The 144,179-nt window shown below is 42.1% G+C and overlaps 1 long non-coding RNA gene across 1 annotated transcript; it reads left to right on the forward strand.

The window, feature by feature from the left end:
• The first annotated feature begins 9,707 nt into the window (after nucleotides 1-9,707).
• LOC141419205 (uncharacterized) lies at nucleotides 9,708-98,910 on the forward strand. The gene is made up of 3 exons (XR_012443868.1): nucleotides 9,708-10,053; nucleotides 93,436-93,659; nucleotides 98,629-98,910. It is a non-coding gene; the product is annotated as an uncharacterized lncRNA (long non-coding RNA).
• Nucleotides 98,911-144,179: the final 45,269 nt, after the last annotated feature.

Below are 144,179 nucleotides of genomic sequence, written 5' to 3' on the forward strand. Positions count from 1 at the left end.
TCATTTCTTTAAATTGAAACATGATATTCTGAAGCCTGTGATTGTGAGTAAAATTAAGGTCTAATGGATGGCTTACTGCACCATGCTGCATTTCCAAAGACATCATTACAGTCGTATCGAATGCACCGAGATGAATGAGTTTCACCCTTCCCTGGAAACTGGGCAACCCAGAGCTGGGGTGACTTTTAGATAAATTTTAACTATAACTGCTCAGAAGCAAAGGTCAAGAAATAATACTCAAATGCTTGTCTTTCTTAACACACTTAAATTACGTCCAACTTGAAAATCCATTCTCATTTTTAAGTGAACTCATTAATCTCCCAAAGAATGAAAGGAGAAGTTGTCATGACTTTAGGTAGAGAGAATAATTTGCTCCTGACTTTCTTTAGCTCTCCAGAGCTAGATGAAGAACAGTCAATTATTCTGCTTTACAAAGCACAGGAACACCACCATCATGTAGACAGACAGTTACTTCCTCTTAAGTATGGATGGGACCTGTGACTTCTGCCATTCCTGTCATTACGCTGTGTGTGCATACACATCTACAGTCAGTGCTCATTATCCATGGGTTCCATGTCTGTGAGGATTGAAAATATACGGAAACCAAGCATGGTGGCTCATATGTGCAATTCCAGCTAACTTGGAGGCAAAGATAGGAGGTTCACAGCTTGAGGCCAAGCCAGACCAGAAAAAATATTAGTAAGACTTCATTAATCCCTATCAATGAACAAAGTGGGAGTGACACAGCATGTCTGCAATCCCAGCTATGCAGGAGGTAGAGGTGAAGGATAGCAGCCTGAGGCCTGCTCTGAGACCTTATCTGAAAAATAAACTAAAGCCAAAAGGGCCAGAGGCAGAGCACCTGCCTAGCAAGTGCAGGGCCCTAAATTCAATCCTCAATGCTGCAAAAAACAGACAAAAAATACCAAGAAGACTATAGCCCAGTACGCTTGATAGACATATATGCAAAAATCCTCAATAAAATAGTCACAAATCAAATTTGACAGCACTTCCAAAAGAGCACACGCTACAAATCACGTTTGGTTTCAGTCCTGGGATGCAAGGATGACCCAAAATATGCAGACGTGTAAGTGAAAAACAGCCCATAAATCAAGGATAAAAATCACACGATCATCGTGACAGATGCAGGAAAAGCCTTTGATAAAATTCAACATCCTTTCGTGCTAAAAACCCTCAATAAACGAAGTATAGAAGGATCTACCTCGACGTAACAAAGCTGCAGCTCTCAAATTCAGAACATGACATGGGTGTCCACTGCCATCACTCTCATTAAACACAGCACCTGAAACTCTCACCAGGGCAGTCAGGCAAGAGGAAAAAGGAGGGGTGTATGTAGGAAAGGAGGAAGGTGAGTTATTGTCATCTGTAATGATATCCTACATTAGAAAACCATAAGGACGCCCCCAAAGAGTCTCAGATCTGAAAAGCACTTGCATCGAAGTATCAAGATATAAAATTCACATAAGAAAACCCAGTAGTTTTCCTATACACCAACAATGAACTTGCAGAGAGAGAAGTCAGGCAAATAATCCCATTCACAACAGCCTAAAAAATACCTCGGAATAAATCTAACCAAGAAGATAGAAGACTTCTACAGTGAAAATTATGAAGCCCTAAAGAAATTAAAGAAGATGCTACAATATGGAAATATCTCCCATATTCTTGGATCGGCAGAAGCAATGCTGTGAGAATGACTCTACTACTAAAAGCCTTGCACAGCTTCAGTGCAATCCCCATCACAATCCCTATGTCATTTCTCCCAGAAATAGAAGACAGTCCTAAAGTTTATATAGAAACACAAAAGACCCTGAATAGCAAAAGGAGCAATGCTGAAGGTATCAATCAATACCAGACTTCAAATTATCCAACAGAGCCATAGTAACAAAAACAGCGTGGTACTGGCCCCAAAACGGACACGAAGACCAAAGGAACAGAACACCCAGAAATCAATCCACACAGCCACAGTCACCTGATTCTTGACAACGGGGCCAAAAGCAGATGCCGAAGACCAGAGGAGAAGGCCTCTTAGCCAAACTGCACAGGGAAAACCGACGTCCATACGCAGATGACTGAAACGAGGACCCTGTCTCTCACCCTGCAAAAAAAAAAAAAAATCAGTCCAAAATGGATGAAAGATACGAAAATTTGAAATTACTGGAGGAAAACCTAAGGGCACAAGCAATGATTTCCTGACCAGGAAACAAGCGCAGAATAGACCGCTGGGATTACATGATTTTAAACCTCCTTCACAGCAAAGGAAACAATGAGCCGTGAGAAGGGACAGCCTAGAGAACGGGGGAGTCCCTACCCCTGAATCAGCTGACGGAGGATTAAGGTCCGGAACATATGAAGGGCCCAGAGAAGTTACCGACAAGAGAACAAGGATTGCCATCGAATACACACTTCTCAAAAGGAGTACAAATGGCCGAACGAGATCTGGAAAACGTGCAACCTCTCTAACCACCAGGAAAATCAAACTTCCATCAAGTTCTACCTCACCATGATAGCAGACTGGCTAATCTGTAAGGAAAATCAGTACAAGAAGTGCGGGTGACAAAGTGGAGAAAAGGGACCCTCCACATTGTTGGGTGCAAGGTGCAGTGGAGCTCATCATCCAGGACGGAAAAGAGCATGGAGGGTCCTCAGGAAAACAAAAGTCGAATTACCCTGCCAGGACCTGTACCTCGGGTGTATCCCCAAAGGAATAAAGTCAGCACGCTGAGGGGACACCTGCAACCCACACGTGCCACCATGTGGCATCAGCCACGGGTGAGTAAAAAGTATGGGAGATCTACACCACGGAGTTGTACTCTGCCATAAAGAAGAACGAAATCAGAACGACCGATGGAACTGGAGGTTACCATGCCAAGCACGGAGAGAAAAGGAGTCTCTCTGCAACTCTTAGCCACTGATCAAGCCATGTGGAGCCACCCGCTCCACTTCAGAGCTGTAGAGTATTCCACTCCAAGAGTGCGTCAGTGTTCCTTTCATGACTTTGTCACTGGAAATGTACGGCCGTTTCCAGTTTCTTCTTAATAGGGTATACGCATTCGATTCTTTGTTTACTTTTTTGTGGTACTGGGGATTGGACTCAGGGCCTTGTGCTTGTTAGACCAGTGTCTACCCCCGAGCTATGGCCCTGGTCCTTTGCTTTTTTTGTTTGTTTGTGTATTTTTTGATAGGGTCTTGTGATTTTGCCGGGGCTGGCCTCAGACCACAATCCTCTTATGTCCACCTCCTGAGTAGCTGGGATTACAGGTGTGACCCACCACACCTGGATTGTTTTTGAGATAAGGTCTTGCTAACTTTTGCCCAGGCTGGCCTTGGACTGTGGTCCTCCTATCAGCTCTTCCTGAGTAGCTCAGATTAAAGCCATGCACCTCCACGCCTGGCCCTGTAACACATTTTAAACGTTGATAGAGAACTGCAAGCTTTCCCTATGCAAAGACCTAAATACCCACCCCTACTTTAACACACAAGGGTCCCCCTTTCATGGGGGGTGTTACCAATCTTTTTAAATTTTGCCAATGTGAGTGAAACTATGAAGTCAGCAAGCTGGCTCGTTCACCTTTGTCCTCCCCTCGTCACATTTTTCATCTGGGTGATGAACTTTCTGTTCCTCCTCTGTCCTGTCCCGAATAGAACAGGTCTTACATCATTCTCGTGTGTAAATTACATTACTAGATTTTTTTATAATTCTGAATCTTTCCAGAGGATAAAACTTGTTTGTCATACTCTTTCTATTTCATGACCTCATTTTATTGGATAACATTTTATTTGGAATATATATTATAAACGTATGTATTATCTTTCTCTCTCAGAAGCGATTTATAATCTTCCTTTTCTGTTCTTGTCTGTTTTTGTTACAGTTTTGCGAGGTCTCTAAATTAAAGTGGAGACTTTTGTTCTCTCTGAAACATTTTATATCACAGGAATTTTCCACTCCTAGAAAAAATTTTAGAACTTTCTGGCTAAACTTTCTGACCAATATACTTTTCGGGGTGAGAATGTAAAATAAGGACAGAGGATTTATCTTCCAGTTTGGATAAAGGCAGTCAAAATATGTAATTAAATCGCTACTTTGACATCCTCCAGAAGCATCCCAACACCTACCCCATATAGGGGACGGTCTATAACCCATCAACAAACAATGGTTTAGCTCAGTAGAAGGAACTAGAGAAGAAACGTCCTAAAATCTCACCATGGGGTGAGAACAGAAATGTCCAGACAGAGGCTGACCTCAAAGCTTTTGGGGTGACGTAACCCTCCATCACAGAGATGGCCAGTAGTCCTGTTGAGCCGGGTTGCACACCTGAGCCCATCAGGTTTGATGTAGGGTTTCACGGCACGGCTATCCTTGTCATGAAAACGTTCTCTTCCTAGAGCCCTAGCAAACTAAGGTATTATTTTACTTTGCAAATATGCAACGAGTTTAGCTCAGGGTCTGGTTCAATAAAAGCTGATTTCCTCCTCGCAGATCCTAAAGCATTTCGTGTCATTTAATACGTTTGCTTCTTCCTCGGAGGGGGCAGCAGGGAGCATCGCTGTTTGCCTTCGCAGTTGGAAATGAGTGCCGGCTGTGTGAACTCCGCTTGCAATCGGGATTCCATGGTCCCAACTAAATCTGGACGCAGGAACTAAAATAAAGTCACTTTGTAAGGGCACAGCAAACCCGTTTTGCCAGACCTCATGCTTTGGGAAGGCTGGGTTTTCAGTCAGCTTCCTTATGGCCCTGAAACTCTGCAAGACCTGGAGAGGTGGACAGGGCCACCCAGCCCAGGAGCTCTGAAGGCGGTGTCCGTCCCATGCTAGGACAGCCCTGTCGTGTGCCCCAGAGCCAGGAGTCGCCTGTCCCTTCCTTCCACTCGTTCTTTCCGTGCTCTGACGCCGTCCACCGGCTCTCACACACGCTCCATTTTAACCCAACAAAGCAGAGAACCACTGTGGCGAGGACACCTGGAATAAAACCACACTCACAGACGGTTCCGAGATGCTAACATCTGTGAAAGCCAGCGTGTTTCGGGTGGGTGTGATTCAGCCAAGAGGGTCTGTGATCAGAAGTCCTGCACCACAGCTGTAGGTAAGCATGCTGTCTAAAGTTTTATATATAATATCATATACACAATATCATATCTCCTACACACACACATTCGTGTACAGATGCGTACACGCACACACATAAGCGCATACTTACGCATATTCACACACGTGTGTGCATTAGTGGGTCGCACGCTTGTAGGCATCCACCCAATTTCCACTCCTCCCTCACAAAGCTCATGTGTTTTCAGAGTGGCAATTCTGCCTATTTTTGAGATACAATGTAATAATTTGATGCTTTTCTACAATGTGGTATGACAATGTCAGCATAATTAGCATAAAAATCAATCAATTTTAATTCCAGGAGGAATCCATGCCTCTGTAATTCGCCACACTTCCCTGAGGCTGCAGCCCACCTCCTCCTCAAACACCAGAGCCTCAGTTTCTCTCCTGAAGGTCATCTGGTGTCTCACTACTATCCTTTCAACTGTGGTCAGGTCCTCCTGGTCTGTGTTGTCTGTTTCTTCATGGGGACAAGGAGAAAGCAAGGTAACCCCAAAGTCCAGTTCCCTGCCAGGTCCAGGAGTTGGGCAAGGCATTGCAAGAAGCACCGTCAGTAATAGCTGTGATTCCTCATCTTCTGCGTCCTCCCATCTCATCCATCTCCATGGAGAATTAAAACTTGTTTACAAAAACAAATTTGAGGGGCAGAAGGAATGTTGACAACATTAGTCATAGTTGTGTCTGAGCCATGTGGCTTTAATTGAACTATTGTGACAAAAGTCTCCAAATACTTTATCATAGGAAAAAAAACCCTGCACCAACAAAAAACAGTTTTGTTTTGATTAGTTGTGTTAAAATATTTAGAGAGAGGAAAAAATGTTGGAGTCTGCTCTGGTTTGAATGTCCTCAACAAAACTCGTGTTGAAATTCAATCTACATTGAGAAGCATGGGTTCTTCAGCCCATTATGGAGTTGGAGTGGGGTTTCGGGAGGTGGATGAGGTTAAATGAGGCCATGATAGTGGAGCCCCAATTCCATGGGAGAGGAATGGAGGCCGAGGGGGACACCCTGTGTCCCCATGTGACATCCGAGCCACTCTCTGCAGAAGGACCTCCCCAGATGTGGCTGCTGTGGGCGAAAGGAGCTTCACTATACATTGCCAGCCTGTGATGTCAGTTAAACCGCAGAAAACAGACTAAGACAGAAACCAGGGCATTTCTGGCTGAAACCCAGAGCTTCTGGTGGAAGATCACCGGGAAAATGAGTGAAGGTCACATTGTTCCAGGAAGTAGCAAATGTCACCTTTCTCCAGGGAGAGCCCCCTGGAAGGGGTGAGGTGAGGCCATGGGAGTCAAGGGTCCTTGAAATCAGCCTCCTAAGCCTTTTGCAGGGAGGGCTCAAAAACCAATTCTAGAGAGAAGAAAGATTGTGCCAGAGATAAAATGATGGACACTGCCTCAGCCGGAGTCACAAGGCGGGAAAACAGGCTGGGACAGGTGGGCAGGGGCAGGGTCAGAGATGGCATGGTTCTGTTCACTGGACCCTCAGTCTTCCAGAAGAACACAGCTGCACTGCAAGTTCACTGCTCAGGGGGGCAGAAAAAGAAGTGTGAACGAATGCATTTTGTGGTGAAATGACCTGGTTGTAGATGCAAAAAGAGGCCAAGTGTGAGACTGATGCGAGAAAAAGAACATAGGTTGCACTTTTCCTGTGAGGAGCCAGGCTTCATGCTAATGCCTGAGGGCCATAAAGGCCCCGTCCAGTTCCTGAGCTCAGCCCCACTGGCCCTGAAGCAGCCATAGACTATGGGCTGGGCTGTGTTGTGATAAAATTTTATTTATGGACTGAGATTTAAATGTCACGTAATCTTCATATATTGCAAAATTGTCTTTTTTCTTCTCAACTATTTTAAAATGTAAAAACTATTCTTAGCTCCTAGGCTGTACAAAACCAGGCAGTGGGCCAGGACCATATTTTGCCAATTCCTGTGTTAAACAAATAACTTCGGGGATGGGATGGAAGAGTGAGGAGGAAATGGGGAAGTGTGAAGGGCCAGTCTTAAGGGTTCTGGGAAGATTGTAGGGTCATCCTCCGTCCACACCTCCCAAGCCCAGATGGAAGTAAGCATGTTAAGTGTGTCATATTTAAGTAGCAATGGATCTCTTGTGCAGAATATTCAGTGTCTGTGTCCTTGGAGCTCTTTCTCAATGTCATAAGTACACAATAGAACTCCCGTGCTTTTATTTTTGTTTTAAACTTTTTTCTTGTTCCTTACTCTCTTAGGGTTTTTGTTTTTTTTTTTAAATGATATTAGGGTTTGAACTCAGGGCTTCTTGCCTCCTGCTTGCTAGGCAGGAGCTCTACCACTTGGCTTTTTAAGTTTTTGTTTGCTTTACTTATTTTTTTGGTAGAGTCTTGTGTTTTTGCTCGGGGCCATCCAAAGACTGAGATCCTCCTACCTATGCCTCCTGCGTAGCTGGAATTTATAGACATACACCACCATTCTGGGCTTATTTGTTGAGATGGGGTTTTACTATTTGCCTGGGCAGACTTTGAACCGTGATTCTCCCAACATCTGCCTCCTATCTTAGTTTTTTGGTTCCTGGAATAAGATTCAGATCTTGGGTTACACCATCTTCAGAGGCCCCGCCACTCACTGAGGCTATGCTGTGGTTTGAATGTGTTTCCCTAAAACCCAGATATAGGAAACTTGACCCTGACATTCGTATTTGACTGTGGGAGGCAGTGAGTCTCAGGCGAGGTTGGGAGGGTGGGGCCCGTAAGCTGGCATCGGTGGCTTTCTGGGAAGAGTCCTGTGTTGCCCTGTAATGCCCTGGGTCAGCTGTGAGATGCAGCTAAGGTCCTCACCATGTGCCAGGCAGATATCCCAGCGTCTGGGACTGTGAGCTAAATGAATTCGGTCCACTATAAATTATTCAGTCTGTAGTGTTCGGTTGTAGCAACAGAAATCAGACAAAGACTGCTGCCAGCTGGTAGCACGGGTCCTTAGAAGAGTTTTTACAAGTCTGAAATTCACTCCTTCATGGAGTGACAGCAGAGCTATAAGGAGCGCGGCTCCGTTTGGGATCTCTGATGCTTTCTTCAAGGCTGGCGGTTATGGTGAGGGCTGCCCTGTAATCTGCCACAGTCGCCTTCAGGACCGTCCTGTGCAAGTGTCCTCTGTGGGAACTTATGCTTTGTACTCAGAGGAGGCCTGGAGATGACTGACCTTCATTAAAAATAGTTGCTATTATTGATTAGGCAATTTGGGAGTTTAGCTGAAGCCAGACGTGGGGCATCCAAGAGGCCTCCACCATCTTCCCCATGGTACAGGCTCAGTAAATGTTTGCTGATTGAGTGAATGATTGACTGAATGAAAGGCGAAGTCATGGGAAATAAATAGATGCAATAAGTAGAAAATATTTCTGGTAGATGAGCTGCAGGTACCCATGCTGTACAGTGATAAGCAGTTACTGTGTAGTGGAAGTTGATGGGGTGAATTTTGTGGTTAGCATGTCTTGATTTTTCCCTTCAGGTCAGGGAGTCTGAGCTGTCTTTGAATAATGTGCCTTTGTCTGTGAGTGTGCCATGGTGGTTATGACTGAGGGCAGTTCTGCTCATGGCTGGCTTTGTTGAGTGTCCACTTTGAAATATGATGGACGGGACCAGAACCAGAGGCATTCTGTGGACTGACTGGCAGGCTTGAGGATGTGTGTAGAGGTTGGGGACACAGTGGGGGAGTGATAAGGTGTTTGGAGGAAAGAGCTATGATAATTGTCACTACTGTGCTTTATTCTGTTTTGTTTTTTTTACCTGAGATGGAGGTGGGGAGACCTGATGTCCAGCCAGATTTGGGGAGCAGCAGTAGCCACTGCTCTGAATGTGGTTCATTGATGAGTGTTGACCTGGTATGAAACCAGTGAGACGTTCCCATCTGGCTCCTCCCTAACAGAAAAGCCAGAGGACAGATGACAGCAATATGTCACCCTGACATTGAGGAGCTTCAGATGGAAGCCAAGAGCTCCAGGTGGGAGAACCTACAAGGAAGTGAGTTCAGGTCACATGTCAGAGCAAATACATGTGTCCCCACTTGAGCTACACATGTTTGCATGACACGTGTACCTTGTGGTTCTGGCCTAGGGCTCCCTAACACTGCCCTGTTCTCGGGGTGCTATTGCATCTGAATTCTGGGGCAGGTGGGATGGGCATCTGTGTGGGGGTTAAGAGCAATCAGTCCATCGGGGTCCAGACAGGCCAGCACAGGGATGAATAACAATTGCACAGATGGCCACTGAAATCTGTTTTCTCTTCAAAGCGCTCGCTGTCTGGCTTGAGCCGGGCTGGAATTTTGCAAATTGGCATTTGGGTGACTGAAGTGTGGGAGTGTTGGAGATCCACCCCTAATCCTCTCTTGGTCCACAGCTCCCTGAGTTACTGCAAATGGTGATCACAGGCTGGAGTCGCAGGCTGTTCATGTGGCCGTAGCATTTCTTTTACAAGCTTGTGTAGAATGTCAGGAAATTTTTATTTTGCATTTTTATGGGCAGCGTAAAGAATGCTTTGCACATAGCTTGAAACTGAAAACAAACTCCCAATTGAAAATATGCACACACACGCGCACACACACGTACACACCCAGCTCAAACAAGGTTATTCTTCCTAATCACAAACATATTCAGCCATCAAGCAATTTCCTGGCGAAAATACCACAAGACAAGTCTGGAAGGGTTTGACAAATGCTGACGAGCTTGTGAACCTCAGCCCATAGCAAACCTCAGCAGAAGGCTCGGTGTAGAACCATTTCCCATGCTCTCTGGGGCTGCTTTGTCCTGCAATGAAACCTGGGAACAAAACAGCCATAGAGAAACTCGAGTCTAAGCAGAAAATGGAAGCATATGTGGGTAACGTAGCTGGAAGGAAACCCAACAGTTGATCAACGTTCCTGGTGAGTCCAAGGCCGCTCAGCTTCTCCACTGGTTGACCTAGAAGAAGGTGAGTTGAATCACATGCTTGGCTCACAGTCCAGTGTGAGGGAATGACCCCGCTAGAAAATGCGTGTGCAGGTTTCGTAATGAGGGAGTCATAATTACAGGCTGCTTACTGAGGGCGAGCAGAGAGCCGGGCCCAGGACACGGTTTTCTGTGTCAGCACTTAAAACACACACTCCACAAAAAAAGCATTGCACAAGCCACCAAGTTACAACAAGAAGTCGGAGCATTTCCTGGAGTCATCAGAGCTGGAAGGGACCTGAGGTGTTCTGTGTCTCAATTTCCTTCCAGGGAAGAACCCCTCTTCTTCACATAGCAGCATCTGAACAAGTTCTTTGCAGGGCACGAGGCTCAGTACCAAAGAAACCCTGTGTTGGTTAATTCTGTTAGTCACTTTTTTTTTTGGAAACTCCTTATTATTTCCATTCCCCTGGAAATTCCTAATGCAAATTCCTAATGCACATGACAGCTCCTTAGATCTTTAAGGCGACTCTTCGGCTGCCCCTGGTCCTCTCACTGATGAGCAGAAAGCATCAGGTGATGTCAGTGTCACAGTGATGGTAGGTAGGTGGGCCACCTTACCGTTCTTGAGTAGCATCTAGTGCTTGCAGTATTTCCTGTATCTAATACAGTACCAAGTATACAGTAGGCACTCAATCGATGTGGAATGAATAGCAAACTGACCTTTTTAAGATATTGGCAATCTTATATCTTTTTCTGGCAGTACTGGGGTTTGAACTCAGGGCCTCACCCTTGCTAGCAGGTGTTCTAGACATGAGCCATACCCCCCCCCAACCCTTTTTCACTTTATTTTTTAGACAGGCTCTCAAGCTTTTTGCCAAGGCAGTCTTTGGGCCACAGTCCTCCTACCTGTACCTCTTGCATGGCTGGGATGACACGCCTGGCTTGTTTGTTGAGATGGGAGCTCACTACCTTTTTGCTTTGAACCGTGATCCTCCCGATCTCCGCCTCCCTGGCTGCTGGGGTCACAGGTGTGGCCACTGTGCTTGGTGAAAATCTCTTCTTGTTTCTAACCTCCCACCAGTTAAATACACTGCTCATTTCACATTTCTGGTAAGGTCTTCAGCAGACACTGTGTGACCACTGATGTCACTGTGGTTCGTTAGGAAGACCCTTTAGTCTCTATCGAAGCTGTGTCACGTCCCTTCCCTGTGGCTGCGTTTCCTCTCCTCAAAGCATTACCTGTGACTGGTCTGAGAAGGAGCTGGTGACAAGATTCTGGCTAATAGACTTTGTCTCTAGGAAAACTTTCTTATTTTCCAAGGGGACAAGAGGAGGGAACAAGGCTGTCACTAATCCTGCAGAGCAGTTTTGACTGAGGTCAGCCAGCAAGTGTGATGCCCTCAGCCTGAGGTGGTCAGGGTGGACACGGGTCGGGGGATCTGCACCCTTGATGGCTCTGAACTCTGTGAATAGCCCATGGAAGCATTGACTTCTTCCTCCTTGCTGCTCAAGACCATGAGTTGGGCATTTCTTTCTTTTTTTGGTGGTACTGGGATTTGAACTCAGGGCCTCATGCTTGCTAGGCAGGTGCTCTACCACTTGAGCCACTTTGCCACCTGAGCTGGGCATTTCCAGTCTTGAGAGGCCAAATATCTTCTGTGCAACTTGGCCTGCAGGGATGCTGACTTTTCTTCCACGTCTAGCTTCCTAGTTAATTCTTTGCTAATGTGAACAAGTTTGAGTGTTTTCCTTCATCGTCTTCTAAGACAGAAGGATGAACTCTGCTTCAACCTGCTAATTTATTTCATAGTGTTTTTCTGCCAATTTGTTGTTTTGAAGCTTGCTGGCAAAGTAGTGCTCATTTTACTACCTGACTGAACTAAAAAGACTAATTAATATTGTAGTTATGATGTTTTTAATTCATTTTTCTAAAGTAAGACATACCTAGTTTTATTATTTCGTGTTTTGATTCTATCCTTCTGTTTTTCCATACCTGGTTTGCTGCTTTCTTATAATGAATTGAGAGGTTCTTCATATTTCTCTAGATTCTGAGCTAGTTTTTATACAAAATGGCATTTCCTCTTCCCTGAAGATCTGGTATGTTCTGTGAGACACCCGAGCGGACTTTTCATCAACTTCTTGGAAGCAGATGTTTTTGCAGCTTTTCAACTTTTTTGCATGGTTTTGGATCTAAGTTTTACAGTTTCCTGAGTTGACTTTGGTGATTAATCAATTCCTGGGAGTTAATTACATTTATTTATACTTTAAAATGTATTTCATGCATTTGACAGCAATCCTCTTGCAATATTTAAATAGCCTTTGTACCTGTAGATACACAGTTGTCTTTATTATTATTATTATTATTGCAGTACTGGGGTTTGAACTCAGGGCCTTCACCTTGAGTCACTCCACCAGCCCTTTTTTGTGATGGGTTTTTTCGAGATAGGATCTCATGAACTATTTGCCTGGACTGGCTTTAAACCATGATCTCTGCCTGCTGAGTAGGTGGGATTACAGGCGTGTGTCACGGCACCTGGTGGTTGTCTTCATTCTTAATGTTGCAGGTTTATGCTTTCCACAGCTCTGAAACATCTTGGAATTTGCATGTTTTGTCTCCTGTTAAACATCTTGGACTTTATTAATCAGGCCTACTGGGATTTTTGTTTGTTTTTACTGTATTAATGTCTGCCTTTATTTCAATTTCCTTAAAACACTACTTTCTACTACATTCACAGATGCTGGTCTTAGGCCACTCGTCTACTTACTGGACATTCCTTCAGCCTCCATGGCCTCCTCCTCCATCTCCCCGCTCTGTCACTGTGTCCCAGGGCTCCTCTGGTGTCCTTTTTCCTTTGGGCTCATGAACTTGCCAGGCAATTTCACTGGAGATTCTGCATAAATAATCGTTCTGGGTGTTGGATCTGGACCTCGTATGTGTACCCCCAATCCCAGTCTGCCAACTGACAGTGGTGTGACCGTGGGAAAGTATTTGTCTGTTCCTTGATGTTCTGAAGAAACAGAACCAGTCCTACTTTCAAGAAGGCACTGTTGAAAGGATAGGGGTGTTGAGGATGGCCGGTTTTATGCAGACAAACTCAAGTGAAGCCAGGTGCCATCGGCTCACACCCGTAACCCTAGCTCCTTGGGAGGCTGAGATGGGGAGGATTGCAGTTCTAGGTCAGCCTGGGCAAAAAAACTTTGCAAGAGTCCATCTCAATAGAAACAAGCTGAGCATGGTTGTGCGTGCCTGTCATCTCAGCTATGGCAGAAATCCTAATCTAAGAGGACCATTCCTGCCTGGACAAAAGCAAGCTCCTATCTAAAAAATAAACACAGGAAAAAAGGCAGGAAGAGTGGCTCGAGCAGTTAGCTCTCCTGTCTACCAAGAGCGAAGCCCTGAGTTCAAACCCTGGCACAGCCAAAATAAGAACCCCAAAATGGAAGAGCACTAGGTGCAACTCAGTAACAAGTTTAAAATTTAGAGGAAAGCGATTAATACCCAGAAAAATAAAGTCACCCACACGAAGAGAAGTATGCAGTACTGAATATCATATGAGGGACCAGGAAGTAATTAAATACCCGCCATTGTGAAAGACCTCACCGCTGGGTAGGAGGTCAATTGGCCTCGTGATCCCCTCACTGGACAAGTTATTCTTTGTTAGTTATGATGTCCTAGACCCCAGAAAGGCCTGGATGCAGATGGGAACAGCCTGAGCTCTGGATGCAGGATGAGCAGTGAGGTCTGAGGGTTTTTAATTTTCTTGTGTGCTGGTGCCATGAGCTCCACAGAAAACCTCCTAAGTCATTCCACTCTTTGACATAAAACCTGACTTTTTAAAAATAAATTATCACATTTTTAAAAGTTTCATCAAGGATTTACTTTAGTATAATAAGGTAAACTAAGGAGAAATGGGAGGAAAAAAAGGAGAAACATTTCCTGCTCCCCACTCAGGAATCAGGAGCAAAGACTTCCAACCCCAAACTTCAGGACAAAAAAAGAAAACTTTATGTCATTCTTTCTTATGGCTAGCTACGGTTGCATAAATTCAAATGAAAGATATGCAAATAGAATTTTGCAATTTGTGGAAAGAATAATGCAATACAACAATGCAGGAGTGATCCAATATAAGGAAATATCATTCTTTAATCAGTAGCTTAACACAGAATATCAGACACTGGAGAGATAAGACATTTGACAAACCCATTAGACTTTGCCATTCTCCTCAATCAAATTCTAAGCTAAATAGTTTTGCTAGGAACTCCTCAAAAATAGTAGAGTCAAACCAACATCAAATGTGTGCTAAATGATAAGAATATTAAGATACCTTTAGTTATAACCAAAGATTAAGATGGGCGTGGTTATACACACATGTAATCCTAACTACTCGGGAGGCTGACACCAGGCAGGTCACAAGTTCAAGACCAGCCTGGGAAACTTAGACCTCATCGTGAAATAAAAAGTGAAAAGGGATGGGGAAGTAGCTCAGTGGTCGAGTGCTTGTCCACTATGCATGAGCTCCTGGTTCCATTCCCCATGCAGCAGTTAAAAAATAAAAAGAATTAGACAGGAATATCCATCGTCACTGTCAATCCTAACCTTGTTGTGAGAGGTTTTAGTCGATGAAATCATAACAGAAAATGAAATACCTGTCATAAATATTGGAAAAGAAGAAGTAAGGTTCTCTCTGATGGCTGATATTTTTAAATTAGAAAATCGAGACGTATAAAAAAGTGAGATGAGATGTATACTGATGGTTCACATGCAGCTACTCCAAAACACAAGAACTGCTGTCTGAATTCACTAGAGTCAGAGAAATAAAAACGGAGTTATTAATTCTAAAATAGGGCTTGTGACATGTCGCTCAGTGGCAGAACACAGGCTGGGTTCAATTCCCCCTACCAAGAAGAACAAAATGACAATACTGAGTGGAACTTTATGGTCACCATTGAGCAAAAACGAAGGCAAAGATATAGATCTTTTTACAGAGCTGTTGATGGGAAAAGCACTCTTGTCCATTGCTGGAGGCAAGGTAAACGGTGCATCTTTTTTGGAGAGCAATCTGCCAACATCTTTTGAAATAAAGTATGACTTTTGACCCAGAAATTCACTCTGAGAAAATTTTCTGTAGAAACAGAAGTCACGGGGCATAAGGCCCGACACAGGCGAGTTTTGGCGTGGTGTGGTGTTGTTAGAAGTAGCACAGAAGACAAAGCAATGTAACGCCCGAGCAGAGTGAGTTAGGTGCACACCAGCTGACTGGGAAGACCGGGCACAGGTGTTTGTGGGGTTATATATGATATATTCAATTATTGTTAAAGAAAACCCTAACCCCAACTCTTCCAGATGAGAAACAGGGTGTGTTTGTGTGAACAGAATTCTATGGACGTACAGACCATATTAGACAAACGTAAAAGTGCTAGCAAGTTACAGTAAATTAAGTGCATCTAGGACCAAATGTATGCATTTGTGGCGCAATTAGGACAGGTCTAAGCTTGCGTATGACTAAATAGTAAATGCCCGTAGAGGACCAGGTACATGCACATCTGTTGATAGTGGTTTATACGGGAGGAGAACACACGAGTAGATGGAGGGTGTGAGTGGTGCAAATGCACTCGTTGGATGGAGCTGAGATTGGGGTGCAGAGTGGGAAGGGCTGAAATTGGGGTTGTGGCTGTGGCTGTAAATAGCAGTGCAGTTAGGGACTGACGTCTACAGGAGGTTGGGGCTTGGATTTGGATAGGTTTAAGAATACAAATCTAAGGGCTGACGGAGTGGCTCAAGAACACCCGCCTAGCAAGCATGAGGCTCTGAGTTCAAGACCCAGTAAAAAGAAAAAGAAAGAAAAGAAATGAGATTAATCCAGGCACCAGTGGCTCACACCTGTAATCCCAGCTACTCAGGTGGCAGAGATCAGAACGATCGTGGTTCATTGCCAGCCCAGGCAAAATAGTTCAGGAGACCCTATCTCAAAAAAAGTCATCATAAAAAAGGGCTGGTGGAGTTCAAACCCCAGTACTGCAAAAAAAAAAGGAACATAAATCTAGATCCCAACCTGGATCTGGGCAAGATGTTGATCTATTTTTCTGCACAATTATATTCAGGAATTTTAGCCAAGGCACAGATTTTGTGACTCTATAGGATTATAGGTTGGATTTTAAAAATCTTTATCTGATTAGGATTTTGATTCTGCATCTAAGATTATGCATGAGTACACTTAAGTATGCAAATTAGTGTGCAAGAGTAAATAAATGTATCTGTCTTTGCATCATAAAATTATGCAAGAGTTAGCTCTATTTTTAAATAACTAGTAGTTTATAAATATATATGTAAAATATCCTGTATGTGATTGAATAAATATAAATGTATTTATACAGAAATATATAGACATATCTATATCTGTTTGTCTTTCTAGTTAATAACCTTGTAGCAAATTGTCCACAAATACCTGCAAGGGGTTAGTTTGAAAAATGGGTTATGCAGATGGTATTGATTTTACACTGACCCCATGGGAATAGTCCCTTCTTGTCAGTTTTCTAGAAAAATTGTAGAAGTTTGGGACAATGTTTCATTAAAATGTGGGGACTTGCTTGGAAAATGTCTGGCTTAGCTACCAAACCCATTTCTGTGGTGCAAGTTGAGCAGTCAGTCTTAATTTCTTGGCTTTGGTTTTTGCAAGTTAATTTTTTTGAACTCTGCACATATTACCTAAGTTTCAAATTTATTGGCATGAATTCCATCCTTATCTTCTGATGGAATCTTTTTTGTTTATTTGGGCTCTGTGTTTTCTTACTCATCATCAGAGTTACATCAAATTTATTTCTCAAGAACCAACTTTTGGCTATGGTGTTCCTTTTAGTTTTATTTAATTTACTTTCTTCCATTTATTTGGCTCTTTTTTTGCCTAATTTCATAAATTTGTGGTTCACCAATTTTCATCCTTTCTTCTTTTCAAAAAGTAACATTTTAGGGGGTAATTTTGCCTCAAAGCAGAGGTGTTCCTGTTTTTTGCATGCTTGCATATAGTTTTAAAATTGTCAGTTCTAGGATTTTTCAAGTTTCCATTATTCATCTCTCTTTGACCCAAATACTTAGCAAGTAAATGAGAATTTTTGTGTTTTTTGGCAGTAACTTCCGAAGCTCATTGTGTCAGAGGGAATGGTCTACCTGACGTCACTGGTTTGCATTTTGTCAAAACACATTTCACAGATCAACATGTGATCAGCTTTTGGACATGTCCTCATGGCTTGACAAAAATATATTTTTATTTCTTTTGCATCTTCAATAAGTTTGTTTTTCTGCTGAATCTATGATTAATCAAGGAAAGTGTGTTTAAATATCTCACTATGATGCAGTGTCTGTCAAGTTCTCCCTGTGCCTTTATCCATCTTGGTTTCTTTCTTTTTTTTTTTTTTACCTATTTTTGAGATTATGCTATGAGGTACACACGTGTTAAGAACTGCTGGGTCTTCCTGTGAACTGAAATTCAGCACCATGTAGGAAGTCACTCAATGCTCAGTAATGCTTTTTGTCTTAAAGATTAATTTTGGCAGTTACCTGCAACTATCACAGCTTTCTTTGGGTTGTTTTGGTTGGGTATACCATTTTTTTTGCCCTTTTACTTTCAAATTTTCTGTGTCTTTCTCTTTTGAGTGTGCTGTTTATAAAGTACTTATGGCTATTTTATTTCATCAAATCTAGCAGTCTTTGCCTTTTAAATGGTGGGATTAGTCCATTACATTTACCATGAATATTTCCTATTTATGTATTTATACTTCTTCCATGTATGTTTCATATGATAGTTCCTGATTTTCCCCTTTTGCCTTTATTTTAAAATTTGAATTTAATATTTAATATTTATCTTACTTCTTACTCCATTTTTCCAACTTAACTGAGCTGGGTGTTATATATTTTACTTCTATTTTTAGAAGTTATTCTTAAGAGTATACTATGAATAATTAATACACTCTAAAATTAATTTCTACACAAAAATACCTAATTTGAGAATAACATTTTATCATTCTTGAATCAATGAACCTGGTCTTGACTTATTCTGTGATACCAAATTACCTCAAAATTTTCTGTTTGAAGATCATCAAAGTATATTTCTTTCATATTACATCTCTGTCATGGCTGGGCAGGGGACTACCCCAGGTCTCCTCCAGTCACTGTCATGGAGCCTATTGGAGCAGCTTTTGCCTGATACTGGGGGACTTTGTGGTCTTACAGAAGAGGAAAGGAGGCCTTGGCACACGTAAACGATGGCAGTAAGCTTTCTCTTAGAAAGAGCATCCATCACTTACTTTACGTTTCATTTGCCAAGCAAGGTCAAATGGCCAAGCCAGACATCAGCAGGGCTGGCTGCGTACTGTGCTAACAGGAGGCATCGCCTCGAGATAACAAGACTCCTCTCCTCCTCCCACAGGACCCACTCTTCACCCTTGTCCCAGAAGAAGCAACTCCAGAACCCCAAAAGACACTATGTGAGGCTCAGCGCTCAGGATGTCCTGGTGTGTTTTCTCTCTCTCCTGCTTTCTCTGGATCGATAGTTCTGTGAAATAAAAGGACACATTGTTCAGCAAAATCTCAGCAAATAACAGTGGGATAAAGGACTGAAAAGTCACCGTAACAGTGGGATAAGCTTGAAAAATCACCGTACACCCACACTCAGAAAGAATGAGGTGCACAGTAGTGAGTTCCCCATGGGAATTCTGACATCGTTTAGCCAGGTGTTCGAAGGGCCCCTTCTCTGGGGTGAAGAACATTCCTTCTTAGGGTCCAAGCTTTGTTCCAGATCCACTATCATTTAAGCCTTTTCTCCGTCCTCTGGGAGGTCCTTGGTTTCCCATGACTCTTCCTGACCTCCTCCCAAGGTCACTCTGAAGAACGTGTCTTCCTGGGAAGCTGAGCATCGCTCCCTGCTGTCTTCCTGCATGGAGGTTGGGGACCAGGTTGCTCTAAGTTTTGATGAGTCAGAATCTCTTAGTCCAGGTTGGTGGTTTCATAAACATAATAGTCACGAATATCTGACCTTCATGTAAGCGTTTACATTTTTGATTTTTGCGGGTTCTATCTGTCAAGAGCTGCACCCCGTTTTTGAGACATGAGTATCTTAAGTCCGTCAGCCTTTTATGGAAGAACTGCACCCTTCTCATCTCATAAAGTTATCTTGCCCAAGTTCACTGATTGATCTGTCCCCGTATGCAGAGGTTCTAACATCAAAGATATCATCCGGTGTAAACTATTGTGACCTCATTCCAAAGCTTTATTTTTTTAAGCCTTTCCTTTGAAAAATTCAAATATGTACACAATAAAAATAGTGTTGGCTCCCTATCTTTTTCCTTTTCACCATTTATGGGCATCTGCCACATTAGTGTTCTCTTTCTCTTTCTAGATTTTGGTTTTTCTTTCAGGCTTACTGAAAGAAACACTCACACCAACACACATACCCACCACTGAACTGTTCAAGAGTAAGTTAGAGTGATGACTTAAATCTTAACTATTTCAGCATGTATTGAAGGCATGCTTTTATATAACCACATTATAATAATTAAAATCAAAATTTAGCACAATTACAACATTCTTATCTACTATTAGTTCACGTTCAAATTTGTCCGTTTGCTAAAATAATGCTGTTTATTATCCTTAGCCAGGAACACCAGTTACATTTAGTTGTCATGCATCTTCAGGGCTCTTCTGCATCTTTCACATCACTGATATTCAGTTGTTTTGTTGAATATTGATCAATCAGGATTAGTCACATTGTGCTCATTTCTAGATTTTTATAGAAAAGTTAGTTGTGTAACTGATGTTGCGTTGTTGTAGCTCACCCCAGGTGCTAAGTATGTTTGTTGCTACTGGAAAGGGTTAAATATTAATTAGCCTTTGTTATTCAAAGGATTGGCAACAAGTAACAGTTACATTTCTCCATTTGCAGCATCAGAATTTCTAGACAATAATTGATAAGAACTGCCCCTTGCCACCATTCTGCAGCCTGAGCTGCAGCTGGTTTCATCCCTTGCAGAACAAAGCCCCACTGTCCCTTATCTCCTGCCACCTCTCTTTGCTGGTCCCTAGCCCTTGCTTTCTCCCAAATGCTACTTAAGGCCAGACCCGCCAAGAGAAGCTGATGAACCATTTTTCTCTGCCAGCCAGCCTGCTTATTAAACTTTTCAACATGAGATACCTCTCGTGAGCCTCCTTTGTGTGTGGTGTGCGGCGTTTTCCTAACAGTAATTCCTTTAATCTCTGCAAACCCATCCTTCATTTATGAGTCGGTTTCTTTGTTCTAATGCCTGGTCAGCTGCATCCAGTAACAACCAGGACCTGCTGCTAGTCTTCTGCTTCCCAGCCTCTTTGCCTGGAGCCATCCATTCATTTGGTGAATTGTCTGCTTTCCCAGTTACCAGGGCAACCAGATATTTCACCACCGCAGACTATGGCCTTCCATCTTTGCAACTTCAGTGAATCACCCCATGCAGACTGGCCAGGAAGCCATTGCCATAGATCCTAGGCTCTGCTGTGAGGGTAGCACTCTGCTCTGACATCACTGTATGCATCTTTCATCTTAGGCTAAGGGATGCTATGGTGTGAAAAAGGACTTTCTGGATTTCCAAAGTAGCACAACCTAAACACTGTAGAAATATCAGGAAGATACTATGCTAGACTCCGAAAAAGGTTGGTGTGGATGTTATTCTATTAAACAATGCTGCCAGTGGGAGTCATCCTATAGAAACTTTTGGCTGAGCTCCAGTGGCTCACACCTATAATCCCAGCTACTTGGGAGGCTGAGTTTAGAAAGATAGCAGTTCAAGGCCAACCTGAACAGTTTGTGAGACTCCCATCTCCAAAATAACCAGAGCAAAATGGGCTGGAGGTGTGGCACAAGAGGTAGGGCACCTGCTTTGCAAGTGCAATGCCCTGAGTTCAAACCCCAGTCCCACCCACCCCTCCTAAAAAGAAAAGAAATGTTTGAACATATGCACAGAGTTGTGTGTATGCAAAGATGTTTACTTTAGCACTGTTCACAATGGTGGCAACTGGAAGCCTCTTAAGTGGCTGTGCATAGGGAATATTAATTTGTGATGGAAATACTGTGGAATGCTTTCACAGCATGAACAAAACAAGGGGTCATCTGCAGCAACACCTCAAAAACTATGTTCAATTGAGGCATATACATGAATGGAAATGAACCCTGTAATGCGATTCCATGGGTATCAAAACAAGCGCAAATCACAACACTCTGATGAATACACATATGTAAAATATAAATGGGTCTAAGAGAATTTACACCAAGCTGAAGAGACACAAGGGACATGGGGGTGATGGGTGCTGAAAGGGGGTGTGAGCATTTTATTCTAGATGTGGCTCTCTTGTTTCAACTTTAATAAAAATATATTGCTTTATTACTTACATAATAAATTAATACATTGAATCAATAACATACTTTGTAACATGAAAAAACATGTCACCCAAGGTGACAGAGAAAGAACGGGAGATGAGCAGAGTTTGTGACCATTAAATATTGAGGTGTCTCCCAAGGGCAAAAAGTGTCACGTTTATTCTGTGCATGCCCAGGGAGCATAAGAATGGCAAAAAAAAAAAAAAAAAAAAAAAAAGACCTCTTACTGCTACTACAGATGAAATTACCTGTTGTGGGCTAGAATTAATTTTCTGGTATAGGGACTTTGAAGAGTAATCCAAAATATGTTTGGATTAAAAGATATTTAATCTAGGTGGGTTTTCACCTAAAACTTTCTTGGGTATCCCTAGCTTCTTATGCAAGTTGGCTAACCCTAGAAAGCACCACATATATTTTGAACTGTTTAGTTCTTGCTGTGGAGCTTTGGCTCTCAGACAGGCTCATGGGAACACCGGGATCACTCTTCTTTTGATTCACTCTTCTTTTAAGTATACCAGTGTCACCAAATCCCCTAAGAGCTCAGTTCAGAAGGAAATAGCTGATGCACTCTAACGCCTTCTGCCAGAGCAGTGTCATTTCAGTCCTTCCCACTGAACTTCTTCCTAAGAGAAATTACATAATCTTAATACCATTCTCAACCAGCAACAAACAAATGTAACACTGAGATTAAGACAATTTTAGGACAGATTTGTTTTAGTTTGGATTCACTTGGACTCTGAGACAGGAATTTTACTAGGAGACAAGGAGGCCACTAGTAGGGAATGGGGAGGTGACAGAGAGAAGGGTATAGTAGATTGAAATTGACCACAAATTCTTAGGAGCAAGTCTATTTCCACTCCCTGAATCTGGTGACGTTTTTTGATCAATAGAACAAAGTGATGGTGACATTGGAACTAGGTCTCAGGGGATCTTGCTTTTTATTTTCCTACCCCGTTGGAAATGCCCTGAGAACAGCTCTTGAAGAATCCCACACCAGTCCCAGCCTCTCTGAAGATGAGACCAGGGTCAACAGAAATGAGTCCTTCTAGTTCAAGGTGCCCCAGTAAACCTGCCATTCCATAATCCTCCAAGTAACTGCAGTCAAATGTGATAGAAAACTAAGGCTGCCATTTTATAAATTAGCGGCCATTTTATCCTCAGGTCTCACCTCTTGGAAAATGGAGCCATTCCCAATAAACAGCCCCACCCTTTAACAAGATTTCCCATGCTCCCAGACAAGCTCCACCCAAGCTCCAACCCCATCAAGGACCCCTGCACATGCACCAACATCTTACCCTCCCTCTTCTATAAAAGGCCACGCCTGGCCTGGACTTGCTCTCTTTCTGCGCCATCTTTCCTGGGTCAGCCAGATGGCTCATGCCTGCCATCAAACCCTGCTCTTGGAAGTGAGTTTTTCTCGTGTGCTTTCTTTGTAAGTGGCATTTTTCCTAACATTTGGTGCCGTGACTCGGATTGGGGTGCACTCACAGCACTGACCTTGCTCTCCCGGCTCCCTCACCCCATCCCCCCACCCCTCAACTCCCATTCCCTTCCTCTGGTATTAGAGCTGCTTTCTGGAACCCCTGATCCTAGAAAGAGCTGCTCCCTCACTAGCTCACGGGGAGGTTTCTCCACCTCAGCGTGCCTCCAACTGCCATCCACCACTGGCCAATCTTCCCTCAAGGTCCTCTCTCTCTTGGTGACTCCTCCTCGCATGCAGAGCTGTGATCTCTCTCTCTCTCATTTCCTCAAAATCCTAGTGCTAGGTCTCAGCTCGCTTTCGTCCCCAGGAACTGGGTTCCCCACTAGGGACTGTGGGCCCCTGTGGTGAAGACATTCCCTCTGGGTGCTCCACATCTCTCTCTCTCTCTTTCTCTCTCTCTCCTGAGGACCTGATATTTCAGGGATGCCTGCCATATGTCTCCTCAGGTCAGGCCTCACCATGGGAGTTGGACTGTCCAGAATTCCTTCAGACTTCCCATTGGGATGTCTCCTGGCCAACCTTGGGCCCCTATGCCTCATGCCTGATCTTAAGCCCCAGAAGCTCATTTTTCTCTGTAAGCAGGCCTGGCCCCAAAATCCATGAGTCAATGCCTCCAAATGGCCACTTAATGGCACTTTTGATCCCAATATTTTAAGGGATTTATACAATTTCTGTGAGTGCACTGGTAAGTGGAAGGAACTTCCCTATGCCCAATCCTTTTCCTATCTCCACACCAAACCCTCCCTCTGTACTTCCTGTTCTCACACACAGGTCCTATTAGCCTCTAAACCAGTCTCAAAACCAGATAAATCCTTTTCTGAACCCCTTCCTGACTCTGAAACTTTCCTTTCTTTTGACCCTGCTAACGAGCCTCCACCTTATCAGAGATGGGCTTCTGTTGTTCGGCTGTCGGCCCCTACCCCTCCTTCTGCCCTCCTTCTGCCCCTCCTTCCACCTGCCCTTCCACCCACCCTGAACCACAGGATCCCATGAGCCCCACACACACTCGCTCTCACAGACGCCCCCTCCAGTCAGCCGGTTTCCATCTACCCTCTCCGGGAAGTGGCTGGATCAGAAGGCATTGTGAGGGTCCATGTCCCCTTTTCCTTCCCTGACCTCTCTCAGATAGAAAAGGGCCTTGGCTCTTTCACCACTAACCCAGATTCTTATGTTAAAGAGTTCCAACACTTGGCTCAATCCTGTGACCTTACTTGGCATGACATCTATCTCATTCTTTCCTCTACCCTCCTTCCAGAGGAGAGATGCAGGGTCTGGGACGTGGCTAGGGCACATGCAGATGAGGTCTGTTGCACCACCCCCACTCATCCTGTAGGGGCTGCAGCAACCCTACTAAGAAGCCTCATTGGAATTACCAAACCAGTGACAGAACGCTTAGGGATCAGATGGTTACCTGTTTAGTGGCAGGATTAAAAAACTCAGCCCAAAAGATTGTTAATTTTGATAAACTCAGAGAAATTCAACAAGAAAAAGAGGAAAATCCAGCTAGTTTCTTGTCCTGGCTCACAGAGGCACTACATGCCATACAAAAGTTGACCCTGAAACTAAGGATGAGACAATTATTCTTATGACCCACTTTATCTCCCAGTCAGGCCCAGATATAGGAAGAAAACTTAAAAGGCTAGAAAATGGCCCTCAGACTCCACAGGCTGAAACTTTAAATGTGGCTTTCAAGGTCTATAATTACCAAGAATAACAACAAAGGGCTGATAAGGAGAGGAGAGGTAAGGCTAAATTCCAGATATTGGCACTAGCCCTCCAACAAAGGCCTCTGACCTCTAACTCCTGAAGCCAGGAAAAGCCCTGAACATCTTCAGGCCCGTGTTTTCGGTGTGGCCTTGAGGGACATTGGGACCAGGCATGTCCTAAACCATGCCGCCTGCCGGGGCCATGTCCTAAGTGCAAACAGGAGGGCCACTGGGTGAGGGACTGCCCCTCCACCCCTCAAGGTGGTGAGTCTAAGCCCCCCCACCATCCCTACTCCTTAACTGATCTTTTAGGACTGGCGACTACAGCTGATGACTGACGGAGCCCAGGACTCCCAGGCCTGATGACCATAACTTAACGGAAGCCCAGGGTAACTGCTCTCATTGAAGGTGGGACTATCTCTCTCCTCATAGACAAGGCGCCACTTTTTCTGCCTTGCCAGAGTTCTGGGGACCTACCAAGCCTTCTTTAACCTCCATAGTCGGGGTGGAGGGAACTCCTACCCAGCTCTTAATGACCTTTCCTTTAACCTGCATACTGGGAGATACACTTCTTACTCACTCCTTCCTAGTCCTCCCTAATTGCCCCACCCCACTCTTGGGAAGGGACATTTTCTCAAAATTCCAGACCACTCTCACCTTACACCCATTCCCTCTTAAGTCATGACCCATTAACCCCTTGTCTCCATCCTCACAGCCCCTCCTTGCCATCATAGGTGCCCTGCTTCCACAAGCCCCTCCTGACCCCTTGCCTGCTACACTGGTGGACCCCATTGTGTGGGACCTCCAAAACCCTGCAGTCACTACACATCACGAGCTAATCTTTATTACTCTCAAGGACCCCTCTGTTTTCCCAAACCAACCTCAATATCACATATCTCTTACCCACTTACAGGGGTTAAAGCCTATCATCTCAGAGCTTCTTGCTAAGGGCCTGCTTCACCCAACCCACTCTCCCATAACACTCCTATTCTGCCTGTAAAAAAGCCCAATGGGTCATACCAGCTGGTACAGGACCTCAGCTTAATCAATGCAGCAGTGACTCCTATACACCCAGTGGTGCCCAACCCCTACACTCTCCTGTCTCTTATCCCCAGTACCACCACCCATTTCACAGTCCTGGACTTAAAGATGCTTTCTTCACCATCCCTGCCACCCACGGTCCCAAGACCTCTTTGTCTTCACCTGGACTGATCCACATTCTCATACTTCCCAACAACTGACCTGGACTGTTCTGCCTCAGGGGTTCTGGGACAGTCCCCACCTCTTTGGACAAGCTCTAGCTAGGGACCTCCTTAACCCTCCATCTCTCCCCAAGTAAACTCCTCCAGTATATAGATGATCTCCTTCTCTGCAGCCCCTCACTCGAGGATAGCCAACAACACAATGTTCTCCTGCTTAAACAGATTACCCAATCCTGCTTAATTTGCCAAACCCCAACTCCAATATCAGACCCCCTCTCTTTCCTACCCACCAAGCCAGAGGATGCCTCCCTGGCATGGATTGGCAGGTGGACTTCACACATATGCCTCCAGTAAAGAGGATTAAGTACCTTCTGGTATTGGTAGACACCTTCACAGGATGGGTGGAAGCCTTCCTTACCACCAATAAGAAGGCCTCCACAGTAACAATTTTCGTCACAGACATCATCCCATGGTTTGGTCTCCCAGCCTCCATCCAGTCCGACAACAGGCCTGAGTTTGTTTCCTCTATTTCCCCAAAATTGGCACAAGCCTTAAATATTCACTGGAGATTTCCCATTCCCTATCACCTCCAATCTTCAGGTAAAGTCAAACGTGCCAATCGCACACTAAAAAATACTCTCACCAAACTCTCCCTCGAGCTCCACCTAGACTGGACAAAGCTCCTACCCCTACTCCTTCTCCGTCTCTGGGCCCTCCCAGAAAGACCACTCATGCTCAGCTCCTTCGAGCTCCTCTATGGCCGTCCACTCCTCCCTATCACGGTTCAGCCAGAACCCCTAACATTCCCCCCACTCTCCTCATCCTCTCCTCACTTTTCTTCGCTCTCTCCTTTGGTGGCTTGCTCATGATCAGTTGCCACAGCCCTCTGACACCACCAAAATTACTCCCTCCCTCTAAATGGGAGATATGGTTTATCTAAAAAGTACAGCCACACCCGGCCACCTGCAGGAAAAGTGGAGAGGCCCATTTAAGGTCATCCTCACCACACCCTCGACTGCTAAGCTAGCAGAACTTCCCTCCTGGGTACAGTTCAAAATCTAAAACTGGCGGCCCCACAAAAGACCTACCAATCTCTTCTTACAGGACCAACAAAAATAAAGGTGTCCTGCCTCCCCAAGATCCCAGAAGATGGAGACACACCCACGGAGACTGCCAGGGCATAACCAGGAGCCCTATGCCTGGGGACCTGGCATCTCGCCTACTCACTCTTCATACTTCCCCTTCCCATTCTTTCCTGTCAGTGCCTGCCCAGCTTTTACTCTTTCATATGTACACTCCACTCTAAGATTTTACTCTTCCCACATCCCAACACAATCAGCCTCCCTCCTTTTTCATACCTTCTTTTCCCCTACTTCATAGATTGGATATCTGACCTTCATCTCCAAGGACTCTCTCAGACTTCACTCCTAAAGAAATCTACTCATTTTCCAACATACTCTTTGCCTTACTGTCCACTCCACCTATGCTTTCATTCCATCCCTTCCTATGGGTAATTCTTTTTTTTTACTCATATGTGCATACAATATTTGGGTCATTTCTCCCCCCTCCCCCCACCCCTTTCCTTACCACCCACCCCACCCCCTCCCTCTCCCCCAAACCCCCTCGATACCCAGCAGAAACTATTTTGCCCTTATCTCTAATTTTGTTGTAGAGAGAGTATAAGCAATAATAGGAAGGAACAAGGGTTTTTGCTAGCTGAGATAAGGACAGCTATACAGGGAGTTGACTCACATTAATTTCCTGTGCATGTAAGTTACCTTCTAGGTTAATTCTTCTTGAACTAACCTTTTCTCTAGTTCCTGGTCCCCTTCTCCTATTGGCCTCAGTTGCTTTTAAGGTATCTGCTTTAGTTTCTCTGCATTGAGGGCAACAAATGCTAGCTAATTTTTTAGGTGTCTTACCTATCCTCACCCCTCCCTTGTGTGCTCTCGCTTTTATCTTGTGATCAAATCCAATCCCCTTGTTGTGTTTGCCCTTGATCTAATGTCCACATACGAGGGAGAACATATGATTTTTGGTCTTTTGGGACAGGCTAACCTCACTCAGAATAATGTTCTCCAATTCCATCCATTTACCAGCGAATGATAACATTTCGTTCTTCTTCATGGCTGCATAAAATTCCATTGTGTATAAATACCACATTTTCTTAATCCATTCGTCAGTGCTGGGGCATCTTGGCTGCTTCCATAACTTGGCTATTGTGAATAGTGCTGCAATAAACATGGGTGTGCAGGTGCCTCTGGAGTAACCTGTGTCACAGTCTTTTGGGTATATCCCCAAGAGTGGTATTGCTGGATCAAATGGTAGATCAATGTTTAGATTTTTAAGAAGTCTCCAAATTTTTTTCCAGAGTGGTTGTACTAGTTTACATTCCCACCAGCAGTGTAAGAGGGTTCATTTTTCCCCGCATCCTCACCAACACCTGTTGTTGGTGGTGTTGCTGATGATGGCTATTCTAACAGGGGTGAGGCGGAATCTTAGTGTGGTTTTAATTTGCATTTCCTTTATTACTAGAGATGGTGAGCATTTTTTCATGTCTTTTTTGGCCATTTGAATTTCTTCTTTTGAGAAAGTTCTGTTGAGTTCACTTGCCCATTTCTTTATTGGTTCATTAGTTTTGGGAGAATTTAGTTTTTTAAGTTCCCTGTATATTCTGGTTATCAGTCCTTTGTCTGATGTGTAGCTGGCAAATATTTTCTCCCACTCTGTGGGTGTTCTCTTCAGTTTAGAGACCATTTCTTTTGATGAACAGAAGCTTTTTAGTTTTATGAGGTCCCATTTATCTATGCTATCTCTTAGTTGCTGTGCTGCTGGGATTTCATTGAGAAAGTTCTTACTTATACCTACTAACTCCAGAGTAGTTCCTACTCTTTCCTGTATCAACTTTAGAGTTTGGGGTCTGATATTAAGATCCTTGATCCATTTTGAGTTAATCTTGGTATAGGGTGATAAACATGGATCTAGTTTCAGTTTTTTGCAGACTGCTAACCAGTTTTCCCAGCAGTTTTTGTTGAAGAGGCTGCTATTACTCCATTGTATATTTTTAGCTCCTTTGTCAAAGACAAGTTGGTTATAGTTGTGTGGCTTCATATCTGGGTCCACTATTCTGTTCCACTGGTCTTCATGTCTGTTTTTGTGCCAGTACCATGCTGTTTTTATTGTTATTGCTTTGTAATATAGTTTGAAGTCAGGTATTGTGATACCTCCAGCATTGTTCTTTTGACTGAGTATTCCTTGACTATTCGTGGCCTCTTGTGTTTCCATATAAATTTCATGGTAGATTTTTCAATCTCTTTAATGAATGTCATTGGGATTTTGATGGGAATTGCATTAAACATGTAGATTACTTTTGGGAGTATAGATATTTTTACTATGTTGATTCTACCAATCCATGAGCATGGGAGATCTCTCCACTTTCTATTGTCTTCCTCAATCTCTTTCTTCAGAAGTGTATAGTTTTCCTTGTAGAGGTCTTTCACATCTTTTGTTAGGTTTACACCTAGGTATTTGATTTTTTTGAGGCTACTGTAAATGGAATTGTTTTCATATGTTCTTTCTCAGTTTGTTCATTATTAGTGTATAGAAATGCCAATGATTTTTCTATGTTGATTTTATATCCTGCTACCTTGCTATAGCTATTGATGGTGTCTAGGAGCTTTTGAGTAGAGTTTTTTGGGTCTTTAATTATAGGATCATGTCATCTGCAAATAAGGATATTTTGACTGTTTCTTTACCTATTTGTATTCCTTTTATTCCTTCTTCTTGCCTAATTGCTCTGGCTAGGAATTCCAGTACTATGTTGAATAGGAGCGGAGATAGTGGGCATCCTTTTCTAGTTCCTGATTTTAGAGGGAATGGTTTCAGTTTTTCTCTGTTAAGTATAATGCTCGCTGTACGTTTGTCATATATAGATTTTATAATGTTCCCTGTGGGCAATTCTTATCCTCGTCTCCATTCTCCTGAGTGTTGGCTTGTGGAAAATTTCTCCCCCTGAGTGGAGATGGCCCCATCACACAGCTCTCTGCCTAGGGTACCTCGCCTTATGTGCCTTACTCCCTATACTCTCCTCATTCTTATGACTTAGATCTTTTCTATCCTTCCAGTTGGGTTCCCATCCCTATCATAGCTCTGGAGATTCAAAGTCTGAGAAACCTACACACAGAACCAGGCTTCAGCCACCCACCTAGTAGGTTCTGGGGACTGTTCTCCCACAGGATGTGTAGCTGGCATATCCTGTAGTGTAGCATATCCACTACTCCCAAATCCATGTCTGTAAGTAATCACCCTTTTATTTGCTTCTTCTTCGATCAGACCCAACCCTATTGCAAAAAGGGTGCTAAATTGTCAAAGAAATATGGGGGCTGCTCCTATTGGAGCTGCAAAATACATTGGGTTGCATCGGGGAGCCCAAAGTCTGGAGAAATAAGTTTTCACTTTGGGGACTCTGGTACAGTAACAATCCACATCCCTGACCCTTGGAACACACGATGGCAAGATGGGGTTACAGCCAACATATATCCTCATGACACCCCTGACCCTCGGCAACCCTCTTTATATCTAGGGAATTGGTTATGGCCTCCTAGACACAAATAGAGATCCCCTCAAACATCCTTGAAGCTGAACAGATCCTCCAGGACCAAATCCCCAAAGATCCCTCATCCACTACTCTATCATTCTGGATCCAAATTATACAAATCTCCATGCAGTTTCTTAACTCTACTAGTCGTATAAACCTCACTCACTGTTTTTTGTGCACTTCCCTCCAATGCCCCCTACTAGTGCCAGTGCCTGCCAATCTCTCTGTACCCACCCCAACCTCTATGCCCCAAGATTTTAGATGCCACCGCCCTTTGTTTTCTGTGCCTCTATGGGAAGTTGACTCAGAGCAATCTCCCTTTTACACCTGCTATCTCATCCAACACTCTGTCTAAAACTAGCTTCCTCAACTCCTGTTGCTCTAGTGTCTCTATAACTACACAAACTCCCTCTCCCTCTGGACTGTACTTCTGGTGTAATGACTCCCTACTCACCTGCATAAATGCCTCCACTCTGAGCCCCTGCATTTTGGTGATAGTGGTTCCCCAACTTACCCTCTATGGAAAGGCTGAATTCTCCTGGTTGTACTCACCCCAACAGCCATGGACCACCTTCCTGTCCATCATGGTTGGGGTTAGTTTGGCCTCCTCTGTAGCTGCCTCAGGGATCACAGGAGGAGCCTTGCGTCACAGTCTCATTTCAGCCAGAGAATCCGAAGACCACTTACAAGTCACCCTTGAATCCACCTCTGTCTCTCTAGCCTCCCTTCAGTGACAACTTACCTCATTAGCTCAGGTTGCTCTACAAAACTGCAGGGCCCTAGATCTCTTAACTGCTGAAAAGGAAGGCACCTGCCTTTTCCTCCAAGAGGAGTGGAGTGTTGTTACTACATTAATGAGTCAGGACTACTGGAAAAAAACATTAACACCCTGTCCTGCCTAAGTGAAGAAGTCCAACTTTGAAGATCAAAATCCTCCTCCATCCTAGACTGGACCCAATCTCCCCTTCTCTCTTGGCTGTTACCTCTCCTTACACCTCTTATCCTTGTCTTCATCCTCCTAAGCTTCCTCCCCTGCATCATAAGGACCCTATAAAACTTCTTACTAGATCGTTTATCTGCTGCCACTAACCAGAGGTTTAATCAGCTCCTTCTCCAAGGATACCAACCCCTCCAGGGCCACTGAGAGGACCTCTACAATGGCCCATATCAAGACACCGGACTCTGAGGACCCTACTTGAGGACATACAATGCCCCCTGCCAGCAGGAAGCAGCTAAAGAGACTGATGCTTCACCCCAATTCCCGATCCTCGGCCCCTACCCTCATCACTGCTAAAGAAAAAATGGGGAATTATTGAACAATAATGCCACCATTTTATAAATTAGAGGCCATTTTATCCTCAGGTCTCACCTCTTGGAAAATGGAGCCGTTCCCAATAAACAGTCCCATCCTTTAACAAGATTTCCTGTGCTCTCAGACAAGCTCCACCCAAGCTCCACCCCCATCAGGGACCCCTGCACATGTGCCAACCTCTTACCCTCTCTCTTCTATAAAAGGCCACACATGGCCTGAACTCGCTCTCTTTCTGTGCCATTTTTCCCAGGTCAGCCAGATGGCTCATGCCTGCCATTAAACCTGCTCTTGGATGTGAGTTTTTCTTGTGCGCTTTCTTTGTAAGCAGTGTTTTTCCTAACAAAATGTGTGACCCCAGACAAAACTGGGAGAAGAACCATCCAGCTAAACCCAGCCAAAAATTCCAATCCAAGGACTTTAATAAATAAAATTAGGTATGACAGCAGAAAACTGATCATAGATGACTAGAGTTTTCTATACAGAAAAAATAAAATAGTACAAAGCTTGTGCTTCATGATAATCCTGCCCAGGGATGAGGGAATGGGAAGTTTATTCACTAATCCTGGAACTGGAGGTTGAACTCTACAGAGGAAGCCTGCCTTCTCAGCTCTGCTGGCCTGTTATGTGATGGGAAAAGCAGCCATCCCAGGATCCAGAAAGAAGTTCACAGTCACAGCATTCAAATCTTGGCTGTTGGAAGCCAACAGAACTCACTGAAAGTTTCAAGGGATAAGCACAGAACACTGAGAACAGCAGCTGCTGGGTATTAAACAGCTCTTTACAAAAGTATGGGAAAGTTGTGAAGGGTAGTGTTGATTTAGAAAGAACCATTACTCCCCTCTCCCCGCCTCGCTTTACCTGACAGGCTCTGTGGAGAAGAGTTGGGTATCAGAACCCAACTGTTATGGAGAGGAGGATGGTACCAAACCCAACTAGAGAAGGGCTCTATGCAGAGGAAGCTAAAACCTTTGGCCATAGGAGGCAGCTGTCCTGCCCTGAACCCATCAGGGAGGTAAGACCTGCAAAATATCTCCCAGCACTGCAAGGTTCCCCATGCCCTCCAAGAGACTCAAGCAAACAACAGCGTGTCAACCCCAGCTATTCAAGGCTCTTCTCATTCTTTCTCCCTCTTGAGCTTTCTCTTCTTCCCTCCCTGTTTTCCTGGTGCTTCCTCCTTCTTTCCTCTTGGAAATCCCCTCTCCACCCTCTATTTAGATGATTGACTGATTGGTTTATGGATGGATGTATTTGTTTTTGTTTGTATGCATGCACATATTATTTTAAAAGGCTTACAAAGTGGCAGGAATCTATTTTTCACAGTTTTGGAGACTGTGAACAAATTTTAGAACAGTGTTAAGTTCAAAACATAATGAACAGGAAGGTGCAGAGGTCTCCCACACATCATCTATCATTAATCCACTGCAGTGCTCCACAGGCTACATGAGGAGACCACACTAACATCATTATTACCCCGAGTCCACAGTTCACATTAGGGTTCATTCTTGGAGCTGTGTGTTTTGTGGGTTTGGATAACTGTATAATGACACATGTCCACCACTATGGTATCATACAAAGTATTTTTGTTCTGTTTATTCATCCCCTCAGCCCCACCCAACCTCTGATGAGCACTGGTGTTCTCATTGTCTTAGTGGCTTTGCCTTTTCTAGTTGGAATATATAGGATTTGCAGGCTGGCTTCTTTCACTTAGTGACAGGCACGTCCTGCTTTGATAGCTCATTTCTTCTCAACACTGAATGATGGACCAGTGCTTGATGGACTTGGTGCTTCCAAGTTTGGATGATGTTTGAACAAGGCATCTGTAAATGTCTGTGTGGACATTTTTATATGGAAAGGTTTTCAAATCCTTTGGGGTTGAGTCACTCTAATGGGTGTGGGGTGGCATCTCATTGTCATTTTCCTCCCTTTTTCTAGGTTTACCTTCCCCACCCTCTTTTTTTTGCTTTCTCTCTCCTCATCTTTTCCATCTCTGTCTTTTATCATTATCTTTTTTTTTTTCAGGTACTCCAGGTTGAATCAGGTACTTGCACTTGAATCAAACCACCAGCCCTTTTTGCATGGGTTATTGTTGAGATCAGGTCTCCACTTTATCCCCAGGATCAGCCTGGACCATGGTCTTCCTGTTTACACTTCCCATGTAGCTGGGATGACAGGCACACGCCACCATGCTCAGCTTTTATTGGTTGAGATGGACTCTTATGAACTTTTTGCCTGGGCTGACTTTGAACCACAATCTTCCTGTTCTCTGCTCCTGTGGAGCTAGGATTAAAGGCATGCATGAACCACTGCACCTGCACCTGGCCTGTCTTTTATCATGACCTTGATGTGCTCATCTCTTTCACTTAGCACAGGATATTTACTGGGTTATAATGGACTTAGAAGAGGTGAGAAGAGCCATGACTGCAACCTCCTTTTTTTTTCTGACTGGTGCCCTGTGTTGGCTTTCAAGCCTCCAGTTTCCCTCTTAGGTGGGAAGGTGCTTAGAACATGAATGTGAATGATGGCCAGAACAGGGAGGTCCTTGCTGGCTGTGGTCCAGGAGCAGCACGACTTTCATTTATTTTACATCTACCCAGGCTCCCATAACAAGGGCACGAACATCCATTCTCATGATTGACCCACTGGGTGTCTCGGTATATAAATGAGCTCCCATGGTGCCAGACGTGCTTCCTTTGTGCATAGTGAGATGTGGATAATACACGTGTCAGTGCATGTGTAGGTAGAGATGTAGACCTACACCTGTATCATCTGGTTATAGGTGTAGGCATAGATGGTTGAGGTGAGGTATAGATCATATAGGTGTAGCCACAGGTGTAGGTATAGAGGAAGACATAGAAGTAGGTGTACATGTAAGTACAACCTGTTTTCCCACATGACCATCTCCCCTTGAGAGAACATCTTTGTTTTAGAAAACTTCTTTGCAAGTGAGGTCAGAAGATGTCAGTGACCACTATCCCCTCCCCTTAGTTAACACCCTGGAAGTCTGATGTTTATTTCAGAGTGTAGATTCTCAGCACCAGCTTTAGCTCTACAAACACAGATTTAACTCCTCCCTGCCTAAACCAGAGACCTCAGCAGATGATGAAGGTGATGTCTTGTCCAAAAGAAATGGTCACCTGGCAGGATGGATTTGTGGTCATTTGCCTCAGACTATTCCACCTATGGAGACAGGTGTATACTTCTATAAATACTGAGTCTGCACTTGTCACCAAAGATCACATCTCTTTTATGACACTGTAAAGAAGTCTAACGTTATTGAAAAACACTTCCATCCTATTTGTCTGTATTACCCCAGAATCCCATACTTGCAGAACAGTCTTCTTTTTCCTTTCTGAAACTGAGACCTCAGCTTCCCACTAAGCACAAAGAGAGAAGGCTTGTGGGTTTTAAAACATACACTTGTTTATTTTAAAAAAAGATACAAAGTCGTCCAACATGTGGTGATAGCTTCAAGTAAGACACAATGTTAAGATCTTAGAAGTGAGTTAGTTGTGAAAAGAAACTAAGCATGAGCATTATCTACCTGACCACTAGGTAAGTCTTTGAATTGCATCATGACTTTGAAACTGCATGAATTCTTATTTCAGTTTAGAGATTTTGTTTTGTAGGAATTGTTTTTAAGTGTAAAGCCAGTTATGATTTTTAATCAATATTTCATTTATGATTCATGTTTTGCTAAAGTGGAAAATGTGGTGCCTTAATGGATGGAACTGGATGGCAAGGAGGTCAGAAAGCCATTGCTGCCATTAATAAAACAGTTCTGGAAGGTGATCCCAGACAGCAAGTGGGCAACTCTGGAACGCTCCTGCAGGGATTTGGTACATGGGCTGTACATAAAAATAGCTGCTGAGTTTAAGAACAGCATATGTCAGAGAAGTACACAGTTTGTGTGAATATTATCAAAGTCTTTGCCTTCAGCAAATCGTTTTTCCTACTCATTCAAAGGCATAAGCAGTTAGTTAGAGAGCAGTTAATTAGAGAAGCCAGGAGAAGTAAGATATACTGAAGTCATTGATTGCAGGGGGCACCGAGCAGGGCAAGGCATGCCTTTGCTAGGCAAGCCATGTATATTTTCAGAGTATCCTGTTCTCAGTTCACTTGAATATTTACCTTTCTGACCACACTGTAGAGTTCAGCTTTGAGGAATGTGTTTGCCTGATGTGTAGGGAAGGAGAAGGTGGCTCTTAAATGTGTCCAGCACCTGTGGGTATGATTGCCCCGATCTCCGAGGCTGGGCTGGGAAATGGTAGGAACCCTAGTGCAACAACGCTCGTTTCATGGATGAGGAAACTGAGACCCAACATGGCACAATGAACCATGCAAGTCTTAAAACTAATAAGGGACTGAGTGGTTGCTCACTCTTACATCTTCTGACTCCAAATCCACATTTTCTTCTCTTCTTTGATACAGTAGCATGGATTGAAGGGAGATGGAGATAGCAGGGTGAGCCTGTCACCAACTTGGTGCCCTTTATTTTAGAGTTGCATCTATTGTAATTGTTCTCCCTTCCCTCCCTGAGTGACATGTGCCTGAGCCAGCTCTTCCTGCCTTGATGGGCTGACTGCAGACATCCCTTCTGACCCCATCACGCAACGATGTCAGGCTGATAGCCTGAAAATGGCCATAGTGGAAGTGTTTACACCACACAATCAGCAACTGCTGCAGATCAGGGCTTTTGTCCAGAGAGCAGTTGTAAAACATAATATTTTAATGCATTTCAAATCTCCATACCAGCTATCATTGCACTCTTTAAAGTCTGCATCTTTGCCAGAACTTCAGGCAGACAGTCAAGTCCGTATCTTATGAAGGCCTGGACAGGGTAAGATGAACAGCAGAGAGTATGGTCACCAGGAAAAAGTTGTCACAATTTCTCAAGGCTCGTGTGACTGATCAAATCCCTCTGCATCCCTCCACTTAAAACAGTGACTTCCAGACATGTCCTTGACCTCGTTCCCCAAGCATTACAAATATTTCAGTGTATAGCTGTCTGTTGGTGTCCACAGGGCATTGGGTCAGGTCCCCTGCACATATCAATATCCACAGATACTCAATTCCCTTATATAAAATGGAATATATGCATACATCTGTGCAAAATACCCTCTCACACAACTTGTGTTTATAAGACATAATTATAAATAGAGATTACTATAGGTAATGGATCTGAGGCTACATAATGCTATCTAAATAGCGCTGTACTTTCTTAGTTAGGGAATAAAAACAAAGAAAAATGTCTGATCATGTCCAGTATAGACTTTTTTTTCAGTACCGGGGTCTGAACTCAGGACCTTGCACATACTTGGCAGGTGCTCTACCACTCGAGCCACTCCACCAGCTGATGGCATTCGATTATTTTTGTATTTGTTTTTGCAATTATTGTATGAGATGTTTTTGATTCATGGTTGTTTGAATCTGTGGATGTGGAACTGGAGGACTCAGAGGGCTGACTATATAACACACAAATGTGTTTATGTATATTGTGTAAATGCATGTACACATACATGTATGCATGGTACATATTACAGGAATGCACACTGGGGTTATATTTTATAGCTAAGTATATGTTTATAAATTACATATTTTACTAGTATGTTAATTATACATCAAATAGGAAAAATTTCTAGAGTATATCAATTGTACAGAGGGGTTTCATTGGGATATTTCCATACAAGCATAAGATGGACTTGGGTCATATTCACCCCACCAGCAGAACTCCGTCCTCTTCTCCCTCCTCATTTCTCTCCCCAAAGCACCCTTTTTGCATTCACGTACGTATGAATGTGGATATACCATGTGTGCATGTGCAATGTGGGTCATGTATGCGTGTATGTTGTCTATATGTGCACACACACGCGTAAGGCCTATATTCCACATTTGAGAGCCAAAGCAGTATTTCTATTTTTGAGTCTGGCTGAGTTCACTTAATATCTTTTTTATATGAATTTTTAATATTTTATCGTTTTTACACTTACATGTGTATACATTATTTGAGCCACCTCCTCCCCCCCTCTTTCTGAAAGAACCTGTTCTGCCCTCTTCTTCTCCGATTTTGTTGAAGAGAAAACATAAGAGATAATAAGAAAGACATAGCATTTTTGCTAGTTTGAGATAAGGATAGCTACACAGACAGATTCCTAGCATTGCTTCCATGCACTTGTGTATTGCAACCCACACTGGTTCATCTCTACCAGACCTCTTCACTACTTCCCGATCCCCTTCCCATAGTGGCCTCTGCCAGTTTAACATTACTTTATTCGCTCCTCTACTGTGGGCACATCAACCACTTTCAGGTTTTAGGTTTCCTTCCCTTTCCCTATTCCTCCTGTTTGTGTTCTCCCCTTAGCGTGTGACCCATGTCCACTAATATCACTGCATATGAGGGAGAACATGAGATTTTTGGTCTTCTGAGCCTGCCTAACTTCACGTAAGGTGATGTTCTCCTCACTTAACATCTTCACATAATCTCAATTTCTATTCATTTTCCTAGAAACAACATAATTTTCTTCTCTTTTGTGGCTGAATAATACTCCATTGTGTATGTACACCACGTTTTCTTAATCCATTCATCTGTTTGTGGACGCCTGGACTGATTGTTCAGCTTGGCCTTTGTGAATAGTCTGCTATAAAAATGGTCTTTGTGTATAAGAGGACTTAAATTCCTTTGGCTATGTGCCTAGGAGTGGTACAGCAGGATCATAAGAAGGTTGAGTTTTAGTTTTTTGAGGAACGTCCATGCTGATTCCTATGGTGGGTGCAGTAGGTCACATTCCCACCAACAGGGCACCAGGGTCCTTTCCCCACAACCTCCCCAGCACTTGTTGTTTGATTTCTTGTCTGTGGCCATTCTGGCTGGAAAATCAGTTTTGATTTGCATTTCCTTTACAGTTAAGGATGGTGATCACTTTCCCGTGTGTTTATCATTTGCACTTCTTCTTCTGAGAACTCTCTGTTCAGCTCCATTGCCCATTTATTATTTGAATTATTTGTTCTTGTGGTATTTCATTTTCTGAGCTCTTTATATATTCTGGATATTAATTCTTTGCCATATGAATAGCTGGCACAAATTTTAGTCCATTCTGTGGACTCTCTCTTCACTCTGGTAATGATTTCCTTTGCTGTGCAGAAGCTTTTTTTGTTGGCGTTGTGGGATTGGCATTTGAACTCAGGACTGAGCTTGCAAAACAGGTGCTCTGCTGCCACACCTCCAGTCCATTTTTCTCTTGTTATTTTGGAGATGGGGGTCTCAAACTTTTTGCCTGGGTTGGCTTTGAACCACTATCCTCCGGGTCAATCTCAGCCTCCCAAGTAGCTAGTATTACAGGTGTGAGCCACTGGTGTCTGGCTACAGAAGCTTTTCAAATTGACACAATTCCATTTGTCCATTCTTGCTGTTCTTTCCTGAGGTACTGGAGTTCTAGTTAGAAAGCCGTTGCCTACTCTGTATCTTAAAGTGTTTTCAATGTGATTTCCTGTCGTGGTTTCTTCAAAGTTTCTTACATTTAGATATGTGATCCATTTGTAATGGAGTTTTGTACAGGGTGAGAGACAGGGATCCAGTTTTGGCCTGTCACATGTGGGCATCCACTTTTCCCTTCACCATTTGTTGAAGAGTCTGTCTTTTCTCTAACATATGTTTCTTTGCATCTTTGTTGGGAATCAGAGGCTGTAGCTGAGTGGGTTTATTCCTTTCCATTGGTCTTCATGTCTGCTTTTGTGCCCATACCCGTGCCATTTTAGTCACTGTGGCTCTGTTGGATAATCAGGAGCTGGGTATTGTGACATCTCCAGCATTGATCTTTTTGCTCAGGATTGCTTTGGCTATGTGGAGTTTTTGGTGCTTCCATGTGAATTTTAGAATTGTTTTTTCTATTTCTGTGGAGAACAACATTGGAGTTTTTATGGAATTGCATTGACTCTGTGGACCACTTTTGGAAATATCGTCATTTTTGCAAAGTTACTTCTGCAGATCCATGAACACTGGCGGTCTTTCCATCTTCTAGTGTCTCCAGTCTCTTTTTTCATGGTCCTGTAGCTTTCCTCTAGAGGCCTTTCATCCCATTAGTTACATTTATCCCCGGGTATTTATTTAATTCCTTGAGGCTGTTATGAATGGGATGGTTTCCTGATTCCTTTCTCAGCCTGTTCACTAATGGCACATAGAAAAACCACTGATTTTTGTAAGTTGGTTTTATCTCCTGCTCCTTTGAGGAAAGTATTTACCAGATCTAAGGGTTTTTTGGTAGTTTTTAGGGTCTTTAAAATATAGGATCATATCATTTGCAAACAGGTATGACTTAACTTCTTCCCTTCCTGTTTGACTATATGACACACATAGGTGTATGTATATGTGTACATACACAAGTATCTATTGTATGTAACATTACACATATGCACTTTGGGATTATGTGTATATAATCTTATATCTGTGTACATGTTAATAAATTATACCCACTATAACATATGTTATTTATATACTAAATAGGAAACTTTTGTAGGTTGAGAAGAAATGAATTAAATTATTTTTCATTTCACAGCTTATTTTACTGTTACTAAATATTATCAATAATTATGAAATATTAATGATGGTTTGTGGAATGATGCAGTTTTAAAATCATTAGCATTTTTGATACAGCATTCAAAGATAATGTCTATAAATCTAGTTTATCCTCTCAAAGCCATTGAGTGACTTCATGCAACTGACGTCTAAAAGGAAGCAATATGGGTATTTTTGACTAAACATCAAATTAAGTTACTTCTTTTCATTACCATTAGCCATGTGGACACTTATTTATTAAAATTTACCAGTGTATTTCCATCTTTCCTGAAGCAAATCAGCTGCTCTTATAAACTAGTCACATGCTGTTGTGCTTTCACAAAACTGCAAGTTTCAGAGCCCACCGAAGCTATTTTTCATGGAAACTGAGAAAATTTGAGTTCTGTATTTTCAAAGTTTCAGATCTGAGTGTTCTTATGGGCAACAGTTTATGTCATATTTAGGAACAAAATTGCATAATGATGGAGCGTTTCCAACCGGATCTCAAATGTTCTCACACTTACGTAAGTTTCTTCCAAAGAGTTTTTACCTTTTCATTTGCTGTTAAAACCTGATTTTTACTCTGAAGGAGCAGATGCAAGGAGAACTGTTCTGAGAATCACGTATCAGCACAGGAAAGGTAGCAATCTACTTAAAAGTGTGTACGTACCTTGAACTTTGAAAATTCTGAGTCTACTGCTACAAGGAAATAAAGACCCACCTTACGGTTGCACAATACATGAAATATACCCACATGCACACGTGTACAGGCCTTTAGGGGGGTGTAATTATATCCATAAGCATTTTCTTACAGACACCCTTTAGCATCCATGCACTGAGTACCTGTCTATTTTCTATATAGCTACATATATTTTATGAAGACACACAGATCCACACACATGAAAGTGTGTATGCACATAAAGCCTAGTTGTCTGTTATTTATATTACTATAACCAGAATCACACATGCAATCACATCGTATGCAACACTTAGAGCATGACTTCATACAGCGTCCATGATACCGAATGCATGCATCTTATATTCCTCTGTACGTGTGTACCCTTCACATGAGGGTGTAGCTGTGCACAAGCTTGCATAATCCCGTACCAAGTACAATGGTACAGGAAACCCCAGCCTTGCTCTGTCGCGCTACCATGAACTTGCTTAGCAAAGTACGACGTGGACCACGTGCCCACAGCTGACCGGTGAGGGTGGACACTGCTGGGCCCTTCCCCCGTGGAACACCGGCTCTTCTCTCTGCTGTTCTTGTCATACATCACGTGCCCAACCCCGGGGGCCGGGATCTGCATTTGAAGGTTAGTCTAGCTACATTTCTTATTTCCTTAGATTAGAAGTAAGTGTAAATTAGGGTTCCCATACTCCAAAGTTCACCTTGTGCCTCTGCCTTAACTGAATCATGTGTCCAGCATGGCCTCCTGGCTGTGGACCGTGCCCTGTCCTCTCTGGAAAGGGCTGGCTTTGGCCTCCGTGCCTTGCAGCCACGTGTCTCCTAAGGATAGCTGCCTGGGTGCCCGGTCCACTTCCCCACTTATCTTCCTGATAAGGTCTACAGAGGCGACATTCTCAACATTTAAACCAAGAAATGGATAAACCCCACACTCAAGGGGAAGGCAGATGTCAGTAGATAATTCAAGACAATGTGTCCCCAATCGTCAATCCAACAATGGCAACGGGCAGTCTGCTGGTATTGCAGTGTGCTGGCTTTAATTTTCACAACAGTTCTGCAAAGCAGGTGGACCCATTCCCAATTTCACTGATGAGGAAACTGAGGCACGGGAAAAGGTTAAATGACTTGTCTAAAGACCACAGCTACTGAGTGCCAGAGTCAGCCTCCAACCTTGGTCTCTGGCTCCAGTGCAAGCATGCTTCACTCTACAATGTGCTCTTTACAGGAAATTTCCATTTTTTAAGAATCAAGTTAATAAAACTTAAAAATGTGCTAGTCTGCAGTACTGAAAAGCATGCACAAAACAGGCAAACTCTTACGGATGAGAGAATGAGTCAGAGTTCACTTTTCTGGGAACTATCTTCAACCACATAAAAGAAAAGCCTTAAAATCAGGTCCACCCCATGTGCGCCTATTTTTAGATCCGTAGCAGGTGGGAATAACCCTGTGACCTTTGTGCTTAAAAACACATTGAAGCTTTATCAAAAATAATTAGGCATCGCATAAAGAACCCTCATCTGCAATGGTAATTAAGTAGGTTTGTAAATGATGCTAGGATTTTGCCTTAGACTGTAATGCAATCACTAGAAGATGTTTATGGTAAATGTTAAATAGTCATGTCATGTTAAGAATAGAAAATTACACTTGTGGTGTAATCACAACCGTGGAGATGTCCATCGTCCATCTCTACCTATCTAGCTAGCCAGCTATTTTGGCTATGCTGACAACGCTTCTGCTTTCTTCATTAGTTTTAATTTACTCTGGAATAGATGCATAATCTGGGAAAATGGAATAACTCAGTTTAAGAAAAACAGTTGTGAGTTTACAAGCAGAAAGAGCAGAGGTCTGGTGCTGAAGAACGGGTTTAGACCGACCACCCTTCTTCCTCTGTCATGTGGGGACCGAATCCTTCCGGAGCCCCGGAAAAGTGCAGTACTAACCAAAGGTGGCAAAGCTTGAGGTGGTCAGATTCACCCAGGCGCTCAAAGCCACACATGGGCGAAATTGTGGTTGGTTTTGTACAACTTCAACTGAGTGGTGTTTATATTTTTAAAGCCAGGGTGAGGAAGAGTAGTGGTGGGGGCTAGACTGATTAAATGACAATACATTTACAGGTAAAATACCGAGGCAAAGCCCCACTGAACAGTGAACAGATAAAACAATGAAGGACAGGAACGTAAAACAGGTTACGTTAAGGGGAAGGAAACTGTGGGATGGGAAGAGTAAATGACGAGGGTAAAGGAGGGTGAGCATGGCTGAGTACCTTCTGTGCACCGTATGAATATGAAACATGGAAACCTGTCCCAGTCATGTGAAGAAGGGGGAGTGGGAACAGGGAGAACGATGGAAGGGGTGGGCCAAGCCTGGGTACATTGCATGTGTATCTATGGAAATGTCACAACAAACCCCCCATGTGCGACTATTATATTAATAAAAGCATTAAAAAACAAAAAGCCAAAAGATAGCACATGATAGAGACTACATATGGACCCCAAAGTCTGAAATATTTCCTGCCTGAATCTTTATAGGAAAACGTGTGACTCTGCCACAGGCAGACTGTGCAGCAAGGGCTGATGTGTACCAACCTTCTCTCTAACGCTCAGCCTCGTAGCCATAGTTGACTGAAAAACTGGCAGGAAGTGTTGGATGCTTTTGCATAAAAAAATCCCCAGTAATGAGACTTGGGTAGAGACCATTGGTTTGTCTCTACATATTCTTTTATGTCTTTGAATTTTAGGTTCAAAGAACCTGTTTTTATTTGCTTAGAACTTCTGAGAAGACACAGACCTGTTTAATTTCCAGGAAGTGGTCCCTGTGCCTCAGGAAAGTGGGGGCGTCATAACAGCACCTCCTTCACCCGGTCCTGTGAGGACGCAATGACTTAGCGCACACGGAAATATTCAGGACAGCCATGGTACAACTAGCAAATGCAGGTCTGAGCTCTCATCAGTAGGTCTGGAAGGAGAGACCAAGCCTGGTTTGTTTTTCTCAAAGTCGTTCAGGACTCCAGCCCCCAGTGGAAGATGGCCCTGCAAAACTTCGTCTACACAGGAGAGGGATAAACACTGTCCGCTGAGAGAATTCAAATAGCTCTCAAATGCAAAGTGAGGTAAAAGCAGCTCTTATCTTATGGGATGGTTTTGTATGAGTATGAAACTGGTCATTGTAAAGTATAGCTCTAGTTATTATCGTGGAAGATAACCTGATTAAAATGACTAATTGGACAAGAGTTGAACCTTTCTCTGGGCAATTCCCCGAAGTGATGTATTTTAGGCAAATTTAGTTGGTTTCTGAGTCTTCCTCTTCTCACCTAGGACCTGAATTTTCACAGAAAAAGTCTCTCTGATTCCCTCATCCAGCTTTTGCAGCAAGACCAATTACAAGGCTTGGCTGGATCAATATGCTTTTTAATGCAGTGCTCTTATTTTAAAGGGCTAACATAATGACTTTGGGTTTGTATGTTTGCTTGTGCTTTCTTTCTTTTGATGAAAATTTTAAATCACAGTGGAATTCCAATTCAAGATGGCCATCAGAATAAACACATACTGGTCATCCAATTGGCCCAGAAAATGTATGCAAGCAAATCAAACCAGCCAAATATACACTGGCACCTAACACAGGGTTTCCTCAGTGGACAACAGATTATCAGAATATCCAAAAGGGTGGAAGAACAGGAGTCGGACTGCAGAAGGAAACCATGGACCAAGATGCATGGAGGGCTTGCTCTGAGTAGGAGGAGAGCGGCTGGGCAGGTGCGGCCAGCCATGGGTGCAGATCTGAGGGCAGGGCCTGGGGCCCAGGGCAACCCATCAGGTGGGATCCACAGAAGGGCCGAGCAGGTGGTCCGTACTGTATGTTTTGCCATCTTGGACCCCACAGTGTTCAACAGGGCATTATTGTCTGAGAAAGGAGACAAGGAGCAATCTGTAGACTCCACACTTATAAATGCAACCAATTGCAGATGGAAATATTCAGAAAGAAATTGCATCCATACCCATCAGGCATGGCTTCCTCAAAGAATCCAGTGTAGGCATTCACAAAGTATTTGCATTGTATTAGGAGTTATGAATAACCTAGAGGTGACGTGAAGTGCAGGACAGGGTGTGCATAGGTTGTGTAAATCTTACAGCATTTTATACAAGGGACTTAACCGTTCACAGATTTTGGTATCTACAGGGAATCCTGGAACCAATTCTCCATGGATACCAGGGGACAATTGTCCTGCTCAGTTGGTAGCCCTAGAAGAAAGGAAAGAGCCCTTGCACCCAAATGCATCACTCTTGGACATACATCCCACATATATAAGATCCAGATAAAGATGTGGAAAGTTCTCCACCCACCCATCTCTGAATGAATCATTAAAGGGAATGCTTCAGCCAAGCAACATCAATGATTAGAACACATAAAGGTGCTTGTTTCAAAAAGAAACACATGATCCTAACGGGAAAATTAGCCATGAACAGGCAGTCCTGGTCCTAAAAGATGGAGAACAAATGACTAGTAAATATATGAAAAGATACTCAATGTCACCAACAGTGATCAATGCAAGTTCAAACAAGGAAATGTGACTGTTCTGATTCATCAGGATAAAAAGTTTTGTGACTGCAAGTGATGCTATTGTAAAGAAATGGGTCCTCTTACCCACTGCGTCGTACTCTACACCACAACTCTGGCAGTGGCCGTGAGAAGGAAAACTGCATGTATCCCGTGTGACTCACAGACTCCACGTCTCAGTTTCTATCTTGGAGACCCACGGGTGTCTGCCCAGTATGAAAGTCAAGTACATTCCCCGCAGCAGTTACGACAGGCAACGCTGGAAGCAAGCACCATGGAACTCAGTGGCCATGCAGTACTTGAAAAACTCGGGACCGGTCTACACGTGCCAATGTGGAAACATCTGTGAGAGAGGGAGAGGAAGAGGGGACAGAAAGGGAGAGAGGCAAAGAGGGAGAGAGAGAGGGAGAGGGAGCAGGGCACAGGGGGAAGAGAGAGAGAGAGAGAAACAGAGAGAGACAGAGAGGCAGAGAGGGAGAGAGAAAGAGAGAGCGGGAGAGGGTCAGAGGAGACAGAGAGGGGGGAGAGAGATTTAAATTCAAAGGAAAGTAACACGTCTGGAGACACACCAAACTTCTTAGAGTGGTGTCCTCTGCAAAGAGGACTCACATTGTGAGTTGTGTCACAGAATATATTTTAAAATATAAAACAGTATTAATAATTGAAAAACTGTAATACAGGCTTGGGACAGAAGTCTGAGCGGCACAGAAAGCCACACAGCAAGAGGAAAACAAACTCTAACGCTGTTGCACTAAGACCGCTCTCCACATTTAGCTGGACATCCTTCTGGGCGTCCATGTGCAGATGGACGGAGTTGGAAGTATTGATCCGTAGCTTTCTTTTAGAGGTGGAAAATATACAGTGCTACGGACAGAGGTGGAAGAAAGTGAAACCCATGAACTCTGAGAACTTCGGGGGGGAACATGGGTGGGTGACTGACATCTGATGGAGAAGCAGAAGACAATAGCAAGGTAATTGAAAATGTGCTCACTGCACCAGTGGCTCATCTCTGTAATCCCAGCTACTTAGGAGGCTGAGATCAGGAGGATCAAGGTTCAAGGCCAGCACAAGTAAATAGTTTGTGAGACTCCCATCTCCAAAATAACCAGTGCCAAATGGACTGGAGGTGTGGCTTGAGAGGTCAAACATCTGCTTTGCAAGTATAAAGCCCTAAGTTTAAAAGACAAAAAACAAAAACAAATGAAAAAAGAGTGGATGGGACCAGGTGTAATCCCAGCACTTGGGAGGCTGAGGCAGAAGGATCCTGAGTTCAAGGCCTGCCTGAGCTATGTAGTAGGCTGTAAGACAGTCTTGGCTATACATCAGGACCCTGTTTCAAAAAAACAGTGACTGAGGCAGGGCGCATGGAGGTTGATGGAATGGTGTGGATGGGCCACATGGCACCGAATCGCTCACGCCTCCCTTGCTCATCTTATGGTGCCCTGCTTCTTGGAATGGAAGCACAAAGAGGGAACGGGAGGTATGGATGCGCTTCCCTCCAGCGAAGGTGCTTGGCAGTGTCTGCAGCAGAAGGGAGGAGAGCTACAGGGGAGGAATGGGAATTACAAGTACAGTTAATGCCAGGTCCTCGGGGAACTTGGTTTTCTCTTTCCCAGGGGGAAAAAAAAGGTCTATTTCTACTATGTTTTCAAATGTAATAAGATTTTCATAGCATCCTCTAGCATTTTCAAACATTTTGTGTATCAACTTGTCACGCTTCTTTGGTTTTTAATGTTTTTTGTTCTTTATCTCTCTCTCGTCTACTTGCCTAGGGTTTATCTGTTTCATTAGTCATTTCAAACAATTTTTTTTGGATTTGCTGATCAAATCATTTCTCAGGATTGGAGTCTACTTTCACTCATTTCAGGTTTCATGGAGCACTTCATTCTTTTGTGTATCTGGGAAGTTATTTCCTTGCATTTCAGTGTCCACTAATGAGATTTTGGGTTTTCTCTTCTCAGTGTTGCCTGGAGTAGCAGAGCACATGGTTAATAAAAAATACTAGGGATGAATGGGAGAGGGGCCTGGCTCTGATGAGGGTACAGACAAGCTGAAGACTTTCTATAGAAAAAGAGTCAGGTGACCCTGGCACCATCTTGTCTTGGAGGCAGCTGTGTGAATAAGGGCAGGCCATGTGTATAGCTGAGTGCTATACACACGGGGTGTCAGCTAGACCTTGGAACCCATACTTCCAAAAGGAAGAGGAAAACACTGTGTCAAGACTTTCAGCCTCCAACAGTCCAGAGGTCTCTTATCATTGCCTGTCCTAATTGCTCTAATGCTGGCAATTCTTTTGTGTCCAAAATAAATAAAATCTCCAAGAGTTGTAGATATGAAACCTGGAGAGCAAGTTAGTCATTCTCAAAATCAAGATATCTATCCTCAGTCAAGTCCAGCCTGCTTTCCTTTCACTGTTGACTAAGGACTCACCAGAGTTAATCTGTTTCCAAATGTCAATCGCTACCCTCCCTCTAGGAATCTCTGTGAGCAATTCCTCCACTCTCTCAGCCTAGGCATTTGGAACTCTTTCCCCAAAAAGACACTGTAAAAAACCAAAATCTGAGACCTCAAAGACACTTGGCCATTTTAGAGAGGAAAGAGAGATTTATATCCAAGCAGGCAACACATTTGCACTCACGGTTAAGGTAATCATTCTTTGAATGTCTTTCCCCAGTGACTAAGCAGTGCCTTTATCCCAACCTTACGGCACTTGGCAGTTCACACCCCACCCAGTTTCCAGTTTCCTATACAACCTCCGGTGGAGTTTCCCTCTGCCCTCTCCCTGTTTCTCCCACCAGCCTGCACTGGGCTCAGTGACTGGTTTTTACATCAGCGTCTTTTAATGGCACAATGGTTTCCTCAGTTACACAACAGACTCAGCACCAATAAACTCTTGAGCTAATGTAACACATATTTGAGTGCAGGAACTCAAGGTTTTTGTGTCTAAAAATAAGCACTGTTTCTAATTTTCTATTGGCATGCTCAAGAGGCCACCGCCTTTACCCTTCATGGTAAAGCCATCACTGTGGCTAGAAGTGCAGGGCTCCATTCATTGTGTGATACAAAGGGAAAAACTCATCATCAGAGCTCTCTTTAACTCTGGCATCTCCCCATGTGCCACTAGTGTTTTAGGAACGAGACTATGTCAGGTTTTACCGCAGCCCATCTAAGTAGAAAGTGTCTTTGCCTACAATGACCTTGGTCTGATCTCCACAGCACCAATGTGAAGTGGATGACATGGTACCCACACACGGGGGCCCATTGCTTCTGTCTTTCCCTAGACACCCCAAGATCACTGTGCTCAGCTGTTCTTCCTGCAAGGATCTTTATTTCCTCCACTTATTATGTCTGACTGTTCAGGTTTCTGGTCATAACTGTAAACTCTTGATCAAGTCTAGAAGGACATTTATAAACAATCCACACATGCACGCTGATAAGGACTTCTGAACGTACCCTATTGTTTTATAAGGTACTATTCATTTCCTTAAATATCACAGCAACCCTCAAAAGTTTAGGGTGCTTATTTATTTATTTCCCATGGCAGTATTTATTTTTACAAAGGTGGAATGCAGAAGTGCAAGCCAAGAGATCTCAGCACAGTATACACCAACCTGTGTGGGAAGCCCAGATGCGTCTCCCCAGGGGATGGTCACGTTAGGATGCACACTTAAGGGAGTAAACCTTTGATGGACGAGAAAAGAGAAAATACAATAAAAATAGTAGGTCTCCCTTTCTACCATCTCACAATTTCATACAACGACAATGGCTCTCTGACACTCACAAGAAAATTTCCAAACATCCCAGAACTATCTTTAAAATATAAAGTTTGCTTTTTATCTTTTAAAAAATAAAATGTATATTAATTCATGATGGAAATTTTAGAAAAAGAGAAAACTATACAGAGGAAAGAGAAATCACTAATATAACCTTCAGAAAGCAGTTAATGTGTTGCTACATTACTTCCTAGTCTTTTATTTGTGTAGTTTTATTTTTGCATATTTTGTCTTGGACTTATATGTTATACGTCGTTTTGTATCTACTTTGCCCTTTTAACTTTATATTATTTCACATCTCTCTTAAAAGCTAGCTAAAGCTCTGTTGAGCATGTGTAGTGTGACTCGCCCAGTTCTCATCCCATTGGTGAGGTTTTTAGGTTATTTCTAATTCTTTACCTTTGTAGATGATGCATTGAACCTTTCAGCACAAACACATCTGATCATATATCAGTCCACATGGGTAGCTATTACTTCGAATGTACAATTATATGATGTACCTCACCAAATAACTTCCTAAAATAATTAAGGATTTGGAAGCTTCAGGCTTTCGACGGTCATTATAATTCTGTAATAACTTTGCCCAAGCACAGTTTCCCCAAGATAAACCTACATGTAGCTCAGTCCTTCCTGCCCTTTCCCAACGTTCTGTAGGAAGGTGAGCTGGTCATGGGAAGCAGATGGGTTTGTATCTGTGGGTTAGTGGGCAAGGTCTTAGGTGTTTGGCCCTCAGTAAGATAGGCCTGGTTTTTGCATTCATTGGGAATATTTATACCTTCGGTTTGTCTTGTTGTTACAACTACCCTAATCATTAATAGAAAAGTTACACATGTGCCCGTACCCACGCTCTCTATTTCAGAGACTTGCAATAAAAATCCCATATGGCTCCTATTTTACATATTTCTAGTTATCTAAATTTTATTAGTTTCTGGAAGAAATTTATTTAAACAGTTTTTCTGAAATAAGTGTGAAATAAGCAAGGTGCTATTAAAAGTTCGCTAGCAGCAGCCTGTAGGCCTCTGCCATCAGATCAGTCCTTTGCAACCCTTTTTAAATCAAGACAGAGAATGCCAGCTTGTAGTAAAAGAAAAACGAAGACAAGCATGGATTACAGGGCAAATGCAATCTGTAATGCAGTTCAGAAATACACAGTTGAAATGATGCTGGCAGATCCCAAATTTTTCATGAGTATATAATTACATATTTGGCTCTCAGTACAATCATTCTATATTTTGTTCATAGCTTTCTTCACATAAGGCATATATTTTACAAAATGTATCAAATAGCATGAGTATGCTTTGTAACCAAGTGTTATGGGTGCCTGATACAATGTGCCAACACCCCACTCATTTTATCCAATGCCAGGGATGGACATACCGTTTTCATCCTATTTATAATCTTGCATTGGGTAACCTTGTTCCTAAATTTTGGCTTCGTCCTGAACTGTTTACTCAGAAAAAATTCCCTGAGAATTTTAAAAATTAAAATTCCAGCATATGTTACTTTTAGAAAATACACAACTAGAACTGAAAGTGACAGTGACAATCAACCATGTGCACATGAACACTGTGGGTTTATTTTTCTTCCATACTTTTTATTTGCACATCTACTTAGGGATATGTAAATCCATTGAATTTATTTTTTCTTATTTTCAATTTTCTTCATTAATTTCTCTCCTTCAGAGATATATTTGTGTATATCTATCCACAAAAATATATTTTTAACAGGGTAGCCACTTAGCGAATAATTGTAAATACCTGTTGAATTGATGAATGAAATAGGATAGTTTTGTAGACAGGAGATTGCTTCCTGCTATTTTTACTTAAAACAAAATATCTTCAGCTTCTCTTCATGTTACTACATTCCCCCCAGCATTTCAATATTGCTTTAATAGAATGCAGAAGGTACGGTTAGAACCACCTTGGAAATACCACAACAGATGAAATCAAAACACGCCAGAGCTGAAGCCGTGAAAAACTTACAGCAGTGACTGTGGTTATTATAAAATAATTGATAGCCATACTCTAGAAGAAGTCAAAGAATGAATAATCAAATAAACACATGGACAAAGGCAAGGACTTTAACAAGGTAATCTTTGGAAAATAAGACACAAGATAAGATCAAACTGAAAAGAAAAGAAGTTAAAGAACTGGAAGGGTCAACTGCAATGGCTGACGCCTGTAATCCCAGCTATTGGGAGGCTGAGACCTGGAAGATGGTGGTTCAAGGTTCAGGGTGAATAGTTCTGGAGACCCCCATCTCCAAAATCACCAGAGCAGAATGGACTGGAGGAGTGGCTCAAGTGGTAGAGCACTTGGTTTGCAAGCTCAATGTCCTGAGTTCAAACCCCAGTCTCACCAAATAATAAAAAATAAAAAAAGAAGAAAGCAACCATCCCCTATTGTGGGTTCTGAGAACAAAACACCCAAAATACCAACACTCCACATTACTAAGGCAATGATAACTAGCTACAAATGGGACCACAAAGTGTAAGAAAGGACTCTACTGAGGTTTTATCATTGACGTTTATCACAGGCTAAATTTCACTTATGTGGATGAAGAAAATGTGAATAGACCAGTGATCATAAAAAATTTAAAATTTGTCATAAAATTCTGTAAAAGAAAAGCAAGTGCAGACAATTTCACAGGTGCGATGCTTCAACTCTTCAAAGGATGAATGAGTTCTCTGGAATCTGGATTCCTACAGAAGATGGGAAGAGAAACATAACCGTCTGTGAAGCTGTGCCAGTCTCCTAAAGAAATCTGAAGAATAACAGCATACAGCAGTTCAGTGTGTGAATGTAAACGTGTGAGCTACAGACAGAACACCATTCGGACTCAAACCCTGACCAAGGGACGTGACCGCCAACTACAGTTTACTACCTGATTACAAAGAGGAGCCTGCATCATGAAATCTATTCAACAGCCATGGTACCCATGGCTCATGCTCGTAATCCCAGCTACACAGGAGGCAGAGAGCAGGAGGACCACCATTCGAGACCAGCCCAGGCAAATAGTTCATGAGACCCTATCTCAAAAACACCCATCACAAAAAAGGGCCCTACTCAAGGTGTCGAGTGTCTACCCAGCAAGCCTGAGGCCCTGAGTTCCAACCCCAGTGCTGGCAAATAAACAAATAAACCTATTCAACGTAGGCTCATGTGTCATCAGTATTGTTTCATGCTACTCCAGAAATAACAATCGGGCTAAGGTATCAAGAAATCCTAGATTCAACTGGGAGCTCTCAAATCTGCTATTGTTGTATGATCTTGAGATCCTACACGAGGAAGCAGAGTGGCTGGGTTTGCTGGGTTGGAGCATGGCGCAGTTTGGGGCAAGGCCATTTGTCACACGTGTACCTCAAGTGAACTTGATAATGACTTGTGTTGCATATCATATGCTTTGAATTTTGAGGAGGAAAGGTTACTTCAATAAAGACGGGTCAAAACATATATGGGCCAAGTTTGGGTTCTTGCATTGGTGCAAAAGCTTTTCTAGACTAACCTTTGTTCCCAAAGATAATAATAAACATTTTTGACAAATAATTTAAAGACACTAGAGAGTGACAGGAGGTGGGTGGGTGATAACGAGGAAAGGAACTCTTAAATGAACCGCACTCACTGGATGAGACCCTTTTACTGGACTTCCCTCTGTGAATAATTCCCAGTTCATGAGGCCAGTTAGAGACGAGGTGTGGGGCTGCCAGCATGGCCAGAAATAAGGCAGGGAATCCCAGAGCATGTCACAGAAAGTCCCCAAATCAGCATGGAGACCTTGGCCTACCCTGACTGCATATGCACAGGAGAAACAATGACAGTTAAAGCCTGAAATAACTGGGCAGAAATTTTACCACAGGAAATCCAGGTTGGAGGCTGTGGCCTGCCAAAACCAAAGGACTTGGGAATTCAGACTTCCCACAGACCTGTCCCAGCAAAGGGGACACCAAGACCCTCTAGTTCAAGAAGATTAGACAGTAGTTTATCTACAGGAAAAATAACCAGTGTTTACGGAGGAAGATACAGATCCAAAACATCTTTGACTTGTCCTCCACAAAGTCCAATGTGAACTCAAAATTACTGGGTACGATCAGGTGCAGTCTGCCTAAAACGACCCTAAGATGACTCAGCTGAGAAGGATTTTAGAGAAGCTATTTTAAATGTGCTGAAGGATTTTGAATGAGGTTGAATTGAATCTACATCTACATGCATATATAAAACTATGATTGTGTAATTGAGAGACTGTCTGGGGAACGAACGGGAGGAGAAGAAGGGAAAGGAATGACGGGGAAAGTCCATGTTGTGTCTATGTATGAAGGCAGCACAAGGAAACTCACTGAAAGCTGTTGAAAAATGGGGTGAGGGTGGGGGAAGGCGCAATAGTGGGGTGAATCTGATCAAAGTACAGTACATGTGTGTGTGAAACACTATGGTATCACCCTTTGTACAGTTAATATGCACTAGTAAAAACACACACGTGAAAATAAAAATTAAAAGTATAAGAATGACATTTCAGTGGGTTTAAAATATAATGAAGTGCAGAAACAAACTGGTCTCCTTCACCCTTTACTTATTTTTCTTTAATTTTTTATTCATTTATTCACATGTGCATACATTGTTTGGGCCATTCCTCCTCCCTGCCTCCCCCCCCACCAACCCCCTCTTGCTTCCAGGCAGAACCTGTTCTGCCCTTATCTCTAATTTTGTTGAAGAGAAGACACAGAAATAATAAGAAAGACAAACTGTTTTAGCTAGTTGAGATAAGGATAGCTATACAGAGAGATTCCTAGAGTTGCTTCCATGTACAAACGTGTTACAACCCAAGTTGACTCATCTCTACCTGACCTTTTCACTAGTTCCTGATCCCCTTCCCATAGTGACCTCTGTCACATTAAGGTTTCTGTATGAGCTCCTCTGCAGTGGGGATATCAAACACTTTTATGTTTTGGTTTCCTACCTATCCCCGTACCTCCCATATGTGCTCTTCCCTTAGCCTGTGACTCAAGTCCAACAGCATTGCTGTATTTGCCCTAGATCTAAAGTCCGCATATGAGGGAGATCATACGATTTTTAGTCTTCTGAGCCTGGCTAACTTCACTCAGAATGATGTTCTCCAGTTCCATCCATTTACCAGCGAATGATAACATTTCATTCATTCTTCATGGCTGCATAAAATTCCATTGTGTATAGATACCACATTTTCTTGATCCATTTGTCAGTGGTGGGCATCTTGGCTGTTTCCATAACTTGGCTATTGTGAATAGTGCCGCAATAAACATGGGTGTGCAGGTGCCTCTGGAGTAACCTGTGTCACAGTCTTTTGGGTAAATCCCCAAGAGTGGTATTGCTGGATCAAATGGTAGATCGATGTTTAGATTTTTAAAAAATTTTTATTTTATTCATATGTGCATACAATGTTTGGTTCATTTCTCCCCTCTTCCCCCTGTCCCCTCCCTTTCTCCTCCCCCCTGCTCCCTCCCTTACCCCCTTTACCCCTCACTATCCAACAGAAACTATTTTGCCCTTATCTCTAATTTTGTTGAAGAGAGAGTATAAGCAATAATAGGAAGGAACAAGGGTTTTTGCTGGTTGAGATAAGGATAGCTATACAGGGCGTTGACTCACATTGATTTCCTGTGTGCGTGTGTTACCTTCTAGGTTAATTCTTTTTGATCTCACCTTTTCTCTAGTTCCTGGTCCCCTTCTCCTATTGGCCTCAGTTACTTTTAAGGTATCTGCTTTAGTTTCTCTGCGTTAAGGGCAACAAATGCTAACTAATTTTTTAGGTGTCTTACCTATCCTCACCCCTCCCTTGTGTGCTCTCGCTTTTATCATGTGCTCAAAGTCCAATCCCCTTGTTGTGTTTGCCCTTGATCTAATGTCTGCATATGAGGGAGAACATACGATTTTTGGTCTTTTGGGCCAGGCTAACCTCACTCAGAATGATGTTCTCCAATTCCATCCATTTACCAGCGAATGATAACATTTTGTTCTTCTTCATGGCTGCATAAAATTCCATTGTGTATAGATACCACATTTTCTAAATCCATTCGTCAGTGGTGGGGCATCTTGGCTGTTTCCATAACTTGGCTATTGTGAATAGTGCCGCAATAAACATGGGTGTGCAGGTGCCTCTGGAGTAACCGTCTTTTGGGTATATCCCCAAGAGTGGTATTGCTGGATCAAATGGTAGATCGATGTCTAGCTTTTTAAGTAGCCTCCAAATTTTTTTCCAGAGTGGTTGTACTAGTTTACATTCCCACCAACAGTGTAAGAGGGTTCCTTTTTCCCCACATCCTCGCCAACACCTGTTGTTGGTGGTGTTGCTGATGATGGCTATTCTAACAGGGGTGAGGTGGAATCTTAGTGTGATTTTAATTTGCATTTCCTTTATTGCTAGAGATGGTGAGCATTTTTTCATGTGTTTTTTGGCCATTTGAATTTCTTCTTTTGACAAAGTTCTGTTTAGTTCACTTGCCCATTTCTTTATTGGCTCATTGATTTTGGGAGAGTTTAGTTTTTTAAGTTCCCTGTATATTCTGGTTGTCAGTCCTTTGTCTGATGTGTAGCTGGCAAATATTTTCTCCCACTCTGTGGGCATTCTCTTCAGTTTAGAGAGCATTTCTTTTGATGAACAGAAGCTTTTTAGTTTTATGAAGTCCCATTTTCCATCCTTTCTCTTAGTTGCTGAGCTGCTGGGGTTCTATTGAGGAAGTCCTTGCCTATACCTGTTAATTCCAGAGTGTTTCCTGCTCTTTCCTGTACTAAATTCAGAGTTTTGGGTCTGTCATTAAGGTCCTTGATCCATTTTGAGTTGACACTAGTACAGGGTGATAGACATGGATCTAGTTTCAGCTTTCTGTAGGCAGATAACCACTTTTCCCAGCAACATTTGTTGAAGAAGCTGTCTTTTCTCCATGCTATATTTTTAGTGTCTTTCCCAAAAACAAGGTGGGTATAGTTGTGTGGATTCATATCCGGGTCCTCTATTCTGTTCCACTGGTCTTCATGTCTGTTTTTGTGCCAATACCATGCTGTTTTTATTGTTATTGCTTTGTAATATAGTTTAAGTCGGGTATTGTGATATCTCCAGCATTGTTCTTTTTGCTGAGTATTGCCTTGGCTATTTGCTCTCTCTTGTGTTTCCAAATGAATTTTAGGGTAGGTTTTTCAATTACTGTGATGAATGTCATTGGGATATTGATGGGAATTGCATTAAGCATGTAGATTGCTTTTGGTAGTGTAGCCATTTTTACTATGTTGATTCTACCAATCCATGAGCATGGGAGATCTCTCCACTTTCTATAGTCTTCCTCAGTCTCTTTCTTCAGGGGTTTGTAGTTCTCCTTGTAGAGGTCACTCACATCCTTTGTTAAGTTTACTTCTAGGTATTTGATTTTTTTGAGGTTATTGTAATTGGAATTGTTTCCATATATTCTTTCTCAATTTGTTCTTTGTGGTGTATAGAAAAGCTAATGAGTTTTGTAAGTTGATTTTATATCCTGCCACCTTGCTATAGCTGTTTATATTGCCTAGGAGTTTTGGGGTAGAGTTTTCTGGGTCTTTAAGGTATAGGATCTTATCATCTGCAAATAGGGATATTTTGACAGTTTCTTTATCTATTTGTATGCCTTTTATTTCTTCTTCTTGCCTCATTTCTCTGGCTAGGAATTCCAGGCCTATATTGAATAGGAGTGGAGATAGTGGGCACCTTTGTCTAGTTCCTGATTGTAGAGGGAATGGTTTCAGTTTTTCTCCGTTAAGTATAATGCTGGCTGTAGGTTTGTCATATATAGCTTTTATAATGTTGAGGAACTTTCCTTCTATTCCTAGTTTTCTTAGAGCTTTTATCATGAAATGATGTTGGATCTTATCAAAGGTTTTTTCCTGCATCTATTGAGATGATTGAGTGGTTTTTGTCTTTGTTTCTATTAATGTGGTTTATTACATTTATAGATTTGCATATGTTGAACCACTCCTGCATTCCTGGGATGAAGCCTACTTGGTCGTGGTGAATAATCTTTTTGATGTGTTGCTGAATTCGGTTTGCCATTATTTTGTTGAGGATTTTTGCATTGATGTTCATTAAGGAGATTGGCCTATAGTTCTCCTTTTTGGAGGTGTCTTTGTCTGGTTTTGGGATGAGTGTAATACTTCGTCCAAATTCATAAAATAAGTTAGGCAGTTTTCCTTCCCTTTCTATTTCGTGGAACAGTTTAAGGAGGGTTGGTATCAGTTCTTCTTTAAATGTCTGATAGAATCCATCAGGTCCTGAACTTTTCTTTTTAGGGAGACTCTTTATTGCTGCTTCAATTTCATTTTGTGTTACAGATCCATTCAGGTGATTAATATCCTCTTGGTTCAATTTTGGATGGCCATAAAGATGTAGAAATTTGTCCATTTCTTCAAGATTTTCAAATTTATTGGAATATAGGTTCTCAAAGTAGTCTCTGATGATTTCCTGGATTTCCGTGGTGTTTTTTGTTATCTCCCCTTTTGCATTTCTGATTTTACTGATTTGGGTTTTTTCTTTCCTCGTTTTAGTTAGGTTTGGCAGGAGTCTGTAGATCTTATTTATTTTTTCAAAGTACCAGCTTTTTGTTTCATTGATTCTTTGTATGGTTTTTTTTTTTTTTTTTTTGCTTCTCTTTCATTGATTTCAGCTCTTATTTTTATTATTTCTCTCCTTCTGCTTGTTTTGGGATTTGCTTGTGCTTGTTTTTCTAGGAATTTGAGCTGTAGCATTAGGTCATTGATTTGAGATCTTTCTGTCTTTTTAATATATGCACTCATGGCTATAAACTTTCCTCTCAGGACTGCCTTAGCTGTGTCCCATAGGTTCTATTAGGTCATGTTTTTGTTTTCATTAACTTCCACAAAACTTTTAATTTCCTCTTTTATTTCATCAATGACCCATTGATCATTGAGTAATGTGTTGTTCAGCTTCCAACTGTCTGCATGTTTTTTACTGTTGTTTTTGTTGTTGATTCTAATTTTAATGCATAATCAGGTAGAATGCATGGGATTATTTCTATTTTCTTATATTTGCTGAGGCTTGCCTTGTACCCTAAGATATGATCAATTTTGGAGAAGGTTCCATGGGTTGCTGAGAAAAATGTACATTGTGCAGAAGTTGGATAAAATATTCTGTAGACATCAGCTAGATCCATTTGATCTATGGTGTGATTTAGTTCTAGAATTTCTTTATTGATTTTTTTTGTTTGAATGACCTATCTATTGGTGATAGCAGGGTATTTAGGTCTCCCACTGCCACTGTGTTGGAGTTTATATATTCTTTTAGGTCCTTCAGAGTATGTTTGATGTAATTGATTGCATTGACTTTGGGTGCATATACGTTGATAATTGTTATTTCCTTTAGTGTATTTCCCCTTTTATTAGTATGGTGTTTCTTTATCTCACTTAATCAATGTAGGTTTGAAGTCTAATTTGTCTGAGATAAGTATTACTACTCCTGCCTGTTTTCGGGAGCTGTTGGCTTGGTAAATCTTCTTCCAGCCTTTCTCCCTCAGCAGTTTTTTTTCTGTCAATGAGATGGGTCTCCTGTAAGCAACAGATTGTTGGATCTTCCTTTTTGATCCAGTTTGCCAAATGGTGTCTTTTGATGGGGGAGTTAAGTCCATTAACATTCAGTGTTAGTATTGATATGTGGTGATTCCTGTCATTTAATTGTTTTTATTGTTTAAGGGTTTGATTGTGTGCAGCTGAATCAATGCTACTCTCTACTTTCTTGTCTTTTCTTCTCCTGTGGTTTGATGCTTCCTGTCCTCTCATGGTTTTGTTTGCTTTCACTTTCTGTGTGCAGAATCCCTTGAAGAATCTTTTGTAGTGGTGGCCTTGTGGTCACATATTGTTTTAGTTTCTGCTTATCATGGAAGACTTTTATTGCTCCATCTATTTTGAATGATAGTTTTGCTGGGTAGAGTATCCTGGGGTTGAAGTTATTTTCATTCAATTCCCAGAAGACCTCACCCCAAGCTCTTTTTGCTTTTAAAGTTTCTGTTGAGAAATCTGCTGTGATTTTGATGGGTTTACCTTTGTATGTTATTGGTTTTTTTCTCTCTTACAGCCTTCAATATTCTTTCTCTATTCTCTGTGCTTATTGTTTTAATGATAATATGTCGTGGGGTAGTTCTATTTTGGTCAAGTCTGTTTGGTGTCCTGGAGGCTTCCTGTACCTGAATGGGCATAGTTTTCTCTAGATTTGGGAAATTTTCTGTTATTATTTTTTGAATATATTACAAATCCCTTTTCCTTGCACCTCTTCTCCTTCTTCAATGCCCATGATTCTTAAATTTGTTTTTTTTTTTATCTTTTGGTCATACTCCTTTCACAGGTTGAGTTGTCTGATTAATAGCTCTTCAGTTTTTCCTTGAATTTCCATTTTATCTTCAAGTTCTGAGATTCTGTCTTCCACTTGTTCTAGTCTGCTGGAGTGGCCTTCCATTGTGTTGTGTATTTCTGTTTCATTCTTTTTTCTGAGGTTTTTCCATGTCATGGGTCACTTTCTCTTTAATATTGTCAATTTTCATCTTTAATTCATTTATCTCTCTATAGTGTTCTCTGTTTCACTTTGGTGTTTATTTAGGGCTCCTATGAGTTCATTTATTTGTTTCTGTGTCTTTTTGTATTCTTTATTTTTGGTGTCTTGAAATTTCTTTTTTGCCTCCTGTATGTTCTGGTTTATCATGTCTAGTAACATCTCCGTGAAATTCTCAGTGATTACGTGCAGGATTTCTACTTTCAGAGAGTTCTTGTGGACATTATTGGGTTCCTTGGTATCATTTATCTTTGTTTTGTTGGAGTCCAGAACTGGGTATCCATTTTCTTCATTTCCCTCTGAATCTTGTATTAAATTATTTTGAGGGGGGGGGGAGAATGGTTTCTATCCCTTTTTCATCTTCCCATCACTCCACTTGGTGCTGTGCAACTATGTTCTTGATAGGCTAGTTGGTGGTTTCAGTCACCTGTTTTCTCTCCCTTGGTTAAATTTTGTTTTGTGGCTGTATTGGATTTTTAGCTAATTGTGTGTGTGCTGTTTCTGTCCCTGGTTTGGGTGCAATTTAATATTAACTAATTCACAGTGATAAAACAAAACAACAACAACAAAAACAACAACCAAAAACAAACAAAAAACCCAAAGAAATCAATGGGGAGAGATGAGCAAATAAACAAGAAACAAACAAACAAAAACTCTAGGTTCAGGATCAATTGAATTTCAGTCTTAGTTTAAGTTCCGGTGTTACTCCTCAAGTATCCAGTCCTGGTGTTGGTATTTCAGCAGAAGCTCTGTCTTAGTCTTGCCAGGTGGTTGGCCTGTGGGTAGCATTTTTTTTTTCTTCTGTGTTTCAGCAGCTGCTGCTTGGTCAGCTTCTCCCACAGTGAGGTGTGGCAGCTTTCAGTCTACCAGTTGTGCTGCTTTGCAGTTGGCTTATCTCTGTGCTTGTTTACTAGGGGCTTGTGTTTTTGCTTTGCCCCCTTTCCCTGGGGCAAGGGCAAGGTCAGTGATCCGTCAGCTGGCTGCGGCTGTCAGCTTGTTGTGATGGTTTGCTGTTTGTTCTTCAATGCTGCACAGCTGTCTGACAGTGGGTGCCCAGGGTCTGAGCCCTGTAGTATCCACCTTAGCTCTTTCCCTTCTTCAGGCAGCAGCATATCACCCGCCTGCTGGCAGCCCTCCTGCCATCTGTTTACTGATGGTTCATTTGCCCCTCCCTCCTCCTTCAGTGCACTTTCAGCAACTCCCTCCCCTTCCACTGTGTGCTAGTTTTCAGTGCCATTGTTTATTCAGTTTTTTTTTTTGCAGGGGTGGGATCAGTCTGTCCTTGGGGGGTTGTGCTGGCTTATCCCAGGGATGGCTGAGGGATAGCATGTGATGCTTGGCTCTCACCTGTTTGGTCTACTGAAGGTCTCCCAACCATGTTTGGAGCCAGTGGCTGGCAGCTGCATGGGGGTAGTGGCCCGCTTGTTCTCTCAGTGTATTGTAGTATGGAGAAGCCTTCCATGGGCTAGGGGCTCAGAGTGCCAAAGTTTCAACTCTCTCTGGTGCTTCACCTCTGCCAAGCGTGGCTCCAGTGTCTCAGCAAGGTCCCTGAGTCATGGAGCTCATGCTGTCTGCATCTGTGTCCCAGTCGCCATTTTGTATCTCCATCTTGGTACCAGAGTTTGAACTCAGGGCCTTGACCTTGCTAGGCAGGTGCTCTACCACTTGAGCCATTGCACCAACCCATGTCCAGCTTTCTTCATGTCCTGATGTTCTCCAACAACTCCTGCAGTCACAGCAGGCCACAGCACACAGAGATGCAGTACCAAAGGTTCCCATCAAAGATGGTGGACCTGGACCACCCTTTCCTTATGCCTTCAATCCTGGGGACTATACCTGTCCCCAGACAGGACCTGTTTTCCTTTCCTGTCCTTCATTTTTTAAAGCATATACTGATCATTCAAAGAGGTTTAGTCTTGGTATTTCAGACATGTATTAATTAAGCTTTCATTAGATTAACCTCCATTGCTTACTCTTTCTCTATCACCGGCTCCCCTGTTATTCACCAGCTCACAGTGCATTGCATTATGCTACCTTTGTGTACATGTAATATTTCAATATTTCTCACTCTAACATCCTCTTATATTAATTTTTAATATATAAACAGACTTTCCAAATCAATGTGACTCATGCACTTAGAACCTGTTTTCTCAGCCTTGACTCTACTGACATTTTGTGTGGATAATTGCTGTTGGGAGGGCATCTCTTGCTGAAGTTGACATCTATGGATTTTTTTCTTTGCTACTTATTTGTCCTGTGCATCTCAGCTGCATCCTGGCTGTATATCTTCATGCTGGAAGCACCCCTGGCATTGTGTCCAGCAAAAATGTCTCCAGACATTGCCATGCATTCCCTGGTCAGCAAAATCACTCCTAGTTGAGAGCCAGTGGTGTACAAGGAAATTCTCATGACATTTTTTCTGGAGGAGGGTTTGGCAGGTGAAGTGGTTCCTCAGTTTCCTCCAAGAGTATCCAGCCTTCACAGTTCTGTGGGTGCTAATGTGGCTATCTTAATTGTTACTAAGACTTCATCAATTCTTGCCCCTCTTGTTCAGACAAGAGCAGCATCCTCTGCAAATACCTTCTCAGGATTACAGGAAGGGCTTGGCGTGTGAGTCAGACATGGCAGGCATCCCAGCCAGTCCATGTTGGTGGTCTCTGTGGCTGCAGGGGCTGCCTGCACTTTTGTGTCCATCCCTGGCACCCAGCAGGTGCTGCAGGAGACACTGTGGCCCAGAAGAATCTTATTGTCCCAGAGTCCCACAGAGCTTTGTAACCAAGTGAGGCTGCTACTCCAGGATGCAAGGGGGTCCTCTGTCTGCACCTGGTGGAAGTTCCTTCAGGCTTTTAACATACACACACACACACACACACACACACACACAATCTATTGCTCTCCATAGTTTAAGAAACAGGTCTGTGACAGGCAGGCAACTCTGTACTCTGCTGAGGGAAGGTTTCTCACTGGTTCAGGTGTGTCCGTCTGCTTCATCAGAACTCAGAGCATCCTCTCCACCTAGAGGTCACCTGCCCCTGGCCCATCTGATAGCGTAAAAATGTTGGAACATTCTTTAAATCCAAACCACAGGTCTGTAAGCACTTCTGGGGGAAAAATGGCTGAGAACAAATACAAGGAAAAGTTGCATGGAAAAGCTGACAAGAGGGCTTCATGGAGCAAGTGTTTGTTCTGGAGCCAAGTCTTAGGAAGGAGGAGAAGCATCTCACTGTGCCAGAATGGATGATGACCCTGGAGCAGTCAGAAGAGGCTCCCGCTGGCCACACCACCAGAATGATAATTGTAATTTCATAACCCATAAAGATAAAGCAGCAATCAGGAGTCCATGGTGATAAAAATAACTAAAGTAATAGATAAAGAAAACTGAACAAATATTAATGACTGGAAAGCTCTTTTTGGTTTTCTTTACAGTAAAATGTGCAAAACAAAGAAAACGAAGGGAAAATGTTGGGGTTGTCTATCTTACAGAAGAGGTCATGAATTTTTCTTTTTTAGTTTATTGGTCTTTCCTAATGATTTTTTTGCATAAGTCATTATTGCATAAATTCAAAATGTCACCTGTAGTAATTCTACGAAGATATGTTCTTATTCTATCCCTGTGGGCGACTTTTGTGTCCTGTGTTTATGCTAGTAAATTTTGGTAGTCTATTTTTATTTTTTCCTGTTTACTTATTTAGTGGTCTGGGCTTTGAACTCAGAGCCTCATGCTTGCTAGGCAGGCACTCTAACACTTGCACCAAGTCCCCACTCTCCTGCTTACTTATCTTAGAAGGAAGGAAGGCAGTTCCACGAGGGCTGCCCAGCACAAAGACAGCCCACAGGCTGCAGAGGTGAGTGGGGCTGAAATTTTGTCCAGATCTTCATGTTAAGCTGGGACAATGAGTGGTATGGGGGTTGCACCAAAATGCTTCCGTCCTAGCCTGCCCTGCCACGCCCTTGTAGTTTCCCTAGCCACCATTGGAAATCTCTTTGGTTGAAAGAGCAAAGCCAATTGAGCCACATTGCTCCATGACATACAAAGCTGAGGTCAAGAGCAGTCTAGGTGTCCGTCCTTCAAGTTCCTCCTCTGGATCTGCTGTACCTGCCGGGCTTCAGGTCACTTTCTTAGCCTGGGTTTTGGTCCTCTATTTCAAATACTTGGCCTGGCCACATCCAGCTTTTCCTACCATTCTAGGAGCACAAGGATGTCCCATCAGTGTAAAGAAACCACTCTGGCATAATGGAGAAGCTGGGCCGGCCAACAGCCTGCCACCCACAGACTTCCTGTTTCCTGAGCATCTGCTGTTCTTTCAGGCCCCACCAGCAATGTCGCTGATCCCACTAACAGTGAGCTTGTCGCATCTTTCTTCAGAACCCTTGCCTCTTTCTAATTGGAGCTGCTAAAATACATACATACATGTATACATACATACAAAAATAGATAAATAATCAAACCTCCAGTCTCTCTGCTCTGTGTCATTTTCTGGGGAAGAAAAATGGTGAGTCATTGTCTCAATTTGCAGTTTCCATCCATTAATCCGTCAGTATCTTTTCTAGGAAGGTGGGGTAGAAAGGGGAATGGTTGTAGAGGGGGTTGTTTCAAGAATAATTTTCCTTCAGGAATTTGCTTCCAGAAAGAGACTGGTGGACAAGCTGGTCATGTGGGAGAGCAAGTCCCCAGGAGCAATGGGAGCCACCTGTTGCCGCATGGACACTGAGAGACAGCTCCTACCTGTGGGGATCCTTGGCAATAACTGGAGACAAAAAGCAGACAAACACAAAACTGAAAGTAGACTAAGATCTTGAAGATGTTGAAAGGATGGTGAAGCCAAGGGAAAACCTAAATCTCAAAATGAAACAATGCACAGATACCACCTCTGAGGACTGTGGTCCACTCCACACCCAGGACTATGGTCCATTCCACACCTAGGAGCGTGTTCTATTCCACACTCAGGAATGTGGTCCATCCCACACCCAGGATGATTGTCCACTTCACACCCAGAGCCGTGTCTACTCCACACTCAGACGCATGGTCCATTCCAGTTTGGATAAAACTATAGCCACTTGCCACCAATACTGGTGACTTCCTTCTCTTCTGAACCTTGAGCTGCCCTTGGATCACTGTTGCTGCAACTCACTTGCTACACGAGGGATGTATTTGAGCGCTAGAGAAGGGTGGATTGAGGTGACAAGACTTGGAGGTGAGAGGGAAAGAAGTGATGTAAGGCTTGCAAGGACTAATAGGGCCCATTTTTGTGGAATTGTGAAGGTTGCTTCTAGAAAGATGTGCACTGGTTAATTTTTTCTTTTTTATTAGGATATATTTGTTGTATGAGAGGAATCGTTGTAGCAATTACACTGAATATTGGTTAAATCACCTCCACCATCTTCCCCCCTTAGCCCCCCTTCAAGAAAATGCAAGAGGTTTTATTGTTCTGTTTCATATATGAGGTCCATCATCCATATACCCTCCTCTTAATCTCCTTCAGAATCTTGTACACTGTGCCCTGTACATGGTAGGAAGTCAAAGAAGAATTTTAAGGAAAAGAGCAACAAAGAGAGCTCACTCTGGTGACAGATGGAAAGCTAGACTTGCCTAAGGTTGTGGAAATAGATCATGACAGAGCCAAGTGAGAGGCAATTCAGCCCCTTACAATACTGCATTGCTTATCTTTGCTTTGTGTTTACAGTGTGTGTGTGTGTGTGTGTGGAGAGAGAGAGAGAGAATGAGGAAAGAACGAGAGAATGGAGAGGGAGGGAAGAGGAGAGAGAGAAAGAGGAAGAACAAGACGGAGGAGGAGGAGATGGAGGAGGAGGAGACGGAGGAGGAGGAGGTGGAGGAGGAAGAGGAGGAGGAGGGGGAAGACGAATAATGATGGCAAAGCTGAGATAAATAATACCCACAAATTAATTCAACAACCATTTTGCTAAGCACATACTCTGTTGGAGGTGCCGGCCCGAGACAGCTCAGGCAGTGATGTGGAAGTGCGAACGCGCTTGAAACTCTGCAGAGGGTCTCCAGCTCGGCTGCACTGGTTTTCCTTACTCCTCAGCTACATAAACATCCAAAGAGATGACCTCATATATTCCACAGGCATGACCAAAGACCATGGTGCAGATGTTCTGGAATAAACAACACAGTACAGCACATAGCTGCATGGCCTGTCATGGGCCCAAAAAGAGATTAGTCTCTTTTTTCCCCCTTGTACTTAAACCACAAGCTAAGGCTAAATCAGAAAGAAAATGGAAACCTTTCTTCCTCTGCTCTTGGTTTCATGTTTTCTGGACGGCCTGGGAAGCTCTTTGACGGCGTCCTGCACTCAGGAATCTGTGGAAGAAGAATTTGTCCTGTTGACAGAACTCTGCTGAGCACTGCAGTTTTAAAAACCATTTTCTTACTCTTTTCTAAGTCCTCCAGTTCTGTTTTTAGGCCATCAGCTTCTCATGTGATTCTGATGCGGGTGGTATAAAAGTTACATCTATGTCAGAGACTGAAAATTTTACATTTTGTGACTCAGACTTTCTTCCTGAACTACATTGAAGACAAGGGTTGCACTCTCTTTTGTCCAAATCTCCCCAGGACCCAGTGGAGATCAGATCACATGGTGGGATTTCATTCTCTTTCAATCTCAGCACAGCTGTATGTCTCACTGACACCCGAGGCCATGACTACAGAAACAGGTGGACCGGGGCAGGTGGATACAGGTATGATCCATTCCACCGAAATGTAATTGCAAAAGAAGTCCTGGTTCCAACTAATAATAATTTCTGTTCAGTCAGGCTGGCAAGGGCTCAGAACCATATTTAAGTTATTTAAATAAATAAAAATATATCATACCTGAGAACAAATTCAGACCTCTAACAGTTAAGAATGCAGGTGCAGCCACACCTGCTGGTGTAAGTTGAGCTCTTCCTTCCAGATTCTCACCAGTTGAGATCAGAGTTAGGCAAAGGGCTTTGTTAGCCCAAGGAAAATGTTCTCTACAATACTGAAGGTAATTCACTTAATTCGCAAGGAGCTACAATTACAAAATCTTCTATTGGTTATAATATTGTATTCAACAATGATATGATTTTGGAATATTATTATACTTGCCCAGAATTGGCTTTGGGGAATATACTTTTATTACCTAGCAGAGAAACCTGATTTTAAAAGCAAGGTTTTTGTATAGAACATTTTGACATAACTATTTTTGCAATAGGTACATAAAATTATATTAATTTATATAATACTGCAGAGTATACAAAAACCATAAAAACAGAATTGAGGATTCAAAATGGTTCACTGTTAGAACTAAGCAGAAATTCTATGTTGATTAAATGGAAATCAGTATAGAAGAATTTCAGTGTATGGCTAGGTTAAAAATATTCCTATATAGAGATAATAGCTTCATATATTTATAAGATTGTTCTCCACATGCAGAAGCAAGTCTAGTTATTTATTGTTTAAACATTTAAGTTACAACAAGGGCTGGTGGGATGGCTCAAGTAGTAGACTGCCTGCCTAGCAAGCATGAAGCCCTGAGTTCAAGCCCCACTACCACCAAAAAAAAAAAAAAAAAAACAACAAACTGTTAAGTTGCAACAAAAAATGATGTAGATCCATGGATTTGGAGATAAATCAACAAGGCTCTTTCCCTTGAATAAATCACACCATTATGAGTGCAGAAGGGGAAATGAATATTTGGAGAATACCTGCGACCTCCGTGTCCCTTGTCACAGTGGCATGATCAACCCTATTACAAAAGGTAGAGAAGGTGGGACTTGGAGATGTTAAATTACTCACTCAATCTGGTTAAAAATATGTGACAAAATAAATTCATGTCACTCATCAAAACTTAAAGTATAAAAAGGCTTTGTTCATCGGGGGGTAGAAACTGAAATACCTGTTACAAATTATATTCTTCTGTCCACTATCTTCAATCTTTTCCCAACCATCTCACTCCCAACCTAGGTTTTAAAAGTAGATATTTCTCTATGTGAACTACATTTACCATTCAAGAAACGGGAGTCCATGCCCCCAAATCGCAGTCACCACTACTGGACAAAGTTCCCTATGGATAACAACCATGACCCCTGGGGAAAAGTTAAACACAATTTGGTGAGGATACTGCTAAGATGTCCCCGACAGGGAGGCAGAGAGGGTGTGCTCAGAGGGGAATGGGCACGGGCACCTTCCATTTCTCTGCTCTTTGCCATGGGCAGACTCCAGTCAGCACCACATGACCTTGAAAAAGCCCTGGCTGCCATCTTGGAATGGAAACTCTAAGTCTTCATGGCTGGAAAAAGTGACAGGGGGGATGACAGCAAATCTGAGAATCCTAAAAGGGAGAGAGCCAGGAAAGAGGACTTACAAATTTTTTTATAGTCCTTAAACTATATCTACATAATAAAACTAATAAACCAATGAAGGCTAAAGTTACGTAAGGGAGATTTTAACTGGTTCCCACCCAGGAGCGAATGAGTTTGGAGTTTTTTCAGACAAATCAAATGCCTTCCAAAGCAAACAAAACAAAAACCCAAAGTTCTTTAGGGGGATGTAATAGAGGATAAGTCTCTAAATGTAGCTTTCCCAATGCTGAGTATGTGATACAAAATTACTAGACAGGAAAAGAAACAGGAGAATGTATCCCGTACTGAAGAGAAAAGCCAAGCCATGTGCCCTGAACTAAGGTGAACCAAATGTTAGGATGATCAGGAAAACAGCTTTAATCCGCTATCATAACTGTACTCAAGGCACAAAGGAAAACATGTTTGTAATAAGTCCACAAGCAGGAAATCCAGCAGACCTGGATGAAAGCATAAGAAGGAGCCGGATCTCGCTCATTCACAGATTAAACTTCAGTCGTCCCAGGACTTGGGTGAGAGTGAGATAGTTAGGGAGGGAAAGGGAGAGGATGGTGTCATTTTAAATAAACACTTCAGTTTCTTCATCATTTTGGTACATTTTCAATAGATTTTTTATTTACTTCCCCATTTCACTCTGTACAAGATTCTTAAAGTAGAGAATGAGTGTAGCTGTGAGACTTTTTTACTAAAGCACTAGAAAAATTGAGCTCTCTCATCTAGATAAAAGGGGTTTTTGTTCTTCTTGTTTAGGTTAGGGTTTTTTGGGGGGAGGGGACTGGGGTTTGAATGCAGGACCTCACGCTTGCTAGGCAGGAGCTGTTCTGCTTGAGCAATGTCCGTAATCTTTCTTGCTTTAGTTATTTTTTAATAGAATCTTGAGTTTATGCCTGAGCTTGCTTGGACTTTTCACAATTCTCATGTAGCTGGGATGACAGGCATGCACCATCACACCCAGCTTTTATTGGTTGAGATGGGGTCACTTGAACTTTTTGCCCAGACTGACCTCCAACCATAATCCATCCTCTTTATCTCAGCCTCCCAAGTATCTAGGATTACAGGCGTGAGCCATTGCACCCAGAAAAAGGGTTTTTACGCATTATGGGAGCCTTACCCAGGAAATCATTGCACTTTGATCCATCCCTTTACCCTAGGGAAATAATCAGAGCTTTTTGTAGGTGTGCATAAACAAAAGTAGTCATGACTGAATTATTTTTAGAAATAAATGGTGGGGGGAGGTAAATGTCTAATGAGGAGAACTGCTAGTGCAAAACTGGGATATCCTCGTGAGGATATGAAGTAGCGTAGACTTCTACGGAGGAGCAGACTTTCACAGGGCGCACAAGGTGAGCTGACCTGAGCAGGTTATGCACGGGTGGTTGTGCGGGGTGCGCGGATGGTGGGGTAGCAGGTGCTCGTGATGTACACATGGAACCAGAGGCAAGGAGAAGGTAGTGGATATGCTGGTGATACGGCGCTTGGCTAACCAAAGAAAGTAGCATCCTTTCTAGCACACTGTATTCGTTCACCGTAGTTTTTAAAAGGAAACTTGTCTTCTATGTCATGATTACATTTGAGAACTATGTGCCTTGGAATTAATAACTCAATAAACAGTCTTCTGCAAATAATAAAACTTAAATCACCCCAAACCAGATGTCAGAAAAGAACAGCCTTCATACCCTCCATGCTAGTCTGCCTCAGACACTTGGAATCAACTTGGTCCTCAAAAGCCTTTATGAAAAAATTGTTAAAAATTAAACATTCAAAGTAGGGTATATGAAAAGGTTCATGGTAAACGTTAAGCAGAGCAATAAGACAAAACAAAATATCATACTTAATCTATACTTTTGATGGGAAAATATAGCAGGGAGCAGTTTCATTAGTTAATGTGATAAAATTATTTTGCAAAAGTTTCTTTCGGATTTATTGATTTTTTTTTGATACCAGGAATTGAACTGAGACCTGTTAAATTCTAGGCAGCTGCTCTACCATGTGAACTGTGCCCCCGTCCTTTTACTTTTAGGTCTTTTTTTAATGGAAAGGCTCTGGCACTATTTTTGCCCAGGTGGCCTTGGACCACAATCTTTACCTCTACCTCCTGAGTAACTGAGATTACAGGTGTGCACCGCCACGCTTGACCTCTTGTTGATTCTCTATGAGACGTTTTAATGTATGCAAAGGAAGCTTAAGTCCCATTGGTTCCCATCACCCTTTTGCTATCTGTTGATATGGTGATGGTTTCTGTACACTCAGAATGGGGTGTAGGCTCCCTAACCTCTGTGCTCATTTTTTTTGGCAGTACTGGGGTTTGAACTCAGGGCCTTGCACTTGCTAGGCAGGTGTCTACCACTTGAGCCACACCACCAGCCCCTCTCTGCTCATTTTGGAACAGAGCAAAGTACCTCCTTATTTCCCTGCAAAATTATCAGTTCTTTTTAAGTTAGAAAAATAAAATTATAATATCTCCTGATTCTGTAAATAAATAAATATGTGTATATATATTGTACATACATATTTAATTTTTCCAACTTGTTTTCCTTGCCCCGTTCTGTCATATCAGAGCTCAGAGCCAGGGCTCAGGGGTATAACAGACACTGGGCTCCATTACAATGGCTGGTGGTCAGTTTCTATCTAGAAGGTTAAGAACCTCCTCGGGTATCATGAACCAACTGGTTTCCTCCAAAATAATCACATAAAGGGTAATTGGAGAAGGAGGTTACATCAACTTAAGCACAATGCATGTACGGGTATCATACCAAGGCAAAAATCCCACTGACCAATGAACAGACACTAAACAACAAAGGACAAGAATGAAAAACGGTCATGCTAAGGGGAAGGGCACTAACGGGAGGGGAGGATAAAAGAAGGAAGTTAAGAAGGTGAATATGGTTGATGCACTTCCTATACAAGAATGAAGATTGAATGTTTAAACCTGTTGAAATCACCTTAAGCAGGGGACCAAGGTAGAAAGGAGAAAAATAGAGGAGATGAACCAATTCGGGTTCTAACACATATACAAGTGGACACATTGTAGCATAACTCCCTGTAGAGCTATCTCAAACAAACAGAAATGTCTTTTTTTCAAAAACAGAGAACAGGAAGGTAAAACAGGTCCTGTGTGGGGATTGGTACCAGCATTGGGGGGAGGATATAAGGAAAGGGTATAGCAGGCGAATATGGTAGAAATATTGTATGCTCATGAATAAAAATGGAAAAATGAGACCTGTTGAAACTGTTCCAGGAATAGGATGGGGGGGATAAAGGAGGATGATGGAGGGGGGATTCAACTATGATGTACTGTAGGAACTTTGGTAAATGCCACAGTGTACCCCCAATGCATCAATGATAGTGTGAAACAACAAATAATAAATATAATAATGCACTATGATAGGCTACTTGGTGTTTCTCTTTGTACTTCAGTTGGATGATATCTTGTTAACTATGGTTTCATGCTTTTCCTAGTTAATATGCACACCTTGCTATTTTGTTAAGAGTTGCATTTTCAGGTACAAAAAGAACCTGCCAAATGTGCCACTGCCGAGTGTCCGCAGGGTCGCTCACACCCAGTCACATTCCTTCTCCACAGGCAGACGTGTGTCTCCCTCTTATCTCACTCCAGGTCCCCACACCTCCTCACTCTTCCTTCCCACGTGCTCTTCATGAGAAAGTCTGACTCGCAGCCACAGGTCTGAGATCACGTTCGTCACAAAGAACACGTTGCTTTGCTTCAATTATGTCACTTCACACATAGGAGGGGGCAGTTGTGCCAGGCCACCAGCTACTGGGGAGGCTGAGGCAGAGGATCACTGGTGGCCAGCTGAGCAACCTGGTCAGACCCCACCACAGGAAGAAAAGGCAAGAGTAAGGCAACTTCTAGTTCTGTGAAGTTCAAAGCCACTTTTATGAAGTCTTGATCATTTGGAGCAAGAGATATTTAGACATACTGTACTACAACCGAGGGAACTTTAAATGCAGATAGTATTCTTACAAAGGCCCAAAAACACCATGGAGAAAAGAGCGTGGTAGTGAGAGCACTGAGATTTCCCTTTAAGTTGCAGCTTTGCGTAATCTGTTAAACTGCTGTTTTTCTGCAAATGGAATTAACTGTGGTGTCACAGGACTTGCATTCAAATTGCATACTCAGCACCCACTTCCATATTCACGACTGAGATCATAATAACCATTTGGGAGTTGACTGACAAGAGAAGGGAGCTAATTCAAAGTATGTTTGCAAACCATTGGAATTGGAAGTAAACTCCCTCCTGAGACATCTCACATTGAGAGGAATGGACTGAGAGCTCAGTTATCGAAGCAAGTTCTGTGTTCTTGGCTTTGAGAGCCCTCCTGACACAAATAGCCATGGTGATAAAGAAATAAAATAAACTCAGTGTTACCAAATTCTTGCAGGCTCGTGTTGCATTTCTTGCACTAAAGACTGTGGCCATTTTCATAGTCCCCAAGTCACTTGAACCACTGACTCTGTGGTGGCGAATCCCACGGTGACAAAGTTCCTCGTGACAATACTCCACGCTTGGGTTTCTGTTTCCTGTCTTGTTCCAGAATGCATCTCGTGTGGCTGTGAGCTGTGTGAACACTGTTGCATGGTGTGGATTTGTCACTCTGGATAAATGCTTCTGCTGCTGTTTATAATGTCCTGATTTTAACCGTGATGATACAGGTACAGTGGCAAGGTAAAATAGTGTTCTTAAAAGAAAAGCATTTACATCAGCCCATCACATAAACAACAGCCCTAACATTTGTGCTCCCTTGTGCTCATGCGCTGGGATTAGAACAGAAAGAAGACATTTGGGAACCTCCTAAATTGAAGATGTAAGAGAGAAGGGCTGGGAGATTTTACTCTTTGTGAGAAGAGTCAGTCACCTCCTAGTGTGTCATTCTGATGAGTTTGACTTTGGAAGGCCTTGCATGGACTTGATGCTAATTTTATGATCCTTTCCTTAATGTCCCTAACTTAAGGGACTGTGAAGACCTCATAGAATGATGCCCAAAGTGACACAAGGACAGAAATCTCTCCAGAATTATGTCTGTATTTCTGAATCATCTTCAGACTCACTTCAACTTTCTGGGTCTGAGTTTTTTGTATCTGAACAATTGAAACACAAATAATTGTCCCCACCTGCCTTGAGTTTTCCTGAGAGCTGAGTGCTGGTGAGGGTGGTCTGTCTACAAAGCAAGGGGGCTGGTGTGAAGTCCACAAAGGGAAAAGCTCTGCCTGGTAGAAGAACGGCACTGTCCACTGGGCGCACCCATGGCGATTCAGGGAGACAAATGACAGGATGAAAACAATGTTAGACAGGCTTCCCTCATTATAATACACGTGCTCTGTGGCTCAGAGTGAAGATGCTGCTTGCTGATGGACAACCCTTGAAGACAGGACAAAGTAGCAATCTCTAATCCCGAATCAGTCAAAGACCACATGTACAGGATGACCAATTGAACTTCATCTTCATCTGGTCAAATATTAAACTCAGCACTTGCCACTGGCTCTATCCCGAGCTGTCCCTGCATTGCCCTGCACCCCTGTCCACCCAGGTGTCCCAGACTCTGCTGTTGCTTTGGCCTTTAGGGTCTAATGGCTACAAAAATCATCTTGGATTATGCTTAAGATTTATCTTAGAGTTGGATGAAAAAGTTTTAAACAAAATTTTCTTGGCAAATTATCTTTGATCTTGAGTTCCTTTTCTGTCTTTAAAATATATGCTTCTAATAAAGAATCTGCAAATAACATTCATTACAAAATCATGAAGCAGTGAATTAACTTTGAACATAAAGATTTTGTTCTATTTGGTTTCAGGACATTCTACCATCTTTTTTTGTTTCCTAGGTTCAAAGACCAAAGAAACATAGGTATCAAATTTCAATTTTCAGCCCTTTTTGACCTAAGCCTTTCTCCCACTGGAAAAGAAGTCACACCAGTTGTGTGTGTGTGTGTGTGTGTGTGTGTGTGTGTGTGTGTGTGTGTGTGGCGGGGGGAATGCCTTTACTATCTATGTCTTTTTAAACTTCAGACATGCTTCCCACATCTACAGCGACTTAATGGAGTCTAACACCCAATTAATGGCTTTAAAACCAGCAGGGATCCTGTTCTGCCCTGCAAATGAATTATTGATAGATGCTTTCAGCCCTGTGTCCTGTCAGATATTTCAAAGTCAACATCAGCCTGGGCATTTTCTCAGTCTCTACTGAGGTCAAGATCTGTGAAGCGATGTTCTTGGGAAAGGTGGGGGTTGCATGGGATGCTGGTGCCCTGCAAAGTGTCCAGCTGGACGTAATTGGCCTCATTTTAAGCCACATCTCTGCAAGACCTTAGCAGCCCCAGCATGCGTTAGCGGGACTGGTGGCATTATTTCCTCAAAGCAGGTCAATCCCTGTAACTTTTGAAGGAGAATGGCGTTAATAAGCACTTTTATAATTACAGTAACTTTCACTTAAGCTCGTGTTTTCTTTCATTTCAGTCTTGGCACGATCCCATGAGGTGAGCAGGGCATGTATCATTATTTTCACCCAATATCTAGAAAAGAGAAACCTGGAAGTGGGAATTACACAGACTTCCCCTTTTCTTCCCTTCCCTTCCCTTTCCCCTTTTCTTCCCTTCATCCCTTTTCCTTTTCCTTCCCCTTTTCTTCCCTTCTCCTTCTCCTTCCTCACATTGGGGCAACAGTGGCACATCTTTATAACTATGCTTGACAAGACAGATCTTAAAAAGTGGTTTTTAATGACTCAAATTTTAATTTTAATATTATTATTCTATGGCAATCTCTGAATTAGCTCCTTCTTAGCAAAATAATTAGTACACTTAGATGTCTCGAATTGACTGATAGCTTAAGAATAATAACACAGGAGGCCCAAACCATGTATACACATGTAAGTAAATGTAAAAATGATAAAAGAAAGAAATAAAAAAGAATAAAAACACAATAAGTATAATGGGTACATATATACCTATTATATTAAGTCTCAGAAAACTTCCAAATAAAACTCACCTAGGGTCATGAAAATAATGACGATGCATTGTGTGAAACTTTGAAAACTCTCCCACTAATGTAATATTTTAAGAGAGACTGAGATGAGTCACTGCTCAATCCCACATGTATAAATGTTTTCTATGTGTGCATTATTACACTGTTTGTTTTGCTTTTAATAATTCATTACACCCACAATATTTTTCTGGGTGGCTACAGAGCCTCCATAATTATTATTTTAATCCATTTTGGTCATCTCCAAAAATTAATTATTGATTCCCTTATTACTGGCCATTTAGCCTCTTACCAAATTTTCTCTACAATAAGCAAGGCAACAGAGAATATTTCCACACATGTAAATGTTCATTTACCTGAATTATGTTTCTTAATATCTAACAGGAGTGCTATTACTGAATCAAAGAATAAGGAAGCTTTTCTGGGGCTGGTGAAGTGGCTCAAGTGGTAGAGCACCAGCCTAGCAAGCATGAAGCCCTGAGTTCAAACCTCAATACCTCCAAAATAAGAAAAGAGAGAGAAAACTTAGTTTTCTGGCTTTGTCTCTGTGTTTGTGTGCTGGTCTGCAGTTCCCTTGTGTGGGAAAACACCAGCGATGTGTGAATACCACTCATCTCACCAGCACCAGCTGCTACCCGGTGTGTGTTTTGGAATGAGACCATGCAGTATCTTTTCAAATAGGAACACACATCATTTAATCATCAATAAGATAATCCAGTACTACACATGAGAATAACAAATAAGAGAAACAGAAATGATGTGGACCATAAACACCCAAATTTAACATTTCACAGGTGAGGATCTAAAGTCATTAGGAAAAGAGACTCATACAATAAGGAAGAAGACATGAGCAACTTTCTCAATCCAAGAATGAGTTATAATTGAACTATGCCATAGAACACAGAAACCATACATGACTGCTAAATTTTACCACATACAAATACGCAACTTCTGTGTAGTAAAAGTGAGTAGATGCAATATCAAAAAACATATAAGAATGGGGGTTAATTATTGCAAGTCACACCCAAAGATGAAACATTTCTTTAATGCATGAGTAGCTCCTGCAAATTCGCAAGTGAAAAAAACTCAATCCAAAACACGGTAAGGGATGTCATGGATTGGACCTTTTGTGTGTGTGTGTGTGTGTGTGCGCTACTGGGATTTGAATTCAGGGCCTCACACTTGCTAGGGAGTCGCTTACCACTTGAGCTTCCCCCCTCCACCGTCTGCTTTGGATGTTAAATGTCCTGGAAGCTCATGTGTTGAAGATTTAGGCCTCAGCCGACAGTGGAGTTGGGAAGTAGTGTAATGTTTAGGAGGGAGCTCAAAGCTATTGCAAGGAAATCAGAGCTGGGCACCATGGCTCATGCCTGTAATCCAAGCTACTCAGGAGGCAGAGATCAGGAGGAGTGAGCTTCAAAACCATCCCTGGGCAAATAGTTTCTGAGACCCAACCTCAAAAAATACCCAACATAAAACTAGGTTGGTGGATTTGTTCAAGAAGTAGAGTGCCTGCCTTGCAAGTGTGAGGCTCAAAGTTCAAACCTCAGTACCACAAAAAGAAAGAAAAAGAAGGAAAGAAAGAAAGAAAGGGAGAAAGGGAGAAAGGGAGAAAGGGAGAGAGACAGAGAGAGAGAGAGAGAGAGAGAGAGAGACAGAAAGAGAGACAGAAAGAAAGAGAGAGAATGAGAAAGAAGGAAAGAAAGAAGAAAGAAAGAAATCTGGTCATGCATGGTGTGCCCTGGAAGGTGGTGTTGGGAGCCCTGTCCCTTCTGCTCTCTGCTTCCTGGACACCATCAGGCAAACATCTTTGCCCCACCATTTTCCCCCTCCCATCCCACCCTCCACGTTCTCCCTCCCCTTGGGCACAAAGCAACATGGCCAAGCAATCATGGAGCAAACCCTCTGCAACAGTGAGCTCCGTCTATTTCTTCTGTTTAAGTTGTTTATCGAAGGTACTTTCTCATTGCAATGGGAGGCTAACATAGTGGAAATAAGCAGACCGTCTAACAAAAACAAATGCAATTGTGTGGAGCATAGGGAACACTCAACCGCATTGCAACAAAAATCACGTTAAGAGCATGCCGAGATGTGTCTCTCAAACAGGTGAATGTCAGAATACTTGACTGTCAGGAAAATGCATCCACCTACATGGGTGATCTAATTTAATAATTTCTACAGGTCCAACTTGGGAAAATAACATGAACCAAATAATATATTTACCATATAATAAAATTTTAACATATGAAATATAAGAATGTAATATTTGATCCAGAAATTTCACCTTCAGAATAAAAATCCACAAATAGTATCTGTGAGATTTTTTTACCCAAATGTCAGGACAAACAACTCAGGAAAAAAAAATCTAAAAAGTCCATTAATAGGATACTGACTGGTTAAATAAAATAAAGTACACCCATGAAATGCAATAATATTTTCTTCTAAAAGGCAGTGAGAAACACTTTTGAACACTAAAATAGAAAGATCGCCAACATACAGTGTTAAAAAAAACCCTAAGATACAAAACTATTATAATATTTGTGCAAAAATACATTCACATTTGTGTTTATATTTGTACTTTCTTGTATACATGTACCTATTTTTTGATGGCAGAACCATAAAAAGAGAAGAAAGACTGGTCCCAATATGTCCTCTTGTATTTTACAATGCTGGACCACGTATGTATATTACTGATTAAAGTATTTCACTTATAATAAGGCCTTCCACTTTTTTAATACATTAAAAAGAGAGAACTCCGTTCATTGCACACATATCTCTTAGAAGATACCATGAGAGAGAAAGACAAAACAGAGGTCCATAAAATCTATCCAAAGTTATTTTAATATAATTGCAAGAAACCATGCTTTACTTAAAGTGAAAAATCTCAGATGAATTCAAAACCATACAGAACCTCTGGGAAAAAATCTTAGACTAGGAATGCCCCTTGAGCCCTGGGTCATAGGGCTGCCCTATTTACAAGCCACAGAATGGGGAGGAACTGAATTGCTGTAGGAGAAGTGTCACCTCGTAAAGGAGTGATGAAAGCCACGATCAAAGTCCATGGAGGAGTATTAGAGGAGACGAGACCAGAGCTGCAAGCACACCTGGTGTCTCACCTGAAAAGTGATCACACTCCACAAGGCAAGTTTAAAGAAGCTGAGAGCTTCTTTTCTGGTTTTTCTCTGACTTCTTCTTTGAACCAATGGCACAGAAGATGTTGCCAACATGGTGTAGATGAAAGAGTAGTGTCGTGACCAGTTTAGGCAGGACAACCCTGCGACTAAACATGGTATAATTTTGGAAATGCTGAAGGGCTCTGAGCCAGAAGAGGAGCTTGCAAGATAAACCCAGAGCCAAGTGTAGTCCATGGAAAAAAATCCAGAGACTCCTAAGGATAATGGGACCGAGGTAATCCATCATATCTGAAGGCTTTATTTAGATGGAAGAATTTGCACACAAGTTGAAAAAATCAGAATAACCTGAGAAGAATTCAAAGGAGTATATTTCAAGTATTAAAAGACATAAAGAAAAGAATAGACTACCATCATCATCCCATGTTGCATTATTTGGACAAAACAAAAAAATTAGGAACAAGAAATATAGGGAAAAATCTAAAAAGTTAAAAATTCAATTAGAAAAGTTAAAAATAAGCTCAGACATGATGGAGCCAATGTGAATACTGGAGAAGTCATTTGACAGCCTCATATAGAATATTACAAAGAGTTGAAGAAACCAAAATGTAAAAGTGATATTTAAAGGCATAGAAGACTGAATGAAAATGTCAAACATGTATTAAATATGAATTTCAGAAGGTCAGAATAGAAAGCACAGGGAGAGAAGATAGCTAAAAAGAAAATTAGTGATAATTGTCCAAATTAAAGACATGAGTTTTCTGACTGACTAAGTGCACTGATAGGTTAGCAAACTGAGGAAAAAAATGTACACCTGGTGACAATGTAGAAAAATGGCAAAATATTGAAATAAAGAAATCTTAAAAGCTACAAGAAAAAAAATCTCCTGGGAAAGAAAGACGCAGCTTGGAGCAGACTACTCATTAAAAACAACAAATGTCACAGACCATTAGGCTCTCAAAGTGTTGACAAAAAGTAACTTTAAACCTGGAGTTTGTTCTTGCTTTTCTATAGCTCAGGGGCTAGAGGAGAGAAACTAGAAGTTTTCCCCTAACACTGTGAATAAGGGAAAGGTATTCTTTGTGACAATAACCATGCCACATCATAGTGGAAATCTTAGCAATTTCAATGAGACAAGAAAATGAAATTGAATGGGAAGAGAGAAATGTGTGTCTTCATTTGTAGATAATGGTATTGTCCATATGGGAAAATCCCAGCGACTCAACTCAATGACGAAAATATCCCAGGCTAATAAGTAAACACAGTAAGGTCCTAGGATACAATCAGAAACTGATTGCTTTCCAATATATTAGCAATGGAAAATTGGAGTGTGAAATGTTTTAAATCTTTGCCATCTACTCATCTGACAAGAGCCTAATATCCAGAATCTACAGGGAACTCAAAAACTCAACCCCTAAAGAACCAACACCCCAATGAAGACATGGGCAGATGAATTAAACAGGGAATTGTCAAAGGAAGAGGTAGAAATGCCCAGTGACTACATGAAGAAGTGTTCAACTTCCCTGGTTGTAAAAGAGTTACAAACCAAAGCTACACTAAGATTTCATCTCACCCCAGTTAGAATGGCCACAATCAAAAGTAATAACGACAAATGCTGGCGAGGATGTGGTTAACAGGAAACCTGATACACTGCTGGTGGGACTGGAAATTCGTACAACCATTTTGGAAAGCAGTAGGGAGATTCCTCAAAAAGCTAAAGATAGACCTGCCATATGATCCAGTGATACTGCTCCTGGGCACCTATCCAAAGGAACGTAAGTCAGGATACAATAGAGGCACCTGTGCACCCATGTTCCTCGCAGCACTGTTCACAACAGCCAAGCTCTGGAAAGAACCCAGGTGCCCCACAACTGATGAGTGGATCAAGAAACTGTGGTCTATGTACACAATGGAGTTTTACTCAGCCATGGGGTTGGAAGAAAATGGATGCAACTGCAGGACATCACGTTAAATGTAGGATCAGAAACACAAATGTTTTCTCTCAGACACAGAAGATAGATCCAAAGATAAACATATACACAAAAAGCAGCACGATCACACACAAACTCAGAGGTAGAACGTGTTGGCGACAGTGGAATTTCTCTATGGAACTTGGGGAAGAGGGAAAGGAAGAGAGAATGATAGGGCATCAACAATATCATAAAACATAGCATCTGTGAAGGGAGAGGACACAAGGATGTGTACTGAAAGCTGTTGAAGAATGGGGTGGGAGGTAAAGGGGTGAGGAGAGAAATGGAAAGGGTCGAATGGACCAAAGTAAAGTAGACTCACAGCGGGGTACACTGAGAAAACCCTCTGAACATCAACTTAAATATTAATAATGAAAGACAGGATTATAAAATAGGCACAGTGTATGTGGAGGGGTACTTGGGGGGGAGAGTGAATGAAGGAGATTAAGGTGAGGGTATATGGTTGATGGACTTCATATACCTATATGAAACAGAACAGAGAAATCTCTTGCAATTGCTTTAAGTGGGGTGGGGAGGGGGCTGAGGGGGAGACACGGTGAGGGTGATCTAGCCAATATACAATATAAGCCTATTTGGAATTGTCACTATGAATCCCCTTGTATTATGAATATATCCTTAAAAATTTATTAAAAAATGAAGACAATGACTGACAAAAATGAAGACATTCTTTAAAGCTACTATTTACTATAGTGACAAAATACAAAATATGCACGGAGGTACATGCTGAAAACTACAAAACTTCAGTTAAATGTCAAAGGAGATCCAAGTAAATGGGATAATGTTCTACGTTCATGGAATTAGAACTCACTAAGACTTAAAATACTTGTTCTGCAAAACAAAACAAAATAAAACAATCCATATTAAGAGAATAAGAAGAAAAGCCACAGCAGGAGAAAAGAATTTTCAAAACCCAAATATCTGAGAAAGGATTTTTGTCAAAATCAACAGAGAATTCTTAAAACTCAACAATTAAAAACCCTCACAACTTAAAAATAGGGTGAAGATCTTAACAGACATCTCACTAAAGGTAAGATACAGATTGCAAACAAAATACAGAGACATGCTCCAGACCAGAAGTTAGTAAAGCACTGTGAGCCAGGCTGGGAGCGTGGATCCGTGGTGCAGTGCTCGCCAGGCACATGTGAAGAGCTTGGCTTCATCCCCAGCACCACAGAAAACAATGACAACAAAAAGAATTATTAAAAGGACAGAAAGATCTCAAATAAATGACCTAATACTACATCTCAAACTCCTACAAAAACAAGAACGAGCCAAACCCAAAACAAGCAGAAGGAGAGAAATAATATAAAAATAAGGGCTGAAATTAATGAAAAGAGAGACCAACAAAACCATACAAAGAATCAATGAAACAAAAAGCGGGTTCTTTGAAAAAGATTGACAGACCCCTGGCAAACCTGACTAAAATGAGGAAAGAAAAAAACGTCAGTAAAATCAGAACTGCAAAAAGGGAAATAACAACAAACAACACAGAAATCCAGGGAATCATCAGAGACTTTGAGAACCTATATTCTAATAAATTTGAAAATCTTGAAGAAATGGACAGATTTCTAGATACTTATGGCCATCCAAAATTGAACCGAGAGGATATTAATCACCTGAATAGATCTGTAACACAAAATGAAATTGAAGCAGCAATAAAGACTCTCCCAAAAAAGAAAAGTCCAGGACCTGATGGATTCTCTGCTGAATTCTATCAGACGTTTAAAGAACTGATACCAACCCTCCTTAAACTGTCCCACAAAATAGAAAGGGAAGGAAAACTGCCTAACTCATTTTATGAAGCCAATATTACTCTCATCCCAAAACCAGAGAAAGTACCTCTAAAAAGGAGAACTACAGGCCAATTTCCTTAATGAACATTGTTGGAAAAATCCTCAATAATGGCAAACCAAATCCAGCAACACATCAGAAAGATCATCCACCATGACCAAGTTGGATACATCCCAAGGATGCAGGAGTGGTTCAACATAGTAAATCAATAAATGTAAAACAGCACATTAAAAGAAGCAAAGACAAAACCACTTGATCATCTCAATAGATGCAGAAAAAGCCTTCAACAAGATCCAACACCACTTCATGATAAAAGCTCTAAGAAATCTAGGAATAGAAGGAATGTACCTCAACATTATAAAAGCTATATATGACAAACCTATAGCCAACATCATACTTAATGGAGAAAAACTGAAACTATTCCCCTAAAGTCAGGAACGAGGCAGGGTGCCCACTATCCCCACTCCTATTCAGTATAGCCCTGAAATTCCTAGCCAGAGCAATTAGGCAAGAAGAAGAAATAAAAGGCATACAAATAGGTAAAGAAACTGTCAAAATGTCCCTATTTGCAGATGATATGATCCTATACCTTAAAGACCCAAAAAACTCTACCAAAAAACTCCTAAACACCATAAATAGCTACAGCAAGGTGGCAGGATACAAAATCAACTTACAGAAATCAGTAGACTTTCTATACATCAACAATGAACAAATTGAGAAAGAATATATGGAAACAATTCCATTTACAATAGCCTCAAAAAAAATCAATCAATTGCCTAGGAGTAAACTTATCAAAGGATGTGAGTGACCTCTACAAGGAGAACTACAAACCCCTGCAGAAAGAGATTGAGGAAGACTACAGAAGGTGGAGAGATCTCCCATGCTCATGGATTGGTAAAATCAACATAGTAAAAATGGCTATACTACCAAAAGCAATCTACATGTTTAATGCAATTCCCATCAATATCCCAATGACATTCATCACAGAGATTGAAAAATCTACCCTAAAATTCATTTGGAAACACGAATAGCCAAGGCAATACTCAGTCAAAAGAACAATGCAGGAGGTATCACAATACCTGACTTCAAACTATATTACAAAGCAATAACAATAAAAATAGCATGGTACTGGCACAAAAACTGACATGAAGAGCAGTGGAACAGAATACAGGACCCAGATATGAATCCACACAACTATCCCCACCTCATTTTTGACAACGTTGCCAAAAATATACAATGGAGAAAAGACAGCCTCTTCAACAAATGTTGCTAGGAAAAGTGGTTATCCATATGTAAGAAACTAAAATTGGATCCATGTCTATCACCCTGTACTAGTATCAACCTAAAATGGATCAAGGACCTTAATATCAGACCCAAAACTCTGAAGTTAGTACAGGAAGGAGCAGGAAACACTCCAGAATTAATAGGTATTGGCAAGGACTTCCTCAATAGAACCCCAGCAGCCCAGCAACTAAGAGAAAGGATGAACAAATGGGACTTCATAAAATTAAAAAGCTTCTACACAACAAAAGAAATGGTCTCTAAACTGAAGAGAATGCCCACAGAGTGGGAGAAAACATTTGCCAGCTATATATCAGACAAAGGACTGATAACCAGAATATACAGGGAGCTCAAAAAACTAAACTCCTCCAAAATTAATGAACCAATAAAGAAATGGGCAAGTGAACTAAACAGAACTTTCTCAAAAGAAGAAATTCAAATGCCAAAAACAACACATGAAAAAATGCTCACCATCTCTAGCCATAAAGGAAATGCAAATCAAAACCACACTAAGATTCCACCTCACCCATTAGAATAACCATCATCAAAACCACCACCACCAACAAACGTTGGCGAGGATGCTGATAAAAGGAACCCTTTTACACTGCTGGTGGGAATGCAAACTAGTACAACCACTCTGGAAAACAATATGGAGGCTTCTTAAAAATCTAAACATAGATCTGCCATATGACCCAGCAATCCCACTCTTGGGGATAGACCCAAAAGACTGTGACACAGGTTACTCCAGAGGCACCTGCACACCCATGTTTATTGCGGCACTATTCACAATAGCCAAGTTATGGAAACAGCCAAGATGCCCCACTACTGATGAATAGATAAGAAAATGTGGTATTTATACACAATGGAATTTTACTCATCCACAAATAAGAATCAAATTTTGTTATTCGCAAGTAAATGGATGGAACTTGAGAACATCATATTAAGTGAAGGTAGCCAGGCTCAGAAGGCCAAAATCCTATGTTCTCCCTCATATGTGGACTTTAGACCTAAAACAAGTGCAGTGATATTATTGGACATGGGTCATATGCTAAGTGGAGAACACATACAGGAGGAATAGGGAAAGGCAGGAAACCCAAAACTTGAAAGTGTTTGTTGTGCCCACTGTAGAGGAGCTAATACAGTAATCTTAAAACAACAGAGGTCAATATGGAAACGCGACTGGGAAGTAGTGAAAAGGTCTGGTAGAGATGAGTAAGCGTGTGTTCAGTTTTATAGATGTGACTGCGGGTGCATATAGCAAAATGTATAAATTTATGTGTGATATCCACACACGTATCTCTGGTCAGGGGGACAGGCACAAAAAATGACACCACAATGCGATGAAGTTTACGTAGCATCCTTATCTTGATTCCTACTGTCAATCTCCAGGAAAAGGACACAAGACTCCTTGGGGGGACATAGCTGATTCTACATTGGACAAGAAATAACCAAAATGGTAAGAAAATGCTTTAAAACCCCACAATGATGAGATATGCTAAGGGAGGTAGAATCCAATGGAAGGAGTCCCCAATGCCAAATCTGAATAACTGATCAATGAATTATTCCAATAATTTATATTAGATAAAATAAAATAGTATTGGGTTACAACACGGATGTAAAGTAAATATTTTATAAAATATTTAAATTGAAATTGAATAAATTCATAAATGTAGGAAAAAGGACAAATTTTCCATGCAGAAGATTGCTGAATAAATTGTGTAAGTACTCCCTCTTTTAGGAAAGGGAGCACAAGGCTCTACTCCTTAAATATGGACCACTTACAGTGATTTCCTTCTAAAGGGAAAAGCATGAAAAGAGAGGTAAAACTGAGTAGTTTTGAGGCTGAGGAACGAGGCACACACCACCTCAACCAGGTGTTCAAGAAGACTGTCAACAGTGGTCAGTCATGTTGACCTGGTCATGTTCCTTGACATCAAGTGATGAAATGACTTCCCACCTCTGTGGTCTTTCACCCCCAAATCCATAAGTCTAATTGTAAGGAAATCATTAGAAAAATCTCAGCTGCCCACAATTTATAAAACATTTGACCACTACAACCCTAAACCAGCAAGGTCACCAAAAGCATTCAAAGTGTGACAAACTATCACAGCACAAAGCACCGACAGTGGTGTGTGGCATGGGGTACCAGAGAAGAAAAGAGCATCTGATAAAAACTAAGGAAGTCTGATGAGAGTCTGTACTTGAGTTAATTATAACGTGTCAACATTGCTTAATTAGTTGTAAGAAATGTACTGTACTTATGCAAACGCTAATAACAGTGGGAGCTGGGTGGGGACTATATGGGAACTCTGTGTGCTAGCTTCAAACTTTTTCTGCAAAGTCAAAAACTTATAAAACTAAAGTTTATTTCTCAATGTGATTTAAAAAATACCAACCTTGAAGCCAGTTTAAGCTATCTATATTATCATATTTTTATGACAATCTCATTAGCTTAGGTAGTGGAGAAATACACAAACTATATACCAGTAATTTCTTTAAAAAATAAATGAAAGTGATAGGAAACTATTTTCCAATTCACTTTGTGTGCTAGACAATTTTTATCTCTGTGACAAGAATACCTGAGCCACTGACCTTAAAGGGACAAAGGTTTGCTTTGGGTCACAGTTTCAGAAGTTTTTGTTCATGGTGGCTTTTAGGTATGTGACAAGCAGACCCATCATGGCAGAAGGGCATGACAGAGGAAAGCAGATCCCTTCATGGTAGCCAGGAAGTAGAGAGGGCAGAGAAGAAGGGGCTGGGGACACCATACACCCTTCAAAGACACACCCCATTCATTGACCAAATTCCTGAAGCCAGGTCCCACCTCCTCACAGCCATTCAGGTTCAGCTCACTGATGAGATTGGCTTCTTATGATCGCGTCACCTCTCACTTGCACCACCAGCTGCGCACAAAGTCTTCAACACGTGAGTCTTTAGAGCCATTTTATATCCTGACCCAAACACCTTGCTACTCACCAACAGTCACTGAAAGACACACTAAAGCACGCCTCACAGGAAAGAAAGAATGGGATCCAGGAACCACAGATGCAAGACACTGGCTCCGATAAATCCAAATGATCTAAGTAACTTTAAGTAAAGTGTCATAGGAAGTGCTAATGGCTAGAATTATTAATAGAGAATTAAGCACTAACAGCAGGAACATGGAAACTGCAGAGGAGGGCTGTAGTTGAAGGCTGCTGGTGGAGTGCCAGAGACAGGTGGAGATGCGCTGATTAGCTTTTTAATGTATTACCCTGAAAATTAAGGCTAAAAAATAGAACAGAATGAATAACTAGCACTGAAGGAGGAAAGTTAGACAACAGAAACCTGATTAACAATGGTGCTTGTGTCACACTACGTGCTATATGTTATTTAAAGATGTGTGTCGTGTATACATGGCTTAATCCCATAGAGTAACTGGAGACATGAAGAAAAAAAGAAAGCACGGGTAAAATAATTACTTAATGAGGATGGTGAAAATAAGCTCAGTTTTGTAAGCAAACACAGTAACTATAAATAGATGAGTTTAAAAGACACAGGTCCTTACATGAGATGAAAAAGACTCAGTTCAGAAGTGTGGTATACATGTATTCATGCCATATATCTATATACACCTATACCTATATCTATCTATCTATCTACCTATCATCTATGTTTTTCATCTATCTATCTACCTATCATCTATCTATCATTTACCTACCTACCTACCTATCTATCATTTATCTATGTTTTTCATCTATCTACTATCACCTATCTATGTTTTTCATCTATCTATCTACCTATCATCTATCTAGCTATCATTTACCTACCAACTACCTACCTATCACCTGTCTATCTATCTACTTCTATCTATCTATCTCTATGTATTTATCTCTATCAATCATCTCTCTATCTAATCTATCTATACGTTGTAAAACAACGATAATGAAAGGGGTGAAGACATACTAACCTCGAGATGAGAACATAAGACGGAACAGAACCTGACACAAAGCACTAATAGACCTATAGCAAAACATTCATAACGAAGGGAAAAGCAAGCATAAAATTTATCAAGTATGGCCTCAAAACCTCTGAACTGAGATGTAGCCAAGTTGTTAATGTTGGTAAAGTTTTATTTTCAAGTTGTTAAAGGTTGAATATATTCATGGTGCACAACACGGTGGCTTGATGCTTGCACACATTGCATTGAGCTGATCCCCACGCCCACACCCATCACCCATCACCCATCACCTCTGCTGTATCAGGTCCCCAAACTTGCTCACCCTGTAACTGAAGATTCCCCCCCTTTAACCACATTTTCCCATCCTCCACCCTCCAACCTCCAGCAACCACCATTCTACTTCCTATGAGTTTGACTTTTAAAAAGAGAAATTAACAATTCTATAATTAAAGTAGAAAAAAGTTATCGGAAAACCTCTCTTTAGTAGTCTAGTAGCCAAAAGTTAGATGACAGAATAGTGGAATGACAAACGACCAACTAGATCATAGACATGTAAGATCAAAGAGAGATACAAAATACATACTTTGAAACCTCACATGAAATATTCCAAGATTTTTCTACCAATCAAGCCACAAAAAAGCTTCAACACAAAGAATTGATACCTGACAAAATAGTCTGATCACAAAGCAATTGAATTAGAAAAAATTTAGGTAAACGAATTGTTTTAAAACTAAAAATCACGATTCTTTGCAACTATGTTAGCGAGGCATTTCTAGTTTCTGAGGTAAAAAAGGGCTTCATGTGTAATGGCCCCAAAATGACAGAGCTGTACCAAAGGAGTGGTCCCAAGTGGCAAAGGTCTCGTTGGTCTCTGCTTCATCTGTCTTTTATGCATCATTTCCTCTGTGTCAATCCAGGGAAGGGTAAAGAGCATGGAGGATCCAAGGTGGGAGATTTTAGGGACCAGGCCACATGTCACATCTCTTCAATGCATCACTGTGAGTCAAGGCCACTCACAACTTCAAAGCGAAGCCAGGGCCAACTGTTCCCAGTAAGCCAAGGTGAGGGCTGAGTGGTCCACGTCACTGTCACCTCCAGTCAGTGAGGTAATTGTGGGAGAATGACAAGGTGTGTAGGACTGCGAGCCCTTCGGAGCCTACGGTGTGCAACCTAAGTCGTACTTGAAATGTAGAGCACTAGTGACGTTTATTAAAATACACACAAGACAGCCTGAAAATAAACGAAGTACAGAAAAGTGTTGTAAACCTAAGGGAAAGAGAAGAAATTATGAAGGAGGTTGACTAAAACAAACAAAAACAAAACAAAAAACACCCAGAGAACGATTAAAACAATCAAAGTCTGTACTATTTGGAATAAAGCTAAGGCTTTAGTTGCATCTGTATTCAAAAGTTTTAAGTCATACACAACCGTTATAAACAACTTTGCTCCAAAATATCTGAAACCTTAGATAAGATGGATAATTTTAAAGAAAAAAAAATAAATCGACCCAAGAGAAAATAGCAAAGCTCAATGAACAGAAAAACTATTAAAAACTTCCATCTGAACTAAAGAAAAAGTCATTCCTCTCCCATACCTCCTTCCTCAATAAAAAGATGGCTGGTCTTATATTAGGTTACTAGAAAAAGCACTGGGCTTTTCTACAGTCCATGAACGACAGAAGGGAAATTGCCCATGGTGTACACAGGGGACGACACAGCAACGAGAGTGAGTGAGTCACATGGTCTCAACCATCCAGACACACCTGACAAATACAGCACCGAGTAGAAGTCTGATGCAGGAGCGTTTCCATTGCGTACAGTGTAGCGGAAAGACAGGTAAACTGAGTCATGTGTTTTGAAGTTAGGAAAGTGGCTGTCTTGGAGAAAAGGGGTCAGGATTAGGTACTCTTGGGCTGTGGTGATGTTTCCATTTCTTTTCGTGAGTCCTGAGAACATGGTGTAGCCACTGTGGATATTCGTGGAAATTACTGTGAAGTTTTCTGTATTCCTATTATATCTCAATAAGACGCTTTCTAAAAGTTAAATGAAAATAAGGTTAAGATGGCTTTGTAGGTGAATTTCAAACAAGGACTCTCAAGGAATGAATCTTATTTTATACATTAAAGATTGGAAGGAAAATATGTCAGAGGGCTGTTCAATGGACGGTGGCCACCTGGCCAGCAAGGGGTTCTAGGTGTCTGTCTGAGTAACACGGTCAGATGGAGCGGCTGACTCACACCTGAGCTTTTGCTAAGTCAGCAAGCAAGGGCTGGGAAGAGGGAGCCTGGGATTTGGCATTTGACAACAGGGTATGTCTGAGACTCTTGTGTTGTGGACACTCACACTGGTATTACCTTTTTCCCAGATTATTGTAAGTTCTGGTTCATGTTTGTTTGTTTCCTAGTTCAGCACTAGAGGCTCCTTCAGTTCTAGAAATATCTCCGTGCTGAGATACAAGAGTTCAAAGAGCAGGGACTCAGCTCACAGTGGTCCTCAGGAAGGGCCAGTTGCCGGACAGGATCTCTGCTGGACAGGGATGAGGGGTGAGGCTCACAGAAGGCGCAGAGGAGAGACTTGAGGTGAAAAGTACATGCTGGCCAGTTGCTGCCAGCATGAGAGCAGCTTCAGGACTCAGTCCTGGAGTGTGGTGACACAGGAAAAGTGGGCAGCACTGGGGTCAGTTTGAGGCAAGAGCCGTGAGTGTGCGAGAAGCAGGTATGACTGGGAACTCCAGTAAGAGCAGCAGATGGCAGGGGCAGTGTCCACCCTCCTGCAGTCACGGGAGGCAGCTGAGGACAGCAGTGCTGGCCACACAGCCTCAAGTTCAGAGACAGACACATGCCTGAGAACCACCTCATGTTGGGAGCACCTGGGTCCCCAGAAGGAGACTGAAAGACCTGACCAAAGGAGCCATGCCATCCAAGGAAGTGACCAAGCAACTCTCCAACAAATATGCTCATGTCATCCCAGTTAATGGAATTATTACATCTATGGAAATCCATTAGGAAACCCAGTGCTTGAGATAAGGGAAGAAGGTATCCAAATCAAAGAAAACATTTAAAAGGTGGATGTGAAAGTCAAAAAAAAATCCCCAAAATGCAGCACAAAGGGACAAAGAATCTGTGTCCAAAAGATTGTACAAAAAGTAAATTCAAGAATTTTGATATCAGCATAATAAAAGTTCCTGAACAAAAGGACAGGGAGAATTAGAGGAAGAAAGTCATTCAAAACAACAAGAGACAGAATTTAATCTTCAAGAGAGCATTTTATGGCTCTTCTCTGGCTTCAATTTAGTCGGCCCAGGGACCTGCGTGGAAAACTCATTTGCCTAAGTGTCTCTGTTTCTGTCGCCTGACCTTCAGGCACTGGCAGTGTGAGATGGAGGGGACTTCAGGGAATTTTGTGTCATCCTGGAAGAGCAGTGTGGAGTGTGTTGGGAGCTGAGGCGGGAGGCAGGGTGCATGTAGGGGTTCCGCTGCCTGTGGACAGGGACTCTCGGGCCACCCATTGTGTGCCGAGCTGTGCTGTAGGTAGCGGACACGGGGCTAAATCAGACCAATCTGATGCTCGCCACCTTCTGTCAGGAGTGACTCACAGTAGAAAGTGTAAGCATGCTGTAATTTCAGGTAACGGTAAACGCCACAAAGAGAAACCTCCAGGAGACTGCTGGGCTGGGGAGCACATTCGACGTTCCTTTAGTTCAAGTGTCAGGAAGTCCTGAGGAGGTGACATCTGAACTAGCACACACCTGGTGCAGACAGAAGTCAGCCAGGAGGAGTGGCCCAGACAGAGCCATAGCACATATCATGTCCTGAGATGAGCAGCCAGAAGCACCTAGCCTCAGTTTCCTCATCTGTAAGTCTGAGAATCACCCTGGTACCTGGCTCGGAAGACGCCAGGCAAAGCAGCAACACAGTTGGTGGCACATAAAACTGTTTTAAGCAGTGTGAACATGCAGCCTCATTATCTTGAAGGGCGTTTTTTGGTGGTATAGGTTATAAACTAGCTCTGTGGTGCTCCTTAATTTCTTAGACCACATCAATAGTCGCTCCTCTCCGGGTGGCCCTCAGACAGCTCTTGGTTCAGGCCTTTGCCGGCAGAGGGTTGCACTTGTCCCTCTGGGCCTGTGGGGTGAGGGCTCCCTGAAATGGTGTCACCTTGGGAAACTACTTCATGGTGGATTCATCAAGCTCTCCACACCGGGGCTGGGCTCACACCAGGACTTCTCTTCCTGAAGTCTCTGGATTGACTCAGCTTCAGACCCTTGATTGGGTCCTGACGTGTCATCTCGCTGCTCCTTCCTGGATTTCAAATGTAAAACAAAGATGCTTGAGGAGTAGCCGAAAAATTACAACAGCACCAAACTGCCTGATGGAATGATCACTCTTCATCATGGTGGAACCATGAGCCTGAGTATCTTCAAAAAGAGCCAAGTATGTGTTTCAATTGCTCTGATGGCTGTTTGGTGCCATGTCACGGGTCCTCTCGAGTCCTTACCACCTAGACGACACCCACTTGTGGGCCCACGGGAGGGGCACCGGCTTCACTCTACAGCCTGTTTTTTACACCCCATCTTCATGCATCCAAGAGAGACCTGGGCTCCCAAAACGAAACTGCTTGAAGTAATAGAAATTATAACCCTCTTTGTGCCCCGGTCATCCTTCTACAGCCTTAGCCAAGCATGGCCATGCTATCCTGAGGACGGAGAGCAGGGAGAGGAACTTCCTGACTTTGGATCACATTTCTCGGTGGTAACCAAACTGCAGAGAAGGGAAAAGAATGCAATTATTCTCCCTGAGTCCCCAAACCACTTCTTAGTCTCAGCAGGGCACAAGTCTTTGTTCAACCCTTTTAGCTTGTGTTCCCTGTAAAGTATTCTCTGTCATCCTGTGTGTTCTGACTTTCTGCAAATTCCCACTGTACACATTGATCAAGATGGAACGGCAAACTTTTCAGAGCTGTAAAGTAAGCATGGAACCACTGGTCTAATATGTGACACGGAAATTCCCAACCCAGGTGTCACAACACCCAGGTGTGTCGTGTGATCTTCAGTTGTGCATTCATCTCAGTGGGTCACGCTGAGTGTAGAACTCATCAGTGGCCGTCTCCATTTCCTAGGGTGAAACCCTGCATTTACTGTTGTGTCCACTACAGGTGAGGCACTGTGTGTGTTATCTCTTACTCACTGAGCATCCGAAGTAGTCATTCTTGTTCACATTTTGCAGTAAGCTGGTGCTAGAAGGTGGACTGATGTTTAAGTTAAGAGCATCCACCCTCCTCAGGACAGTCTTCCTTATTGCTTTTCTGGGAAGTAGATATTTTTGAAATTGGGGGTATAGCAATGGGAGCCTTTAAAGGGCATTTCGACTCCCTTATCAGTGATCACCCAACTCAGTGAGCATCCCCCATTCAGTGAGCACCCCCATTCAGTGAGTACTCCCCCAATGAGCACCCCATTCAGAGAGCACCCCATTCACCAAGCACCCTCCCACAGTGTTTATGGTCTGTTGAGGACACCTCTGCTCTTTTGTGAAAGGGGACTCATTTCACCTGTGCTTCATTCACACCCCTCTCTCAGGAAACCTTTATCTTTCCATCCACACCTAAATGTGGTGGAATTTTTTCCTTTTTAGAAAGCAAACCATCCATCCCCTCCCCAGGCTTCATTTCCTCTGCTACTTACTGTCTTTATGTTTCACAGATGAATTACCCACTGCCTCATCTTTCAATCTGTCCTCACTCCACTAGAATAAGGTTTTCTCCTTCTCTACTCTGAGGAAGATAGGAAGGAAACGAGGGAGAGAGGGAGGAATAGAGAAAGAGAGGGAAGAAAAGGAAGGAAAGAAAAAGAAAAAGGAAGGGAAGGAAAGAAAAAGAAAAAAGAAGGAAGGAATATATATATATATATATATATAGAGAGAGAGAGAGAGAGAGAGAGAGAAACCCTGTTCCTGCTGTCACTCTAACCCTCCATCTCGCTAATCTGGAGCTGAAACTCTTACACTCCCTTCTTCTTTGTGCCAGTCAGCATCTCCTCCTTCCCACACAATCCCTGCACCCTGAGGCAGCACATTTCCTGTTGTCACTTGGTCATGACTGTTCCTGTTCAACATTGCCATTCCTTTAATCCTACAGACTCTCCAGCGACCTTGGTGAATACTGTGATCACAATCACTGTCATTCCCCACTGAACAGAGGAAAAGAGAGGAGCTCACAGAGGGAACTGTGTCCAGGGTTCCAGAGTTGGAGGGATTAAACATCTTAGCCTTGTCTCACTCTACATCTTTCATCCTCCGAAGCTCAGGCTCCAGAGCGGTCAGGTGAGCGGTAGGGAGCCGAGGACCCAGCTGGTGCTGCAGGTTGGTGTTTCTCTCTGCCAGTCACGTCTGCTCACTGGGGTAATTTCAAATCTGGGCTCCACCACTTTCTAGTTTAGCAACTTCCTTGCAGTGTGACGTTCTTCAATCTCCTGAAACTTCTGTCTCTTCAGTTGTAAACTGGACATGGTTATAGGTCGTGTACCCCAGAACAATAGGGAGAATTAAGAGAGCCAGGCAAAGCATGCAGCAGGGCGGTTTGCGGGCACTCAGTTCTCAGGAAGCATCGGCTTTATGATAGAGGCAATGACACAAAAGGAGCATTGGGGTGACAGTGTTTGGATGAGGTCATGGCTGGATGCCCTTTCAACTCCGATCCAACATAGTTTCCCAAAGGGAAGACAGTAGTCTGACGGTACAAGTAATGTGGCCGGAAAGGTGACTTTTGTTTTGGAGTTAAGTTTGGATTACACATTTCCATTACCTCGTTCTCATTAAAGGTCTTGGTACCCCTTGGAGGCACCAAGATCCGGCAGAACAGTCCACCTGAGGCCAAGCTGAGGTCACAGTCCTTTTTTGGAACTCTTATCAAAGGAATCAAGAAACTCAATCAGGCAGAAGAGCTTTCAGAGACCTGCCCCAGAGATCAAAGTTCAAAGGCCCTGCTCCCTGCCCTCTCTGGGAATGGGTCACAACCAGCAGCATCACTTACTTCCTGGGGAAGGTCATGAATCCGCCATTGTTGGCATGAAGGGGAGGCCCTCACAAGGCAGGAAATGAGGTCAAAGCGTATTTCCTCTTTGCCAACAGGAGGGTCTGAGCAGCCAATGGCATTGTCCCTGTCTGGCTGGGTCAGTGCTTGTAACCATGTAATTAAAGACTCACCAGCTTCTGTAGGCAGTCATGAGTGGACAGATGCTGCCTTGTGCCCAGAGCTGACAGACAGGTCAGCCAGACAGACACAGAGAAGGTCCCTCCTAGCCTACTGACCACATTGCTCAGGAAACTGCCTGTGCAAAAGGCAGACTTCCCACCCCATCTAGCCTTCCTCACCATGGGAACACTGGGCAGCCAGGTGTCTTTGTGATGCAAGCACGGAATGCTAGAATCTCAAAGTTAAAAATAGAAAGTCTACAGAGCAGTTTGCTCTGACCTCCATCCCATTTCCTAGGTGAGAAAACTGAGGCTCAATGAAGTTCAATGTTCTTAGCCATGTGCCAATAATTTATGGCGCTGAAATAGAAGCCCCCCATCTGTCACCTACTGTTGCTCCTTCAAGCAGAAGCAGGTGAGTCTTTCCCTGGTCATGGGCAGAGCCACCTAGGAACCATTCTATCCAGATTAGGTTTCTGACTCTGAATTCCTCATCAAGTCTTCCAGAACATATGAATGTCCTTTAGAGAATGGTGCTAGGATTTCATGAAAATTTTATAAACTAGGCCTGAGATTATCCATTTCTTGGAGATGTATGGCATATTAACACAGAGTTAAGTTGATGGAGTCACAAAACACACAAGTTTGGAGACCTCACGTTGTGTTGGAAGACGGAGGCTGGAGGTCCGCCTGCTGTGCGGGCTGCAGAGTCTGCCACCTGGGACTTGGCCACTCCCTGCCCTTCCCCCCCAGCCTCTGCTTCCTTCCCTCTCTGGTCAGATGCACTTCTGTGTTCTGGTGTGCTGACTGACATCACAGGCTGTGCTGGTGTTTGCAGAGCACGGAGCATTCACTGCGTGGATTTCCCTTCATTGCTCACAGTCACAGAAACTTGTAAGCACTTCTGTCAGCTCAGAAGGCACTTGCTAGACACCACGTGTGCTCTGGACTCTGCACGCTGCATGTCTGTGGCGTCCAATTGCACGCCTTGAGGTGATGCCATGAGCCACTAAGGACAGTGAGTGCCCTGAGCACAAGGACACAGAGAGGGTGTGTGTGGGTGGGTGTGTACATGGGTGTGTGTATACATGGTATGTGCATGGGTGTGTGTGTGTATATGGTGTGTGCATATGTGGGTACGTGTGTTCAGGGAATCTAGGGGAGCCAGAGGCAAGGTCTCATCCATTATCAGAAAATGAACTTGGAGTTGATTCTCTCTATTCTACTGACACAGAGCCACTTTTCCCCATATGCCAGCTCTGGTTGTATGAAATGTACAGGAGACGGTGAGCCAACACTGGAAAATCCCATTGTAAAGGCTGATATGAAGCCATGACAGGTGCAAACAAGGCGGTGGTGTCTAAGAGACTGAAAAGAGATCAGGAAATGCAATCAATAAGCCTTGAACCAAGTCTAACTGCTGCCTGAGGATTACCAGGAAGGAGACGCACTAACCCTGAACCCAGGGCAAGTTGGCCACAGCACTGCTTGACCCAGTCTTTCAATTATTCACAGGCCTCTCCTTCCCTCTAGACTATGAGCCTTCTGAGGGCAGGGACTAAACGTTCTTGTTTTTGTACTAGAATGAAGAAGCCTGCCACATTGGATTTGTTCTAATAGGGAGTGTTGGCTGAATGACTCATGGTGAATTTGGTTTGCACTAATGTATTTGAAGTAGGGAAGGTTCAGCAGGCAGATGAGAATTCAGGAAAGAGATCAATGTGTCCATAAAATAGAGATCATGTTTGTAGCACTCGTTACATGAGGTTTTGCAGAGAAAAGACTTAAGGTAGGAGGAAAAGAGAAGGAAAGGCTAACCTCTTGAGAGCAGAGGCAGAGCAACGCCAAGGGGAAGAAAGAAGTTTGGGATCCATGAAGTGGGAGGCCACCAGGAGCAGGGATCTCCCTCGTCTTTGTTGGTTTTAACTCTCTTTATTTTATTGTGGATAGTTGGAGTGTTTCTGGATGGGAGGTAACTATGTCCAATAACTTTTCAATAATGGTTTCCCTTGCATTTGTGATTGGCTTCAGGTTTTTATCCTACACATGAAAACAATGTCATGCTACCATGTCAGACAGCTTTTCCATGGACGTCTTGTCTTGCATCACACCAGGTGTCTTACAGAGAGAATCTTAATTAGTGAGCCACACGTCTGTCAGGAGAACCTGAAAAGAAAATGTGTAACTTGCAAAGCACTGAAATGAGAAGCAACCCAGGTTCTGTTGAACCAATGTTCCTGCCTCTTCCTGGGTGTCCCAGTGTTTGAGGAGGGTCTCAGGGATCCCCTCACTTTTCCCCAACCTCAGTGTTTCTTGTGACCTGTCCTGGACTGTGAGAGTCATCAGAACTTACTTCTGTTTGGTTGAACCAGTTCTCATAGATGTTCATAACTGGTGAAAACAACAAAACACTGCCAGTAGAATTTTCCACTATTTTGTAACTTGGATTTTGAATGTCCCCCAAAAGCCCATGTGCTATAAGCTTGGTCCCCAGATGGGAGGGAACCTTTAAGAGGTGAGGCTTAGTGCAAGCCTTTAGGTCTTTGAGTGGGGACAGTGTCCTTGAAGGAGAGTGTGGGACCCTGGCCCCCTCCTTGGTCTTTCTTCCTGGTCATTACGTGGATGACTTTGCTCTGTCACCTGCTCCCATGGTCATGTGTGTCTCACCATAGCACCAAAGCCATAGGCCAACTGATCAGGGCCTGAAACCTCCAAAGGTGTAATCAAAAAATAACCCTCTGTCATTGTGTAGAAGTCTGTCTAACACAGTAGCAGCAATGTAAAATAATGACACACAGATCTTTATTTGTAAAAAAATTTATTTCATTGACCATTATCTCAATTACTTTCATTAAAAACAAATTCATTAATCTTTAATAAGTAAGGCAAATCACTTTTTCATTTCACTTTTCTCTGATGTATACATTTCCCCAAGTCCTAATACAGAAAGCAGTTTGATAAAGTTATTAAATAGCCGTTGTTCGAAGATGCTTTGTGTGGCGACACTTAGCCTCTTTCATATAAAAAGCCAATAACAGCCACACACAATTTTAGCCATTCAAAATAATATTTGTATGTTCTTCATAGGGAACACTCTCAGAGACATAGCTTGGCAATTACTTTCTGAATAGGACTCCAACTGCCTAGGAAATAGGAGTAAGAACTGGCAAATGGGATTGCACCAAATTAAAAAGCTTCTGCACATCAAAGGAAGCAGTTACCAGAGTGAAAAGACAACCCACAGAATGGGAGAAAAATCTTTGCCAGCTCATCAGATAAAGGACTAACATCCAGAATATGCAAACAGTTCAAAACATTAAATTGTACGTTAAGAATCCAATTAGTAAGTGGGCAAATGAATTAGTTCTCAGAAGAAGTGCAAATGCCTAAAACACGTGAAGGCACATTCACTATCCCTAGCCACAGAGGAAATGCACGTGAAAATGACAGGGGTTCCATGCTGCCCCAGCCAGAGTGGCCCTGATCAAGAAAACAAACAACAAATGCTGGCGAGGATGGGGATGGGGGGGGCCCTTTTACACTGCTGGTGGGAATGTAAACTAGTACAACCACTATGAAAATCAGTATGAAGTTTCCTCGAAAAACTAAAGACAGACCCTATGCCACTCTTGGGTGTGTATGTGAAGGAGTGCCAAGCAAGATGCAAGAGAAACACCTGCATGCACACGTTTATTTGTTTATCACAACTCTATTCACAATCGCCAAGCCTTGGAAGCACACGACTGATGAACAGATGAAGTAAATGTGGCAATGCATACCCAGCGGAGTACTACTCAGCCACAAAGAACAAAATTATGCATTTGCAGGAAAATGGATGGAACTGGAGATCACTATATTGAGTGAAATAGGTCAAGCTCAAAAAGTTTGAGTGAAATACTGCATGTTTTCACTCATGTGAAATCTAGGTCTAAAATGAAGACAATAACATGAGTGTGGGTGGGTGGGTGTGAAGATGGCATAAGTAAGCCTGCCAAATTCTCATTTGTACACTGTGAGCCCCTGTGGAGTTTTCATAGTGAAATCCCCTTGTGCTACTAATGAATCCTATTGAAAAAACAAAATAGATTTCAAATATTCTTAAAGATACTGATCTATTTCATTTCTGTTTGATCTGCAGATAACTCCGGCAAACTTCACCATCCTATGCTCCATGAGGTCATCATGACCGTCAACGATTTCAACCTATTTTCACATCTGAAAGTCTACCTGATTGTCAGCCACGTCTGTAAAAACTGGTTTAGAAACAAAAAAAAGTCGGCAAGCTTTCACCAGATTGGAGAACAGTGAGGCCAACAAACTTTCTTTTTCAAGGTATCTGTAAGAAATAGATTTTATCCTTTGTATATTGTTGCTATTATTGAATCATAACTTTAAAAAACAACTAGCTTTTAATTAAATAGAATGAGGTGGAATTACTGATCCTACAAAGTGAACTTGCTGACGACGTTCATGTGTCCTCTGCTGGCCATACAAGTTACTTTTATTTATTACTTTCATTGGTTTTCTGGTTTTTCATAGTATCGAGAACTTTCTCCCAAGCCTCATGACTCCCTGTTGCCATTTTATTACCAGTATTTTCCTAGCTGTCCTTTCTTTATCATTATGACTTTGACTACCAACCTTAGAATTTTATTTTTCACCATGATACACGTTTTTGACCTTTTAAGTTTCTGCCAAGTCTTAAAGTTTACACGACTGTCTTCCAATTGAACTACTTTTTTCTCATTGTATCTGAATTTTGGTATAATTGACAAATAAACCAAACATAACCTCAAATTGAAGGAACACAAGAATGGGTCAGTGCCTCTTTGAATGACTGCTCCCCTGTATTGAGACAAATGTATAAATTCCACACCTGCTGGCTTATGGATGAGAATTTTGGAACATATCTCTTCAGACCACTTCACTGGGTGGTTGGGAACTTGGGGTGCTGTTTCAAGGAACCACCAGACTCTTGTTATGGGAAAAGTGTCAAGGGCCTGACCAGACCCACTAAGATGACTTGAATGTGTGGCTCCACGCAAAGATTCCTCGTAGTGAGCTGTGGTTGTGCCCTACAAACGGGAATACTGACAAATTTGACTTCAAGGGATACACTAAGAGGAAAATAATGACATATGGTGTTTTACAGTTGTTTATGGTAACTTACCTAGTCAACATCGTGTTTCGGCTGGGTATTGGTGAGAACTGAGTCCTCAACTTCACAGTGCTAATGATGAGGAATTTCTTTTTCTAGGCAACTCTGTATTTAAAACCTTATTTTTCCTTACTCCAGGTATTTCTGGTTCTGTGCACAAGCAGACTGACTCCTCCAGCTGAGCCATTTTTTTTGTGTTGGGAGGCTGAGTGAATTAGCACATATTCCAAGAAGCAATTCTATACCAGCAAGAGCTAAGCATTTTTCTGCCATTTTTTACTACATTTTAGATATACTTAACTCCTTTTTAAAATATTTCATTAAAACGGTGCATATGTGAGATGTTTTTCTTTCTTTTTACCTGACATATTTGTACTAAACTTCTTTTGGATTGAGTAAGTTCTATTTCTTCAATATTTTCCTCTATTAATTTGGAAGAAATGTCTTTTTCTACTCAGTCAGTAGTTACTTAGAAATTACAATGTAATTTTAATGTATTAGAACTTAATGTTAAGTGTCATTTTTTTGGGTGGTGCTGGGTTTGAACTCAGGACCTCACACTTGCTAGGCAGGGGCTCTACCACTTCAGCCACGTCCCCAGCCTTTTCTGCTTCAGTTATTTTTCAAAATAACTGTTTTTGCAAGTAACTCTAGTTTTCAAAATAACTGGTTTTTTTTCTCCTGTTTTTGCTGGAGTTAGTCTGGGCTGTGGTCCTCCTATTTACACCTCTGAGTAGCTGGAATTACAGACACACAATCCCATACCTGGCTTGTTTTGTTGATAAGGGGGTCTTGCTAACTTTTTGCCTGGGCTAGCCTTGAACTGTCATCCTCCCAATATTCACCTCCCAGGTAGGTGGGATTAAAGGCATGAACCATCACTTGTAGTCAATTGCCATTCTTATCCTCTTTGTCCTAACTTCATTCTTCCTGTTCCTACTTGTATATTGGTGTCTATTTTTGTTCCTCATATTATTTAGCTCTCTTAAAATGGCCTGCACAGTGAGAAATCAGAGTTAGTTTTCATTGCTAATTTCGTTCCTTTTTGCATTCCCAACACTCCTCCATGTAGGGACATTGTCCTGCTATGAGAATCATGTTCTTTGGACCTTCTCGAAATGAAGACCTGTTGGAAAATGGTCTTGACTGTTAATTTCTTCACAATATATTTATCTCGTCCTCCTCTGGGAGGATGTCTTCACTGGGTCAGCAGACTGGCAGTTTACCTTTTCTTGGCCCATTTAAGTGTTTTTTCCCATCATTTCTGGCTTCCATGGTTAGAGGCGAGAAGTATGCCGTTGGTCTAGTCTTTGAAATGTTAAGAGCAATCTGCCCCTGTTTTGTCTCTCTGTTGAACGCCTAAGTTTACATTTCTCTTTACTTCTCTTGTTTTAGATGTTTTTGCTTCTCGAATCCACAAATTAATACTTATCATAACTTCTGAAAAGCTCTCAACAGTTAGTCTTTGAATAATACTGCTGATTAGTTTCAGCCTTTCATTCCCTGCACAAAACTTCCAGCGTGGCTTTGATCTCCTTTATCATGGCAAACATGGTTTCATTGCAGGATGTAACAATTCGAGGATTTGGAGTACACTGAGTCTGTTGTATAGTTTTCTTGTGTGCCTGGTGATGTTTAATTTTATGCTAGATATCCCATTTGTAAAACTACTTTTAGAAAATTGGGCATGGAGACCCACGCCTGTAATCCCAGCTACCTGGGAGGCTGAAATCAGGAAGATTGTGGTTCAACACCAGCCTGGGAAGAAAGTTAGTGAAACCCCCATCTCAACCAACAAGCCAGCTGTGGTGGTTCACACCTGTCATCCCAGCTACACAGGAGGCATAGGTATGAAGATTGTGGCCTGCATGGGTGTCAGGCATGACCCTATCTCAAAACTAACCAAAGCAAAAAAGGGCTGGGGATGTATCTCAAGTGGTAAAGCACCTGCCTAGCAAGGCCCTGAGTTCAAATTCCAATACTGCCAAGACAACAACAAACCCTACTTTTAAAGGTTACTGTGGTATAGGGCACTGTGATATGCACTTGGAGGACAACTTGCTTGCTTTTTTCCAGAAGGCTGGGGACACTTGAACTGTAGGAAATTTGCCAGTGTGGTCAGTGAGAACAGGGAGGTCTTAAAGCAATCACTGCATTTTGCATTTGTATGGATTAGAAAAAAAGCCTGATTAAATATTTCATGTCCATGAAACCTTTTGGAAAATGCAGATAAGAAAGAAACAGTCAAAGAACAAACGGCCCTACTATTCAAATAGCCACTAAATAGTTAAATAAATGTTTTTCCAAATCAGGCATTTAGTTGATAAAGAAATTAAAATGCTAACTTCCTGAGACTTACCCTAGCAGTTAGTGGTGTGAGTCAGTGTGCGATATTCCACCCTAATACTGTCCTCATCATACGGAGCTGCCCCTCTGTGAAGGCTGCTGAGCAGTGTATCTGTGTGCCTTCATCTTTACATACTTTCCTCCTTCAAATCCACGTTTCTGTCTCTGTGTGTACTCAGAACAGTTCTGAGATTTTTTTCTTATGATTTGTAATACCTCTTCCCTTCCCCCACTAGACAGGGAGCCAAGATAATTTGCTAGCTGAGCTGGTCACAGAGGAGAAGGATTGAGCCTTGGCCCCAGAATAACGAGAGCAGATACCAGTGAAGTTGTTGGATGGATTTATTAAACTCATACACAATTGTCTTGAAAGCCAAAATTTCCAGTTGCAGAATATAAGTCTTTGTTTTGTTTGATTGTTTTTAAAAGGGAAAAGAGGGTCTTTTGAGACTAAACAGATCAAGAGCTCTAAACGAGGAAAAGGTGAATTTTATAATAAAAAATACAACAGATTTGAAAGAGAATGCATGCTGTCAGAAGATCTAGTTCCTGCCCAAAAGGAAATAAAAATTCAACACTCTGTTCTACCTCACAGAAGAGCTTGGCAAGGATTCCAAAGACTTGCTGGGAGAACTTGAAGGTAGAGCTGATGTGTGCCTTGGTTTTTGGGGTGATATTGCTGAACCTCTCCCCGAAGCCCAGTGCCTGTCATCAAGCCAGAGGGGCAGAGCAGTAATGACTGGACAAGGTGCTCATGGCCATGGGGCACAGGCCCCTCCAGAGTCCTGAATACCCAGGACTGAGCCGTCACTCCCATGGACACCGCTTAGGGCAAGGAGGCACTGTGAGCAGTCAGCCATCAAAGGCTGTGGGACAATGATACCCATCAACAGTGAATGTTGAAGACACGCTGACCATCAGAGAGCAAGAGAGAGCTCAAAAACGGATTCTCATAAATTAGCCAACTGACCTTTGACAGTGGAACTGAGGTAAAGTACATTGAAAAAGATAACATTTTCAACAAATGGTGCTGGAAGAACTGGATATCCAAGTGTGAAAAATCTAATCTAGACACTGGTCTTACACCTGTCATAAGAATTGAATCAAAATGGGTCATATGCCTAAAGCCACCAACACATCCCTCAGTGTGTAAAACACAGAACTATAAAGGTTCTAGCCAGGTATCAGTGGCTCATGTCTGTAATCCCAGCTACTCAGGAGGCAGAGATCAGGAAGATCATAGTTTGAGGCCATTTTGGACAAAAAGCAAGACCCTATCTCAAAAACATCCAAAACAAAAAAGGGCTCAAATGGTAGAGCACCGCCTAGCAAGCGTGAGGCCCTGAGTTCAAACCCCAGTACTCCCTCCTCCCCCCACACACCAAAAGAAAAAGACTTCTGGAAGATAACCGGAAAAGATGACCTTGGGTCTGGCAGGGACCTCTGTTCATTTGAGGTCAACTTTTGTGGAATCAGCAGAGCTGGGGCTGGAGAGTTAAAATGTGGAAGAAGAGTTCAATCACTAGGGAGAAATTAAGGGCACTGTTCACCTAAGTTTTGTCACTCTTCATACACAAACCTGCTACATGTGCTTTGATAAAAGTCTGATCTTAAAAAATAATTCTACAGAGCTGGTCTCCCTCCCAGCCAACGCCACCTGTGAAGTTGCATATGGCCACTGACACGCACTGAGATGACTGGCGTCACCCCAACTTGCAAGGCCGAATTCACCTGTCCCCTTCCGTTTACACAGTGAGCTTCATTGGAAGGCTATCTAAACTCAGATGCCAAGAAGATTTGGTGTCTAGGGATGCAGCTGTTCATGGCCAGACAGCCCAGAGATGGAGAGACACAGGGCAGGGGCTGGATATTGCTGGACTCGCTCCTCTGAGACATGAGGCAGCACACAGAAGGCTGGAGGGCAGTGAATCGAAACCTATTTCCTTCTGCCCTTCCCTGGAGACAGGATGGTGACACACCAGGGCCACTGTCTTCCTGTGTTTATGCTTGTGCTCATTACAAAGGCACAGGAGCGACAGCTTCAGGAGACAGTTTCTTTGTTTGGACAATAAAATGATCTTTAGACTAAATCCCTCTGAGCCAGGACAGGCAGGTGGGCTTAAGTCTTTGAAAAGAAGTAGCTACTATTGTGTGTGAGTTGTTGCTGAAGTTTAAATACACAAGAAAAGCTTGTTTTAATGCTAGCAGAATGGAAGAGGGAAGGAAGGGTTTGGAAAACAGAGAGGGTATGGAAGAACAAAGCAAGAAATGCTTGGGCACATGCTAGTGAGGGAGGAGGAGTCATTCACTTTCCCCAGTGGGTCTCCCCAAGTCTCACCTATCCAAGAAAACCCCAGGCAAATAGGCTGTTCACAGCCAGGCCAGCAGCAAGGAGCTACTGTTGTTTAAACACGGGGCTAAATGCAAGGCTAGGTTTTGTTCTTGGCCAAAGCAATTGCCTTTTTGTAGAATTTCTCTCTGTGGTATGTGCCCTAAGGCAGGATTGGAGTAATGCCTGGGAATGGAGGGGTGGCAGCTGATACTCAAATGAAGGTGACACAACCAAGTGAGGCAGGTGGCTTTGTAGACAAATGGTTGACAGTGGAGTGCAATTTAAGAGAGAAAGAGGTGCAATGGAGACATAGAACGCAAAGAGTTCATCACAACAAAATTACTGGTGAGACTTTTCTTAAAATGTAGAGTAAGAATGGTCAGGGAAATGGGATACAGTGGTAGTGTAGGAGTGTGATAGCTGGGTGTGGCGATTGGTGCCTCTAACCCCAGCAAACTTAAGAGATGAAGAACAGGAAGACCTTGATTCAATACCAGCCCTGGGGAAAAATATGAGACCTTATCTGAAAAATAACTGGAGCAAAACAGAAGGGCTGGGGTGTGACTCAAGTGGTAGACACCTGTCTAGCAAGTGCAAAGCCCTAGCTTCAAACTCTAGTTAATACCATCAAGTAGGCAGATGATAGATGATAGATAGATAGATAGGTAGAATTATGAAGGAACCAGTGATAAATCTAATACTATCACCATTTATCAAGAAGGTGCAAGCAAAGGAAGCCAAAAGAAGGGAGGTATCTGGACAAATGTTGAAGTCAAATCTCAGGGTGATAAGAGAAAAATGGTTGGTTATAATTGGAAGTGAATTGAACAGAAAATGTAGCATGAAGTTGGTGGACTGGGAGATGTGCAGTTTACACAGATCAGTGATGATAGACTTTCCAGCAGAAATTATTAATCACCATCCTTTTAAAGTCAAGCCAGGAGAAATTACAGAGCAGGCAGCCCAAAATGAAGGTCCATAAGGAGGCCATGGGCGGAGGGAGCAGGTGTTAATGTTGCATCTCTTGACAAACAGTTAGCTGCCAAGAGGAGTCATGGATTTTCATCCCCTATCTGGTCAGGGTTTGGTAACCCTCAGGCAGAGTTCTTTCTGGGAGAGCTCTGTAACAAATAGGCACCTGCCTAACCAAGAAAGGAAATGATATTAAGTTCTACTATAAGTCTGTCTCATTCAGAAATGACATGGAGCTCTGTGAGAGGATGACCTGACCTGGACCATGATTGTCACTCAAACTTATAAAGACATCAGGGGATGGAAAGTCACTTACCTACGCAGTTCCTGTGTCACCTGTGGGGTTGGACCCATCACAGATGGAAATAGTGCCTTCCCTTAGTCGTGTAACTTACCTGTGACACAGGGAGCTTGAGAAACATGGACATCTCCATGTGTTTGACCCAAGGGGTCACAGTTTCTTCCTTTCACATGCAAGTGGCCAAGATGGAAGTCATGAAAGTTGTTCTTGGGCAGAAGGAAAACTCGGAGGACTTTGTGGATTATCTGACTGTTTATGAGTGCTGACTCACAAGACATTGACTGGATGTCATTGCCCTTCTCCATTGGGGTGAGGTTGGCTCATGGTTTGCTGACCCTGATAGGGGTTAAGTACCAGACTCTCAAATACAATATCATCCCGTGGCCAGCTGACCCTGTAGGTGACTCAGGGGAGAATGGTAATAACCACATTCATCATTAAACTCCAGTCGACCTTCCCACAATTGAGCCTACAAGGCCTTTGGTTGGTGCTCAAATTAGATTTATTAAAGAGGAAACTATAATTTTCTAACAAAAGTCAAGCAAAGCCCTGGAGAAACATTTCACTTCTTTCCTGCATCTCAGCAAAGAACACACTGCGCTGATTACACCTCTTCACCTTCCCACCCTCCCCCATATAAGCTCAGAGCCAGTGTCTCTCTCCCTATTCCTTTCTCTTCCTTGCTCTTGACTCAAAGATACTGGACTATATCACCCGGGTTCCTTTGTCCGTTGACTTCTGTTGGGATCAACCCATGAGGGCACCTTCCAGAGACAGGAATGCTGGAGGAGAGAGAAACTGGGGGTATTTCTTCCCTTTCTAATCCCTTCATAGAGAGGCTGGGTCCTTCAGGATTCTGAAGCCTTCCAGGTCTCCATCTCCTCAGCTCTGGCTTCTAGTGGGTTCTGATAACATTATCCAGTCCTCAACCAAACTCTGCGTCCTTTAGGACTGCGGTGGAGCAGCTTCCTGTTCTTGTAGTTTCTGGATTCCCCCTGCTGGCTCTGTCTCCCCACCCTCTGTCTTTGTTAACATTAAGCCTTCTGGTGCTTGTGCAACCCTGACTTCCACATATTCCTACCCCTTTTGTGCTACTTTGTTCGGGGTGCTGTAACAAAATTACCATAGGTTGAGTAGCTTAAAGAACAGTTATAGTCTGAAACCAAGGTGTTCACACGCTTAGTCGAGTCTGTTTTCTGGTTCGTGGTTGGCTATCTTCTTCCTGCATTTTTTGGTAAAGAAAAGGGTGAGGTGCTCTCTAGGACATCTTTATAAACGGCACTAACCATGAGTGTCCCATGGTCATGAAATAATAACCTTCCTAATATCACACATTGGGAGTAAAAAGTTCAACATATGAATTTGAGGACATAGACATTAACACTTACGGACAGAAAAACAACCAAGAGTACTCTGCTCTTTGGGAATGGAATTTTTATCCTTGCAAAAGAGTTGTTTGGAATCTTTGCTACTTGTAGTACTCAAAGGTGACACTGTCCCTTCCTCTAGCTAAAAGTGCTTATGGAAGTGTGTGAAGATAGAAAGAGTCAAACTTCAGGAGTTATTTTTGAATCTCCTATGATTATCAGGCTTGAGATTTCTCTAACAGCAGGTTGCCATCTGTGTGAATGCCTTTCCTCTGCCCTTTTTTCCCCAGTCACCACTGAGATCCTTATCAAAAGGACATATTTTAAAAATCCATTTAATTTCTTTGATGTGACACACACTTTTTAAGAGAAATAAGAAATTTTGAAGTTAAGAAACAGTCCTCATTAATTTAAGTATGGGAATTTTATTGATTTAGTTGAGGTCTGAGAGGAAAAACCAGTAGATATCTTTCAAGGTATCACTTAATGATCATTTTATAGGACATAACATATGAACATAGGGTTGAAAAGTCAAATTGAATTGAATGTATCACACTTGCAGAAATGTCATTTTATGATGAGTTTCAGAAACTTTGTATCCTCATCATCCCCCCTGCCCTCAAGATTTCTTCTACTCATTGATAATAATTCATTTTAGGAGGATATAGGCTACCTTTGCAAATATATGAATTTCTACTCTGCTTTACCCTATAGAATCTTATTTTATAGTCATTTCAGTAGCATTTGCTTGTGAATTTTAGCAACTACAAAGTGGGGAGGAAACAGATTTGACTAGGAAAGCAGGAAGGGATGGAAAAGAGCAAAAATTTTGCTACTTCCCAATGTGACCCAAGGAATAGAATGATGAAGACTGGGTTGGGGACCTGGAGAAGTGACCACGAAAAGACTTGGCATTTTCCTTGTTGGCAAAGCAGAACTAGTTCTAAGAATTAAGCTTTCTCTGATCTGGCACATACTTCTGCAACTTCAGAGCCAATGAGATGGATGTGGTCCATACCAGGGATGGTTAAAGAAGCTAAGAAGATTTAACAGAAAATGGAGAAAACAGAGCTGACATGTCAGCTGCCTCCACGTATCTGAGGACTCGCCATATGGAGAAGATGCACTTTGACCAGTGGATGGAATTAACAGGGAGACAGATTTTGCATTTTCTAATCATTACAACTGTCACATGGTGAAGTGTGATCTGGGGAATGTTGAGACCCCTACACACTGGACACGTGTCCAGACTGACATGCCATCTGTCAGAGATGCTATCAAAGCAGATAACTCACTCTTAAAAAGAACATTTTGTGATGATTATTAGAGTAGAATATGTCTGCAGGAGACTATTTTAAAAATAAAGCATGAAGAAGGAAAGAGAACTCCTCCTGAACCCCAGCATCCTTGAGTGACCATGGTATGGCATGGTGGGCTTCCATTTGGTGCTTTTCTCTACAAAAAAAGCTTGAATAGGATGTAGACCAGGAGCTTTCACAAAATCCACATGTATTGCACATTCATCTTATAGCTGTCTTTTTCTCGACATTATATGTGTAAATTTTCAGTTTCTAGACATCTTCAGAAACAGGACTTTGTTGTTGTGCATCAGTTTGTGCTGTGGATGGAAGGGTCTAGTTCACACACACATTTGGTTTGTTTGAGAAAAAAATCTTAGGCATAGAGTGCTTGCTTAGAGAATATGTACGTTTGAATTCTCTCGGTGTAGGATGGGTCTCCAGAAAGCACACATTAATTTGCAATCTCAGAAGAAGTTTGTAGGATCTGCCTCATCACACTCCTACCTGCAACAAACCATATTATAAATTGTTTGCTAGTTTGATAGCTAAAATTATATTTCATTTTTGGATAAAATACATTTCTGTTATTATTAATAGACTGGATAAGTTGTGTCTTTTCATTATTAATTTGTATTTGTCCTCTCTTTAGCTTCTCATCCTTTTAAATTGGAGTGCTCCATTTTTTCTTACTGATTTATGATGCCTTTATATGACAGTACTTTGTCATATTAGGACAAATATTTCTATCACTAAAATTTAAATTCATTTAGATCTTCACATTAAGCAAATCTTCTCCCTTATTGTTTAATTTGTATCTTCATTTTGTTTTTGCTGTGTTGTTTATTTTAAGACAGAGTCTTGCTATGTAGCCCAGGCTAGGATCAACTCGATGGGTAGTGAGACTATCTTTTCATCTTTTTCTTTTGAGTCCTGGGAGTACTTCTGAAAATGGTTTTCTAAGTAATTGGCTCCATTTTCTGCATTTATTCAGCCTGTTGTTGATATTTTTAGTATTTCAGATTTCTTGATTTCAGGTTTTCCCTCTTCATACATGCACTTTTAAATTTCATTGACATTAGAACAATTTCCTGCTTCTTACAGTAATTTGCATGTCCCCTCTTTCCCTTTCTAACCCCTGAGCATGATATGGAATATCATGTGGTTTTCTTCCTACGTGCTCTTCTTAGAGATTTTAATGACACATACTAAGTGTAAAAGGTCACCATCACATTCATTGCTCCTGAAATACCACTTTGCACAGTCAAGAGTGGAAAACAGGGCTATCGTAGTTAGGAAATCCACATTGCAAATTTATGCATTATACAATTACATTTATTTCTAGTTTTCCCTACACTAAATCAACTTTTCAAATATAAATCACAACAATGAAGAATATACTTGGGGTTATAATTTGAGAACAAAAACATAGATAAGGTCTACCTTATTCTCCAGGATTTGCAATATTATCTTTATAGCAAATCTGTTTCAATGTCTGCATGCTCGTTCTCAAAACAGGGTCCTTTTAATTGCTAGAGCTCAATGTTTTAATGCTTGAATTGTCAAGTCTCCCCTACACATGTTTTGGGAAAAGTTTATCTCAAAATTATTTTTACTCTTCTTTTGCATCTATTTGCTTACACAGATATAAAAAAGCCTTTTTTTTTTACTTCAAGAAAAGATTGTATGAATTTAGATTAAACATACATTAGAGACTTTCCCCCCATGAAGGTAAGATATTATTTTGGATTCCTACTGCATGATTTATGCAGACTTCAAATCCAGATAGATTAGTAAACGCAATAAAATAGACTTTTTTGCCTTCAGAAGGTCTTCTTAAACTTTCAAAAGCACAAAGCTTTAGAAGTCAAATGTTAGCTATGATTACATCTAAATTAATGATTTCAGTCTAGTAAAGGATGCCTCAGATAAAGTTAAAAGATAGTCAGCTGACTGGGAGTATGGATTCATTTATCAAGAAAAAACACAGTTGAGCTGGGCCCAGTGTCATGTGCCTGTCACCAGCTACTTGATAGGGTGAGTTTGGAAGGATCACATTTCCAGGCCAGGTGGGAAGAGAAGGTCATGAGACCCCATCTCCCTGGAGGACACTTCGGGGTGTGCCATTGGAAGAAAGTTACTGGTCCCTGTTGGGTAGAAGTCAAGGGTGCCACTGCACATCCTGCAATATACAGAAAAGTCCCCAGCAACTAGGAACCACCCAACTCTAAATGTCAACCATGCCAAGGTTGAGAAGCACTGCCCCCGAGAAGCTTTTAACACAGGGGTGGGAAAGGGCCCTTCTTGCGTGGTTTGTCTCCATACTGTCCGTGGAAGAGGACAGGTGGAATAGAGGTAAGTCAAGTGCATGTCAGGTATACCCACAATATTACAGACCGATCGTAAAAGACTGAGTGGGAAACAGTAACAAACAAAGTTAAAACTGTAACTAGATTAGATTTACATATATTTAAAATACACATACACAAAGCAACACCATGCTTTACCAGGATGTATCATTCAAAGGACGCAAACACGGCAGAGAGACTATCTCTGGAGGAGGAGAGAAATGAACGGGAGTGAGGGGAATAAAATACTCATGCAAATTAGCTTAGAGAGGAAGAGAGCCTTGAACTAAGAAGGATAATGTGTCATGAATGGAGAAATATCACTAATTCAACCTCTTGACACAGGGAAAATAAACAGATAACTGGCAAACATTTTACCAAATTTTTTATTCTATGGACAATATACTTCTTTCAAGTGCTCATTAAATATTGATAAAAATTTGATGATGTATTATATTTGGAAGAAAACCTCCATACATCTTAAAAATATGAATTTATAAAGACTGTATTCATGAATGTTAAGAATTGAAAAACAGGTTAAACAGAAATTCCACTTGCTTTTAAATTAAAAACACTCTCCAGCAGTTCTTGGATCAGGAAGGAAAACAAAAGCAATGACAGTCCACTGGCAAGAAGGACAAAGGCAATTTTTGCATCAAAACTTATTGAATGTACTCAGTTTTATTCAATATAAAATTCATAAGGCCTCTGCTGACTGTATTATTAAACAAGAAAAAATATAAATATATGATCTAAATGTTCACCTCAAAATGTTAGTAAGAGTGCTTCAAAATAAACTCCAGGAAAGTAGGAGGGAGGAAGATATGCTGGCAAATTCAATATTAAAGAATCTGAAACCAGAAAAAGAACTAGTTCTTTGAAAAATTAAAAAGAAGAAGAGGAGATGGAGGAGATGGGGGGCGGAGGGGGAGAGGAGGAGGAGATGAAGGAGGAGAAGGAGGAGATGGAGGAGGAGGAGGAGATGGAAGAGGAGGAGGGAGGAACGAGGGGAGGAGGAGAAGGAGGAGGACATGGAGGAAGAGGAGGAGGAGATGGAGATGGAGGAGGAGGAGGAGAAGGCAATAGCAGACAACACCAGGAGAAACTGCTGTCAACGTTGCCTGCTGGAGCGGCTGCATCTCCCACATCCAGCAGGAAGGCTGGACGTGGAAGGCTTTGTCCCCAGCCCAAGCTCTGGCTAAGGGAAGGGTTTGGAGGGTCTGCGTTTGTCAGCCTCAGCAACTACTCAGCCGTGATTCCTCTGTTTGGTTGCACTCCTGAGCCCAACTCAGGCTCTGTCTCTGCAGCCTCGTCTCCTCTCCAAACTCCCTGCTTCCAGTAAGACAGCCCTGCCCGGCCAGTTTCTGTGTATGGTGGTTACGTTCACCTCCCTTTAGATTCAAGTTCCTTCAGAGTCTATCGATCCCTGGGACCCCTTGACCCAGCCTGCACCTGGTGGGATATGAACTCCACTTCTGCCACTTTACCCTGTGACAGAGCCCTGCTTACCAGGAAGGAAGTGTCCCCTGGACAGTGTCCCTAGCTGAGCTCGTTTAATGACTTGCACACAAATGTCATTCTTCCTTGGTTGGAAGGGCTGGTGCAGGCTTCCCTGTTTGTCCCTTCCTTTGGCCATTCCTGTCCACATTTGGGAAGGACAAAGGGTCATCAGTCTGTACCGCAGGTTAATATCCAGCTGAAATACCCATCTTCTTACAGCATAGTGGTAGCCTTTGTTTTCATATTCACGGCAAGAAAATGTATGTTGAAGGAGAAAAAGAGAGAAAATCTATCATTGATTTTCTTTACAAATAATAACTTGCCTATTTCACTATGAAGTAATTATTCTCACTGTAAAAAAAAAAACCCCAATAATACAGATATTCTTAAAGAAGAACCTTTGTCCATCTAAACTCTAATTTTACTCGGCCTTCCCCTCCATAAAGAAGCAAATGCCAGCAATCTGGAATCTGCGGGGGAAGGGGAGAGAAATGACCCAAACATTGTATGCACATATGAATAAAAGAAAAAAAAATCTGGAATCCATGTTTTCCTACTTTCTTCTCTATTCATACAAACCATGGTTCACATTAAACATTTAAATATCTCAAATTTCATATTTGTGGGTTGACTGAAACCAGCTCCCTATCTATAGCTCCTTTGTTTCACAGTTAATTTCATGGGAGAGAAATAAATAAAGACCTAAAAAGAAAGTGTAGCATATAACCAGCTAGACTGTCCTCTTCAGTCCTGATAGAATTTCAGTTGGCAAAAAGGATTGGTAGCTGGTGGTAAAATGTTTGGTGTTTGCAGCAGATTGACTCAGAGGATTGTAGGTAAAACCTGCTTTTCGACTACCAACTGCTCTCTAGTGGAAAAACTCATTCATGAAATACTCAGAAAAGCACTGAAGCTAAAGATAGTGAAATGAGATATTAGTAAGGTGAGCTATGGTGTCTGATCAGTATAAAATCAAAACCAAAATATTCAGGTTAGAAAAGTCCCGTTTTGAACATCACCACACATAGGGATGACCCCTGCAGTAACCATGGGCTCTTTGAAAGCCCTGGGGGGCAGGGGGAGATGACACAGAAGGACATGACCTCGAATAGATTGGAACCAAATGCAATATTTTGAGGACCCAATTTCACAATGCAGTCCTCCTGCTGTTCCTGTGCAATAGTTGCAATTCAACCTTGGTATTTGCTGAAGCTTACTATTCCTATGGCATGAAACCAGGTTTCAGAAGGAAACCTTTCATTTGGACAGGGACATGGATTTGAAAAGTTCCTTTGTGCGTCTAGCCTTTATACAGCACAGGGATGTGAGCTCGTGGAGCTTGAAAATGTCAATGAATAGAACCGTCTGATCACCCAAAGGACTCGTGGGTGTGTTTAGAAGAGGAAAGGTGTGATGTGACTTAGCAGCACAGGGGGTGTCCATGGCAACCAGCCCCAGGTTTCCTTGGAGATGCTAAGAATTGGCTGGAAGCCAGTGCAAGAAGTGCACTGGAATGGAGTCCAGGGAAGAACAACGACACAACCTTTGTGTGAGGGACAGATTGCAGCAGACGTGCACATCCCACAGGAAATGGCTTTGAGCCTCCGTGGACACAGCAAACACGTTAAAACTTCAGGGATGTAAAAGGGGGTCCTGAAACAAGCCCTGTACCAGCCCTAATCTCAAATAAGCAAAGGAAGCTATGTCATTAAAACTGTGGAGTGACTCCCTCGATGACTGCCATTTGTCAATTAAAGAAATAAGAATTTCCCCTAAAATAAAAATGTGAAATGGAAACACATAACTAGGGTATAAAAAAACCTCAACACCATCATCTTGACATTGAAGCTTATAGGTTCAGCCAGTTCTCCCTCTTGTCTAAGGAAGAATGCCTTGTATATTCTGTGATTCTTACTTTTCTTGTTTTTATTCTAGACAGCTGCTACATTTTTAATAAAAACAGTGAGTGTGTGCCCACATCGGAAGATCTCCTTCTCGGTCCTCATGTCTGCAGACGGTTGTGGAAGTGTTGGCAGTTTGCTTTTTGTATTTCGGAGAACTTGTTTAGGATGGAACTGAGCCTCGCCTAGCATTGCAACTAAATTTCCTATGGGTTTAGCCTGCTAAAGTGAATTACGTGAAGCTTAGCATCGGAGAGCCCCACAGTTTCAACCCAGGAACATGGAGCACTGGCTGGATATTTCCTGCATCGGGAATCAGGAGCTTTAAGTCAGGCTACTGTGAATTCTGAGGAAAGGAAACCATCACATAGCCATGAATGAGCTGTGGTAGATCCACGACCAAAATGTAACAAGGACAAGAAACAAATTAACCACAGCTGTGCAAGGGTATGGAGGAAGAGACAGATGCAAAAGACTGATTGTCTAGGTGGTTAATTCCACTTACATGACGTTCTGAAACAAGCAGTAGTCTAGTAAAAGAAAGCAGGTCAGCAGCTCCCAGAGGCCAGGTGCGTGGGAGAGGACTGGCCATCAAGGAGTCCAGGGAAGGAGCTTGGGGCAATAGACATGTCCTACATCATGACTCTGGCCGTGGTCACTTGGTCGCATGGACATTTCTCAAGCCTCTGTGGGTTTTACAGACAGTTGGCGATTTTATTACACAGTAAACAGACCTCCACAAAGCGATTGCTTAAAATCCACGATCCTTCATCCAGTTCTGAGTCCGTGCCAGTTTTGTCTCTCTTATTCATCGTCTTTCCATCTTTGTCCTTCCAGATCCCTGAGAAACCACAGAAGCCAGGTCACTGGAACACATCCCATCGCTAGTCTCTCCAAGGACCCTGCTAGTCAGGGCCACTGCAGCAGAATTCGCTTTTGGCTTGACCACATATACAGCCACCCATCCATCCATGTACCAAACTTGGCCTTCTCTTCCTCCATTAGCTGGTTACAAGGGATCCCAACATGTGGCTGGGGCTGGAGATGGGAACTGAGAGGCACAAGTGATTAAACCCACCCTGCCGCCTTACTTGTGCACTATGATTCTATGAGAGCCCAGGCTGTGGCAGGCAGGTTCATTCTGCAGGTCTTTCTCTTTTTTTGGGGGGGGGGAGGGACTTGAACTCAAGGCTTCACTCTTGCACAGCAGGCACTCTATCACTTGAGCCACACCTCTAGTTCATTTTGCTGTGGCTATTTTGGAGATGGGTCTGACAAACTATTTGCCTAGGCTGGCCTCAAACTGTAATCCTCCTGATCTCAGCCTCCAAAGTATCTTGGATTACAGGCATGGGCTACCAATGCCCAGTTCATTCTACACTTCTTGATGACCCAGGCCTGGGCATACTGTCTCTACCCAGGCTGCTCTGAAAGGAGTGCACCTGGAGTTTTCTGCAGAGTTGAAGCTTCCAGCAATGCTAGGACCTTTCTCCTGTACTCTGCAGGTGCGATTGTGATTCTCCTGAGGAAGCTTGCCCTAAACAGCGCATGGCTTCTCTTTCCATCACAGATTCTTCCAGTACCGACATCTTCCAGGTCTCCTGGCTATGGCACAGGCTCACTTGCCCTCCAGCCTGGAATTGGGGCGCATCTGTTCACTGCTCTGGATCACATGCAAAGGCTGGCAGCCTTCACTGTAACTCAGTGGGGACATGGGGCACTGCCCCGTGTTTGGAATATGTCACTGAAGATGTCTAACAGGTGTTGTGCTTTCTGTATGTAGCAAGAGCGTGAAGTAAAGGAAAAATTACTGTCTCCAAATTCTCAACACCCAAAGTTTGATTCATAACCCAACCCTAAATCCTCTGCTGCTGTGGCAGCTCCTGAAGGGAAGAGCTCCTCTCCCTCCAGAACACACACATCCTCCATGGACAGTGTTTTATACTCTTCACTCATCAGCTCCTTTGACACAAAATCATCCATTACTGGAGGAGATTAATGTGATGTTCTGTGAAATGTCCCCAGGCAGGCCAGGTGCCTATAAACTGAATTCTGACAGAGAGGCAGGCAATTAAAGTAGCCATAGATAAGGCTATCAGCATCTATGTTCTCTGTCATGGTGTGAAGTGCGTCTGCTCTGCCGTTCTGCAAGCCCCTTGCGCATGGTCGCTGCCACCAGAGTCACCACCTGATAAAAGAATGCATTGTCCACCGTCACCCTCCAGGGCTTGTCTGGTATTGCAGCGCCAGACCAGGCATCTCAACGGAACTCCATGGGCCACATCCATCCAGCAGTCAGTTAACAGGGACAGGATTGCACTGCACTGGAAAAAGAAAAGACTGAAAGCTAGTGAGCCATGTGTCCAAGTGGACTGGTGGGAAAGGATGACAGAGTAGAAACCCCAAAGAAGGAAGAGCGGATGATAATAAAAGTGAAAACTCATGAAACAAAAAAAATAAAGACAAATAGCTGAAAGAAAACTAAGACAGATAAAGGCCTGGCAAGTCTGATGAAAGGAAATGAAGATAAGGCACAAAAAATAATATTGAAAACATAAAAGAATGCACACGTATAGATTAAGCAGGGAAAAATATAAAAGACTTGCCAAGAAATCTGAAAATGTTAAACAGAAATTAAACTTATGCTCCAAAGAAATAGAAAACCAGAAGTTTAAAAATTATGAAATAAACTACAATAATAATTCAGTATCCTTACACATATCTACACATGGTCCCGGTCGTTCTTCTAATCTTACAGATTCTTGCAGAGGTGCAGGAAAAGAAAGGCGCACATCCAAATTTACTCTGTGAGCCCACAGAACTTTCCCATTAAAACCAAAGAGACGATATGAGAATGGAATGTAGTACACCCACTTCACTCATGAATGTGTTAAAACTCCAAACAACATCAGCATATGAAAATGAAAAGGTGCCATAATGAAATGGAATCTGCCCACACATACAAAAATGGTCTCATATTTGATAAAATCTCTGTCATTCATTGCATTAACACACTGAATAAGGTACTGGACTTTGGCCCCACTGGCCTGACTACAAGTTTCTTAGAAACGTGCTTCAGATCGAGACACTGCTCCTTAACACTCTTGTTCCCATGGTGTGTCACAGGGTTGTATGGCAGTCGGATGGCTCCATCCACCTTCTTCTTCCAGGAATTTTCATGGAAATGATGGTGAACTTGATGGGAGAAGGCAACAGAGTTTAATGAATGGACCAAAGAAATAACTTCTAAACATTTTGACTGCACTACATCAGAAGTCAACAAGAGAAGTACTGACTACCCCAATGAGAATCCTTAAGAGAACTAAATCCTTGAAGACTTATGAGAAAGGATGTCCAGAATATAGGCTGAAGGATTTTCAGAGAGGATGAGGGAAAACCCCAATTCTCTGAGACTGGAAGAAAGTTCGTGAGAATATACGCAGTCATTCATTCAACAGACAAGTGTTGAACACTTACCATGGGCTAGACACCATGTTACACAAGTGGGTTCAACAGAAAGCTAAGCAGAATTACTTCAACCCCACAGAATCTGCTGTCTAGTGGTGGGAACCACACTGGCAAGTACACACAGATGCATGTGACCATTTCTAAACTCTGTGAGGAAAGAGGTCAAGATGCAGCGACAGAGGAAGATGGTGTGGATCTAATGGAGACAAAAGAGTCAGGGGATGTTTCGTAGGGAAGAAATAATTAGGACTGAGGTTTAGACGATGACTAAAAGCTGCTCAGGTGAAGAAAAAGAGGAGCTGAAAGCATGGCTCAGGCAGTAGAGCACCTGTTACACAAGCACAAAGGCTTGAGTTCCAATACCACCCAAACCCAAACCAAACCAAACCAAAAATGAGTTGCATCAATAAATCTTTGGTTGGACAAATGAAAAAGAAAAGAACAAGGGGGAAATAATCCAGTTAAAATGCCTGTTTGAAGACTGTGAACCAGCGAGTGGCGTGGTTTAATTGAGAAGATGCAAAATGGTCAATGTTCCTGAAACACAATGAGTGATGGGTAGATTATGGGATGGATTTAAGGACATGGGCTCTTTTGCAAGGCTTGACAGATCCAAGAACTTAGATTTGCAACAACAAAAAAATAGATTCAAAGTATTTTTAGAAAGAGAGTGACATAATTTCCAAAGGACCTCTCTGGCTGCTGTGGGAGACTGTATGGAGTGTAAGAAGGCAGACCCTCTCTGAGGTTCTTCTGTCAGCTGAGTTGATGGAGGGTGGTGACTTGTACTGGAGAAAGGTGGAATGAGCACGATTTAATGACAAATTCAACGCTAGTGATATGGTAACAAAAATATTATAAAGAATGATTTCCAGATTTCTTGAGCAATCGGGGGGATAGAGGTGTTGTTTAACAAAACGAGGAAAACAAGAACTGAGAGAGAATTGCTTTGGAGAAGATGGGGACAGAGGGATGGATGTGCCCTGCTGAGTAAGTTTCACTAGGACATGTCACCAAAGAGGGCTCACGTGGAAGCCAAGGGTAGATCTCACGTGGGCAGCTGGGTATGGAATTAGGAGCACAGATGGGGAACTTGGGGTGGGGGGAAAAAGAGGGAATCTTTACCCGAAATAGATATGATGGGCTATCTTACAAGGAAGGAGAGACCCTTTGTTTAGGAAAAAAAAGAGGAGATTAGGATTTGGGACATTAGAGTGGTGGAAGAGGGTCTGGGGACACGCACTGGAATCCCAGATGAGAACAGAGCATCAATACGGATGAAGCCAGCGTTGGCAGCCCGCATAGGTGCTGCACCCAGAACAGTCCCTGAGAAATAACCGGTGTAAGTGGAGTCAGCGTTACACTGTGTGATATTCCAGCAGACTGTGTTCAAGGTCCCCTTTATAGGCCCTCAGCCCCATCGTATGTTCCCTGTTCTGCTTTTCTGATGGGAAAAAAGAGAAGAAAACAAATTATGACAGTTAATTACTATGCTCAGCTTAAGTCCTGTGTGATATGTGCACTGTTCTCAGAAAATCATTTTTACCTTTAGGATGAAATGGACATAAAATAGCTCCCAAATTTCTGGAAGGAACTCCCTTTAAGATACACACCAACTTGCTTTTCACTAGAGCTACTTACTAAAGAAGAACCAAGGAGCTTGCCCATTGATCCCACCTCAGCTGAGAGAATAATGCTCTAATTGGATGGCGTTGCTGTCAGTCATTGGTAATGGTGGTCTGATTGGATGGCATCACCACCAATCATTGACAATGATGTTCTGATTGGATGGTATCACTGCCAATCATTTTTGCCTTGGGACACTAAGAGAAAAATTTTTGAACTGAATTACCAGAGTCCTTAGTGTCTTTCCCATACACACAAAAGCAAATTTTATCTGTGTTCAGATATAAGAAATAAGAACTAACTTCATAAGTAGAGAGCTGAAAACTCAGGCAGAATACCTGACTATCCCATAAGGGAGTGTGTGTGTGGAAACTAGATGAATCTGTAACATTTTGCTTATTAAAATATTCAAGTATGTCTGTCCTTCGGAGAGGACGCCCTCTGATTTCCTTAAGCACCTCATATAATGAAGCATTCATGCCATGGGACTCCATCCCAAGTTCTGTCTTGGTGAGCTATGGCTTTAAACTGCCCCAAGGAATATGGCCTGGTCCAAGCCTGCTTCAGTGGCCTGCTGGTAAACGCTTGACCCTCAGCTCTCAAGAGGGAAATGCCCTGGGTTGTAGCCTTTGCCGATTTCCATGGTGTAAAACTTCTACCTCAGCCGATTCCAAGCTACTGAGGCTTTAAAAAATGGCTTATAAAATTTCTGAAAAGTTGACATTGAGACTGATGGGAGTGAGCTCCAGTTCACCCGTGCAAACAAATTTCCAAATGACTGATGGATACTCCAATTGCATACAAATCAACCAAACACAGTAAGAAGGAAATGTCCTCGTCAGGCTGGGATTTAAGTTCAAGTCTGACTTTTCTTAGAAATGACTGTTGTAAAAGGTCCAAAGTTTGTAAAGACATATTCGTTTGGCTAACGTTTTATTTCTAGTTATGAAAATAACAGTAAGCCCTTTATGGAACAATTGGGAAATGCAGAAATAATTTCCTCTAGAAGGTCATAGCTATGTCTTTTGAGAATTAATTTGAAAGTCACTAATAGGGATGAAGAAATAACCTTGTGGCTTGAGAAATCTGGTGCAAATTCTCTGATCTCCCCCTGTTCTGTAACTGTATCTCATCAGTGCACCTTGTTTTGGCTGCTATCTTGCTTCCCAGATTGGGGTGAAAATTTTGAGCCCACTGAGTTGTTCTGTATGACTGGGGAATAGCGGTGTACATTAGGGTATTACATCATCACTCTTTCTTTGGGGGGGGAGCGGTGGTGCTAGGGTTTGAATTCAGGGCCTTATGCTTGCCTCCTAGGCACTCTACCCCTTGAGTTGTGTCCTTTGCCATTTTTACTTTAGCTTATTTTTCAGAGAAGGAGTCACACTTTTTCCCCAGAACTGGCCTCAAACCTTGATTCCTCCTACCTCTGCCTCCCTTCTAGCTGGGATTATAGGCACACTACCATGCCTGGCTTGTTTTTTGAATTAGGGTTTAGTTTTTTGCCAGGGCTGGCCTCAAATATTGTGATTCTCCCATTTCCACCTCCAATGTAGCTGGGATTACAGGTGTGAGTCACCACTCAAGGCTCAAATAACTGTAAATAAACCCATCTAAAAGAAGTTCTTCCAGCTCATGAATAATGAATCCAGTACCGTATGGATGTAGGCTCAAATTTCTACTAATATGATTACACAAGGTAATATTTAAGCTATACATCATTTACCTATTTAATTAAAATGATTTTGAAAGTACAATGCTCATTAAAACACAGAACTGCTCATATGGAGCTTAGAGACTGGAGGGTAAAAGAGACAGATTCGAATCACCCACAAATAGACAAGAATTATAAATTATAGTAAGGGACGTAGTGAAAAGGGACTCAGTAGGATCCATGAAGAAGCAACGTTTGATTGAGATATGAGAGGCGAGTTCATATGGAGAAAGGGTGAAGGACTGTTTTGGAGACAACTGGGCAATCGCACACGCCACAAGTCAGATCTGCACGAACACAAACTTCAAATGGTTTACAGAGCCAGTGTCCACATGGACCACAGTGACTGGAAACAGTCTGACTGAAATATCAGGAAGCATTTTGTAAAAACATTGAATGAATTGTGCAAAACCCAAAAACTTCCATACATTAAAAAATGTAACATAGAGAATCAAAAGGCAAACAGATGTTGAAAGGAATATTAGAAATATGCAATAAATTATGAGCATCTTAAATGTGTAATAAAATTAAAAATTATTGACAATATCAGCATCCTTTTGAGAAAAGTCTTAAACAGGAAAATCAGACAAGACAGATATGCAAGTTGACAAATACTCAACCTAAAAAGCCAAAATATGGATTAATATATTAGAAATTATTTTTCACTAATGAAGTTGGCAGTTGTTCTAAATTGATTGATTTCTTTGGGAAAATTAACTTATTAGCATTTTTGCTTGTTGATGCATTTATAAATTTTGATTAGAAAATGCTTAGACATTTGTGTAACTTTGGATGTACTGCGTACATGTTTACTTTTCATGAAAATACTTATGGATGCACACAGGGTTCATCTTGAGAATGGAGACCTGGACTCCATCTCTCTGACCTTACAGTTTCTCTATCCGCAACAAGAGCAAACAAATGCTGTATATAAATAAATAATCATGCTGATGAAAGTGCTCAGGAGACTTCTTGTCACTTGTTTTTATTATTCTTACCATCAACAGTGCAACTGATCAAATTGAGTCAAAGTTTTCACTTCATCAAAGCCATCCATCCTGAGCTTTCCAAGCTCAGGGAATATGGCACCCGACTCAAATCCCTGGTTTTGAAGAGGCTCCAATGTCATGGGGGATTCAACCATAGGTCAAGATTATTTTGCTTGATTTTGTTTGTCAGAAACAAACTCTGGTGAAAATAACACAGGGAAAGAAGGTTAAGGGAATGTGTTAAATCAGCATAAGAGGAGGACCAAGGTAGAAGAGAAAAACAGAGGGGATGAACCAATGCGGGTTATAATACATATGTACATAGAAATGTCACAAGGAAACTCCCTGGGTAGCGTCTTAAACAACCAAAATCATCATATTTTTTCTTTTGCAAAATAAGAGAACAGGAGGGCAGAACAGGTGTTGTCTCGGGGGTTGACCAGTGGGAGGGGGGAGGATGTGGGGAAAGAGTGTGGGAGGGCAAATATGGTGCAAATACTGTGTACTCATGTATGAAAATGGAAAAATGAGACCTGTTGAAACTGTTCCAGCAATCAGGGGAGGGGGGTAAAGAATGGTGGAGGGGGTGAATTCAAGTACGGTGTATTTGATATATTGTAAGATATGGGATAAGTGACATGACTTGCTGGAAAGCACTGGGAAGGTCAGAAAAACAAAGTTTTAGTTTTTCCCACTGGAAGGAACGTTGATGCTGATATTTACCACGAAGGAGAAGCCTGCAGGAGTGGGATGGTGAGAGCTGAGTGTTTGGTGCTTGGTGCGTTAGGTTTGAGGTGTCTGTTGTTCATCCAAGAAGGAGATGCTGAGTGGGAGGTTGGTTCTGTGACTATCTACACATCCGGGGAGTATGTGCAAGCTGGGGTGTGAATATGAGAATATTCTGCATGGGGGGAGAATTCAAAAGTCATGCAACTGGGTCTAAGTGTGGTGGATCATGCCTATAATCCCAGCTATGCAGAAAACAGAGATAAGAAAATTGTGGTCTGAGGCAAAGAGCAAGAGAACCTATCTGAAAAAAAAAAAAACCCTAAAATCAAAAGGGAATGGAGGAGTGGCTCAAGTGGTAGAGCTCTTGCCTAGTAAGTGCAAGACCTGAATTCAAACCCCAGTACTGCCCAAAACCAAAACCAAAATAATAATAATAAGGAAACCAAGAGAGTAGAAGAGTGAGTGTAGGTGGAGCAAATTATGCATCCAAGGTCTGCACCTTGGAGCACTGCTCAATTTGAGGTCAAGAACTGAGGAATGAGTTACAACTCAGAAGTCAAAATGTGAGCCATGCCTTGAGAGGAAAGCACGAATAACTGTGTCCAGTTCCGCTGTAAGTCAAGAAGAGAAAGGTCAAGAGGTGCCCCTTTCATTTAGCAATGTGACAGACACTGGTGACCTTGCTACAAACACTTGGGTGTTGCTAATAAAAAGACTGTAAAAACTCAACCTCATCAGGGTAAGAACAATTGTGCTTAGTCCACGGTTCTCAAAGGTTGGTCCAGCCAAGGCCCGGCCAGCTGTGTGTTAACAACAGCCCAGTGAGCGAGTCTGGTGCTCGCTCTAGTTTAAGAGCCCTGCCTCCAGATGATGGAATTACTGAAGACTTTTTTAATTTTCATCTCCTTGCTTTTTCCTCCCGATTACCCATTGGTAGTTTTGTATTAAATACACATTGTCCGTGAGAATATTCTGCATTTTTAAAGGATGCAATATTGTTCTTCTGTAGAAACTGCTGAATTATCCAATTGAAATATTGACGTATTCTCTTTGATCTATCCTCTGTGTAGAGGAGATAAGTTGTTGAAAATAGTTAACTATTTCACGAAAGCATGGACATGGGGCTGAGCTTATGAAATCACTGTGTGAACAGGCTACAGAATTCATCCTTCTGCCAGCACGGTGTGAAAATCGCCTTGCTAAACAAGGCCGGGAGTATCTGACAAGCTTTAAAGGCACTAGGGGAAGACAAGCCTAATTTTTAGAAGCCTTCTCCATCATCTGTGTACAGTGTTACAAGTGACAAGTCGATGTCACTGTGGCGAGGAAATAATGCAATGCCTTCAGCCAACAAGTGAATTTCAAGAGAAAATAAACTCTGCACCCTTGGTGCCGTGGAAAGTGCTGGGCCTTTTGCACTTGGGCTGTTATATCACCCTCTGGTTTTGCAGTCCATCCATCTTGAACGTCTAAGAGCCATCCAGAAGCTCTGCTTTTTATTACGTACACTGTATGAAAATGTTAAAACCCCAAGACATTGTTTCTAGGCCCTGTTCCAACTTCCCCACTTCCAAAGAAAAATAATAATGAAATAGCTTTAGTTGTAGCAAACATTTGTTTCTCCACCCCAGAAGAAAAAAGGATTTTAAGCATCTACTTCAGATTCTTCTTTTGTATGGTTTTTACTAGTAGCTAGGATTAAATTGTGGCCAAGAAAAGAATAAGCAACAACAAAGTTATTTTTTTTTTGAGGCAGGGTCTCAGTATGTAATCCAGGCCTGCCCTCAAGTACATATCTTCCTGCCTCAGCCTCCCTAGTACTGGGATTATCACCAACCCAGCAAAAACAAAATATCTTAACCAAAGCAACAGGTTCTTCCTTTCTCAAATAAATGGGAGGAGAGTGAGTGTGGGTCTAGCCCAGAGTTTCCTGCCAGACCCTGGGCTCCTTCCTTCTAGCCTAACAACCATGATCTCCATTCCCTCGTGATCCAAAAAATGCTTGCTGTAGCACCAGCAATCACACCTCTCCTGCAGCCCACAAGGTGGAGGGAACAGAAGGATCACGCACACCCCTGCTCACAAATGTTCCCCACAGTGGGGAACCCCACTTCCTCCTACACCACAGGCAGAACTCATCCATGTGGCCCCACATGGCTGCCAGGCAGCAGGGAAAGCTTGACTTTATTCAGCATGGCCACCACCCAGAAGAAAAGTGGGCATCCAGTCCCGTAGGACGGGCCAGATATGAGGCACACCTAGCAGTCTCTGCTTGATATTACTATCTGTCTAATTATTCTTATTTTCTAATATAAAATACTCAGAACAAAGGCTTACTACTTTTACACAGGTAGTGTCATATGGTTGTCAAAAGAACAGAATTCTAGCCTTGGTTATATCATTTATAACCAGGTTGTTCGACTTTGGGAAATTATAGAAAGATTTTGAGGCAAAGAACCCTAGGCCTAATTGAGCTCCACGACTCAGGGATGCCTGGAGCTAGTTTCCTCTTCCATGTGTTGTAGACGCTCCCAAACCCCTCTCAGCTCTTCTTTCTCAGATGCGACCCCAAACAAAACTGTCAAATCAGACTAAGTAATAAACGCAGCCCTTCCTTCCTTCCTTCCTTCCTTCCTTCCTTCCTTCCTTCCTTCCTTCCTTCCTTCCTTCCTTCCTTCCTCATCTTTTCCTTTTCCCAAGTGCAGATTGGGACCAGTGAACCAGTCACTTTGGGGTTATTCCTGTCCACCTAATTCCAAGATTCTGCTTCATCAAAGCATAGAAGTGAGGCTCAGACCATCCCTCAGAGCCACACACAAAAGCAACTTTAAGCAGAATTCTTTTTCACCAGAATTTTCTTTTAGGAAAATTCAAAACACTTATAATTTGATACCTTTGCTTAACATGAACCAAGTAAGTGCCCTTTTGGGTAAAAGCAGCTTTACAGTGGGGTTAAGACTGTGACCTTTAGGGGAGCCAGTGACTCATGCCTATAATCCTAGCTACGTGGGAAGCTAAGATTGGGAGGATTGTGGTTCCTGGCCAGCCCAGACAAAAAAAAAAGTGGATGAGACTCCCATCCCATAGAAAGAAGCTGGGTGTGGTGGCACACACATGATCCCATCTACAGAAGGAAGCATAAAATCATGGTCCCGGCTGGCCTGGGAGACCCTATCTCCAAATTAACCAGAGCAAAAGGGCTGGCAGCATGGCTCAAGCCGTAGAGCACCTGTCCGTCAGTGCAAAGCCCTGAGTTCAAACTCGAGGACAAGAATGGGTAGACTAGGATTAAAGCTCAATTTAGGTAAATTGTTGAATGTCTTGGCATCTCATTTTCCTCTTCTGCTGAAGTGAAATATAAATACATATTCACCAGGTTATTGTAAAATTAAATATGGCAATGATGTGCCTTTTGTAGGAAGTCTTGAGCCTGGGAAGATACTCAATAACTGGAACCTTAAAGTATATTCGATATTCTGCTAAAAGCAGTAAGAGAAGAAGTATAAATACACTTGGCCCTCTATGATCTAACATTTTTATATGAGGAGCTCACACACCTACCTGTGTGCATGCATACACACACACACGTGCACACACACACACACACACACACACCAGTGGAAGCTACATTGTGAAATATCGTTTCTTTTCAATAAGTAGTGAGGACTACACAAAGAACAGGCTTAGTGAGAAAGGCTGAAGATCCAGGGAGAGTTTTGAATGTGGAATTTTCATGGACAGAGGGAAAGAGTCTGTCATTGTAGAAAAAATTACATTAGTTAGTATAAATAGAGATATGATCTGTAGCCTGATTAGATCATTTAATTAATTAATTATTAATTAATCCATCCATTTATTCATCCACCCATGCATTCATCCATTCAGGCATGCATTCTTCCACCCATCCATCTGTCCACCCATCCATCCATTCATCTATCCATCCATCCATTTATTTATCCATCAATTGATTTATTCACCCATCCATTCATCCACCCATCCATCCATTGATTCATCCATACATTCATGCATGCATGCATGAATGCATCCATCCATCTATCCATCCATGCATCTATCCATCCATCTATCCATCCATCCATCCACCCATCCATTCATTCATCCATCTATTCATTCATGCATCCATCCACTGAGCCATCCACCCATCCATCCACTCATCCATCCATTCATTCATTCAACCATCCATCCTTCCATCCATCCATTTATTTGATATTCTTCAATGACTTCAATTGGAATAGAATGATCCTGTCTATCTTTAAAAGCAATTGGAACATCATTTTTCCAGCATCATGTGTTCCTTCCCCACCTGTGGCTCTGAAATAGAAGTGCTACATATCCACAAAATAGATGGGCAGCTGGTAGTCTTCTGGGTGGCTACCATTTTTGAGCAATGTACTGCTCTTTGTTTGCACTCTTGTCTGTTTATCTTATATATCCATCCTGAGACATCATTTTTCAGAGGACATCCACACAAGAAGCAGAGAAATGACCAGCAACTGTCATCCCATGGGGTGGAGGGATAGTGAGGGAATCCTCACAAGCCATACACATGGAAAGCGAAGGAAACCGAGACTGGTAGTGATGGCAAAAACCCCCCACAGATTCTGTAATTCTAGGCTGCAGTTACTAGCTTGTCCGAGTGTCCCTGTAACTCTGTGCTCTGAACATTGCTGGCTGGGCTATCACTCAAAATCAGTTGGTTAGGAAGTCTAACCTTTCCCAAGCTTTTTTCATGAAGTTCGTGGTGAGAGTCCAGCCCTAGAGCCCACAGTCTGAGTTTAAATTCTTGTTCTGCCCCAGCTTGACAATGTTGAGCAAGACAGTTCCCTGCCTTCATTCTTCATCCGCATAGTGGGATAGTGGGGTAGTTGTGTTAGTCCATGGCAGGATTATTTTGAGTTAATCTAGCAAAGCATTTAAGATGGAGTGAGCACTGTGTATGTGCTAACTGATATTGATATTAGAGTGACCCATGACCAGAGTCTGCAGCTCCAGCTCTATGCCTTTGGTTCTGATGTCATCTGGCTGTCCTTCCACCCTGATGACCCCTCTCATTTTGCCACCACATGTCAAAGGCTTCCCAAGAGTTCCGACCTCTTCCTGTCCACATGTACCACCCATGTTGCTGCCTTCCTTTTGGGGGGCAGCACTAAGGTTTGAACTCAGGGCCTCACGCTTGCTAGGCAGGCGCTCTTACCACTTGAGCCACTCCACCTGCCCTTTTTGTGATGGGGTTTGTTTTTTTTTTTTTTTGAGACAGGGTCTTGCAAACTATTTGCTCAGGGCTGGCTCTGAAGTGCAATCCTCCTGATTCCTGCCTCCTGAGTAGCTAGGATTACAGCATGAGCCACCAGCACCCAGTCCTACCTTCTTGATGGCACAATTTTGAGCCTGTCTAAGGAAAATCACAGGCTGACTGTGTCACATGAAGGCAGAGTTAACAGTGAGAGGGACTTGGACTTGGAATTGCTCAGGGCCATGAGTCCCTCAAAGACCTGGATTCAGGTGGACTTGCTTAGTGGGGGCACAAGCAGCTCACTTGCACCACAGTCACTGACAGGGAGTGGGAACAGAGCCAAGAGGGCTCAAAGCCTCAGTAAAAGCAATGCATAACCAGAGAAGGAAGGAAAGAGTTTCACAGAATTGTGATGACAGAACCCATGTTGGAGAAAAAAAATAACACTCACAAAGACCATCCTGAAAACATGATTTTTTAAAAATTTGAGCAGTTATGAGAAAATTTGGCAAGCTTCCTAGCAGAAAAAATAAATGTCACATGGAAAAGGACAAAACTTGGGGTGACTTCTGTGAAGCTGAGTGCTAGAGGACAATAAGGTGACACCTTAAGATCTGAGCAGGAAACAAAAGCTGAGGTTCCACAGACATTACTCATCCAACTCTCCTTTCTTTGTCAAAGAAAATAATATTCCTACTATACAAAAACAATGAAGATTGTGTACCCTTTAGGAAAAGTTTACCTGAGGACAAAATGCAGCCAAATGAGATGTAAAAAAAAAGTAAAGAGGTCACACTGGCTTGGAGATTGTCCTTGTGAAGGAAACCAGGTTTGTTGTTCATTTGTTTTAAGCAATTAATTTTTCCTAAAAACAATAGCCAATGTAGCAAAAGTTGGAAAAGTTCTATTCCAGGAAAATTATTTTTAAAATAGAAAGTTTTCGGTATCAATGGTGCATAGAGCTACTGGAGACCTGGCGCCCTGCACAAAGCACACCTATCTTAAATACTCTGCATCGTTTCGAAAGAGATAAAAGCTAATAAAATTATAGCAGATATTAACATACATATATAGCCTCTTTATCAGCTTAGAATTTATTAATATACTTTGTAATTAGACACAAAAACTATTGAACATATTTTCTTCTCAACTATGTCAAATTACATAAAAATAAAATTAAACAGAAGAAACACAAGGAAGTGTTTGCTGGTGGAGTTGAGAACCTGGATGCCTTGCTATTTTTCTTGTACGATTTTCATCTCTGCCCAAATTTTCTAGCCTAAACGAAGAGATATCACAGTGGACGCTACACTGATGGTCATGAAAACTGATAGTAAAGTGAATGTATGCAACTAGGCATAATCCGAATGAGTAGAACACAGCAAGGATGGCTAAAAATGATGACAAGAGTAAACAGAACAGCCTAACAGTGGTTTCTTCTGAGCTGCAGCAGAAGTGAGATCCCATGCTTTTTCTGTATTGCCCAAGTGATCTGTGATGGACGCATGATATTTTTACAGTAGGAAATAAAACAACAAGAAAAGAAAGTAAATCCAAGGGGCCTGGCCCAGCAGGACACAGCAGTCCTCTAGATTTGCGACCAATGAGTGATATTAAAAAGTTTCTAGGAAGCCTCTAACCCCGAGCCTCCCCTTGGCTCTGAGAGCCACAGACTCCCTTCCTGTAGCTCCTAAGATGGCTTTTGTGTGTGTGCATATAGTGCATAGTTACATGAATACACAGGAGAACACTCTCTTTGCAAGAGCTCAGCCATTTCAGACCAAAGCTAAGTTCTCTCCTGTCTCCAGTCTCAGTCTCCTGCTTAGAGGTTTGTTGATAACTGTACACTGTACATGTAAATCTCACGCTCACCGTTATTCTAGCTCATGGTAAACTCCCAACTCATTCAGACTTTTTCTCACCTGTAATTGTACACATATCCATCTCCATAGGATTTGACAATACTGATTTATGTCCATGTAGCTACATAGATGGTACATAGATGTCACCATTTCATGAAGAAAATTTTTGTAGCAAGAATGTGAAAAAATTGTTGTTTTTTTAATAAAATGTTAACTTTAGGCATTCTACAATGGGTATCAATTTTTCACTGCTGCAAAACCATTTAGAAATGCGTGCACCTCCTACATGCATTTAAAGTGATCTCTGAGGAGGTGTTGAGAACTGACGGAGTAGAAGGCACATGTATTTTTAGTTTAGAAGATATCGCCCTCTAATGCCTTCCCAGTAACTGCTCCCAACTGCTGAGAAGAGTTCCAAAATCCCTTCCCCACTCCTCACATTATCAAATTTACAGTTCTTTGCCAACTTGGTCCCATCAGAGGAAGACATACTTGTTTTAAGTTGCCTTTCCCTGGTTACCAATGAAGTTGCATCTAGATTTTTGGTTTTTCATGCTTTTAGTCTTTCCTTCCTCAATCTGCCTTAACCTGGGTCACCCGGTTTAGGACCGCAAGGTGGCTACCCTGGATGCTGTGAAAGCAGAAGATGAACAAGAATTTTTGTAATAGCTTGCATTTGGCTGTTGATTGACAGTCAGTGAGTGGTGTCTAGCTGCTGACCACCCGCCTCTTCCTCTTGACCCTTCCTCAGTCTCTTCCTCCTGCTGTAGACAGTGTGCTGGACTAGTGACTAGAAGATGTGACAATAAGCATAGGGTTTGCCATTCCTGACTCGATGTCTTTGGTGAGTTTCCCATGGGCCTCAGGGTCATTGTTTATTACATTAGTTATTGGCGTAAGTCTGTCTCCCACGTGGTTAAGTGCATTCTGCCTTACCCTAACCTCCAGTAAACTTCCAACTGCGTTGTCAGTTCCAATGTCTGTGAACATCGTCACAGGTTGGCATCTGTAAGTCAGTTCAGCAGCTGGTCCTGTCTATTCTACTTCTTGGTCTTCCTGAAAAAATTCCTTTCCTTACCCACCTGTGTCAAAGACAGTAAAGGCCGTGTAAAGACCATGTTCTACTTATTCCTCCTCTCCTGCCCAAGCTACCATCTACCTCGTTCCTCTTCCTTCTCCATTCTCACCCAGGTTTAAGAAAATTGGTTCTGTGATTAGACCTTTGCTTCTGGCTCTGTGTTAGGTGATGGGGAAGGGATCAAAGAGGCACACACATACATACTTTTAGCTACAACCTTGCTGTCCAGGGTTAGTACAAAGAATCAAATGAGACAGTATAGATGAATTTTTTTCAAAGGTATCATTAACCCTGGAATTTTCCAGATAAAACAATGTCTCTGTTATCAGCCAACACCAGGCTCGCACTGCTGGAGTCCACCATGCTGTGCAGCCATCCTAATAGCAGGATCATCCTTGCTACTCGTTCTCTGCAACAAGTAACCCATCCCATACATTTTGCTGTCACCCAAGAAGAACTAGCCCAAGTGAGCTCTTTTCATTTTTGACATCTACATGGCTCTCCTCCAAAGCTGCAGATGACATGCCATCCTTGTGAATCACCTCTACCCTCCCATGGGCTTTTTGTGTGTTCCTACAAGTTCTCCTTCTTGAACATCCATGAGTTTTGCCCATAGCCTCTACCTGAGCCTGACTCAATAAAGCCACCAGCCATGAAATTGGTTTCTCTTGTCATTTGCACTCTGGTTTCTCATTACAGTTTCATGTCCTTGGATGAATCCCCCCAAATCCACTCAACCTTTCAGAAAGGCTGAAAAAAAAACACTGGACTTGCCAATGAGGGACCAAGTTCAGGTCTTAACTGTACCACTGGCCAGCAGCTGCATGTCTGCAAGCCTCAGTTCCCCATGAAGCCAGGGAAGTGCACTTAAATTTCTCTGTGTGCCTCAGTTTCCTCAATGATAAAATAAGGACAAACTAGCACACACACTGAAGCTTTTCAGAAGTCAAGTAGCAGAATATGTGCAAAATATTTAAAATAAGGTTTAGTTCATGTGTTGTCTGTGAACTTTTGTTCCTCATCTATAAAACAGGAGAGTGGGCTGGTCCTCTCCTTGAAATCTTTTTCCAGGAATAGATATCGTCCTCAAACACTGGGGCTACATTTTGCTAAGTAGACCTAATATTAACACCTAATATCATCAGGCCTTCTGCCTCCATGTCACCTACACATGACCACATTCTGGGAACACTCAGCTTGCTCATGGATCAGACTTAGCAGGTAGCCTCAAAAGTGGTGAGAAACTGGATCAGTTAACAGAAAATAGGTCTCCCTGATTGCATCAGGAAAAGCACGGATTTTGCTCTGAGTTGGGAAGAATAAGGTAATCACGGAGGAAAACAAATCAGGAGATGAAGAGGCAGGGCCAGCTGGAGGTTGGACAGAGCAAGGAATATTCCAGTGTGAAATCCTAAGGATGGATTTCAAGGGTGAGAGAGAATGGGGCAGGAGAGACAGGCAGGGCCTGAATTCTGAATGGCTTTACATACCATGTAAAGAATTTGCACTTTATCTGTTAGGAAGTAAAGCCAACACAGGTAATTAACAAACATGGCCAGACTTGCATTCCAGAACGATAAATCTAGAACCAGGGATTAGAACACTGGCATGCCAAAACGGGAGGCAAGGAGATTGGTTGGGAGGTTGTTTGGAGCTTAGAACCAAGACTCCTACAGAAGCAGGAGGGTTCAGAGCAGATTTGAACACAATCTTACTCCCTAAAGGTGCAATGGGTGGTAAGGGAGGGGGCGGGGGTGGGGGGGAGAAATGACCCAAACATTGTATGCACATATGAATAAAATAAAAAATAAAAAAATAATACAGGTGCAATGGTTGGAGAGTGATTAGAGAACCATTTTCAGGAACAAAGTGGTGAGATTTGAGATTTGGAAGTTGATGCCATATGGGAGCTGGGTCATCTTTTAATTTGCAGCAATAAGAGAAGAACAAATCTGAAGAGTTTCATTTGTGACGTGGCTGATTTCCTTTGTCTATGGGACACGCCCTATAAGTACTTGCACCAGGTATTATGCTGAAATCTAAAGATAAAGGGGTAAGCTGGATAATGGAGTCTCTGCCTTCATGCAGCAAGCACTCTGGAGGGAGCCAGACACTAAATGGAACAAGGAGAAAAACAAATAATAGAAAGTGACAAAGACATTTCACAGAAAAAACAGAGGATAGCAGAAAAAAGGTAAATGACATAAAATTCAAGCTTTAAGTTTGGTGTTCAAGAGAGATACCAAAGCAAGAAATAAAGATATATTTGACTAATAAAATAGCCAATGTGGTATTGCAAAATAACCCAGAGTAAAAATACACATTCATAAGTCCATAATAAATAAGTGATTGAATAAATACATAAATCAGAAACAATAGATCAATTTCCCTTACCCAAAAGTCCAAGTAACTTAGGAAGATTCTCTGCCCTCAAAGATAGGGGTCACAACACTTCCCTTCTAAAGCCTGGGTTGTCCATAGAGACTTCCCTCTAGAAGTCACAGTATGGAAAGGTAGCCCCCAATCTCAGCAGAGAATTGACACACAGTCACTCAGCCAGTTGATGACGGTCAACATAAGCAAACATGAATCCTGCTCACTGTGTGTACCCTTGACGCCACAAGATCGGAAGGACGCTTACCTTTGGGGTCTAGCCCAGTCTAATCATGAGAAAAACATTACACAAATCCTACCTGAAGGATATCCTATAAAATCCCTAAGCAAAAATGTTCCTCACGTCTGTGATGGTCACTCCAAACAAGGAAACTCTGAGACCCTGTCAGTCCTGAGGAACCTAAGGAGGCATGATGTGACTAACGTGACGTGGGACCCTGGGACAGAAGAAGAAGATTAGGTAAACGAAGGGAATCTAAATTATGGCTTCAGTTAGTAATAATACATAACATTGGTTCATTAGTTGTAGTGTATCGGAGTAAGATGTTAACAGAAGGGGAAATTGAGTGAATCAGAATCCAGCTTTGATCAAGATTTCCTTCCTCTATGTTACAATGCCTTTTGGTGTAGACCGATGATAGAGACTGTATTTCCTTTGCAAGTAGAAAATTTTGTCTCCATTATGGGGGAGCCATGTGCAGTACAGGAAAAATAAATTGAAACATTCATTAAAAACTCATGCCAGCTAGGTGCCGGTGGCTCACCCCTGTAATCCCAGCTACTCAGAAGGCAGAGATCAGGAGGATCACAGTTCAAAAACAGCCCAGGCAAATAGTTCCTGAGACCCTACCTTGAAAACACCCATCACAAAACAGGGGTGGTGGAGTGGCTCAAGTGTAGAGTGCTTGCCTTCCACGTGTGAGGCCCTGAGTTCAAACCCCAATACTGCAAAAAAAAAAAAAAAAAAAAAAACCAATAAAAATCAAACAAACAAAATCCCGAAACTCATGCCAAGGTAGTAGAAATATCTTGGAAAACCAGAGCAAAGAAGGAAAATTTCCTGCTTTAGGAGCACCCCAACTTCTTGTTCAACTTCATTTTTTAAGCAATCGGAAAGAGTCTGGCAGTTATACTGAAATTTAAGCTCACTAAACTAAATCAAAGTTTAGACAAAAATGACATAATACACTCAGCACTCCACTATCTGTTCTCAGATAACCCTAACATCTTTTATATGGAATGTGTTTTCCATTTCTGGCAACAGATTTTTCTTCAAAATTATGCTTGGCTTTGAGCAAGGTTTCAATTAGTTTACAGCAGAAGACAGTGGTGGTGCCAAAATGCTCTTTCCTTGGCGAATTCTATAAGGTCACCGAAAAATAAACTATTTTTCAGGAGCGACAACAGAGAAATGATCTAACCCTCTGAAAACCCTTGCACAATTCCCTTCCGTACTTCACGTAGCAGAGGAAACACCTGTAACTAACCACCAATCCCGAGAATATCAAAAGCTGCCCTCTCCACAACACCTCAGTACGTGTGGGTTCTGGAAAAGACTGGCGAGTTCTGATCCTCGTTTTCAATTTAGAGATGATGATACCTGGAGATAAGTCATTTATCATTGTTGTTTCGGGTTTTTTGGCAGTACTGGGTTTGAACTCAGAGCCCTGTGCTTGCTAGACAGGTGCCCTGCCACTTGAGTCATAGCCACATCTCCAATCCTTTTTGCCATAGTTATTTTTCAGCTAGGCTTTCACATTTTTGCTCGGGACTGGCCTTGAACCGTAATCCACCCAATCTATGCTTCCCAAAAAAGGTGGGATTATAGGCCTGTGTCCTGTTTCTATCCTTCACTTGCCTTTTCTTTACCTCATTCTCCAAGTGTTAATGTATCTTAAAAAAAAGTCACAGAACTTTTGCTTCCAGATGTGATGGAAGAATTCATATAAGGCCCAAACTCTTCCTGAGAAAACGTTAAATTTCAGACATAACACACCTTCTTGAGACATCTTCTTGAAAGAATTGAAGCACAACCAGAATAGACCGACATACCCTGCCCCAGGAGATAGAAATAGGTCCTATTGATATCAGCATATTAATTTTGCCTGTTGTAGGATTGCACATAAGTGCAATGAAATTGCCAGTGTGTGATGAAGTGCACCCGTTTGCTGAGGGATGCATGCAGAGTTGCAAGTTTATCAGCAATTCATTCCTCTGGATGATGCTTCCGTAATTTGAATGTCTGTTACCAGAGAATTCACCTGTAAGAGCCTGAGGTCCTCCTCACAGGTAGCCCTTTTACTATCTTGAAAACATTTATTGTGCTTAGTATAACTACATGAGCTTTCTCATGGCTACTTTTCACAGTATGTCTTTTTATACCTTATGATTTTCAATTTTAAGTTGAAGGTGTGTCTCCTTGTAAACAGCATGAGATTGGATTTTGCTTCTCGTCCCATCTGAAAATATCTGTCTTTTAATCACAAGGTTTAATTCATTTACATTTAATGGAATGATCAAGCATTGGATTTAAAACCATCTATTCTTTTTCTGTTCTTTGTTATTTCACAAATATATCTTCCTATTTTGCCCATCTGTTTTATTGGTGATTTATATATGCCTTTCTATTATTTTAGTTGTTTCTCTCAGGATCATAGTAAATATTATAGTTTAGATCTGGAATGCCCCCCAAAGGTCCACGTGTTGAAGTTTTGGTGTCCAAAGCATCAGGATTTGGAGATGATGGGATCATAAGGGCTTTGACATCATCAATGGGTTAATCCATGATGGAGTTACCATTTGATGGCATTATGGGATATGTAGAGACTTTAGGAGATGGGTCCATCTTGGAGAAAGTAGGAACCTCCTTCTCCTCCTCCTCCTCCTCCTTCTTCTTCTTCCTCCTCTTCCTCTTCTTCCTTGTCCTCCTTCTTCTTCTTCTTCTTCCTTCTCCTTCTCCTTCCTTCCTCCTTCTCCTCCTCCTCCTTTTCTTCTTCTTCTTCTTCCTGCTCCTCCTCCTCCTCCTTCTTTTCATTCTCTCTCTCTCCTGTCATTGTGCTCTGCCTCACTAGGTCCAAAAGCAATGGAGCCAGGTGACCATTGACTGAAACCTCTAAAACCATGAGCTAAGTAAATCTTTCTTCCTTTAGGTTTGTTTTCTCAGGCATTTTGTCACAGCTATAGAAAGCTGACTAAAACAATAGGTATTTTCACAGTCATTCTTGAATTACTGTTTTATAATGTATGTGCATACCAATATAATTTCATTCATATTCTAGCTTGTCTTTGATGCTGTTATCTCAAGTATCTTATTTTTATGTCTTACTAACAATCTGTTATTTTAGTTTTATTTTATAGTCAGTTGACTTTTTACAAGATTCAAGAAAAGTATGCAAATACCTTAATATTTACCTGAATATTTGCTGAAGATCTGAATTCCCAAGCAGTTACATCTCTTTTGTGTTGTGTGTTGTACATTGTGATTTTTAATATTTTTGCAACATGCGTATTTTTGCATTGAATTTTCCAATTATTTGCCTCTGCTATGGAGGACTTTATATTGACCACATTAGCAGTAAACTTCTTAAATTCACTGAATAAATCTAGTTCTTTATTTGGAGTTTCTTCATCATGATATATTCTGTGAGTGACAGGTCTCCTTACCCTTGCAAACTGTTAAGGTTTTCTTTCTTTTCTTGCCTTAGTTCACGAGGACGGTTGTTGAATGAAGACAGTGCAGTGAGTGTCTGTTTCTTTTTTGCTCTGTCTGGGAAAGCCCTCAGTATTTGATCAGTAATTTTGACCTTGCCTGTGAACCTTTTGCAGAAAACCATCATCAAAGAAAGTTCCTTTGCATTTTTGGTTTTCTAGGACTTTTCTTCCTGTCATGAGTTAAAAGTGATTTTCATACACCTATATTTGTAGCACCTCTACTCTCACTAACAATCACAGAAAACAAAAATTTGTGTGTGTTTGTTTTTGTAATAAGTAGCATAACCTGCTATAAAATCAACTGTCATAGAAAATTACAGGCCAATCTCTCTCATGAATATGGAAAAATTAGTAGCAAGCCGAATCAGCATTTTATTCAGCAGACACTACATTATAACTAAGTAAGTTTAATTGCAAAAATAGGAGTTTAGTTTAACATTTGAAAATCAGTTAATGAAATACACCATATTTAAAAGAGAAAAGGAAAATCATGGGATTACCTCAAAATGTTCAGATGAAGCATATGCTAATTTGACACGTGAGATATAAAAGTGTGTACACTAAAATTACAGTGTATTATTAATTTTAAATTAAAAGAAGCATATATACTTCAAGTCCATTGATTAGAAGGGTTAATATGATAAAGACATCAAATTGCCCAAATTAACCTACAGCTTACTACATCAATTAAAATCTCTTTTATGTAGGAATTGAAAATTGTTCATCAACATTTATATAGAATTGTTACCAACCCTCAGACAAGACCTGTTTCACCTTCCTGTTCTCTGTTTTTGAAAAGCAGCATTTTTTTTGTTTAAGATAACTCTTTGCAGAGAGTTTCATTGCACCAGTGGGAGGGGGAGGACAAGGAAAGGGTACAGGAGGCGAGTATGGTGGGAATACTATGCACTCATGTAGGAGAATGGAAACATGAGACATAATTGGAACTATTTCAGGGATAGGGAGAGAGGAGGTAAAGGAGAATGACGGAGGGGGTGAATTCAATTATGATATATTGTAAGAACCTTTGTAATTATCACAATGTACCCCCCATACCACAATAATATGAAAATCAAAATAGTAAATAAATAAAATGTATATAGAATTGTAGAATTGCAAATGGCCAAGAATGGTTAAAGAAATCTTAAAGGAAAACAAACAAAGCTGGAACATTTATGCTGTCAGATATTAGGACTAGTTAAGTGGTAAAGACAGTGTAGTACTGGCACAAATACAGAGAGCAGACTGATGAAATAGAGCAGAGATCCCAGACACAGACCAAACCCAGATAAGATCGATTGCTTTGCAGCAAAGATGACAACAAAACTGCTGGGTTATGCTTACTTGATCACACATCCACGGAGGAAAACACCAAAACCTAACCTTGCCTTCCTTATGACAATCAGATCCAGAGGAACTGTAGATAAGCCAACAGTCTTCCTAACCAGATAGCCCTACTAAGCAAAGATTTCTTGAGTGGAGCACCAAACAAGTACTATTTGTAAAGGAAAAAAAGTTATGCTGCATTAAATTTAAGGACTTCTGTTTGACATAAAACACCATGGAGAATGTAAAAAAGACAGGTCTGACTGGGAGAAGATGCTTGTGGCTCACATATTTGAAAAGAACTTGCCCCAGAGTATGACAACTTGTAATAATCAGTGAGAAAAAGCAAGACGATCAAAAGGAGAGGGATGATAAAATGTTTGAATGCACCCTTCGACAGGAAGACACTGGAGTGGCCAAACTGCCCATGAGCAAACCTCATCGTTCCATGTAAGGAAATTCAAATTAAAACCACTGTGAGATACAGCTGCACATCTGCCAGGATTGTTACGAGGCCAGAATTCTGGGATGGAAATGGTGGACGATCCTTAGCACTGGCGATGATGTAGGACCAGTGGAATTCCAACGCGTCCAGTGGGGAGTAAATCCCAGCCCTTTGGAAGACGCCTTAATAACAGCCTGAGAGCTGAACGATTCATGCTCCATGACCCAGGGTTCCCACTCCTAGGAAGGAACCCAACAGAAATTCATGCTATTTACAAGCCTGAAGACATTATAAAATGTCCCAGAAGCATTATTCATAAGAGCCAAAGAACTGGGACCAACTCAAAGTCGATGGATAAATAGGACTAGTATATTCCCACTGCGTCATGGATGAGATTCTACTACCTACGGTTGCAAGGTTCACACATGTAAGAAATGCTGTTAAAATAAAGGACATTATGATGCCACTCATAAAAATTCAAAACCAAACAACAAACTTAGTCTATAGTGGTAGAAATTAGAATGTTAGTAACTTTTAAAAGCCAAGAAGCATGAAGACCTTGGTAGGAAACTAGAAATGTGATTGTCTGTTATTTTGTGGATATGTTTGCTTTATAAAAACTCCATGTGCTGCACACCTCTGAGTTTTGCATTTCAGTGTATAATTTGCAGTTCAATAAAAACACTAACCACAACACAAGGCACCTGTTGATACCTTGTCAAACTACGAACAAGGAGGTAAGTAGTGATGGTGAGATTTTTGTGGCATTGGTGCCATCACCTAAGACCAGCAGTGGTATAAATTTCTATGACTTTGGAAATGTAATTTGGTAATAAAGTGAAAACAAGTTCTAATCTGGGCCATCTACATCTCAATTATTGGGTTGTATACGCTCATATTCAACCATGCTTTATTCTCACAGTGACACTGAAATCAGGTTCTGTTGTCAACCTCAGACAGATGGGAAGACAAGTTCTGAAAGTTTTAGAGTTTTAGTATTTTTTTTTAATGTGACACTCTTAGGTAAGTGAGCTAGAATTCTCACCCAGTGAAAACTAGCAAAAACTCATCAAAATTTATCCCAAGGAGGCTGTGAGAGTGGGGGTTGTCTACATGGGGACATGAGAAGATGCACACTTGATTTATTTCCAGTACAAAAGACTGAAAACCCAAACATCCAAGAAAAGCAGATACTTTAATAAATGATGTTTCTTAATGGTACATTATACAGATATTATGTGGCCTATTAGAAAGGTAATTATAATTTTTAAACTACTTCCCTCATCGGAGCTCATATAAAAGACAGCATTCCACGAATAAAGGCTGAAAGAGCTTGGAATATATTTAATGAAAGAAAAAAGTCTCCTAAAACGAGAGCTATATAAAAGTTATATGCACATAGTAAGTAACATGGTGCAGGAGTTACCAGACATGGAAAAAGGTGACATCAGGGACCAAAGGAACTGTTTTTAAACCTTGTCCTCTTTGTCATTTATTGCTATTCAAATGGTATTTGGGTGGTGTATTGAAATATATAAAAATAAGAACCCAAGTGGTAATCCATGGTCAGAAGCTCAAATTATCAGGGCTAAGGCTGTCATTTTCAGGTCTTTTAATTCAATAGCAATATATTGAAGATAATAGAATCACAAATGTCTTAGAAAATAAAAGAACTTTTGGAGGGAGACTAGGTGGCTTTTCCAACGTTGCTTGTGAGTTGTTGGCAGTCAACACTACCACAAAGCTATTTTGACTATAATTTAATGGCTTTAAAAATTGGACAGTTAAAAGAATAACAATATATAACCATAGAAACAAAGCAAAACTATCAACAAAAGTTTAACATGGCCAGGATAAAGCATGATATTGATAATTCACCCTTAAGTGATATAAGAAATATAACATGTCACACTTATTTTATGACTGACTGACTGTGTTTATAAAGATTCTTCCTGTGTTTTTGACATCCTTTTTTATAGCAAGTGGTATTTATATTATTTTTCTTTTATTTATAGCATATTTTAGTTGTACTGGGGGTACATTGTGACAGTTATAAAAGTGCTTACAATACATCTTAGTTAGGTTCACATCTCTATCCTTCTCCTTTACCCCATCCCCTGCCTCTTGGAACAGTTTCAATGATCTCATAGTTCCATTTTGTACTGAATACATAGAATTTTCACCCTCCTTACCCTTTCCTTATGCTCTCCCTTTCCCAATGGTACGAAACCCTGGATAGGTCTTGTTTTTACCTTCCTGTCTTTCATATTTTTTTAAAAAAGAGACTTTGGTTTGTTTACAATTGTTATATGAGGAGCCTCCTTGTGACATTTCCATGTACATATCCATTATATCCCAAATTAGTTCATCCCCTCCATTTCCTCCCTTCTACCTGAGCCCTCTTCTCAGAGTGATTTCAACAGATTTGAATGTTCCATATTCATAATTGTATAGAAAGTACATCAACCACATTCACCTTCTTTACTTTCTTCCTCCATCCTCCATTTTTGACATTCCTAATGGGTTTACCCTATGTGTAAAGTTTGCCTGTTGTTTAAGAGGCCTCTGACAAAACCAAACCTGGAACTTGGTGTCTGATTCCTGAAGGGAAGAAAATACTGTTCAACTCCTTTTCCCCCATGCTGGCCTCTATTGGCATCTTTTCACAGTCACCAACAAAATTATTTCCACTTGGTTGGTTCCTAGATATTAAAAAAACAAGCCACCTCTCTCTGCAATTATGATTAATGAGAAAAAGAGATGCTAAAAAAAAAAAAAGAAGGATGAATTCAGCAGATCACTTTCATTTATGGTAGCAGTTAGTTACCCTTTGCAGCATGGAAAGGAAATTGGGTTGGTCTCTCATTAGTTAAGCAGAGGATATATTGAAAAGAAAGTTTGGGGCATTTTAAAAAGGTGATTAAAAGTTAGATTTCCATTCTTTGTGCCAAGGGGCACTGAGGAGGGGGGCAGGCGGGCTCAGGGCGTACAGTGGCTAGACAGACCATTAAATTAGTATTAAACACTTTTCCATATGAAGGAAGCATCTTCCTGCCAAAAGCCAGGAGCTGAGAGATCAATTTCCATGCAAATATTGCTGGGAGAATGCTGGGTAAACTTGCAAAGATTAAGAGGTCACTGGGGTGAGGACCCAGGACGCTGAGTATGTCTGGCTTCACTTCCTTGCAGACTCAGGGAACTTGGCACAAGGCAGCAGGATGAAGGCCCTGTATAAACACACAACCTCGCTGACTATTTTTTTCCATAGAATTAACCCAACCAGAAATATATTACAAAAATAGAACAAAGCTGGCTTCCATCAGTTTTCAGTGCACCAGCCCATAAAGGATTTCTTGTACCTTGTCCAAAGCAAAGTGGGGGAATGACAGCTCAGAGCCAGGTCTTCTCAATGGTGGTTTCTTCTCCTGACCACCAGTTGACCTCCTTCCAGAGCGGTGCTGTAACAAAGACCCCATTGATGGAAATGCAGCCCATATGGCGAAGGAGGGTCTCCCAGACTGACTTCCTCCCCTGCCGAAAATCCTCAAAGCGATTCATTTGCAAAACCTTCCTAATAAGTACCACGTGAGTGCCTGAGCACCCCTGAAACCTCAGTAAGAATTTCCTTGTGGTGCTCAGTCCCTGACCTGCCTTCACTAACCCTAGCTATGAGACTGCCACCTAGCCTTGAGAAACAACCTTGGGATGTCTGAAATAGAGAATGTTCTAAACATTTGGAAGTCTTTTAAAAGTTGGTCTCTAACCTTCATCACATTTACCAGTTCTGGGAAGTGCATTACAGTTAGTGTGAGAAGTATAGGTTTTTGGAGTCAGCCAGTCTTGGCCATTCCATCAACTATTGGGTGGAGAATTGAAAGGAGTTACATAAATGCTGTTGGCTTTCAGTTCTTTATCAGAAAAATGAGAATAACACCTGCTTACTTGTAAAGAGACTTAAGTGAGAGCAGTCTGGCACACGGGTGTTCAATAAATCAGGGTGGACTTCCTTCTCTTTCCCACACAGACTCTTGCCTCAGTTTAACTTGAGTGTTCAGTGTAGCTGATAAGATTAGAAAGTGATGGGGCACATCACCGAGAGATTATAAATAATATTCTAAAACTGTGGGCAAACGTTCCTTACAGAACAGAGCTCTGTAAAATATTCTTGAAGCTTATGGTCAACTTGAAAGTGTCTTTTATTTTACGTTCTTTAAACATCCAGGCAGAAGGGGGAGAGGAGAGGTTGTCTCAAAAAAAAAAAAGGCCAAAGGGAAGCTATGTTGTGCTAAAACCAGGGAAACCCCTAGGAGAGAGAGACACCGGAGGTGTCATAAAATGAATGACTTCCGCGCAGAGCGTGGCTTTTCACCCTGAATCCTACCAGAACCTGTTGTCTGCTCACAAGAGACAGAGTGGTTTTATAGCCACATAAAATCCTTGCTGCCGCCAGAGCAGCGCACAGAGGGAGACAAAATGTGAGTTACAGAACAGAACAGAGACATGGCTGAGTCAGGAGCCCTGCCTGTGTTGAACAGGTACCCAGTGTCACTGTGGAGTGCAGGTCACAGGGCCCAGGGTTGGCACAGATCTGCCAAAGGCGGGATGAGGGACCCTTAGAGATAATGGCAAGTCTGTGGGCTTTGTGGGGAGAAATCCCAGGCTACTGACAACAGAGCAATGGAGTCTTTTGTGTTTGTTTGCTTTTCTGTGTGTTTTGAACTCCTGGGAGGTGACTGTTCCAACAACCACAGGCAAAGAGAACAGTGGAGAAGCAAAGGCGTTCCCTGGAAAACGCATTCACAGGAGTCAAAGCAGAACTCAGTCTGGACCAGAGCAAAGATTCCCTCAGCCACATCTGGACCAGGAATCCTCCCATCCCCTGGGGGGATGCATCTGGGTTCCACGGTATTTGTGGTCTGTCGTGAGTGTGCGTGGCAACTGACTCCTCCAAGGAACCGTGACGCCCACCACAATGAGGTGCTCCCATTTGTACCCGAGCGTTATGGGACTTTGAGGCCAAGAACTTCAGGAACTGTGGAAGATTTGTAAGTCAGCAGGCGTAAGAAACCGTGGAAGTCAGAGCCTTGCGTTAGGAGCTGATGGCGGTCGCTCTGACACACCAAGCTCCCACAGAACGGTGTACACAAAGCTCAAAATGTCCCTCCATTCGGGATCCTCTGAAGTGCGTTATTTTGGGAAAGAATTACTACTTCTTAAACATTATTCCAGACTTCATTCTCTGCATCTATTTGGGAAAATTAAAACCAGCAGTATAGCAACACTGACAATGGAAGACCAGAAGATTGGCGGGTCCAGGAGCTAATAGACAGTACATGTCACTGCAGAGTCGGTCAACAACCAAGCGGAACGTGTGATTTAAAGAACAAATGAGCCTGACCCTCGCTGTGAGGATGAGGATCGGTTAGGAGACACTGCACTGTGACCTACAGCTACAAACAAGAATCTTCTGTTTCTTCATTTGATTACCATGTTGTCAAGTTCATGGTCTTAGATATCTCGTTCCCTAACCCCTTCTTTGCTTAGGCTGAGTACTGTTGGTGAATTTGTTATTG

Source organism: Castor canadensis, chromosome 19 (assembly GCF_047511655.1).
Source record: "Castor canadensis chromosome 19, mCasCan1.hap1v2, whole genome shotgun sequence".
NCBI classification, from domain to species: Eukaryota; Metazoa; Chordata; class Mammalia; order Rodentia; family Castoridae; genus Castor; species Castor canadensis.